This window comes from Mus musculus, chromosome 5, assembly GCF_000001635.26.
Source record: "Mus musculus strain C57BL/6J chromosome 5, GRCm38.p6 C57BL/6J".
NCBI classification, from domain to species: domain Eukaryota; kingdom Metazoa; phylum Chordata; class Mammalia; order Rodentia; family Muridae; genus Mus; species Mus musculus.
Genome location: NC_000071.6, coordinates 75,900,539 through 76,044,717, shown reverse-complemented (window position 1 = coordinate 76,044,717; position 144,179 = coordinate 75,900,539). Strand labels below are relative to the sequence as shown.

General features: G+C 43.2%; 1 protein-coding gene and 2 long non-coding RNA genes across 8 annotated transcripts in view; 1 reads left to right on the top strand and 2 right to left on the bottom strand.

Annotated features, from left to right (window-relative positions):
- Positions 1-1,617, bottom strand: part of Gm32780 — a 15,266-nt gene extending 13,649 nt beyond the window's left edge. Inside the window, exon 1 of the long non-coding RNA XR_377047.1 lies at positions 1,593-1,617. This is a non-coding gene — a long non-coding RNA (predicted gene, 32780). The remainder of the gene's footprint in view (positions 1-1,592) is intronic.
- A 29,888-nt stretch (positions 1,618-31,505) lies between these two features.
- Positions 31,506-67,386, bottom strand: Gm32727. 4 transcript variants are annotated; one of them, XR_868500.2, is made up of 3 exons: positions 66,740-67,386; positions 35,316-35,361; positions 31,506-31,807 (listed from the first exon to the last, which is right to left on the bottom strand). It is a non-coding gene; the product is annotated as a predicted gene, 32727 (long non-coding RNA). The 4 variants fall into 4 exon arrangements; XR_868501.1 differs by lacking the exon at positions 66,740-67,386 and adding an exon at positions 38,021-38,049; XR_377046.1 differs by lacking the exons at positions 35,316-35,361; positions 66,740-67,386 and adding an exon at positions 38,021-38,069.
- Kdr (kinase insert domain protein receptor) lies at positions 65,646-111,891 on the top strand. 3 transcript variants are annotated; one of them, XM_011240817.3, is made up of 30 exons: positions 65,646-65,662; positions 70,223-70,316; positions 72,263-72,465; positions 75,857-75,987; positions 76,229-76,397; positions 76,907-77,046; positions 78,194-78,371; positions 79,779-79,893; positions 79,980-80,143; positions 81,852-82,008; positions 82,873-82,984; positions 83,900-84,008; positions 85,260-85,601; positions 87,608-87,754; positions 88,433-88,564; positions 91,772-91,878; positions 92,311-92,446; positions 92,800-92,904; positions 94,496-94,609; positions 95,115-95,203; positions 95,814-95,967; positions 97,802-97,899; positions 100,073-100,195; positions 100,336-100,447; positions 100,694-100,793; positions 101,178-101,283; positions 102,757-102,908; positions 107,780-107,879; positions 108,338-108,423; positions 110,100-110,786. In XM_011240817.3, exons 5-30 carry the CDS (start codon positions 76,310-76,312, stop codon positions 110,293-110,295), a joined length of 3,462 nt encoding a protein of 1,153 aa, XP_011239119.1. In that variant the 5' UTR covers positions 65,646-65,662; positions 70,223-70,316; positions 72,263-72,465; positions 75,857-75,987; positions 76,229-76,309; the 3' UTR covers positions 110,296-110,786. The 3 variants fall into 3 exon arrangements, with proteins under 3 accessions (XP_011239119.1, NP_034742.2, NP_001350145.1); NM_010612.3 differs by lacking the exon at positions 65,646-65,662 and adding an exon at positions 66,263-66,616 and having other exon boundaries at positions 110,100-111,891; NM_001363216.1 differs by lacking the exons at positions 65,646-65,662; positions 87,608-87,754; positions 88,433-88,564; ... (13 more) ...; positions 108,338-108,423; positions 110,100-110,786 and adding an exon at positions 66,263-66,616 and having other exon boundaries at positions 85,260-87,353.
- The last annotated feature ends 32,288 nt before the right edge of the window (positions 111,892-144,179 follow it).

The window sequence follows — 144,179 nt, the reverse complement described above, 5'->3', positions numbered from 1 at the left end:
TAATTCCACAGCAGTTACATAGCTGGGATGTTGAGTGGGGGAGTGGGTGGTATAGATTGGTGAAAACCCATAGGACAGTCAAGACTAGTCAAAGGCCTTGCTTTTGAAGTGTCTCTACAGATGGACGAATGAGCAAGTTTCCTACTGATTATGAACTCTTGAGTAACTCAGACACACAGGGGTGGGGCAGCAGCATGTCTTAATTAAAAGGACTCTCTTATTTAGACTCAGAAGAACATTTTCACTTCATTACACCCCTTGGGTGAAAAGGAGACCCAGTGGTCTCCTCCATTTACAGTGTTGTGAAACGTTGTCTTGGAGATTTAAGTTTAAAGCCATGGAAGAAGGCTTGTGTTTGAGTTTCGGAGTGCTTCTCTTAGGTCTGCTGTCTGAAACCTTTGGAACCTGTTTGTTTGTTTAAAACGAAATCAAAAGACTGAAAATTGGCCCCACAAAAGAAGTAGGAAAAAGTTCACACCGTGACACTTGCAAAAATATTAGAACAGTGAAAAATGTAACATGTTCAGGAAGGACCCGAAACACTTTCGGGGCGAGCTGGAGGGCTGTGGAGGACTTCCTGGAAATCCAATCTCTCCTCCATGTTTGTGTAACTAATCCCCTCCATCTGCACAAACAGATCAAGGGACAGGCGGCGTCTTCGGGCTGTTGTCTGGGAGGTGTTTTTTTTATTTTATTTTATTTTATTTTATCTGTGGGCTGAGGTGGCTCACTTTGGCACTAATTGGTTCCACCTTCGAAGAAGGTTTGGGCAGTTACTGAGCATGGTTTCCTCAACACATCTCAGAGCGACAATGTCCAAATTACAGAAGGGGAGAAAAGAGTTTTAGAGGGTTTATAGTCTATTAAAATTTCCAGCAGTTTAGTAGAAGCCCATACACATGTTTAAACCCCAATAATGCAGGCAGACAGATGTGTCTGGGCTTTGGGGGCAGTTCAGTCCTCACTGAACTGAGGAATGTCCTGACCTGATTTGAATGTCTCACCTCACTTTGGATGACTGAAATACTGAAGGGCTGGGTTAGGCATTTGTCATCTGGAATGGGTCCAAAGAGAAGTAATAGATTTTCCTTTAATTAAATGTAACTCTGCTAACCCCTCACCCACCATGCTAAGGAATGCATTTAATCTTCGACTTGTATGCAACGAAAATATGCAACTGAGCCAATAATCTATATATTGAATGTATGCAGAAACATCAGGCAGGGAACTTTGTCCAAAGAGCTCAAGTGTGTTTGGGGAATGTGCACATAAAAATTAACAATAAAATAGCAGAACTGTTGGAACAGTCCAGAGGTTTACAAATGATGTAAATTTGGAAAACTGCTTTGTGATACATGAACATGTAAAGTATCTATCTATCCTGTATCATATTAGTTCTACTAATGGAACATTGACTGACTAACTAACTGAAATGAGAATGTGTGTGCATAAAAGAAGACATACAGAACAAGGTTTACCTCAGTTTTAGTCATAACAATCCCCAGGTGAAAGCGCCCACTGTCTACTAGGAGAGAATGGACAAATAGACTACTGTATCTCCACAAAGTGGAAAAATACACACGGATTCTTACCTTCTTGTTAGGATTCTGTCTGGACTCCACCCCCACAGTTACCTGGCAACAGCCAGGTAGGCTCTTCCCCACAGTTACCTGGCAACAGCCAGGTAGGCCTGGCCCACTATAAAAGGGGCTGCTTGCCCCCTCCTCCCTCTCTTACTCTCTTACTCCTGCTTCTCTCCCTTGCCTCTTGCTCCCTTGCTCCCCATCTCTCCCCATTCCCTTCTTCCCTCTCTCCACGTGGTCATGGCTGGTCTTTACTTCTCTACTCTCTCCTTCTCTCTGCCACTACTATTCTCTTAACTCCCCTCCCCATGCCCTAAATAAACTCTATTCTATACTATACCGTTGTGTGGCTGGTCCCCCAGGGGAAAGGGAAGCCTTGGCATGGGCCTGCCAAGGCACCCCTTTCCCCCACACCTCACCACACCCCCATAGACCATATCTTAATATTTCTTTATCTTTTTATAATCACAACACTTATGGTTCTGCATACACTTTTAAAAGTAGCCAAGTGACGATTACTGTTCTGAGAACTGTAATTTCGGTTACCTTTGGGTAACAAAAAGTGTTAATTGGGAGTGGGTACAAAAGAGCCCACTGAAGCACTGGAAATGCTTGCTCTCTTGATCTGGCCTTAAGTCTCTGTGCACACGAATGTAAATACTTAAAGAGCTATATGCCTGTGAACCCTTTGTGTTGTGGAAGTTATGTCTTACTAAAATAGTTATCAGAGTAAGGCGATACGGTGATACAGATAAGGGAACTTCTTTTCCAGGGAGAAGGAAATATACGCACAAGGGACATTGACCCTGTGTACTGAAGGGACCTGGAACTTCTGGCTGAATATTCAAGGATTTGGACATAAGTTAAGAGGCAGTGTGTGTAATCAAGATAGTTGACTGAGACCAGGAATAGGGCAGTAAGAATGAAGAGGGGGCAGAGATACAGATGTTTCTGAGAAAAAAAAAGACTCAATGCATCTAGTGACTGAAGTTGTGTGTGGAGAGGAAGTGTGTTAGTCAAGGTTCTCTATAGGAACAGAACCAACAGGATGTATATATAATTATAAGAGGGGGTTTATCAAATTGGCTCACAATGGTCAGAGGGTAGACAGTCCCCTAATGGCCACCTGCAGTCTGATGAGCTAGGGAAACCTGTAAATACTCAGAACAAGAGAGACCCAGGATGCAGTACAGTCTGGGGTGGAAGGTCTAAAGCCTGTGACAGAGTCACTTGATTCCAGTCCTATGAAGACAAAATAACTCTTTGTGTTTCTCTTCAAGCAGCTAGGTTGCCCGTGCGGGCACTTCTAAAGATCACAGAAGAAAGGTCATGATTAGAATTACCCTGTAATGCCTAGGATCAATGCGTTCAAATAAATGCAGCCATACCTCATCCGTAAGTGAAAACTTGGCTGATTTTCTTCCACAAATGTGGTCCCTGGCTTTGCATCTGTGCGACAGGACTATTATGCAAGCATTTTTTCAGTGTCCTGAAGAGAGTTTCTTTTCTCTTTCTTTCTTTCTTTCTTTCTTTCTTTCTTTCTTTCTTTCTTTCTTTCTTTCTTTCTTTCTTTCTCTCTCTCTCTCTCTCTCTCTCTCTATCTCTCTCTCTCTCTCTCTCTTTTGGTTTTTTCGAGACAGAGTTTCTCTGTGTAGCCCTCGCTGTCCTGGAACTCACTCTGTAATCCAGGCTGGCCTCGAACTCAGAAATTCGCCTGCCTCTGCCTCCCAAGTGCTGGGATTAAAGGCATGGATTAAAATGTTTAATTGTGATAGCATTTATGTTGATATTTTGGTACATTCTATACTTGCCTTCCCTGTGACCCTTCCAAGTGATCAAATCCAGAGCTTTGATGGATTTTTGTTTGCTCCAAACTCGATTTTATTCTAGTATAGTTAATTTTGTGAAGCCATTCTAACAAGTTTCCAAGTGGGAATCTCTGACCCCTCTTCATTCTTACTGCCCTATTCCTGGTCTCAGTCAACTATCTTGATTACACACACTGCCTCTTAACTTATGTCCAAATCCTTGAATATTCAAGTGCCAAGTTCTGGAGGGATCATTGCATCTCTGGGTTTGGGCTAGCTCTTCCTATTACTGTTGTGTTTGCTAGGGGGCGCTGCAGTGCACCTTTTTATTCTTCTCCTTGGTGACTTAAGTGTTACCCTGTTGGAGACGTTTTGGAGATAGAAGGTAGCTTGTGTACTGCGGCCTGACAAAAAATACGTTATCTCTCTTTTGTTTAAAACCTAATTAATGTGTCTTGAGTGTACATGGCTCTTCATTTCCGCAGTGTTCGGTGTTAAAACTACATGGATTATCAGGTTGTCAGGCAGAGCCAGCTGGATTGCAGAGGTTGTCTGTGTGCTCCACAGCTACAACCCAGGTCTCCACATCGAATAAGCCATCTTATTTCCTGGGCTGGGTCAAAATAAGTCCTACAGCCGGCCTCTCCTGCTGCTTTTCCTGCCCTTGGGGGCAGGGTAAGTATGGCTAACAGAGAGCTTCCTGTTTCCTGTTTGCCTCTGGGAGGCACAATTCTAAATGGCCTCATTTCTCTGCCTTTGGAAAGGCTATTGTCCTCTGCCCTAAATCAAACCTCTTGGGAAGTCACCTGCAGTTCTTTTCTTTGGGCTTCGGAGTCTGGAGATAACCCTGATATGCGCTTACCCTGCTAGAAGGGAAAATGAAATGGTAAGGTTGTGTCATAGTTACTCTGAAGATGTTTGTTAATCCAAATAAGTCACCAAGTCATCTTTGGAGCACTTCTACAACTTACATGGTTGGATTCTGTTAGTGTAACATCCTGATAAGAAGGGTTTGATTGGCAGATCTAGAAGAGAGATCATTTCTTCAGCACATTATGTTCACTGGGTGGATTTGAATAGGTTAATGCTACACCTCATGGGATTCAGGCTCTGTGTGCTCTGATGGCACTGACCTTGTCTCAGCATAAGGAGAGCCTGCGAATCCTCTGCCTCTGTGGATTCTATATATCCACAGTCTCCTGGGCCTGCTTGATTTTCCCTCAAACTTGCATGTGTCGGAACCACCCGAAGGCTTACTAGGCCATTAGAGTTTCTTTATCAGTAGGTTTGGAGGGAGGCCTGGGAGTTTGCATTTTAAGAAATTAGGCAGAAAAAAGGCTCAGAGGGTAAAAGGTATTTGCTCTGTTAAACCTAGAGACCTGAGTCTGATCTTGGGTGATGTGTTACAATAGCGGCTGGCATCTGAACACAACACACTGGGCCCAAGCAGCTCCACGTGTGAGAGGTTTATTGGGAGAAAGAGAGAGGGAGGAAGAGGTGGGGACAGAAAGAGAAGGGGAAAAAAAGAGAGAGGGGAGGGGCATTCCCCTAATGTATATGGAAATGATATAACACAGGTAAAGGTGGGAGGTGAGCCAAGTGTATTCTGGGAACATGGTAGCTGTCGTCTTGGCAACAGGTCTGTAGGTTGTGTAGTTGCCTATGTGATGACACAGGTTTGAGAGGTCCTGATGCCAACATTGGGGACTTATATAAAATTGGAAGAAAAGAATCAATACCACAAAGTTGCCTTTTGATTCCACACATGTACTATATCACACATACCTCTACTCTAGTAATAATAATGATCATTACGATGGGAATAAACAAATTACCAACTGATGGTAATGCCTCTGGTCCAGGTGTGACAGAGACGACAGTTCAGAGTGTTATGGTATCTGATTAGATCCAGCATAACTCAAGCACCAAGTCAATTCAGATGACAAAAATTTACTGTAATCAAGCCTCTACTGATTGTTGAGCCATGTGAACAGATTCAGGAACTGAACTGCGACCCTGAAGGGAAGAGGTACAGCATATTTAAAGGATGAAACCATAAAGTGAGAGGGAACAGGGTGGGCTGGAGCATTGTCCAATCATATTTTGACATAAGGGGCTAAACAAAAGGGTTTCCACCAATCATGATAGTTGGTTCCTGCCTGGGAACATGAACTTAGTTTGACTCTGCCAGAAAGATGGAGAAGTTGTCCTTGAGATGGCTGGGCTCAGACAACTGTTTCCTTACAACAGAAGCTGTTCAGAAGTCCCCAGCTACCCCCAGAGCCTGGGACTTTGAACTTAGTTTCCCCCCATGATTAAATGGAGTTTGAAAACAAAATTTAGGACAAATTTCTTTTGCTTTTCCCAGCACAAAGGTTCTTCTATCTTGTATTCTTGCTGAGACCATTTTAGAATTTATTTTCTTTGATGGAGGATCCCATTGAAAATTTTACCCAACTCTATTTTAGAAACCTGAGATCAGATACCCCAGCCAACTTATCTTTGCTTCTGTTAAACTGCTTGCTTGCATAAAACCTTTCCCCACTGTGGCTGCAGAGTGAGATACCAGGATGTGGGTTTTGCCTTTAAAAAGCTCTTACAGTTGGGTTTTTAATGCCTGAGTGTAGTCCCAGATGGGTGAAACAAAGACTTTCAATTGGCTATAAACTGTGTCTGAGTGGTCATCTCTGGTGCACCCCCCTTTCCCAATACAGGGCCCACAATTTAAAGAACAATTCGTGAAGCATTATTGTCAGATAAATTAATGGCTTTCCAAAGTCCAACCCCCAAACCCCAAACCATGGATTCTATTAGTCTCATGACAGAGTGAATTTAAGAGATGATTACATTATGGATCTTGAGAAGTGGATCTGATCTATATTGCTTGCATGGGTCCAGGCTAATTATGAGGGGCTTGAGTCAAACAGATCAAAGGTAGGAGGAAAGACATGGTAAAAACTTTAGAGCTGATAGAGGGTTTTACAAAACAAGAAATTTAGGCAGCTTCTAGAAAATGGACAGGATGGAGAAAAGATCTGTGGAGCCTCCAGAGAGAGCTAAGTCCTGTCAGCACTTTGCTTTTTAGTCATGTGAGACTAATTTTAGGTCTCAGATTTAAGAGTTGTTTTGAGACACTATGTTATTTGTTTCAGTGGCCATAAGAAACAAACAGCACACCCACTGCAGACTGCCTAAATCTTATCTACTTGAGTTCAAATTTTAGTTTTCCCCAACCCACATCTTTAGGATGTTGTCACACATGGATGTCAGTTCAGAACTTTCTTTCTGTGAAATCCTAGGTAGTTTATTGTCTTCCTCAGTTACATTAACTTCTCAGAAGATCATACTGATTTAACAGTTATAATTCCAAGTCCCAGCTGAGGCTGAGGAGAAAAGGCCAATGTCTACTCCTAAGGTGCTGCTATTCTGTCAGGGTGGTCGTTGTGACAAGGCCATTTCAATCATACATGTCACACATGAATATATTGTATAGCTACATGTGACTATATATGTGTCACAAATAGTTTATCAGTTGTAACATATATACTGTACCACCTTAGAGTACAATCATTCATTCATTTGAATTTCTATATAAAAATTTAAAAAAATTTATGTGTGGAAGGGCAATTTGTAATAAATTTAACTTTCTAAAGGCAGTTAAATGGTTCTCTTTCTGGAGCTACCTGGTGATGCTTCTGTGTCCTTGTGTTCCGGGACAAAGGATTGCACCAGGGACACATGGTTAGAAGTAGAAGCAGAAGCAGAATTAAAAGAAAGACAGCATTCCTCCCCTGAGAATGGGAGAAGGCTAGTGAGTTGGGAAAAAGCATATGCTCCAAAAATGCTCAGCCCAGAGGCTCAGGACGCTGGAAAGGTTCCTCGGTGGCAATCAGGCCTCATTCTGCACATGCGCTGTTTGTTACATGTAGCCCAAGCAGGACAGGGTTTCATTTTCCTACAACTGACTTCTTCCACAGATTAATCTTGATGCTATTTTCTCCAATATCTACTATCTTGCCTTATTTGACATATGTTAATTATTTTTAAAAGTCCGGAAGAAAATTATAATTCACCATTAGAATAAACTCAGCTCGCAAGTTCATTTTACGTAGTAGGGGCGTTAAGGAGTTTGGGTCCACCTGTGGTTGACCAGAGGCTAGAGAGAGAGATAACGAGGGGTGTTTTGGAGCCAATGCTTGCATTTAACATGACAAGAGCACTGAGCAGGTTTTGTGTTTTTGCTTTTTGTTTGTTTGTTTGTTTGTTTGTTTGCTTGCTTGCTTTTTGTGGTTGTTGTTTTTGTTTTGTTCTGTTTTCTGGGATAAGGTTTCTCTGTGTAGGTAGCCCTGGCTGTCCTGGAATTCACTCTGCAGACCAGGTTGGCCTTAGACTCAGAGATCCATCTCCCAAATGCTGGGATTAAAGAAGTACACCACCTAAGTTATTTATCCTAACTCATATCCCAGCTCTGAGCATGTTTAAAGAGGCTAAAATTCTTGCTTTGAAACAAATGTTGCTTCTGTAGAATGGTGAACCTGATTTGATCATCTCTAAGGTTTTCAAGGTCTAAAGTTAGTGTTTCTGTAATATTTGTATCTTGTACACTACCTAAGACCACAACACCTTGCGTCTGTGTGGGGAGCTTTTGGGGCTACTTGGCAGGAATCTGACATTGGCCAAGGACAAAGAAATGGGCTTCAGGCAGGAATCTGACATTGGGCCATGACAAGGAAGTAAGCTCAGGCAGTAATCTAATTTTAGGTTAGAACAGGGAAGTAGGCTTCAGGCATAAATATGACTTTGGGCTAGGACAGGGAAGTAAGCTCAGATATCTTGATCATTCAGGAGTGATCAGAGGACCTTGTTTATTGTCTTGCTTGTTCCTTAACTATTTGTGTTTATTGTTCTGCTTGACCTTATTACTTGCATGTAATTAAAATGGTATAAAAGCAGATTGGGAAAAAATAAACCCACCTCAGTCTCAGAACTGGCTGGGGTCATGCTACAATGTTGTCTAATTATGCTTTTTCTTTTTACTTCTGTGCGGAGAACCTGTTGATTGACTGAGCTGGCTTGGTCACATCTGAGAGAGGCTTGATAAATAAAGTAATCCTGTTTGTTCAGATATCTCAGGCAGTCCTATAGTCCACTCATTGCGAAAGTTTATTCAGCTCTGTTTTTGGAACAAACTGGAGTTTTCAGACTAACATGAGGATTTAAATTATGATTTAGGATGACGTTATTTATGCAAAAGGGAGTTTAGGTGGTCAACAAAGTGTAACAATGTCACACATGCGTACTATTTTTATCTTTGTCTTAATTAAAAATATACCTTAGTCTCTCAAGCATCATGAAGCATACCTGTTGCTTATGTAGCATAAGGCAGAGCTCTAGGTGTCACTGGGGCAATTTGGCAAATGGAAGCTATGAGAGATGTAATGTATTCCAGAGATTCTTAAAAAAAAATCAGCATGCAAAAGACTTTTGGCAATGCCGGCTGTCCATCATGTCTTCAACTGACAATGATCAGGAATGATGGCTCCAACCAGAAAATCCTCAAGCCCTCAGTCCTTGGAAGTTACCAAGCAGAGAGAAGTTGAAAGGTCAAAATCCCTAGGACTAGAGAGGCAGAAAAATGAAACCCATTTTTGCTGTTTTCTTCTTCTTCTTCTTCTTCTTCTTCTTCTTCTTCTTCTTCTTCTTCTTCTTCTTCTTCTTCTTCTTCTTCTTCTTCTTCTTCTTCTTCTTCTCCTCCTCCTCCTCCTCCTCCTCCTCCTCCTCCTCCTCCTCCTCCTCCTCCTTCTTCTTGGCATTTTTTATTAGATATTTTCTTCATTTACATTTCAAATGCCATTGCCAAAGCCCCCTATACCCTCCCCCTGCCCTGCTCCCCAACAAACCCACTCCTGCTTCCTGGCCCTGGCATTCCCCTGTACTGGGGCATATATTTTCGAAAGACCAAGGGCCTCTCCTCCCATTGATCTTGTTCATCTTAGAAGTCCTGGATGAAGTCCATGAGTGGAGAGTGAAATATTAAGAAGCTAAACCGAGAAGCTAAAAGAAACTAGGGCAAGCCTAATTTCTACAATGTTGTACAGATAACAGAATAATTTCTGCTATTTAGGACTGTCCAAAAAGGAGGGGTTTCATGGCTTCATTTTGGATCTTTGAAGGATGACATTCTAGGAGTGAGAATAACTACAGACAACACCAAAATAAAACCCTTCTCATGACAGCTCAACTTTGATTAAAACACATAAAATGGTTATTCTTTAGCTTTGAATCCTGGCCAGAAGCAGAAGTAATAATCTCTGGCTATCATATGATATAGATATGATATAAAAACATATCATGTTTTTATAGAATTTTTCTAATATTGGGCATATTATAAAAACTTGCCAAAAGACAACATCAGATAAAGCCAATGTTTTGTTTCAGAAAAAAAAAAAAAGGCAATACATAGGGATATGGAGCAACAAAGTATCCAATTTGAAGCAGCAGGCGTAGTTTTTTTTTAAAAAAAAAAAAAAAAACCAAACATCCCTGAATGTGTGTTCAAGAGATTAGCTGCCAAGATGAAGACTCTCAGCAGAGAACTAGAGACTTTGAAAGAGAGCTAAACAATGTTTTGCAAGAGTGACTGAAGTTAAAACCTCAATAGAAGGTTGAAGATCATATTAGATATGGTCAAAGAAAAGATTATCAAACTAGAAGATAGAGCAGAAGAAATCCAGACTGAAGCAACAAGAGAAATTCAGCTCCTTGCATTTTCTTTGATTTTCCTCATAGTGTTGTATAGTTTGTGCCACACAATTTTGTACATTTTAAAAACGTATATCTATACATTAATTTTATCACTATTTATTAGTTAAATTATATTACTAATTTTAGCATTCATTTCTAGTATATAGAAATATTAAGTCAGTTCACTCATCAACTTACCTGCTTACTTTCAGAAAGCTTTCCCCCTCGATTTTTTTCTTCCTTTTCTTGTTTTACTGCACTAGAATGGATTTTCAATACTATACAGTATGAATGGTGAGAGTGTACATTACACCTCATTACTGATCTCTGGTACACAGCATGTTCCTTCTCCTTGGCTGGTAAGTTTTTGTTATGTGTTCACTATCAAACTGCATAAATATTCCTATACTCTTAATTATTCTGACAATGTTTAGCATAAACATGTCAAATACTAGCAATTCTTTTTGTAGATTAATTGATATGGTCATAGCATCTTTCTTTCTTAGTTTGCTAGTATTATACAATACGATGATGAGTTTTTAAATATTGGCCTTGACTTCAATACCAGAATGAGTCCTGTTTGATCACGATATAGAGTCTTTTAAATATGTAGCTGAATTTTATTTTGCTACTGTTTTACTGAGTAATTTTGCACTTATTCATTAATATTGAACTATAGTTACTTTCTACGTACTGTCTTATTTAAAAATTTTTATATCAGAGTATGTTAACTTTATAAAGTGAATTGAGAAATGTTCCCCTTTTTAGATTTGTTGCAAAAGACTAGATAGAATTAGTATTAGCTCTTCTTTGGATAATTACAATTCTTTGGTGAAAGCTCTTTTGAGCTTGGTGATCTCTACATCAGGAGCCTAAACTCCTGAAGTCTGTTTCTTCAAATAGTTATATAGCTACTCAAAAGACACCTGGTATAAGTTGTCTGCTCAGGGTGTTTGTTTGTTTATTTCTTTGTTTCTTTTTCTTTTGGCAGAATAGGTCCATTTTATGGATGGACCTATTGATAAACACATGGGTAGAATTGGGGGGCATTTTCTTTATTGTCTTCTTGCCTTTGCTTTGATCCCAGTGTTTGGTGATTTCTGGTACTTAGCCTGGCATTTCCGAAACATTGTTTCCTGGGTTTTTCTCTGCCATTATTCTTCCTTCCGTTCCATGGTCTCCAGGCATCTCTCTCACTTCATTCTAACTGTGGATTTGTGTTCTTTATTCTTTTGCAGACTTTTTGAGGTTGAAGCTTAGCTGGTTGCCGTGAGATTTTGTTCATGAACTGTGGGCACCGTAAGCTTCGGAGGGCCCTGGTAGCTGTGGCACAGACGTTGAGATTGTGTTTTCATTTCCTTTGATGCTGCTTTAGTGTAATACGGATCTTCCTCTTTGACCCTGGGGTACTCTAGAACTGTTGTTTGTTTTCAAGTGTTGGGAGATTTTTCCATTTCTGTTACTGATTTCTATTTTGATATTATTGTGTTTGGCGAATATATTCCGAATGATTTTTTTTAAGTGGCTGGAAGTTGGATCAGTCTTAATTATATTTTTGTGAGTCTTCACAAATAGTATATTGTATATAGGATGCTCTATAAATGTTGACCCCAGCCTAATGACAAGTGCTTTTTTTTCTACATCTGGGCTGATTTACTAAATAATAATGACATTCATTTGTTGTTGTTGTTGTTGAGATGGGGATGCCATTCTCTCACTGTAATTGTGGGATTGTCTACTGCTCCATCCACATCTAGCAGGTTTTGCTGCATGGATTTTACAGCTTTATTTACTTGTATTTTGTTCCTGCATGTTTAGAAATATCATGGCTTCTTAATGGCTCGGCCCATTGTTATCGTGTAACGTCCTTTGCTTATTACTGTGAAGTCCACCTTATTCATTATCCATATAGCCACTCCTGCTTTCTATTAGTAACCTTTGCATGATACACCTTTTTTTCTATTATTTTATTTTTTAAATGCCTTTACCACTGTATTTGAAGTGAGGTTTTGGTAGACACCACATAGTTGAATCATGTTTTTTTTTTCTTTCTGACTTTCTTCTTCTTATTGTATATATGTATAATTATGTGCATGTGGGTGCACGTATATGTGTATGTATATCATGGCAAGTGTGTGGAGGTCAGAGAACAAACTTGGGACTCAGTTCTCTCCTTCCACCTTGTGGATTCTCAGGATTGAACTCAGGTTATGACACTTGCGAGGAAAGGACTTTTATCCTCTAAGCTATGTCTCTGGCTCTAGATCATATTTTTTGGATTACAAATTTTTATTTTCCTCTTAAGTCTCCTAAGTTATGCTTTGTGAAACAGAACATAAAACTCCTTGGAATTATAATATAATCATGGTATTCTCTCCTTCCCCTTTGCTCCCTTCAGCCCCTACCAAAGATCAACTTGTTCTCTTTCAAATTCATGAGTTTGTTATAATTGCTGGAGTGTGTGTGTGTTTGCTCCCAAGTACACAAATAAAGCATATCGGCCTGTATAATGTTATTTGTATGTATATTTTCAGGACTGACGACTTGGTCCTGGACAACCAATCAGGGTGCTCATCCCTGAGAAAGACTATTTCTCCAGCTCTCAGCATTCCTTAGTTGTTTGTAAGTCCTTGTCTAAGGCTGTGGCCTTCTGTGATTTCCCCATCTCATGTTAGCATGTCTGTTTGTGTTGTCTGTTGTCCTTGTTCAGATCATGTTGAAGAAGCCATGCTGGCAAACCTGATTCTGTTTGTCCTTACACCCACAAGTCTTTACCCATCATCAAGGAAACCTTGCTTAACACATTACAGAAACCCACAATTTATTAGACTTATGGAGCCCGGTCCCAATTGATACATCTACACCACTACGCTTGCGCCTGAGGCTCCTTGTAGAAGAGGAGATCATTGTAGAAGTGGGGGTGGAGAGATGGTAAGAGCCAGAGAAGCAGGGGCTTTGCTGTGAGATTGTGTCTCCTAGAAATGTCAGAGAAGCTACACCATGGTTTTAACACATTCTGCCAATCTATCTTACTATGAACTGTATAGCTTTTAATTTTACTGGTATTATTTTACTATTTTCAATATAAAAACTCTACCTCTATTTTTGTCCCTTTACCATCTCTCCATCTCTAATATATTTTACTTTAATTATTTCCTCTATATACCTCTAGAACTACCTCAAGGAGTTTTATATAATTTGGGAGACAGAAGGAAAAGCAAAGCAACTGGTGATCTGTTTCTCCACACACCATTTCAGCTTTCTCTTCCTTTACTGGTTCTTTTCTGTGTAGAAGGACATCAGCTGACCTTTTAGGGTTGGCCCACTGGTGACACATTTTCTTAGCTTCCTATTCACTGAGAATGTCTTTCTTTTCCCTTCGTTCCTTGGGGGTACTTTTCCTGTGTATACAGTTGTGGGTTAGCAGTTGTTTCAAAGCGTGAGACCTATGGTGCCAATTCCTCCTGGCCTCTGTGGCTCTGTTGAGAGAGAGAGAGAGAGAGAGAGAGAGAGAGAGAGAGAGAGAGAGAGAGAGAGAGAGAGAGAGAGATATATATATGAGGGAGTCAGTTATTTCCTCTCTTGGGGCTGCAACTATCTAAACTCTCAGAGGCTTAATCATAGGGTGAATTAGTATGGAATTCTTAGCCATTTGTATAACATTAGAGGAGACTCTGGGTTTTCTTTAGGCCTCGTGTTTTAGCCTGGCATTTTTTTCTGGGGCAGCTCTAGCAAGGAAAGGGAAGGAAAGGGATTATTATTCCCAGCTGGAAGTGTGTGTTTCCCATTAGTCTTGTGTATCACCTGAAATGGGAGTTCCTCACAACTGCTGTGAGGGGAGGTAAGTTTACATTCATTTCTACGAGGTGCGGACTGATGCAGGGCGATTGCTCTTGCTGTTGGACGATGGTTGAAGTTCTGACTCATTCCCAGGCATCCTCTGATTCAGCTTGGCATTGAGGGAGAGGACTTCCTCCCTACTGATGGGCTGCAGTGAAAACCCAAGCACACCACTGATGCTGTGCTGTGTTGCCAGGTGGATGTGTGTGTGTGTGTCGGTGTGTGTGTGTGTCCGTGTGTGTGTGTGTGTGTGTCCGTGTGTCTGTGTGCTGTTGTCAGTTGGCAGAGATCAAGTCCTTGGGTTCTGACCCCATGACCGCATGGGGGTGTTGGGCTCCTGTCTCAACTCATTTATGCTGCTGAAATAAAATACCACATAGGTAATTTTTTAAGAACAGGAACAAGTTCCACAGACTTGGAGGTTTAAGGTCTCAGATCAGGGAACTGGTGTGTTCGGTGTCATCTGAGGACCTTATGGGCTCTTCCAAGATGGTGCCGTAGTCATCACCACACAGAATTCTTGCCTCTTAGTACAGTTTATTGGGTATCAAGTTTCAATGTGAATTGAGGAGAGAACATAAATGTTTGAGTCACAGAAGTCATCTTGCCAATGTCATTAGAGAGTGAATTCTGGGTCCCTCACTGAGCCTTTGCTGGATCCTAGCTGGGGCAGCCATGCTGTTGGTCGAGGAAGAATGGATATTCTCAAAAGATTTGTGTCTTGCTAGGTTTTACCTTTCCTCTAGTCAGGGCTAGCTTCTGCTAGGGCGTTTTATTTTTTTTGAGATCTGTAGCCACTGGCATGCTCACTTTGCTGAATTCTTTAATGTCATGTCAAACCTATGTAAGGAATTTCAGTCCTGAGCCCAGTTTCTTAGGTCTAAGATCTCTTAAGGGTCTACCTTCTCCTATTTTTCTGTATTTGTTTCATATGACATTTTGGGCAGGAGTTGGGGCGAGGGTGGGAGTGGGAATGGGGGTGAGGGTGGGAGTGAGGATGGGTAAGGAAGAGAGTGAGGATGGGGATGGTGTAGGATAAGGAAGAGGGTAGGGATAGGGTGGGGTGGGGATGGGCATGGGGGTGGGGCAGGGGTAGGGGGGATGGAAGAGGAGGGGGGAGGGGGATGGGGTAGGGATGGGGGCAGGGATGAGGGTGGGGATGGGGGATGAGGATGGGGGTGGGGTGGAGATGGCATGGGGTGGGGATAGGGTTAGTAGCCTGGGATTTAGCCAGTGAGAGGGCCTGAGAAAAGTGTTCCATCTGTCCAGACTGTGCCTTTGTGTACAGATACTTATGTTAGAGATGAGTTCTTCTTACAACACTGGGTAGCTGGGCTGTGGAGGGAAGGCACTCCTGAGCACCCCTTGCTGAGAAATGGCTTCCTGTCATGATTTATACCAGTGCATGATGCTCTCTCTGTTAGCCTTTATTGGGAGCTGTTCATTTCACTCTTACCAGGAGGCCCTAACCAAGTACTCAGAATGGCTAACACTTTCCTCACAATTCTGACTACTGCTGAGGCTGCAACTAGCTCACTCCTTGCAGGGAGAGGAGGGCAGAGTAGGTAAACAGGGCCCCCCAGCTGTCAGCCTCCTTTCTCTTTCTTTGATCCTTCCCCTCTCCCTTGATTCAAATTGTTCTCAAATTTACAGAAAAGGAAAGTACCGTATTTTCATGGCAGATAAGAAACCCGTGTTTGGCTTTATTTTATGTGGATAGGCTCTTCAATCAGGAAGATGGCTGGGCTCCCTTCCGGTTTCCATGAACTGAGGAACACTCCACAGGGCTTGGCTTCGTCCTTTATCATTCTGATGTGAAAATCTTATTGGAGGGGAAATTGAGCAGGTAATGAGTATAGCTTACATCCTGGGGGCCTTGAAATGCAGTTTACTAAACCAAACACAAAAGACAACAGTCTAAACATAGATTCAGCCACAGTCAAGCTTTTCCTGTGAAAGAAAAACACACACACACACAAAACCCTAAGCAGGGGAACTGTCACACTTCCCATTGTTTGTCACAGGCTAGTTTGGGATTCCACAGTGACAGCTGTCAGAGGCCCAACTTTTCAGCAGAGAGGTAAAAAGCAGGGCAAAGCTGGGAATCTCTGGATCTTCATGGACTCTCAAGCCCCGATAGCCCTTGGTCTTCTTATGATAGGGCCCTTTGCTTGCTATCTTTCTTTCTTTTTTAATTTTTATTGAGTATTTTATATATTTACATTTCAATATCCCCTTTTCAGTTTTCCCCTCCACAAGTCCCCTATCCCATCCCCCTGCTTCTATAGGGTGCTCCCCTCACCCAGCCACCCACTCCTGCCTCCCTGCCCTGGCATTCTCCTACACTGGGGCATCGAGTCCCAGGACCAAGGGCTTCTCCTCCCATTGATGCCAGACAAGGCCACCCTCTGCTGTGGCTGTAGCCATGGGCCCCTCCATGTATACTCTTTGGTTGGTGGTTTAGTTCCTGGGAGCTCTCAGGGGTACTGGTTAGTTGATATTATTGTTCTTCCCATGGGGTTGCAAACCCCTTCAGCTCCTTCAGTCCTTTCTCTAACTCCTCCATTGGGGTCCCTGTGCTCAGTCCAGTGATTGGCTGTGAGTATCTGCCTCTGTATTTGTCAGGCTCTGGCAGAGCCTCTCAGGAGACAGCATATCGGGCACCTGCCAGCAAGCACTTTTTGGCATCCACAATAGTGTTTGGGTTTGGGCTGGATCCCCAGGTGGGGCAGTCTCTGGATGGCCTTTCCTTCAGTCTCTGCTCCACACTTTATCCCAGTATTTCCTTTCTCTGCCTGAGTTGTGTGCCCAGGTTGTGTTAGGGGCTGGCAGTAATTATTCTTCAGACTAAGGAATTCAGGGAAGAGTCAATCCCAACACTATAGGGTCAGATGTCTTTCAGGCTGCAAAGTTTAAGATGAGAAGGACTGAGAAGTCTGATTTAGGTGATGTTCTCATCTCTCTGCTGTGAGATTCTGGGGGAATCATTTTCTAAAGGATGTCAGGAAGCCTAGAAAGGCCAGAGGTTCTGATGGTGACAGTGGAGTCCCAACAGGTGCAGAGAGATATGCAGACAGAAAGATGAAGGTAGTTAGAGGTTGGAATCTGCTCTGTCTATTCAGGGTGAAGGAGGGGGCTGAGCGGGAGTTGTTGAGGCAGAAGATGCCAGTTGAATGTGAGTGGAGAAAGACCTCACACTATGTTAGGAACTGATAATGGGGCGAATGGTTGCTTCCAGGAAGAGCAGCTCTGGTGAGATGTGGGTTTTAAAAATGGTTCTTTGGAAAGAGGCTTTGGTTATAAAAGAAAAGAACCAGGAAGATCAAAGCAGTTACTTAGTTTTAAAGCCGGGAAGAGCATAAAATACCGCATCATTGAGCGACAACAGCAGGTGAACACCTGATACACACGCACAGATACACACACACACACACACACACACACACACACACACACACACACACACACAGATACACACACACATCTTGGAAAGAGGAAAGCACACATTATTCTCTATTTAATGTATCTATTTTTGGCAGTATATCCTTATCCCACTGGTCTTTATTTTTTTTAGCAAATATAGTCCCAGGCCCTCAAGAAGCCAAGAAATAGTCTACATCCTGGGATGAATAAGGAGAACCAGGTCTCCTGCTTTTCCTGGGGCACCCTCCACCACATGATACTGCAGCCAAATTGGATAGGCGGTAATCCAGGTCTTTACCACCAGGGTGAGTTCTTTGGAGGCTGCGCCCTTGAGTAAATATGAGAACAGATAAATCTTGGCTTGCGCCTAATGTGCTCTAGTGGCCTGAAGAGAGTTTCATTTGTTCCCCTCAGAGAGAGGATTTTTCCATACTGTGGGGTTTCAAAAATAATCCGTGGTGGCCACGGCTCATGTGCACACCGAGGTCAGAGGTCAGTGTTTCTGGAGGAGGAAACAGCAGGGTGTGAGGGATGTTGGGCTGGGGAGTCCAACATCCCTCACACCCTGCTGACTTGGGTTAGCAGTCTCTGCTCTGCCTCTTTGCACCTGTGTGATCCTGGCTAAGACACTTGCCAGTCAGGCTCAGCTTCTTTGTAAAGTAGATAGATGTGTTACAGGACCTACCTCGAGGGGCTGTAACGATTCAAGAGAATGGTGTGCATACTGATGTTGGAAGAGCTCCTGGAACTTAGCAAGTGCTTAGTGATGCCTTGGCTATTGTTGGTATTATTATCTTCTTTAAGACATGGCTGAAGTGTTCTACAGTGCTGTGACATTTGAGCTTCGGTGCCATCTAGTGGCTGGGACACTTCAGACGATGTTGTAAGTCTTGGGGTTACCTTCACAGGTGACAAGACAAAACAAAAAAGCAAACACAAAAACACACCAACCATCATCAACAACAACAAAAATCCCTGGTTTTCTCTGTCAATACAGATCTCTTTACATGTCTAGGCTGAATACAGAGAATAACTTTGTCTCTGCAGGCAAAAAAGGGAATTTGATTATGGGCCTTTTGTGCCTTTTCTCCCTTGGACTGGCCATACAGGAAGTCCTGTGTTCATAATGGATATAGCAGCCCCTGGGGCAGGACAGACCTGTCAGGTTTGCAAGTTACCAGTTGAAGGACTTCAAAAATGACTTGGCAAAGAGTAACTATGGTAGAATTGAGTGGTCAAGGGAATGTGTACAAATGTCTAACATAAAGCCTGTTGTACATGAGGTCAGGAATTTGCAGTAGATTCTTAGGCTAAGGAAGTATTCCATTGGTTAGTTCATTCATTCATTCATTCATTCATTCATTCAACGACTATGGAAAACATACCATGTGCCTGGAGCTGATCTAGATGCCATGCACGGAAGTCAGAGCTTCTCTGAATTTGTGTTGAGAGCCACAAATCCAAGAGATGATCCGGGTGTGAGTACCACTGGGGAAGTTATGGACCGAACAAAGGGCTGTCCACAGAGCATAATTTCCATCACAGACATAACCTATTCATATATACTTACATGGAATGTTAGCCTGAGCAGAAGGTTAAATATCTTTTAAAAGATTGTATTACTTATTTATTTAATATGAATTATGTGCACATGTGTGTATCCGTGTGTGGGAATGTGAGTGCAGGTACCCACAGAGTCCAGAAGGTGGCATTGGGTCCTTTGGAACTAGAGTCACAGGCAGTTGTAAGTCGCCTAATATGGGTGCTGGGATTTGAACTGAGATCCTTTTCAAGAGAAATGTGTGCTCTTAGCTGCTGAACCATCTCCCATCTCTCCTGCCCCAGAGAAATAGGTTTCCTTTAAACGTTACTACTATATTATAATGATTTTTTGTTGTTGTTGTTAGTAGGTGAAAAATGGAAGTTCCTCAAGGAAAGAGTTTTTGTTTTTTGTTTTTTGTTTTTTTTTTTTTTTTTACCTAATTTGCCTAGAAACATGGTGTGAGCTGGTGGTGGACCTGGAGTCTCCATTAGTGTGCTGTGGTCTCAGGGCAATGGTTCAACTGGCTCAGGGGACCTCAGCCACTTGTTGAGGTGTTAAAGAGCACGGTGTTTACTTTTTACCTGTAGGTTAGCAATCTCATTATCTCCTCCCTCCCCCTCATGAGCCTGAATATTTTCTTGATTAATTTTCTAGGAGCTTAGCAAGTTTCTTACAATTTGCTTTAGTAAATCACCCAGAGGTATATATGTCAGACCTGGATGAATTCTTAGATTAGGTCCTAAGAGAATGGGCTTTATAAAGGGCTTGGGGGAAGGGTGTTGAGAAGGAGAGAAAGCAGGTGTGATGCTCAGGAAGAATAAAGTATAATAATATAGTAGGTATAAATGCTGATGAGAGCTATCCATGTACAGGAGATATTTATACCAATTAATAATAACAGTATATATCTTTCATAGAATCATAAAGGCTTTAAACTAGACGGGCACTTCCTACACCAGATGGTTTTCTCTGTTATATCTCCACATGGAAGAACATCCTGAAGTCCAGCTGAGACCCTGTAGTATGGCTTTCCCACATATCAAAATGGAACAGAAATTTAAAAGATGTCAAGAAACCCACGGCCTGGAGAATGTCTAAGTCTCAAATGTCCCCTAAGTGAACGGTGCTTGGGAATTTCCAGATAATGGCGATAAGGATGGTCCAATGGCATTCATTCCGTGCCCCCACGGCCCCTCAACTACTCTTCCCCACATGGAGAAGGAAGCTATGGTGTGTCTGCTGCACGAAGCCCATTGAGTCTCTGGGATCTGCTGGTTTCTTTCTGAATCCTGCCTTCCTGCTTCAGGGCTCCAGCTAAAGCTTCCTGAAGAGAAAACACCTTCCCCGAGCCCACTTGGCAGGCTGCTTCTTAAATTAATTTCCCTTCGCGTAGATACATTCCTCAGACCCTAGAGGATAATCAAGCAGTTTATTTTATAGTAGTTCAATATCAGTGCCAATCCTCAGGGTTGGGGGCCTTTGCTAAAATTCTACATTTTTTTTTTAACATTTCCTCAGTAGGTTTCATTGTTCAGCTGATCTGTAAAAGAGAATTCTCTTCACACACCCTGGCAGAGAAGATCAGCTGATTTCTTCCATAGCTTTTTCCTGGCTTAAAAAAAATAAAAACAAAACCAAAAAGATGGCTTAATAAATGTGGCTTTACCTTTTATAGTAAAGGTACTGAGAGGTGGGCGTGGTGGTGTAAGGTTGTAGTCCCCAGCATTTTGGAGTCTGAGGCCTGGTGATCTCACAGTTGAGGCCGGTCTTAGCTATATAGGAAGTATCTGCCACAAACGAACTTTTCATGCTTTCTCTAGGTTCCATTGTTGCTACTGCTGAAGCTTGCCCCAAAGATTCTGTTCTTGAGTCCATTTCTGGTGGATTCCAGGTGAAGATGACACAGCCTTCTCTTTAGGCAGCTGATTTAGGGAAGACTTGCTTACACAACTTGAATACAACTCTTAAAAACTTTTAGCCCATAGTTTGCCTTCTCCAAAGAATAGCAACGGTCTGAAACCTCTGTGTTTTCTCTTAATGGGCTCCTTTATTAAACTGGCACCATGATTTACCTATCTTAACTCTATAACGCTTATTTCTTGGTTCTGTGATGTATCCTATCTTCTATGAAGGTTGGAAGAGCTCTATTTGGTGTGTGTGTGTGTGTGTGTGTGTGTGTGTGTGTGTGTGTTTGCTTTTGACGGCTGGCACAGGAAACGCAGGGCGTAATCAGACTGTAAAACTCTAAGCAGAAAGGAGATTGTCATTTCGGCTGCAGACAAAGCAGATAACAGGCAGCTATTAACTAGTCAGAAAGATAAGAGAATGAGTTTGATTCCTCATTAAAAGCTCCCTAGTTTAAGTCTTTTAAAGAAAGGCTCTGAGTCTTTGCTTATTAAGTTACATAAACAAGGTGAAGGGCTGTGGGGGAGAATGGAAACTCTCGGTGTGACCTATAATTAGAAAATTTCCACACCGGGAATAAAAACAGAGGCGGTGTGCTGCTTCCTGACCCCACTCAGGCTTCGCCATCATGGGAGACAGATAAGAAAACACCAAGGAAGGAAACCTGAGCCAGGCTGCCTGCTGGCCCTGGTGGTGGGTGACTCCACGGGGCTAGAACACTTCCTTAGAGTCTAAATGATCTCAAAGGCACCTTGAGAGGGGCATCACTGCTAGCAGGCACGGCTACTAACCGAGTACCAAGGCAGTATTCTCTACTGCACTTGCAAAGGTGGTGGCCTGCCCTACGGTTGCTTCTGAAACAACTAGAGACAGTCAGCTGATTTAGGAGAAAGGGCGCTGGCTGCCTACACAGGTTCTTGCTCGTTGCTTCCCTCAGCTAAGGACTATGCTTCTAACCTACCTGCTGATGGTGTTGCTTGATCCCATGCAATTAGGAATGCTACAGCACTTAGAAAGCTTTGGTAGTGCCTCGGGCAGTGCTGGTGGTCACTCTACCATGCATGCAAAATGTGTCTTTATACAGAATGCAGTGGCTTGTCTCTGTTTAAAATTGTATCGGGAACCTGAAACACGTGTTGATGGTCCCTGCATGAGGAAGTAGTCACAGGTGGCCAGAGTTTTGTAGAGGTCATGGTCACATCTGCCGTGGCTCTCAGACGCCATGTGCTTCAGAATGTCACAGAGGGAGACTGTCCCAAGTTTCCCAATGCCAGATTTCATGTGAGGGCAAAGCAAGGTGAACCTGGGGTCCTGATGGAAGGAAGGGAGTCAGGTTCCTGCCCCACCTCTTAGTCAAATGAGACTTTGAGTGAAAAGCTCCCCTTTCCTCCTCTGTGTGGCCTCCTGCCATCACACTCCCGTACGTCTGGAGCAGCTTTGAATATTGACCTTGGTGGCTCATCAATGGGTTCTGTGAATTGATAGATTGGCAAACTGTTTGAATAAGAGATTGTCTCTCAAGCCTGTGTCTTGGTGTCAGAGAGGTAGTGGGTGCTGCATTTATGATTTAATAAGTAGACATTTAAAAAATGCCAGCACAGTGGCTGCAAAGCAGTTGCTGGCTCGCATTCTGGCTCCCTTCCTTCCATAGCATTTCTTCTTCCACAAACAAAGAAGTTACTAGAATGATCTTAAACAACCCCCCCAGTCCTGTTACTCAGTCCTAGCTTACGTTAAACTAATTTAGATTAAAATTAAGTTAAAAAAAATTCGATTTTTCATTATACCCCAAATACCAAAGGTAACTTATAGAAAGCGGTTATCTGTTTTGGCTCAAGGTTTTAAGGGTTCAGTCCATAGTCCTGGGTTATACTGACTCTAACCCAGTGTGAGGCAGAGTGTCATAGTGATGGAGCATGTGGAAGATGGGGCTGTTCATAAATTGGTGGACCAGAAGCAGAGAGCAAGGTAGAAACTGGGAGCCAGAAATAACTTCTTCTTCCTCCTCCTCCTCCTCCTCCTCCTCCTCCTCCTCCTCCTCCTCTTCCTCCTCCTCCTCCTCCTCCTCCTCCTCTTCCTCCTTCTCTTCCTCCTCCTCCTCCAATGCAACTAAGGGTAAAACATTCATTTTGTAAGGGAAATATCAGCGTAAAAATATGTAATAATGGTTGGTCTTCCATATTATTTTGGTCTTAACAAAAACTGATTCAACAGAGGCCATTTTGTTGCTATTGGACATGACTTGCAAAAGGAAAGTCCAAGCTTACGGCTTACTGTGGCTTACGCCTATAATACCAGCACTTGGAGGACTGAGGCAGCAGGATCATAATTTGTGTGTGTGTGTGTTCATGTATGTGAGTGGGGTTGTGTGTGTGAACATCAGAGGACAGCCTTGGGTGTTGCTCTTCTCCTCCTACCCTGTTTGAGAGAGAGCCCCTGGTGGTGTTCTACTGTGCATGCCAGGACCGCTGGTCTCATAGTTGGCCTGTGGTTTTTGGTGATTCTTCCATCTATGATCTATGCCTCCCATTTCCGGTAATCCATGCTGGGATTACAGATACATGAATTACTGTATCTAGAGGGATTACAAATCTGAGGACAGCTTATGCTAAACAGTGAGTTCTAGGTCAGCCTGGGCTACATAGTAAGACTCTCTAAGAAGGAGAGAAAAAGTTAAAATTTCAATTGTCTTTAGCGTTTATATAAAAGATGCTCCATTTCATCTGCACCCTGGATGAATGGTCCTGGTTACCCTGATCCCCATCCAGTTGGTATGATTTTTATTCTCAAGTGTCCAGAGAAATTACAAATGGCTATCTAGCTGGCTAGCTACCTGGAAAATGAGTTGTATCCTTGACCTTCCACTAGGATATGAGGCATGGTCTTCATGTGTTTCACTGGCCAGAACCACTGCCTAGACATGATAGTAGCATCTCTCTCTCTCTCTCTCTCTCTCTCTCTCTCTCTCTCTCTCTCTCTTCTCTCTCTCTCTCTTTCTTCCTTCCTTCCTTCCTTCCTTCCTTCCATCATCTATCTATCTTTCTATCTATCTATCTATCTATCTATCTATCTACCAATCTATCATCTTTCTTTCTCTCTCTTTCTCTCTTTCTTTCTTTCTTTCTTTCTTTCTTTCTTTCTTTCTTTCTTTCTTTCTTTCTCTCCTTCCTTCCTTCTATCATCTATCATCTATCTATCTATCTATCCATACATAGACCAATCTTCCTTCCTTCCTTCCTTCCTTCCTTCCTTCCTTCCTTCCTTCCTTCCTTCCTTCCTTTCTTCCTTTCTTTCTTTCTTTCTTTCTTTCTTTCTTTCTTTCTTTCTTTCTTTCTTTCTTTCTTTCCTTCTTTCTTTCTACTGTCTACATTTTAAAGTGTATGTGTGGTTGTGCATGCTTGTAGAGGCTAGGGGACAATCTTGTGTTTCATCTTTAGGGGTGTCATCTACTTCCTTAGAGAAAGAGTCTTTTGCTGGCCTGGAAATCATCAGTGAGGCTAGAATGGTTGCTCAGCAGGTTCCAGGGACCCTTCTGTTGCTACCTTCTCTCAGAGGTGTGTGCCATCATGTCTGGTATTTTCATATGGGCTCTTGAGATTGAGCTCACATCCCACTGCTTGTGAGACAAGCACTGTGTGGCCACCTTATCTCCCACTCTCACACGTGGTATCATTTAAAACTACTTGGTCTCTTCCTTGTGACACCAGAAGATCAAACCAGAGCTAGTGAGAGTCTCATGGGTAGGGCACATAGTGATTACCCTTCCCTGTCCATACATAACCATTAGGCCATAGGCCAGGATCATGGAGTCATTCCTATGAAGCAATAAAAATTAAATTTAGAAAAGCTGTTTATCACGAGAGTCACCTGTATACATTTATGTATGTGTATGGATAGAAAATGTCTAAAGCAGTAAAATAGAAAAATCATTGTAACAGGGGTTACCTCTGGGGAGACTGTGGTAGGGTGTGGAGATCTTTAAGTGTTTAACATATTTGTTATACTTTCTGATCACTGTGCATGATACATCATAAGAAAAATATAAGGAATAAATGAGAAATAGAGGTAAGAGAAATTAATATGTGCAGTTAGGGAAGAATTGGAGCAATCAGAACTAAAAAGGAAGGATCCTGCCCCACTGGCAATAGCACACTTATCTTTAGAGACATCGAAGAGGGTGAAGAACTGGGCACTGCTGTCCAGTACACAGCTGCTGCATGGGGCATTGGGTTGGTGGCCCGCAATTTTTCTGCTACTCCTACGACTCGATTATGCTTCCAAATTCTATGGGATGACACCATTGAGTGGTGATATTTATAATCATTTGAAAGACATAATCTTGGGCCTACAGGCAGACAGTAAGTAGCAGTTACTGTCACTCTGTTTTAGCATTTCCTCTGTTGACTGTTGTTGGTTGACAGTAGCTCATCTATATGTGTGTCGGGGATATTCTCTGAGCAAGTGCTGTGTTATAGTCATTTTACTTTACACACACAATTTCATTTGATTTAACCACACATGTTGACCCTAAGGCTGTTCCCATTTCAGTGATGAGACAAGTAAGGCTCATTGCCAATGTAATGGAGGTTTGGGTACCAACATCTCAGCATCCATTTGCCCTCTCTCAAATCTCATTAGAACATGTAACTTTGAGATTATCTACTCTCTAAAGACTTTTCTTTTAATTTTAAATTGGGCTAGCAAGCAATCGTCTATTTTAAAAATAAACATTATTTTCTTATTGTCATTGATGAGATGGCTTGAAATTTACTCTGTGTTTTTTATCTGTTTTTTCCTAGTAAGTCTCTCTGAAGGCATGCCAATGGTCTGGTGGGACTAGAACATGCCTTTTCCTGCATGGGTGGGGTGGGAAAACATGAGGGGGAGGGTGTGGACATTAGAAATCTCACACATAGAATGTGAAGACAAAGATTTCTATACCCAGAAAAAACAAATTGCATTCTGCCTGAAGACAATGGTCTTCCAAGGCAGCTATTGTCTTGAGGAGCGATTTTTTAAAAAAAATTCCTTAATTTCCCCTAAAATATACAAAGGAAGGGGCCCCCTCCTCAACCAGGGTGAGAAAGCCTGAATACCAAGTTTGCTGCTCGGCCTTGTAATACCGTGTGGGGAAGTATATGAATAGTGCAGTACTTTTGTTGTGGGAAGAAGAGACGTGCAGGAGAGGAGAAGCAGATTATCTGAGCCTGCTTCTCTCTGTGCTGAAACCTCTGAGAAAGGATAGGTCTCAAGAACAGCCAGAGAAAGGCCAGGGAACACGAGGGAAAGGCTAATTCTTAGTTATTCGTTGTATACTGAGTAACTTTCAATGAACCAAGACCCTTAAGGTCTTGAGAGGCACAGGGTAGCTCAGAGATCCCAGTGTTCCGACTGGAGCCTTGTGGGCAGAAATGACAGTATGGGTCACAGGTGACAGTGTAGGTCACAGATGACAGTCAGAGGAACAGGCTAATTTTCCTCTGTCATTCCATCAGGCTTTCGTAGGTAGACTGGGGAACAGTATCAGTGACACATACAGAGAATGGGTTTCTATAAGAGCTCCTCCAAGGCAGCAACTGAAGGATTGAGGTTTCTATGGGTACCCCAAGATCACCAAAGGGTCCCAGAATTGATATAGCCTGGTCTCATTAAAGGCTAGTCCTGGATGGAAGAATTTTGCCAGCAGCTCCAGAAAGAGGGGGAAGGCTACAACTTTCTCCATACTTCAGCCTTACCCAGAACTTGTCACTTTGAAAAGTGAAGATTGGCAGACCCAAGATGGAGCGGTCCAGCACAATGTTATCAGAGAGACACCACCATGATATGCAAGCTCTGCATGGGCGCCATGGTAGCGCTGGGCCACAGCTGGCAGCTAAACCCTGCGACACATCGAGGAACACGGAGGAACTGGGCTCCTCCCACATCAAGCATTATTTAGAAAATGCATTTTATACATAATAATCGGACATGTTTATGGGGTAGACTGGTATTTCAGTACACACACACACAGAGACAGACACACACACACACATAAGTGTAATGACCAAATCCGAGGAACTAGCATATACAGATCCTTAAATATTGGCTATTACTTTGTTTTGAGAACATTGAAAATCTCCTCTTCCACCTATTTTGATGTATACAATAAGGTATTGTTAACTATGGGCGCTGTATTGTGCTGTAGGGCACAGACGTCATTTCTCCCATGTAACTAGTTTTGTAACCTTTACCCTACTTCAAACATTATTTTTAAAGTGTTTTAATTCTTTCAGAACTTCATACTCTGTATCTTGGTCATGTTTACCTGATCATTCTTTCCCATAATTCAATGGCGTCTCAGTTAAGGCAAGGAAGGGTTGGAGAGCCCCTTTCCCCTCCATGCTAAATGAAATGTTGACTGGCTTGTCAAATGTTATTTTTTATTGCAAAAAAAATGTTAAAAGATAACTTGAAAAATTAAACAATATAGCACTCATAATCTCCACAGCATTGCATAGTTCTTTGTTTCCATCCTCTTGTGCATTTGTTTCTACATTTTAAAATCATACGATATATATATATATCCATACACATATGACAATAAAATTTGCTTTTAGTTATTTCAGCTCTCAGGACATCTAGGAAGAAAACTCAAGTATTTCTAAGTAAAGGGCAGTGAAAATAAGCTCCTGTGTTTACTGCTGAGACCTGTTTTAAGGAGTCAGAGGAAGGTTGAACAGAGTGAACACGCGGGTTAAGTGCTAGCATTTAAAGCTAAGCAGGCCCTGGTGGCTTTTGCACTTGGTAGTGCACATTTTGGTATTTGATATTATTTAGTGAATTAGACTGAATTGCATCTTAATGTGGCTAGGATGAAACCCTGTTTCTGCTTAGGAAAACTGGATCAATAACAGACCAGACTCCTCTGTGTAGCCATCCAATGGTTGTACAGATTCATGATCCATACCCTGTGGTAGTGCAACAGTGTTGAAAAATCTGTAAAACGGGTGAGCTAAAAAGAAAAAAAAAACATTAGTTAATATCTACAATCTTATTATTGCCCCTTTTACCTTATTAAATATCTGTCATATGCATAGGTGTGTCTGACTGTGCATTTACCTCTTCCTATTTTACAATTTTCCTTTTGCCTTGTATTATGTTACAATTAAGTCTCAAAATAAGGCTGTTTGTCCTGTCTGCGATGCTCTGGTGCTAAAGAACGCTTTGACAAGTGTCCTGATCGCCAAGTTATGTTCACAGCCACAACTCTTGTCTTCGTTTCTACTCCTCTCCATCTCAGGTCTCCCAACGACTAGAATTTTCTGTGTTATCAATGCCCCTTTCCCTTCAATCCACCAATCTATCCTTCTCTTACCTTCCTCGGGAGCCCCACCTTGAAGGGATTAGAGGCCGATCATTGTCCCCACTGGAGCCCAGCTGTTTGCCAGGGTCAAGCTGCGCAGGAGGAGGAGATCCTGTCTCCTGTCTCCTGGCTGCAACTGGGGTCCTCTACTTGTCGCCACTTGAGATTTAAGAGGCAAAGGAAACATGGCTTGTTTCCTGTTTATGGAAGGCTCCTTTTTCCTCAGCAACTTTACCTGTCTCCCTTTTCCTGCCCTTGCTGGTCACGTGCCCCCCTACAACTTCCTGTTCTGTGTCTTGCGACGGGAGCTTGGTGGAGATGCCTTCACCTCCACCCCTGCCAGGGTCATTGTATGTTCCATTAACTCAGTTATAAATCATTTCTAAAAACCTCCTGGATGACTTTCGGCTGTTTGGGATGTTTTTTCCAGGCGGACACTCTTCTCAGTGGCAAAGCACCACGTTAAGGTCGCTTGCTTGTCCCTGGGGCAGATCCCTTCAATGATCATTGAACACTGGCAGCAGTAAAATCAATAGGAAGGAGTGTTTGTTACTCATAATCGTTTTCAAGCTCCGTGACTCATCTGTCTCTGACTGTAAGCCCGGGTGAAGACTAAGTTATGGTAAAAAGTGGCAGTCAAAATTATTTTATTCTCAAAGCACAAAAACTGTGTCTCTGACCCGCACCCTTCTCTGTATATGGCACTGTTGCTACTCTATACGATGCTCATTTAGGGAGCAGCTAGAACGTGTGCTTCAGGCGCAGCTCACTCAACTCTGGGAATGTGAGCAGCTCGGATTGACCTGCACTACAAGTGCAAAACACACACCCCAGCAAAAAACCAAACCAAACCGAATTTTATGAAATAATATAATCCCTCTTAAAAATATTTCATATTGGTCACATGCCTATAATATTTAGGGTATCATAAAACACATTTTACATGTCTCTTTTTACTTTTTAAAATGTTACTAGAAGATTTTAAGTTGCTTATGTGGCTTCCATTTGTTTATATTGTATTTCAACTGGACAATGCTGGTCTATTAAAAAATAAATGGGATCATAGCGCATTTGTATATGGGCAGAAGTGTGGCAGGGTAACATAAATATTCTTTGCATCTTTCCTTTCCACTTGGCAATGACTTTGGAAATCATTACATATTGCTACCTAAAGAGACTTTAACAATAACGATTTATGATATTCTGTTATATAAATCTCCCTGTATATAACCAGCCCTTTCTGATACTCTCTGAGTTATTTTAGTTTCATTCCTCATTCCCTTTACACATGATGATGTAATAAAACCTTCACTTTTCACATTCACATGCCTATCACAGTGATGAGCCAACTCATTTCCAATTATTATATATTAATAAATAGTATCTTTGGCATCTTTAAGGTTAATTTTTACTACTGAGTCATATGCTTTTGTTAAAATAATTTCTCAAAACAACATGATTGATTTTACATAGCAAGCAATGGTTTCCAAAGCATTTTCATGTCCCTCGTTACATCATCACAATACTTTACCTAGGAGATAAACCAAAACTAAGCTAAAGAGGAAAAAGGAACTTTAGTGTGTGGAGAAGACGCATGTAAACTCATTTCATTCTCAAGGCTCCGTGGAAACAAATTCTCTGGATTTTATTATTCCGGTTTGAACACATTAATATGCTAAAATCTAAACATCTAAGTAACTCACCAGAAGATGCAGAGCTAGTGAATAGTGGTCTGCCTTTGTTGTTGGGTAGGCCTAAGTCAAGTGTGCTTCAGCTATTTTAATAGCTGTGTGAACTTTTCTTCAGTACAGATGCATGTATTAATGTGTAGCATGTGGGGAAGCATGCCAGGGGTGTAACTTAGTGGTAGAGCACTTACCTAGTAATCCTCAAGGCCCTGGGCCCAGTTCCCCCACAAAGACTGTAGAGAATATGCATGTGAGCACGTGTGTGTACATGTACACACATGTGCGTGTCTGTCCTTTCCAAGACTCAAACCTAGGTTCTAGTTTTCTCTGTTATCTTCCTCATCCCCGTGACTCAGTCCCCCTAGGCAGCCAGACTTGGTTTGTCTGACCCAGTTCTTATTTTGGTGTGAATCCGGGGAAGGATAGCAGTGCTGGGGAGACATTTCCACCTATTCAAGAGCTTGCCCCTCCTGCCTGGCCTGTGAAGACAGTTAGCCTCCTTGGAGCAGAGTATCCTCTTCCCCATCTGGTGCGCCACTGGAGGTGCAAACAGGCAGCATTTATACTGAGACCTCGGTGGAAACTCTCTGGCATGCAAAGACACCATGGTAAGACCCTGTGTTCACCCCCACACCAAACCAAGTACATAATTATAATAAACTACAATTGTGAAATGCATCAGAGTCTGCTGTGATTTTTGAATGGCTTTTCTTCTTTCCCCGCAGAAAAAAAGACAGGAAGTAAGCTATCCGGAAGTGCAGAAACAATAGGCTTTTCCTGGAAGAGCAGTTCTGAAGCAATGACTAAGGGACCAGACACGCTGGGCTGAAAGGCAATGCTAGAGACCATGGAACAAACCCAGAGGCCAGGGAGGGGGCTGGGAGCCAGTTAGAGACAGTCACAAGGGGAGGTTTAGGCAAGCGCACTATTCACTATGTTTGCCTGCTGACAGTGAAAGACAGATTTCTTGGGATGATCACAGTGGACCTAGAGACCATCAAGTTGGCAAGCGGCAAACCAAGCTCCGTGACTTGAGGATTTGAAGACTTGCTCAGTATCAGGAACGGTCAAGAGGGGCTGCCTTTGTTTGCTCCCATAAAAGAGACGTCCTAAAGGTTTGGGAAAGCTTAAAAAAAATTAGTAGAACTACCAGCAGATGGGTTTTGCCCTGTGGGATGTCTTCGAATTCCCTAAAGTGTTTGCTAGTGGTTCAAAAGACTGTGGATTCCTAAGCATGAATTCCTAAGCAGGATTTAGTAATTTAAGAATGATTTTCTGTCTTTATAAATAAGTAATTATAATTTGTAAATCAAAAAAGAAAAAAAAAAGAGCCAAAGCGGGCTGGAGAGATGGCTTAGAGCACTGACTTCTGGTCTTGAGTTCAATTCCCAGCAACCACATGGTAGCTCACAAGCATCTGTAATGGGATCTGATGATCCCCTTTTCTGGTGAGTCTGAAGACAGCTATAGTGTACTCATATACATAAAATAAATAAATAAATAAATCTTTAAAAAAAACCCAAAGAACAAACAAACACCAATAAATAAATAAATAACAAAAAAGCCCAAAAACACACGCACACATAAAACCAAAACCAATAAAACCCAAGAAAGAAAGACAAAATAGGAAGCAGCCCTTCTGTCCTTTTACCCTAATCGTGGAAAGCAATCAGTTATCACAGTGGGGTGTGATATCGCATGCCATGATCCTGCGCTGGCAGATCCTAGCAGCCCTGCACCAGCAAAGCCTCACTCCTCCAGGCCTCTGTGAGGTGTTGCAGCAGTCCCCAGCTGGGTGATTATCTTCCTAGATCTTCCCAGATCTTCCAACCTTAGCCTCTGCTGTGCGGGGATCTCTGGGAAAGAAGGGAGTCTCTTTCCAACAGAGTATCATCTTCAAGTGAAGCCAATGGTTTTGTTTCCTTGAAAAACTAAAGAAGAAAGGAAAAGGTTACAACTCTACTATTCTGACAAATCAGAAAGATGTCTCCGTGGTTCTCTTACCCTGTGCTCCAGAAGCAACTGCTGTTAAAAAGTAAATAAATAAAACAAAAGGTGGGTATACCTCCCACTTAGCTGAAGAATTAGATTTATGCCTACTCTTCAGGGAAATGCACTGCCATTGCTTTCCCCTCCCCCCATACTTTTCAAGTCAACACCCAGAATACTTCCTTTCTGAATTAGTTATAATGTGACATACAGAAAGGTAAACTGGCGACATAATTACAGAAGCCATCGATAGCTCACAGTAAATATCAAACACACTCAACCCGTGACTCACAAGTCTTCTTACTTGTAGAGAAACGGAAACATCCAGGCTCTTCTATGTAAAACTCAGAGTCTGAAAATGATAGCAGATGCGCTGCATCCGTGTTCTGACACACTCTGATCAGCAGAAAAAGTGGAAATGTACAACCACACACTGTCGCCCCTGTGAGTGAGTCAGAAACTCATGGTTGCTTGCAGGGTCTCAGGCACACAGGTATATGTGCTTTGAGTCCTTCTCAGTGGTTTGTCCAGAAGAGCCTAACCACATGCTGCTCAGGGCTCCTTGAGACGGAAGAAGAGGGTGCCTTGTGGAAGCTCTTTGAAATGACCAAAAAAATGTCTTGATTATACGGAGAGTTTTACAGTTCTGGACAATTACCCAGATTCATAAGAAGTCAACAACCTAGGGCTGGTTGAATATGTAAATCACACTTCAATAGAAGGAAAAAAGGAAACAAGGTGGTAAGATAGTTGAAATTTAGGAAAGTTGATTACGTCCATCTTCTGTGCTGACGCTGATAGTCACTGTGACTTATGAACTCTTTTAGCCTTCCCACCTTACAAAGGTGGAGTCTCGGCAGGTGATTTCTGCACAGCAGGCCTCTGGCAGGATTCTGAGTCAGGTAAGATATGACACAAGCACCCACAAACCCCAGCGGCGTTTATTACTGGAACACTTCCCCCTGCTCACAGCCCCCTATTGTGAGCGGGTGCAGCTTGGAGATTCTAGATTTTTCTCTTCACCATCTCAGTGCCGAAATGGGTACCATGTATGCATCTTCATGTGCCCGGGCTTTTTATGAAGAAGGCTGATTTTTCTAGAAGTGGGTAGATATATTTGAAATGTCAGTTGAAGGCTTTTGATACATCCACTAGGGACAGACATACTTGGCTATGTATTTAACTCTTAGGTGTTATGGTTTTATTTGCCAAGAGCCTGCCTGTTGAATACTTGGCCACAGCTGGGGTTGTTGGGCGGCAATGAAAGCTTAAGAAGGGAGGTTTAGTGGCAGACTTGTGGATTTAAAGGTGTGTGCCCTTGGCGAGGATTGCAGGACCCATCTCTTTTCCCCTTCTGCTGCTTTGCCATCTGGTCATGAAGTACATGCTTATGTTCCACCAGGAATAAATGTTAGCTGGTAACAGAGCCAGTAGCACAGACCACTGCAAGATGGGACAGGCCATTTGAGGAAGACTTGTAACAAACAATATGGTTCTAGTTTCTAGAGGGGAAAAAAATTAGGCAGTTGTCGTGTGACTGCATTGAGGAGATTCTAGGATAAAATGAAGTTGAGAGAAAGAGAATCTTCCCTAGGGGATAAGTCCCCTGGCACATATAAGCAACGTTGAACAGACTCAGGGGTTTGTTTGTTTGTTTGATTATTTATTTATGCTTACATATAAATATATGTAAATATAGTAATCAGAAGGAAAGGGCCATGAGTTTGAGAGGGAGTTGGGGAGGTACGAGGGAGGTCGGAGGGAGCCGACGCGGGAAGGGAAGGAGGATGTTATGTTTAATTAAAGTAATTTCTAACACTGAAAGCTGACTACCAAGTGGGGACCCTTTGATGCTGGCCTCCATGTCGAAGCTGCCTCCCCCTCCCCGTCCCCCTTCTTTGAGCACACCTTGGTTTGTTCAACTCAGTTGACCTTTAACCTTTCCCGTCTCTCATGCCCAGTCTCTCTCTCTCTCTCTCTCTCTCTCTCTGGCCATTGTTTCCAATTACAGAAAACAGAATGATTAAGGACAGATGAGTGTGACGGTTAATTCGATTGTCACCCTGACTAGATTGAAAGCCACCTAGGGGACAAGTCTATGGGCTGGTCCCTACAACATTAGATTAATTGGGGTGGAGAGATCCACCTTGATTGTGGGCGATGCTACTTTCTGGGCTAGGGTCCTCGACTGAATAAAAAGAGAGAGAGGGCTGAGCAGTAGTAGTCACTGATCTGCTTGTGCATGCTTGTGACCAGCTGCCCTGAGTTCCTGTTGCCTTGACTACATCGTCAGGATGCACAGCATCCTGGACTCATGGACCGAAAGAAGCCCTTCCTTCTTCCATTGCTTTTCTCCCATGTTTTGCTGCAGCAACAAATCGTGTAATGGATACACTGATGAGGAAGACATTTTATGTTTTGATAGGGAAGACACTTGGGGGTTTTTGGTTAACTGGGAAACGGGGGTCGCAAGAAGGAATTCAGTCTCAAGCAGCAACCCGAGATTCACTTTTCAATGCTGATTCTCTGAGTGCTTTGGTCTGTTGAATCTTTCCCCCCAGATGGTAAAATGCTCACCTTTGGTATCGGGGGTGAATGGATATCAACTGATCAAAGCTTATAAAGTGTGTTGAGGATCATGTGACCCACAGCTCTGTCTAAGTATGGGAGGGGACAATTTCACCAGATGTGGATGTCACATTAGTCAGTGCAACTGTTCACAACAGCTGGGCCCAAGTTTTATCTAGGAAGGAGCTGGATCTTTGGCTAAAGCTGGGCTTCACTGTCGATCCCAAGCTCCTCATATTCTGCGTCCTCTAATAATTGAGACTTGGCTCTAGGCCAGTAGAGCAGCCTCAGAATGAACGTGTGTGATGTTTACTATTGGATGGAGATAACTATTGAGTCTTTATAACTTACTGGGAAATCTCATTTAAAGGGTGGGGGTGGGAGGATGGGATTGGGGGGAAAAGGCCTTTTGTTGATAAACGGCTCCTGTTTGATTGCATTTGGTGCTATCATTCAAAGAAAATAATAATTCTTACTTTTCTGGGATTTTTTTTAACTGTGGTTTGGATGCAGAAGCTAAGAAAACTTAATACAAGAAAAAAAAAAAAGGGTGAATAAAAAGATGGATTAATGAAGGCTTCTCTCAAGATCCGAGAGAAGAAAGTTCATGACTTTCTGTGGTTTGGCCGTCTCACTTCCCTTCTACATGTGAGTTCCAGCTCTTTCTCCAAAGAATCCCATCTCCCTGATGCTGATTTAGTGGTTTGAATGTGGAGAGTGGTGCCTCGCAACTGTACTGGAGACTCAGGTCTGATCAGTGAATACACACAATCCCCTAGCCGCAGTAACTAATCTGAGCTGGGTCCTTGACCAACACCACCCTATCAAAAAGGCAAACCTGAGGATCTTGCTTGAATTCTTGAAAGAGAGGTGCTTTCTTACCTAGAGTTGGCGTGGAATGGAATCCTTGTCACTTAGGGAGGAAACCCTGCCAGAAAAAAAAAAGCCAGCATCAAAGGAAAAAGAGCCAAGAGGTGGGTGTTAATTCCCATGACACCACGTGACTGTCTGGGTGCAGCCATGGCAGAAGCTGTGTGTGTTAGCTGAGCAAGTAAGTTCTTTTTCTCTTCTCCTTTTCTCTGCTTTCTTTCTTCTTTCCCTCTCTTTTTTGGCTTAAGCCCATTTTAGCTTTTTTTTTTCAAACCTCAAGTAATTTGAAATATAACTATTTAATGGTCAGTTAAACGAATCCATCAACATGTAAATTTATAGCCCAGAGAAATAAAATGTTATTACATTCCGTTAATTTTCATGGTGTCAAAAAAAAAAAAAAAAACACCAGTAGAAGCACCAACAGTAACAACAACAACAGCAACAACAACATCTCACCAATGCTACTATCTCCTTATTATTGGCTAGTCTCTAAACTATGTCAGGATGAGAAATCACATTTTTTTCTCTCCCTCCTAAATGCGTTTCTGACAGCCACATGGTGCTCAGACAGCTAGTGTTCATGTGCAAATCCCCAGTCTGTCTCACCTTGTCACCGTTAGTCCTATCTCTGTTTGCAGAGACTAGGTGTCCTTTCTCTGTCTTTGGTCTTGACTCAGATGTCCCAGGCCCTATCTGGAGCTCTGTCACATCTGAATGGAGAAACTTACATTTCTCCCTCCCCCTCCCCTCCCCTCCCCCCAGGCATCACACTGACTCTGTAGAGTGTGCTCATCTGCCAGGGAACCCCCCAGGGCACCCCTAGCTCTTGAGGGAGATAAAGAGAGGACATGAAAGAGGTGTGGTAGTAATCTGGAGAGGAGAGGAACTGAGAGAGCAGAGATGGCAAAAGAAGTCGGGTTAGCCAGCTGCTAGAAGGATTGTTTTCCCCAGATACCATGGCTAGTGTTAACTCCTCTTATCAGGAGCCAAACCTTAGGCAAGAGATCATAAAATTGGTCTAAATGCCAAAAAAAGCATTGCAAGGGGAATCCTGTAACCCCACGTGTTTGACTTTACTGCAAGAAAACTATGTTCAATGGTCAATGAAACCATCTCTAGAATGGAATCCAGGCTGGGGTCAGTTGGGTGGAGAGGATGGGGTGGGGACCCAGTACTGAAGTGCTTAAGGGACACTGCCTCTGCTCTGCCACCACGCACACATGCAGGGTGCAGGGACTATGGCTGTGTCACTAGATTCTCTGTGCTTCAAAGAGAGGCTTTGATTCCAGAAGGATCAGTCTGTAGCCTCCAGTTCTTAGCAGCAGCGATGATTGTGCCAGGTGGATGAAGAGTGAGCCGAGTCCAGATTGAATTTAGTTCACTTTTATCCACATCGCAAGTGTTGAAAGCGCAGGCTCTGGTGTCAAGTTGACCTGGCTTTGTGAGTTGGCTCTGTTACGCATGCAATGACATCATGGCCTCGTGCTAGGAGCTTAGTGGTTGAGTGACAGTTTCCAGGCCTTGGGGTTGCAGTTTCTACCAATGACTAAAGAGTAGGTTGGGGAGGGCTAGATTTTGAGGTTAAATTTTACACAATACAGATTGCTCTTAATGCTGTCACCAAGCGCCCATGGTAAATACTGGGAATCCTACAGTCAGAACTGAAAGATAGGCATCTAACATGCTGCACTTGTGTTTTCCCAGAACATCTGCTCAGGAAGAAAATATCCAGTAACAGTCAAGGACACCAATCTTATCATCAAATCCTGCCCTCTTCCCTTGGTCCATGCACCCAGAGCCTCCATCTTCTTCTCATCTGTAAAATGAAGGCCTAAGATACTCTCCTAAGCGACAGGAAGGCTTGTTCAACGAGATAGTATACAAGGCACTTGACATTTGTTTCTACGATTTTCTAGCACAGCCATAGAGATTATGAAACATTTCAGTTCTGTAATTGCAAGCCAATTTGAGTAGATCCTGTACGGGAAGACTTCATATACCTCTGAACTCACAATTGATAGTGCGCAGTGGCTTAGAGGCTTGTAAACACCCACCTAGAAACCATAGGGGAAGGTATAAGAGACAGAGAGGTGGGGGAGCCAGGCGATCCCTCAGGGCACACAGCACACACCGGGCATACAGTCCAGAGTCCTTGGGGAAGGAGACTGCTTTCATGCCCCTAGGCAAGCATACACGCTTTCCCCTCTTCTCAGCTCTAAGCTCTAGACTCTCCGCTCCACGGAAAAAGGGAGCTAATGGAGGTGAGATTTGTATTCACTGAAAAGTGAGAGGCAAGTCGCTGACCATGGTAAGTAAGTGATTCAGGGAGATGCTTTCAAGCTGGGAAGGAGGTGGGGAGGTGATAATCTTTTCGCCCTCTTGGCAGCAATTGTTCAAAATTGTCCCTGTGTCCATGCACCCCACTGAGATGCTTCACTGTCATCCAGACAAGACATGAGACCTAAGCGTTCTTTTTGCAAGTCCACCAGAATGGGTTGCAACGCCAGAAAGCAGGTCTGACCTCAGGTGTGTGGCCTTTTCGCCTCTGTGAGACGCAGTTTCTTCCTCTGTAAGGTGAAGGCAATGCTAACCCTTAGCCACTTCTCCAATTTGCCTTCCCTAGGAGGAAGAATGTTCATTATAAATGATCACAAATGGAGCATATCTAGCTATAAGCGAATGCCAAGCTTAATTAGACCCGTTGTCTAATTTACCTCATGATTTAGGCAGCAAGTGCTTCAACAAGACGCTGACTAAATAGCTAGCTTCATTTGGTAGGTATTTACTGGACGTGTGCACTGCCTCTATGACATCATCAGTGTGGACAGCTGCTCTGAGTACCAGGAGCAGCCCACAGCATCTTATCAACCGCATTGGGAGGTTGGCGGATATAGTTCAGACACATCTTCAGTCTCAAACTACATTTTCCTCACGATTGCCTGCCAACCTTCCTTTTCTTTCTTTTTTAACCATAGAGAACACATCTGTCCCTGAACACTCCCATCTTGTCTGATCTTGGAAGCTGAGCAGGACTGGACCCGGTTAGTACTTGAGGGGGAGAACACATCTGTCTTCAGGATAAATTGGCTTTGTTTCCAATGCGCTTTTCCACTCTTGATTTATTATTGCTTAGAAGCACAACTAACCACTTTGAAAAGCAACATGAATTTTACTCAGCAGGGGAAAATATGATTTTATTGCTCAGTTCTTCCCAGGTCAGGTCGTTTTCAAGTAGTTGAACACAATTAAAGATATTGAATGCACTTAAGGATGTTAGAGAGAGATAAAAATTCCTATGGAAACAATGACATCACAAGCCTTGGAGACAGAAAGAGCATAACATTGTTTTCAGGAAAAAAAGACCTGTACTTTCGCTAGAGTAATTTACAGGTGAAGAGGCCTGACCATCCAGCCCGAGTTTTACATTGTTATAATGTTTTTAAGGAAATCACAGAAAGTCCAATTGCATGCCTGGTCTCTGTGTAGCTTTAAAAGTGTAATCACTCACTTCCCAGAGCACACGAATTTATCCTTGTGCATTCTTCTGAACTAGGATGACCGGACGGTGAGGATGAGGTTGTATGCCATTGTTGTAAACTCCAGCAAGTACCTGTCACCAAACTGATTCCAAAGTCTTTTGTGACATACACTCCTGAGTCTATCAATTTCATGAATGCCTTTGTCGCAGTTAGGCCAAATACCATTATCCATGAATTACCCGACTACTCCCTCCATCGTGAAGCCCTATGGTTTATAAATCTGAACTTAGAAATTATTTCGGCCTGCTCAGCTTCTCTAACAAGTTCCCAGTGGAATTACCAAGTGCTTTCTTTGACAGTCAAAGAATAAAGTCTTGTGGGAGTACTTCAGGGCGATGCTCACTGTCAATGACTGGAGAGAGAAGCTGGGTAAAGAAACCTTGCCACCTATGCGCAGTCAACACAGCTGATTCCTAAAACAGTTGGGTAATAACTTATCATCAGTGGGCACAGCAGGAGAGCTACAGTTGACAGCAATTAGCCGGCTATTTCAAAGCAGCTAGTTGAGAGAATTTTGAATATACTCAACACATAAACATGTTGCAGGTGATCAATAGGCTAGCCACCCTCATCCGAGATTGTCATACATTGTGTATAGGAATTGAAATGTCACAGTGTGTGGTATAAACATGTACATTCACTCCATTTCACATTGAAAACATGCATTCAAAATGCCCATTGCCATTGGCTCTTTCTGTCACTTACAGGCATCTAGCTGCTATCTTTGATAGTTCACCTTCTGTTCCAGTCTCTGCAAAGAGGGGACCTAAGAAGGCCGTTTCTTTCATCGCTGATCACTCTGGCTACATCAAAGGACTCAGGGAAGTGTTTTTTCTGGGTCTCTCACCTACTTCTTTTGTCTCCTCCTCTTCACTCTCCATAAAGCTTATCTAGGATGCCAGACACCATTTGCCATGTCACAGTAAGGTGTGTGTAATGTGTGCTCTGATAGGTTTGTGTTTATAACACAGCTACATGGAGTTGTCATTGAGGAAAGAATTGCTTGCTATCAGGACCGGGATCCTCCAAAAGGGATTATCCAGGCTGGCCTGGACTCAGATTGGTTTCTTAGAGCAATGTATTTCTCTCACTTAATATCTGTGTCTTTGTTTACAAGGTCTCCTCTTGCTTGCCGATGTGGTTCCTGTTGTCGATCATTTTTTTTTTTTCAAATCTCAACCCACATCTGTGTAAATCTGTGTTTTGTTTTGGAAAAAAAAAGAAGAAGAAGAAGAAGAAAAGACTTTTCCCGTTTGTGAAGGGTAGAGGTAAAACCAAAATAAAACGGAAAGCTGTTCAGATAACCCAGGGGGATTTTAAAACCCCCTTTGTTAGAACAATCCTTTTATGTTTGAAATATTTATTGGGCCTCTTCCTGGCCACCATCGGAAGGGAAACCTGAATTGGTGCCCTCTAAGTTGCTCGGGCGGACAGAGGAGCGCATGTTTACACGTCAAGATGGTGCTTGATCTCAGAACGACAGGAAATGATTTTGCAAATCCAGATAAACTATTTTATCCTAGAAAGTGTACGGGCTGAAGACAGTTCAAAGTAAGCACGGGAGAATCTTTGAGCTGTGCCCCCGAGGTAACAAGTGGAGAGAGCCCAGCTTCACATTAGGGACGATCTGGCCTAGCAGTGGCTGCAGAGTGGCTTCCTTTGCCTTGGTGGAGGCACTCACACAGCATAAGCAATGAGATGTCTGCAAACACAATGAGGCAGGGCACAGTACCACAGTAGGACTTGCTCAGACAGACAGATGGATGGGTGAATAGTTACTCTCCCTGGGGCTTTCTAATTCAGCATCCCTGGGGTAAAAGTTATGGGGGTTGGAAAAGATGACTCTATGTTCTGTCTCTGATTTTGACACTTGTTTGGTGAGACTTGTTTTCTTCTGGACAGGATGGAGCTGGTAGCTCAGTTCCACTCCCCGTTAAAATTATGTTCTGGTCATTGAAAGTTTGTGTAGATGAATATTTTATAGTCAGATTGTTTTAAAGCTTGTAAGATAAACGCTAAAATCGATGACTGGCAGAACAGAGAGAAGCCTAGGTGGGCAAATGCGCTTGCCACTAATCCTGACAAGTTAAATACTGGAACTCACGTGGTAGGGTGAGCGAACTGGATTCTGAAATTTGTCCTATCAGCTTCACAAACACAACATGGGATTCACAAGCATGAGTGTGTGCACACACGTGCGTGCGCGCGCGCGCGCGCACACACACACACACAGAATGTAAGGGATCACACACACACACACACACACACACACACACACACACACACACACACAGAATGTAAGGGATGGAGATAGATACGATTCAGCCATTAAGAGCACTGCCTGTTCTTCCAGAAGAGTCGTGTTGGATTCCCAAAACCAACACAGTGGCTCACACTTCCCTGTAACTCCAGTTTCTGGGGATCTGATAGCCTCTTCTGACCTGATACCCTCTTCTGACCTCTGTAGGCACAGCACACAAGTGTTGCATAGACACACAGGGGCGAATACCTATACACATACTTTTAAAAAAATGAGAGAGATTGCTGAAAAGGGGAGAGAGAATTTTCCTTCTACACTTTATCATAAAGCTAGTAGCAAAATGATAACATTATATGTAGATCAATGGAAGAAAAACCCAAACACACAGACACACACAGACACACACAGACACACAGACACACAGACACACAGACACACACACACACACACACACACACAAAGCATTGACAGCCCAAGCTTTTCACTACTTGGTAACCCAGGAGCTTATACACTAACTCAGTCTCACAACCTCTTGAGATAGACATCAGTTGTTATCATTCTTACTAATAGATGCAAACACTGGACACAGCAAGGTTTAGTAACTGATCTAGAGTTAAACAGCTCGTAAGAGTCAGAGACAAGAACTGAACTTAGGCAATAAGGGTAGATCAGTATTTGACTTATAGACTACATACAAGAATAACTTCCAGAAGGATTAAATATCTGCACATATGAAAGCGGTGTCTTTATAGCCTCTTTACACTAATAAAAGATCATCTAGAGGAATATTCATGCACACTTTCTTAAGCAAGGCTGAAATCCAAGAAGACATGAAGGAAAAACTTGGATTTAATGACATAAAAATTCAAAACCTCTGGTGTTACAGCACAATAGCAGGATCAGAAATCCTGTGAATAAGCAAGAAATATATCTGTGATACATTTGACTGCAGGTTGAATAGTATGTAATATGTAACAGGTGAAGGATGTTTATGAAATGTAGTAAGAATGGTTCAGTTGAGGCATGGGAAGAACATCAGAACTGGAAGGTATGGATGTACCAAAAGGAAAGCCATCGTGGCGATATCCACGGTGCCGATGGGCTTTGGGGGAAACTCCCGGCTTTCCTGCTTCATTCCCTCCCGAGAAGGGAACTGAGCTGGGGCGGTAGCTCAGCCTACCTCTCATCCCCAGCATCTTCTAAGATGCAGAAGTTGTTTGCCCAGTTCTGGGGCTCTTACAGATGCAGACTGTAGGTGGGAGCTCGCCAGTGCCTGGGGAGGGCAGAGCGTGAGCATGCTTGCTTCAAAGCTTCTCCGGAAAGGATTTCCTGTGGTTCTGTTTCCTGGTTTTCTTGGTGGGAGGCGTTTCTCCCTCCCACTTGGTGGTCCAGTCTTCTTGGAACTGTTTCTGCTCCTCCTCGTAGACTGGATCCTATTCACAGCTTTTTCTTCTATCCACCATCTTATCTGCTCTTTGGAGGCTTCCTTGTCTCCACACTAAGGCTTGAGGCTGAGGTTCTGTTTGGGGTGAGCATAGTCTGCGGTGGGATGAAAGGAAAGAAGTACCGGGTTGCTAGCTAGAGCCCACGGGAAACACAGATAGATATTTTGAGATATTACCTTGCCCCAAGTCAATGTTTTAAAGCCTCATTTTGTGCTGAGGAAACAGAAATAAAGATGGAACAATCCCTCAATAGAGTGGATTAAAGAGTAAATTATTGATACCATTTAATACAAATGAGGGCAGGGTGGGGAGGAGTGCCCTCACACATTGTTATTAGAAATAAATTGCTGAAAGTTTTCAGAAATTATCAAAACATGTCTTTACTTATTAAAATTTAAATTGACATAGATTTCTAAAAATCTAACACACCTAAACTTTTAGACAAAAGAAACAAAAAACCACCAGATACGTGGCTTATTACAAGCATGCTCATTGAAGAATTTGTTAAAAACTCTAGACAACCCAAATAGCTCTTAGGGAATACTTGAGTCAATTATATCATATCCTCCTATCATATCATATGGCTGTTCAAAGAAACTTCTTAACTCTGTGATGGTCTTTGAAAAGGTTTTGTAAAACACAGGGTTAGTAGTTCACTTAGAAACACATTTACATGCTGTAAGTAATAAAAGCATAAAAATACAGCCAGGCTATTAACACAAGACAAGCCTGAAACATGACAATGACTGCAAACTAGGAAGGTTAGGAATGAAGCTGAGAGAGTTCTGATACAAGGAAGGATTCTTGTTAGTATTGGAACTTCAGGAGCGGGGAGATAACGGGCCCCAAGCCCAGAAGATGTGGTGATTATAAAACAAACAAAAATAAAAGATAGGACACAAACGGATGTAAGTGGCTAACATGGGAGCTGGCTGGTGACTCTTCCATTTTTCAGTAATGATAAAGGATAAGTTCTGAAGGAAAAACTGAGGAGGGTTCCCTGGAGGGTGAGAAGAGGAGACATCTTAGGATGCCCAAGGTCCCTTTAGCTCAGTGAGCAGGAACTTAGAGTGGAACCATCAAATATCCTCTAGATTATATTGAACACGAGAAACCATAGCAAAAATTAGGGCAATGTCCCGGTAAGGTGGCGTTACAATCTTTCTTTTTTTGAAGAAAGAAACTGAAAAGCCTAAGAAGAGCCTTGCAAATGGATGTAGCCACTCCAGAAGTCTGTGTAGAAAAGTCCCTAAAAGCTAAAACTAAATCTACCATACAATCCAGCTCTCCAGCTCTTTGGCATATGCCTGAAGGACTCGACACTCTACTCTGAAGATACTTGCTAGGTCGTACTTATTCCAGCTCTATCTGCAAGAGCTTGGAAATGGCAACAACCTAAGTGTTTGTCAACCAGTGAATGGGTAACAAAATATGGTACATATACACAATGGCACACCATTCACCTTTGGAGAAAAATGAAATTTACAGGTAGAAGGATGGAATTAGAAACTTTTATATAGAGTTAGGTAGTCCAGACCCAGAAAGACAAATGCTGCATGGTCTCTCTTTCATCTGTGATTTCTAGCTCCAAATCTTCAGATGTGAAGTATATGTTAATACACACAGAATCCTGGAAATTAAAGAGACTACGGAGGGGAAGTACTAGATAGAGGAATAGCAGGATACAGCTGATAAGGGATGTGGGGACAGGAGGGAGGTCAATACAGAGGAGAGGTAAAAAGGAAAAAAAATAACATTATGAATGTTTTAAAAAGCCATAAGGAATCAAGTTGTTTTTTAAATTTACCTAAAATTATACATAATACTTATAAGATATACACACACACACACACACACACACACACACACACACACACATTATTGAATGAAGTTATGCCACTTGGTTGAGAGTGGATACCCTAACAGCCATAGACTATCTAATGGAAACTCCAGTACCAAGCATGAGAAACCCCCTTTTGAATTGTTGGTCAGCTGTCCAAGAGACTCCAAAGTCAATACAGGACTTTTATTGCTGTTGCCATTGGCTACTTCTCAGAGGTTGAATGTAAGTCCCTACTACTGAAGACACCATGTACTTTAGACCCAGGAGCCACAGGGTTCAAGCTGGAGATCTGAAAGCCTCCTCCTTCAGAACTAGCCTTTATTGTCCTAGAAGGTCCTATGCAAGCTGCTAAGAGAAGAAACCGACCAATAGTCCCACCTAGATGCGATATCTGTGGACTACAACAATGAGTAGCGTGGAAGCATCCCTTAAGGTGCAGTAGTGACTTATCCTGATGGTAACCAATAGCTGTCTAATTGGAGATAAGTCAAAAATAGAGAAAAATGCCTGGGACTGGAAGCCTATCGACTACCAGAGGCTAGTGAGGTTGTGGATCTTTGAGGAGAACCTACAACTACTGCCTTCCTAAACCAGCTTAATCGCTAACTGCATTCTAAGTACATATACCCACCAATAAGCTCAGCTTTCACCCCTCTTCAAAGAAGCTTTTCTTTGTAGCAGGTGGAGATCACTGTGGAAAACCACTATTCGACATGCAGAGAACAACAGATCGTGGCCTGCACCTAACATGGGAACATCTCTGGGGGAAGAACGACTGTTTGAACCAGATGACCAGAAAGCCTGCTGTGAGGTTGCATCTCACGACAGGGAAGCTATACCTGTGATAATTTAACACTATGGCCACCCAAATAAGACCTAAACCATTACAACAGCAATAGACAGACAGGTCAACAGGGAAGTAAATCTCACCAGGTCCCATCCTTTCTCGTGTGGCTAAAAATCTAATCTATTCAGTTTCTTTATAATAATGTAACCCCACACTCATTTGAAATTCCCTTGAAATAGTTGCAGTACCATTATTATTATTATTCCGTTTTTGAATTGTATTTATTATTAACCATAAACGCCTGTGTACTGCTCAATGGCGTGGCTACTGAGTAATTTCATCAAGATTATTTATAAGTATCTACTTTTTGTTTCTGGTTTTTATTTAATATGCTAGTAGACAACATTGTGGTGACTTCCCTTGCTACCCAAGCATGGTCCATGAAGCCCTGCGTGGAGATCAGCCAGGAGGTTTCTAACTATGCATTGATAATCTTATATTCTTCCTCATCTTACTAAATTAGAATATGCATTTTAATGGGATCCCGAGAGATTGATGTTGACACTGAAGATCGACTTTTGACTTCATACATGTGATATGTCACATCAATGCTGTCAGATTCCAAGGAGTGAAATTGCAGGTCCCATTACCTGCTCTAAGTTTAAATACGTCTTTAACAGATTGCTTTCCCTGAAGACTCGCCAGATCTCTCCCTTCACTCATGGTCCTACTAGCAGGAAGTTTTGCTTTGAAATCTTACAGGTAATTTGCTAAGATAGGAACATTTACATAGAATAAAGGTGGATATGTCCTCTTTGGTCCCATTGGGTGACACCAGCTTGAGAATTGAAGACTCAGCACAGTGACTACATTACCAGCTAGATAATGCATGATCCATTCTTCTCATTTGTTCACAGTGTCAGATAAATACTTGTACTGTGAGGTGGTAGGGGTGGGTGGGCTTAAACAACACAGTTAAACTTTGTAAAAAGCCTGATGAGAAGCAAGAATAACTAGAAAATACTAAATTACAATAAAATATTTTATTTTCCTTATAAGATGAACAGATTTACAAATATGGAAACTATCAGTCTGAAGAAGGCTCAGAGAAACAGACAAGCTCATGGCTTGCTCATGGGAGCACAAATAGACACTGCTGTCTCATGTCTGTAGCTATAGCATGCACATACTTATGGCTCAGCCAGATGGAGACATATCTCACAGAAACAGTCACACAAGAAAATCTGAAATCACTTAAATGTCTATTGATAATGACAGGAATTAAAGCTCTGGAAGGTAAGGTGTATGGTTAAGGAAAACAACAGAAAAGTGTCTTACAACAAACCATTATATTCCATACAAACCATTCAATTTTGGAAGTAGGTGTGTGTGTGTGTGTGTGTGTGTGTGTGTGTGTGTGTGTGTGTGTAGCAATGTTCCCCTGGGTCTTAGAGTTCCTCTTGCTCTGATGAAACAGCATAATAAAAAGCAAGTTGGGAAGGAAAGAACTTATTTGGCTTACACTTTCACATCACTATTCATGATCAAAGGACATTAGGACAGGACCTCAAGCAGGGCAGAGACCTAGAGGCAGGAGCTGATGCAGAGGCTATGTAGGTGTGCTATTCATGGCTTGCCCAAACTGCTTTCTTATAAAGCCCAGGACACTACTCAGGGATAGTACCACTCACAATGGGCTGTGCCTTTCCCTATTAATTACCAATTAAGAAAATTCCCTACAGTTGGATCTTGTTTTTTGTTTTTTTGTTTTTTCGAGACAGGGTTTCTTTGTATAGTCCTTGCTGTCCTGGAACTCACTTTGTAGACAAGGCTGGCCTCAAACTCAGAAATTCGCCTGCCTCTGCCTCCCAAGTGCTGGGATTAAAGGTGTACGCCACCATGCCCGGCTACAGTTGGATCTTATGGAGACATTTTCTCAACTGAGGTTCCCTCCTTTCAGATGACTCTAGCTTGTGTCAAGTTGACATAAAAATTAGCAAGGACACCCTGGGTGCATGTGAGCCCTCGGGGGTTGGGGGTGACTGGTGGTTGCAATGAATGTGAAAGAAAGCATATAAACAATTTCCCAAATAATAATATAGTCACTTTAACAGTTATGGACCACTTATTACATGTACAGCATCATATTAAGAGTCTTACATGAAATATAGTGGCTTAATTATGGCAACCATCTTATGAATAGCATTACTAGAATCTGGTATTAAATTAAAAGGGTCACAAATAGGTGAAATAATTCATTTGAGATGATTATAGTCAGAAAATTGAAGAGCTTATAATCTAAACCAATGTAATCTGTCTCGAAAGACCATCAAATTATTCACCCATCCACCTATCTTCCTAGCAACCAAGTGGATACTATCTATCATCTGTCTGTCTGTCTATCTATCTATCTATCTATCTATCTATCTATCTATCTATCTATCTACCTACCTACCTACCTACCTACCTACCTATCTACCTACCTACCTATCATCTTCCTATATTTCATATATCTATCATCTTCCTATTTTTATACATTTTCCACACTAAGGATTTTAGGCTGCCATGGGGGGTGTTTTTCAGTTTTATCACTGATATATAATACAATTTCTGAAAATAAATAACCCTTCCCCCTTTTAACAGAATAGCACAAAGGACTGTAGCTCTAATTGCTTTTGGCTCATGTGTAAGGCTATTTTCAAGGATCCACGTGGAGACTGACAAGCTGTAGGTCTCTAGAGAGAGTAGAACTGCTATCCATTGTTTGTCACAGAGTCACAGAACCAAAATCGCTATATGATAAGACTTTAGAGATCCTCATTAATTTGATAATGAAGACATAGGATCCAGAGTACATTAGTGACAGAATTAGCCTTAAAGTAAGACTTTCTGACTCTTATGTCAGCTCTTCCATCATATGATGATTTAATATTGTGCCATTTGTGACATAACACTTGTTTCCTACAGGATGTGACCAGATACCTGGACCACTCTGCTGATCCACTCTTGTCTGGGACCCCCACATTTCCATATCCTGTCCAGGAGGAAAGCAGATACTGGACAAACTACTGTTGAGAAAATATTTTGGCCTTAGTCTTAAAGATATGGCTACTGTCCCCTCTCCCAACAAGATTCTGAAAGGAAACCATGGAAATCCAACTTATTTCCCCAAACTTAGGCTGACATATAAGTTAGTTGGCTCCCTTCAACTCTTCTCTTTCAAAGGTCTCCATGCCTGCTCAGTAAGAAAACCAACATAACCAGATGGTATTTTCAGAAAGTGACATGAAGACAAGAGTTTGCAAGAGACCTAGGCAGCTCAGTGAGCCACAGCAATGGTCCACAGCCATGGAGATGAGCAGGATGTGACTGTCACCCATGCTCATGTGCAGGTGACTGCCCTCGGGCAGTAAAAAGGGCCAGAGATCAGGAAACATGTGGACCCTGAAGAGGGCAAAGAAAATACAGCGTTTAAACCACTTTTCCTGACTTTATTCAGCCAAGTGGAAGGCAAAGGGCCATGGTAACAAACTTTCTCCCAACTGGTGTGTCAGGAGAATGGCCCGCAGATACTTACATCTAAATCTCAATCACAGATTTCATGGCCACTGGCTGCTGCACTCAGAGCTCCTTAGGTAGAGAAGAAGAAAGGCCAGATCTGTGGCATAACCCCTCCATTACAAAGGCAGGTTTTAAAGGTCATGAGACCCTGGGTATATCTTCTCATAGTTTTGTTGTTATTTTACAGGGTCTCACTGTGGATACCTGCCTGACCTGAAACTTGCTGTGTAGACCAGGCTGGCCTTGAACTCACAGAGACCCATCTTCCTCTACCTCCCAAGTGCTGGGATTAAAGGTACATGCCACCATGCCCAGCAACTTCTTTTTGAACACTGCCCTGAGTTTTGTGATAGCTTCAGTTTATAAGTTGAAGTCTTTGAGGCTGAGAATTATTCGTTATCATCAAGAATCAAACTATTACTCCATCTGTTGCCTGAGAAAAATTTAACCTCCTGTGGTACAATGGCTAAATAACGGTAAATGAAAACAAATCTGTGCACAATGACCATTCTATATTCATTTCATGGGTCTTTCAATAACAGCCAGCTTCATTTTGAGGCTCGGAGACTGCCAGCAAAATATAGAATCCCCAAAACAAAAATGAAAACCTACATATATAGGTGCATCCAAGTTGATTAATTTGATAATGAAGTCACAGGACCCAGAGCACATTAGTGACAGAATTAGCCTTTAAGACTTTCTGACTCTTGTGTCAGCTCTTTCATCATATCACGATTTAAGATTGTGTCATTTGTGACATAACACTTGTTTCCTACAGGATGCGACCAGACACGTGGACCACTCTGCTGATCCCTCTTCTCTGGGACCCCAGAAGAGTTTTAAAGTTATTAATGTAGTGTAATATAATGTAATGTAATTAAGTTTTCCCACCATCATGGAAAATAACACAATGGATGCCAACTGTCAGTCTCACAGACCCCAGCATCAGTAACATCGCATGTTGCTTTTTTTTTTTTTTTTTTTTTTTTTTTTTTTTTTTTTTTTTTATAAATGGTTTGTGCCTGAGCTACATCCCTTGGTACTGATGTTCTTTTTACCTTAACTAAGTGGGCTCATTCAAGACATTGTCACTTGCTGGATTACCTTGTGCTGTATATTTAAGTCCCCACTATGTAGGTATTGAGACTGTTTTCAGTTTTAATGCTTTCTCCTAGCTTTGTAACGAGTTTCCCTGTGGAGGCATCTTTGCAGAGTTGTGCATGCCCTCTTTCACATGGTTACATTCTAGTGCCTATAATTCAACTCCTGCAAAAGGTTCAGAAAGGGAACCTGAAGGCGAAAGGAGAAGAAGAGAAGAACTCTTTAACTTTTATCCTTAACTGCAGCTGGTGAATGTAAGCTGGTTGTGGAACAGAGGTTTAATAAGCAGAAATAGAACATCCAGGAACTGCACGAAAGGGTTGCTTTCTCTTCCACTCTTAGGAGAGCTGTGACTATACCCTCATCCTAACTAACTACTGAAAGGGGGGGTCCATCTGCCCCAAGGTCAGTTCTTCCTTAAAGCTTGCCCATGTTGAGGAGTTCCTATCACCCCAAATCTTGACTCTTGCTCCTTTTAAAGTGAGTCTGTGTCACTTATTGCTTTTCCTATAGATCAGGTATGTAGCTTTTCATACTTTCTAAGTGCCTGCTCTGATCTCTTGATCTAACGAGCGTCTTCAGGGTAGGTTTTATACCTGGCAAGCTTTGGGTAAGAAGTGAGTAACTAGTTACTTTAAGAGTTAGTGTCTCTGGATTCTAGTGTCGTACCCTGTTTTCTCATTAACAAATAAGGGTGGTTTCTTTTCACAGTCCTTCTTGTGGCAGACCAAGGCCTGGCATCCCAGATGAAATTTCCCAAGCCGTGTTTCCAGGGTCTGGGTAGACCAGAGCGTGACAATTTGGTAGGCAGTGACCATGAACCTTTGTTTTGTTTCCTTTCATAGGTCAGGTGGCTTTACTGGCACAGAAGTACAAACAGATGTTGAGGGGGCAATAAGGTTTGCTGTGCCAGTGTCTCAGCTCTGGGAAAGGAAAACACTTCACAGAGAAGAGGTGCCACCTGTAGGGAGTTATAGTTTGCCAAGTGAAACCAGTTTGACTAAAGATAGTTAAACACAATTCCCGGGGTATATGGTGATATTTGTTTATCCGTGACATTGAATAAATGTGTGTGTGTGTGAGAGAGAGAGAGAGGGAGGGAGGGAGGGAGGGAGGGAGGGAGGGAGGGAGAGAGAGAGAGAGAGAGAGAGAGAGAGAGAGAGAGAGAGAGAACACTTATGTACGTGCCTGGCTGTGTATGTGTGTACCTTGCTTATGTTCCACAAAAAGGAATCTTTGTGACCCACTCATGAATCCAGTTGCTGAAAGAACAATTTTTATTTAATACTTGGTTTAGTACAAGGATCATAACAGTTAAATAAAGTTTTAACAGATATAGAAGAATGTCAAATATCCTTCTATCTTCAAGTATCCCAGCAGTCTTCACTAAACTATCTAAAAATGCCTGGGGTCTCAGAAGAACTCCACATTCTTACATAACTAATAACTATAACACATTACTCATAAATCTTCCTCATATCAGAAGTTGGTGACATCTGGGGGATCGATTGTATCAAGTCCGTTAGGTGGAACTGGAAGCAGAATCCATGTCTTCCTGAGCAAACTTCTTGTGCTTAGGTTTCTTGTGTTTAATGTGGCTATGGTGTTCGCACATCACACACAGACTTGCTGAGAAGAGTCAATGTCCTAAGACAGTGGTTTTAATTTTGAGAAAGCTGGACATGTCTGAAATTGGGAGCATTATCTGACAAGAGAAGGTCTCTTAAGGCTGCAGGACTGGTATCATAACACCCTACCCCCGCAGTACCACCAACTGTTCTACACTGAAGTACGGATCCTGCTCCAGCAGGAACCTGTTGAAGATGAGGTCTGATTATCTTCATTTGCCTGAGTCTGCAGAGGAATTTTAGGTTCATAGCAAAAGCAAGCCAGAATTAAAAGACGCTCCTATCCTCTTGACTGCCCCTGTACAGTCTGTTCCCCCACCATCATCCCCCATCACATTAGTACTGCCATCATGGTCAAATGATGCTACATGAAACCCTCATTGCCTCTGAGAGTCCATCAGATTCTCTCTTACTAGTATACGCTCTAAGGATGTTGACAGATGTGTAAGGATGTAGCTCCTTCCGGGTAGAGTCATACACACCAGTTTTACGCAACTGTACAAGTCTTGTTCTTCAAAAATCCTCCAGTGATTTTATGCACATTGAAGTCTGACAACCATTGCATCTCGTGGCAGATAACATCAAACCGAAACTGAAGAAAAAGCCAAGGAATCAAGATTAACTTAAATCCTAGGTCTGAATCGAAGCTATAATCAATTTCCCTTCATTTCCCCTTTTGCTACTTTTCTGACATTGGGAATTTGGTTCATGTCCTTGACAATCCTAGGCAAGCATGCGACCAGTGAGTTCCATCTCTGCTCCTTGGCTCTTGAGGCAAGGCACCTCAGCTGGCATGAGCTTATTAGATTGGCTGTGTTCACCATGAACTTTCAATTCTCTGATATCTGCCTACTGAATACTGTGCTTAGGGGTCCTGACTTCCCTCTTTAGGAAGCATTTGGATGCTAATGAGCAGTGGGGGTTTCAAAAAGACTTTTAAAATTCTTTCTTGTTTAGATTGATGGAAATATTATTGCACATGAGGACTCATAATACTTCATAAAGTCTTTATCATAAAGGTTTATCGAGATCCAGCACAATATATTTACTCTCAGTGTAATATCTGGAAGGAAATTTATGTTTACCTGGAAAGAGAACTACTAGCAAATTCCATTTATGGAAGACCTTGCAGTCAGAGATTTACAGAGTTATTTACAGACTGACCACCATGGCCGACATTTCCAACTCAAGTTTTAGAAAATCACCTTATGGCCATTTCTTGTACTAATTTATGATTTTTTTCCTTTAAAAACTAGACTCACAATCATAAGCAGACATGAATTCGAATGTCTAAACTTTTTCTTTTTTTCCTTGATAAAAATTTGGGATCTTTTTCCTCTTCTAGCATACTGAGTAGAAAGCACAAGAGAAGTAGGGAAGCTATGGAAAGGACTATTGGCTTGTTTTTAAATAAGTATTTTAAAATGGAAAATTTCAAACGTTAAGGACAGAGAAAACAATGAGAATCCTTGCATACCTATTATCCCGGGTAATTATCAATGTCTGCCTATCTTATGTCACATACATTTCCATATAGTTTTTCCTTCTAGGCAAGCATGCTATCAGTGAGTTGCTACTCAATTATTTTGAAGCAAGTGTAAGATAATAGTATAATTTCACTGTAAAGATATGTGAGTCAGAAAAGAGAGAAGTGGGGTACTCTCCAACCGACTGTATGAGGCTACCATTGCCATGATAACCGAAACAGAGAAAGAAAACTATTGAAAGATACACATTTCTTGTGAAAATTGATTCTAAACTTTTAATAAGTGCTAGGAGGCCCTCAGTGGGTAATGCACTTCCTGGGACATCAGGAAGAGCTAAGCTCGGATCCTCAGAACCCAGGCAAAGCAGAGTATTGCAGTGTGCATCTGTCATCCTGAGCTCCTACAGTGGTGTGGAGATTGGGACAAGCAAACCTCAGAGGACTATGGGCCACACAGGCATTCACAATGGTGAGCCACCCTGTCTTAAATGAAGCAAAAGATGAGGACCCAATGACTGAGGAAGTTTTTCTGTAGCTTCTATATGTTTTGTGACACAGAAGTACTTTCACACACACATGCAAGTATCTAGACGCCTGTGCCATTTGTCCTGGCTAGTTTTTGTCAACTTGACACAGCGAGGTTATCTGGAAATAGAAACCTCAATTGACAAAATTCCTCCATTTGATGGCCTGCAGGGTGCTTTTTTGGTTAATGATTGTTCTGGGAGTGTCCACCCCTTTGGGTACAGTGTTACCCCTGGGCAGGTGGTCTTGGATGGTAGAGGAAAAGCAGGCTGAATAAGCCATGGAGAGAGAGCCAGAAAGAGGCATTCCTCCATGGTCTCTGCTTCAGTTCCTGCCTGTAGTTTCCCACCCAGAGTTCCTGCTATGTCTTTCCCTGATGATGTGCTATGATCTGTGAGCGAAATAATCCTTAACCAGCCCTCACTGCAAACACAAGAACACAGATTTTAAAAATATTTAGTAAACAATTAGCAAATCAAATACATCCCTACGTAGAACAAAAAGAGCACATCACACTCATGTGTGACTTAGAGCAAGAATGCAAGGTTAGTACCACATTAAAATAGTAACAAATGTAACATGATATGACAGAGTGAAAATAAAATGTTTCAGTGTTCATGTTTTTCTTTTTTTTTAAATGTATGCAGACATCGTATGCCTTGAGATTCTAGGCTACGAGTCACACTGTAGCTTCCGTCTTGGTATGTTGGGTCACTCGCTCTGGGAAGGGCAACTCTCATGTCATGAGGTCATGAGTAACTCAATAGACACTCCCAGCCTTCAGTGAGGAGGGGAGTCCTGCTGGTAGCCATGTGAGTGAGTCACAGTAGAAATGGCTTCAGTCTCGGTCTTGCTGTCACATGATTGCATTCCGTGCTGACAACACTCTAACTCATCACCCCCAACCCGAGCCACCCAAGGAAGCTACTCTTATACTACAGTTCCAAAGAAGTGCTGAGAGAATACATTCCTGTTGTCCAAGCCACTGGGTTTGGGAGTAATTTGTTATGCGGTAATAGGAAGCTACCATGGGCTTTGGAACCTACAAGCGAGATATTCTCATAGCAAGTATTTTTGTTTGTGTATTCAGAATACCCCAATTCTAATGGGGTATTCAGAAGAGGCTAAGACTTTGAGAAGTGAGTCAAAGAAATCATAACGAATATTGAAGAAACTGTTAGCAAAAGAATTTCGTCGTTAGACAGGCTTGCAGTGAGGGGTTAAGGATAAATTCTGGGAAATACTGGAAAATGGAGGCAGAGGATGTAGCAGAAACACCTCAGATTTCCTTAGAGACCCATTCAGTTAAAGGGCAGAATTCCTGAGAAACTTGAGGCCATTGGACAGCATCAGTTTCAGAAGAAGCCCAAAATGGAGAAGCATTTATCACAGGGAGATTGGCAGACATGGGTTTTGGCTCACAGGGTGAAATCTCAAGGGACATTGTAGAAAGAGAGTTTTACAAAGAATTATGGAGGTGGGAATATCACCAACTCTGACTGAGTCCTAGTGGGTGTCTGGATTCCCCAATCGTTCCATGCATTTTATGTCCACTTAAGGCTCAGGCTTGGGAAGGCAAGAAAGCATGGTCTGAAACCTGGTCTGAAACAGGGCTTCCTGACCAAGACGCTTGAGGTCTCTGAGCCTCAGAGCACTCTTGTGAGGAGAAAGTGAGGACTAGATGAGAAATGATTTTGGAAAGCACGAGCTTCTCATTCTAGTGTTAGAAGTGCATTTATTTGGGTCAGGTGTGCTGACACATGGCTTTAATTGCGGCACTTGGGAAGCAGTTGATGTTGGCCAGTTCAGACCAGTCTGCTCTTTATAGAGCATTCGAGGCCAGTCAAGGTAACAGCGGAAGACGTCTTTTCTTTTCTTTTCTTTTCTTTTCTTTTCTTTTCTTTTCTTTTCTTTTCTTTTCTTTTCTTTTCTTTTCTTTTCCTTTCCTTTCCTTTTTCCTTTCCTTTCCTTTCCTTTTTTCCTTTCCTTTTCCTTTCCTTTCCTTTCCTTTCCTTTCCTTTCCTTTCCTTTCCTTTCCTTTCCTTTCCTTTCCTTTCCTTTCCTTTCCTTTCCTTTCCTTTCCTTTCCTTTCCTTTCCTTTCCTTTCCTTTCCTTTCCTTTCCTTTCCTTTCCCCCTCCCCTCCCCTCCCCTCCCCTCCCCTCCCCTCCTCTCCTCTTCTCTTCTCTTCTCTTTAAGGGATGGGGACTGGTTTTGACAATTTCAGATTATTTTGTCATAATTTTACTTTGCCACCACTGTTAAATCTCAGATAAAGCCAGCCAAGACCATACAGTAGAACCACTTCTAGTGACATTGTGTCAAGCCTTTTAGCACTGCAATGTGATACTCACTGGTCATCTACAATGTGTTGTTGTTGTTTGGGAACAATGTAATCTAATTATAGTGAAAATTGCAAGCAGAAAAATTCCTCATAATGTTATAAGTTTATTTATTTATTTTATTAGTGACATGTGGCCACATGTGATCTGTGAGTGGCAGGTTAGTCAAACACACCTGCAGAGGGCTGGCAAATTTATCACTTCAGATTCCCTCATCCCCCTGTGCAAATGAGAATTTCAGAAAAGCACCTCCAGAGGGGACCCCATGGCCTCTCCTGCCTTTTTAAAAATTCAAAATTTATCAACACAAATTTAGTACATTATGTTTTAGAGTATCAATGAAAGTACTTAAAAATATAAAATAGTATAGACAATTAAACAAAACCCTCCCTTCTTTCTCCTTTCCTACTCTAGTTTTTAGGAGTAATTACAACTTCATGTTTGATTGCTAACATTTTCTTTCCAGTCTTATGTGTATCAAACATCTGAAGTGATGCTTGAAGAAGCTTTGAGTCATCTTTATTTTTCTCTCTGAAGAATGAACACTGTAAGATGCAGATGGGTAAATATTGAGTGTGTATTCTATATGCAAACATACATATACACTTTTCATCTTTTCAAATGCAAGCTCACGAAGAATTTTATGGATGGTTATCGTTTAGAGTCCTTATTTTAGATCCCAAAGGGTCTTAACTACATGTGATTGACATCCACATGCAGCCCCCTCTTTTTCGGCATTTGACTCGTGGGGTTAAGGGCTAGAGAGGGCGAACACACCCATTATACTGTGCTCGGCAACATCCGTGGATCAGAGCAGCCAATTGACATGATGTTTCTTACTTGAGATTCAGTTTTAGTGTCTTCCTCCCACGCCGACTTTCAAGCAGTTCTTTCTGTCATAACAGAATTTAATAAGAAATACAGCAGAGAGGAATGTGGAGAGCTACTGCCCTAACCACTGAAGTCTCATCCTCTGAAGGACGACGCGGAAGCTGTAATTTTCTATCATGGATGTATTGGTGTTTCCAGGCTGTTGATTTTGTACTTCCTTGACATTTTTTTTTCCAGTTGTAACTGGGAACATTCTGTGCTGTAAATACTGAGTAGGAATGTGAAGTATTTGAAGATGCTTTCAGACCCGAGAGGTTTTCTTTGAAGATGTTACCATGAATCATACCAGACACATTCAAATTCGCTCAGAACTCTGATTAAATAGATCTTTCAAAATCCATTTAAAAGAAAACAATAGCTTTAACTTTCTCAAAGAATGAATGATTTTGCTCTTCAGAGTTAGGTTTTAAGAACGTCTCGTGTGTTTTTGGCACTTACTAGAAAGTTCTCTGCGCTTCTAGAACCAATAAATAGAACAGTCTTGTAAGGACTATGTACTCACACCCAAGTTTTGGAAGGATCACTCTTCCCCTCCCCCCTTGGAACAAGACTTTTGTATGATGTCATAGAATCACATTAGAAAGCAACCACACAAAACCTCCTCACCAGGCTCCCCCCCACCCCCCCCCCACCGGAGATTTTAATTTAAATGTAGAAAGGTATCCGGAACTGGTATTTTACAAAGCTCTTCAGCCTAGGAAATCCCTAGCCAGGATAGGGAAGCCTTGGATTAATGTTAGTAAATAGATCATCTAATAAATCATAAATAATTGAATATATTTAAAATGAAACAAAACAATAAATATCTAACAAATTAATATAACACCAGTAACAGTGTGTCTAGTGTCTGAGTAGAACTTTTTTAAGTGTAAATTTCTGGTGTTGATAAATCATTGTGATCTTTCTGTTAAAAAGTAAGCTGGGCATGGTGGAATATGCCTTTAATGTCAGCACTCCAGAGGCAGAAGCAGGGGGATCTCTGTGAGTTCAAAGCCAGCCTGGTTTACAGAGTATGTTCCAGGACAGCCAGGAATACATACTGAGACCCCGTCTCAAAACACAAAGTAACTTAGGGGTTGGTGGGGTGGGTCTGTAGGTAAAGCCACTAGCTCTGCCAGCCTGAAGATCTGAGTTCCATCCCTGGAGGCTGTATAGAGGGATGCGGAGCTTGGGAAGGTTGAAGGAGAAAGCAAAAGCCTGAATCTGGAGAAATACACCCACGAGGATGTCTAGCAAGGATCAGAGACTAAAACATGAGTTATGAGAGGACTCAGCGTTGGCCAGTCTCGCTTGCGGGTTATCCACATACTGTGGATAAAGACACAGGTGAATGTGTTCCCTGGGAAAGTCTTGTCTGAGCCTAACTAAGGTGATGAACAAGATGTATCTGGTGAATCCTGTCCTCACGGTTGAGCTAAAGAGCCAAAGCCAGCGAGGAGGAGCACTGGCTGGATAGGCAGCACATAAGAGGCAACTCCAGAAGCAGATGGACAATGAGATCCATGCTGAGGATAGGCAGGGTGGCATGAAGATGGAGAAGTGGCTGTATTTGAGGAGAGAGGATGAAGAAAGATACCTTCTCCTTTGGGGACTTTCCTAAGGCAGCGAGGAAGCTTTGAGGAGTAGCAAGGTCAAGTTCCTTAGGATGTGGAAATGTGATGGTGAAGGTAGAGTCCATGCCAAAGACCATTTTTCCTGTCCAGCGCTTTTGATGCAGCATCTTCCTACAAGGTCTATGCACTCTGCATCTGGAACCTTCTATTTGTGTTGTGCAGTCAGATGCATGAAATGACTCCCTGGAGCCTTTCATCTGCCTAGGCCCAGCCTGACCTACTTTTGGCTGATTATCAAATACATCCAAAGTTGTATTTTCCCCTTTATTTGAGCATTTATCTCTGTGAGGCATCCCTCCATGAGTGGTTTGGCTTATCACGTGCATGGAGGCAGTGATACGTTAGAAATGAACGTTCCGAAACAATGCTCATGGAGAATTTTTATTTGTGTCTCAAGGGACTGTGAGCCAACATTTTGGGAACTCTGGAGCCTAAATTTATATACAAGAGACACAAAACTTTGTGATGCCATAGAAGAGCTCTCAGTGCTGGGCAAGCAACGTTACTGGAAAACATTGCCTTTATTCTGAAAAAGCATGAACACTATTGCAAACTACTAGACTGTCTTAGTCACCGTGCACATCCCTGCATGGCCTTCACATGGTATTGCTTTATAGATCTGTGCGTGAACTTGTGAGAGAACAGGTTTGTTCTGGCCTACAGCTCCAAGGAGATATAGTTTCATGGCAAGGAAGACCTCGTGACACCTGGCTGCCTCATTGCATCAGGAAGTGAATGGGAAGGAGGGGGCTAGGGAGTAGCTCGAATCTAGTGATCCACTTTCTTCAGTGATGCTTCACTTCCTACAGTCTCCACAGTGTTCCCAAATAGTGCCATCAGCTGAGGACCAAGGGTTCAAACACATGAGCCTAACAGGGGACATTTCACATCCAAATCACAGCATATGGGTAACCTACAGGCACGTACACTCTTCTTATCAGGGGTGGTGTGGGGTAAGCAAGATGTATCTGGCAAATCCTGTCTTTATGGTAGAGCTAAAGAGCCAGGACAGTGAAGGGTACTGGTTGGATAAGGTCTCAACCAAGGTATGACTCCAAAAGCAGCCAGATGCTGAGACAGATGCTGCAGACATACTGGGCAGAGATTAATAACTGGTTTCCGCTCTAGAATATAGAAGATAAGTTTGCGTACAATTCAGTCCTTTGAAGACCTGATAAGCTTTAAGAAGGAAGATGGGTAACACATTGGGAAATGGTTGCAATCTGCACATGGCAGAGGCAAGAGATGCAAATCACATTTCTTACATACTCCATACAAATCTTACAAGACTGTTTTTCTTTCTCATTTAAAATAAGAAGACCTGCCAGTCTTCCCCTTATTACTAATTACAGTCACTCTGTATCTTTGTTGACATTGGATAGTTTTACATACTTCAACAGGCTGGTGTCATTAAAGTTGTGGTGGGTGGGCACCAGAGACACGTGATTCAGAGTGGGAGGAGATGCAGGAGAAACGAGGCACAGCAGAAGCAGAAGCGAGGAAAAACACTCTCAACGTTACTAACACATCGAGAGGTTCCGCACACTAGCAATACGGGCTGAATCTGACCTAATCTCTGCTGTTGAAAATTTTGCCTAGCCGCACACTAGCAATACGGGCTGAATCTGACCTAATCTCTGCTGTTGAAAATTTTGCCTAGCCTGTCACACAAGTGCTGAGCATACAGAAAAAGGAGAGTAATTCTCTGGTTCTTTGACTAACCAAATAGTCTATATCAAATTGCCTAAGATAATGTATACATTTAGTACATGACTGGTTATACCTATTCTATATGACTATTATTTAAATGTGAATTTACAAGTGAGCATATGAAGTCCATTTTACATGGCTAGTACATATAACTTTTAAAAAGTTGGACATAGTTATATTTTTCCATTTATTTATTTACTTTATATCCTGATCACAGACCCCCCCCTCCTCTGATTAACTCTCTCCACTGCTTCTTACCCCTCCCCATCTCTCCTTCACCTCTGAGAAGGGGGGATACCTCCTGTCTTATCTGGTTTCAGTGGGAGAGGATGTACCTAACACATATAATTTTAATATCCTGAGTTTTTCTTTCATACACTTACTTATTCTATTCATTTTTCAGGAAGCATGTTTAATGTTTTTTTTTTAATTTTATGTGTACGAGTGTTTTGCCTACACAGTCATAGTGCATCGCATACATTTTTGCTGCCCGTAGAGATCAGAAGGGAGCATTGGGTTCCCTAGGACTGGAGGCATGAACCACCTTGTGGGTGCAGAGAACTGAGCCTGGGTCATCTCAAGAGCATCAGGTTCTTCTTGAGTCATCTCACTTGCCACTTCTCCCATTTACTGATTTTATCTGTGTGCAGACATTCATGGCCCAGTCCACAGGTGGAAGTCAGGGACAACCTATAGGAGTCAGTCCTCTCCTTCTACCGTGTGAGTCCCTGGCCTCAAACTCAGGTTGTCGGGCTTCATAGCAAGAGCTTCTATTTGTTGAGCCATCTTGCTAGCCCCACCCCATACTATCTTTATAATATCTGTTTAATTAAGACATTCATAATGAATTTTATTAACATTCATCGTTATCCCCTTTACCATTTTTACTATGTATTAATTGCCACCCCTTTAAATTTAATTACTTCCTTGGCTGGGTTTTACAGGAGAGTTCCAGGAAGCTAGATGGAGAGATGGCTCAACAGTTTAGAGCAACGGCTGTTCTTGCAGAGGACCTAGGTTCAAGTCCTGGCACTCAGAGGTGGCTCACAATCATCTGTGACTTCAGTTCCAGGGGATCTGATGAATTCTTCTGGCCTCCATGGGCATCAACTACACACTTGGTTCATAGACATACATGCAAGCAAATGATTGATCCATACATATGAAATAAAACAATAAACAGAAAAGAAAAGGGAGGGTGAGGGAAGGAAGAAAGGTAGAAAAAAGGAAGGAAGGAAGGAAGGAGAGAGAGAGAGAGAGAGAGAGAGAGAGAGAGAGAGAAAGGAAGGAAGGAAGGAAGACAGAGAGGAAGGAAGGAAGGAAGGGAGGGAAGGAGGGAGGGAGGGAAGGAGGGAGGGAGGGAGGGAGGGAGGGAGGGAGGGAGGGAGGGAGGGAGGAAGGAAGGAAGGAAGGAAGGGCTCATTACTTGGGTCTCATGCTTTATCTCCATACTGAAAGATGTCCACAATGACTAAGGGAATTTTTTTTAAAAGACATGCACAACGTTTTCTAGGGATCAAACCTCTATTTGTGAGGAAGACTGGTGGTTTGAAGATTACATAGCAGAGTTACATCTAACATGAGCGTGTTTCCCTGGATGGAAGGAGTCTGATAACTTGTCTTTCTTTCTTAGTTAGCATCTCAGAGTCCCCCGCCTCCCTTAACATCCTTTTTGCACACCATCTTTCTAGGAAAATGGATCATTTATGGGGATGTAGTGATTTGTACAAGAATGTCCCCTGTGGGCTCAGATATTTGAATACTTAGTTCCCAGTTGGGGGAGCTTTTGTAGGGAGGTTGGGAGGCACAGCCTGGCAGGAGGAAGCATGCTAGCAGCTTTGAGACTATAAACCCTCATCTACTACCTTGTTCTCTCTCTGCATTGTGCTGTGTCTGACACTGTGAGATTCCTGCTCCCGATGCCATGCCTGCCCGCCATGATAGACTCCTAGCCCTCTGGAAAGGTAACCTCAGTGAACTCTCTTCTATAAGTTTCTTTGCTCCTGGTGTTTTATCACTGAAACGGAAAAGCTTGCAGGGAGGTAGGAGGCAGCCTGTGGCGTTGATTCAATGCACCTGGCCTTATCCTCGGATGAGATCGGTCACCAGTCAAAAACTGTGAGCTTGAAGGTCTTGGGTGCTTAACATCTATTTTTACAAATCTTATTTAGCAACTTAGAACTGTGAAATATTGGAAAGCTACTTAAACCTTCTAAACTCCCTCCTCCACACTATGAGAATGTTACATTTTCTATTCAGTTATTTTTGAGCAGTAAACAGATGAATCAAGGAATATGCCCATCACATCAAGAGTGCTCCTAAATGGACTTGCTTGTTATTCATTTACAGTGTGGCCCCTTGACTTTCATCGGCACTCCTAGCAGAAAACAAAATCCGCCAGATGGAGCTGGAGAGATGGCTCAGCTGTTAAGAATACTTATCCCTACACAGGCCCTGGAGCCAGTTCCCAGCACCCACACGGTGGCTCACAACCATCTGTAACTCCAGTTCTAGGAGACCCGACTCCCTCTTCTGTCTGAAAACACCAGGCACGCGTGCGGTCTACATACAAACATGAAAGCAAAATACACACATTACATAAATAAATCTTAAAAAATGATTCGGGGTGGGGGAAGGAAAAAAAAGGATGTTAGAAAATCGATGTAACTGTTTTTTCCTTTTGCACAGATCTAAGTAGGGAAGGAGAACATTCTCTTACCATCGAGAATAATTGTTTTCATTGCCCCCAAGTCTGCTAATAGAGCTTGCTACCTTCATGGCTGTCGTAAGGATGAGGCAAAGATGGACTTCAGCTTTCAGACTGTGTCTGCTCAAATGTTGGCTACTCCTGTTTTCTGACCCCCTTCTCTGGTGCAATGTGGACTTTCAATTAATTTCCCTGCATCTTTTACATATTTGATTTAAAAAATATTTTATTTTATGTAATTGTATGTATATGCATGTCAATAAGCATATGTGTGTGTGTTTCCATGGAAACCAAGGCAACAGATTCTCCAGAGCTGTAGAAATGGGCTGTGAGACGCCCACTGTGGGTGCTCGGAACCAAACTCGGGTCCTGTGGAAAGACAGCGAGCACCCATAATGCAGAGGTATCTCTCAGACTCTACTTTAAAATTTCAATTTATCTTTTTTTTTTTTAAAGTTCCAAGTAACTATAGGAAAGTACATGGGTATATAGATCCCCAGTACCAAGATTCTTCCTTTGCAGGTAGCACAACTTGGTCTGCTTCACATAAAGAATGGAAAGTCATTAAAACACTCATCACACTGTAAAGTAGAATTGAACTCTGACAGAACAAGCGAAGTGAGTCTGACTTCCAGGTAACTGAGCCTTCTTTTCCTCCTAAAGACACAAGCCATACACAGAGTAAAATAAACTTGGGCATGGTGAGAAGGAAACAACGCAGGAGGGCTAGCCAAGTCTGAGAGTCGTGAGTGTGCTCGGTTTATAAACGGAGCCCACCTTGCCAGCGAGGTAGTCACATGCTCTGCTAAACAGAAACTTAAGAAAACACTTACACGAAGCAAACATGGGGAAGTGCCATGCAAGCATGTGACTGACTGGTGGCAATGACCGAAACCACAGCAGCCACTAGAAAAGGAAGGGTAGTGCGCCACACTGTAGTTGTGAAAATGAACTTATTCATTTATTTTGAAAAACGTGTAAGAAGCAAAGATGTCTTCTTTCCCACCTACCTTTGCGGCAGGCGAGCACTTCCTGGAATTTATAAAGTGCGATCTTTCTGGGGACTTCTCATAACATTTCCTACTGCTCATCTATGTCTGTGTCAAATAGAGAATGCTCTTGAACAAGTGTGTGTGTGTGTGTGTGTGCGCGCGCACGCGCACTCACTCCTGCTCTGTTGAGGTCCAGTTTTGATGGTCCCGCCAGAGGTATATTTGAGTATCATTTCTCAAGAGCTTCAGCTGGGAGACACTGCCTCTTACTGGCCTGAAGGTCACTAGCTGATTCATCTCCGTTTGGGCTGGCGCGCCTTGGGGATCCTCCTATCTCTCCTTCCCCAGTGCTGGGATAACAAGGTTGGCACCACATGAGCCTTTTAAAATGTGAGTTTGGAAGCTCAAACGCAGGTTTTCATGCTTGCACTGAAACTTCACAAGCTGAACCGTCTCCCTCTCCTTCCCTCTCTTTTTTCCTTTTCTTCTTCCTTTTTAAAACACATCTTGTCTTTAAAAAAAAAAAAAGGCCCAAAACAAGTGTAAAGTATTTCCCTATGTGTGTGGAGGGAGGGAGTATAGGAGGCTGATTTCACTGAGATCCTGTTAAATTTGGGTGCCATAGCCAATCAAAGACGCATCGTTTCCTCTAAGAATTCTAAATGGGGCGATTACCACGGGCCTGCAGGTTCTGGTTTGTATTAGAGGAGACACTGTCTTCTTAAGTAAAACATAGAAGGGGAAGTGTCCAGAATTGTAAATAAGGCTTCGAGAGAAGCCTTGTCTGGCCACCGGGATGGAGAAGACCTACCTTCGCCTATCCAGGATCCATCGTCCCTCCCTCTACCCAGATCTGACAGCCCTCCTTGGCTCTTTTGCTGAGGTTTGTTTGAGTTTGTTTTACTCTCTGCAAGAGAAGTTTCCTTAAACATTCTACCCTGTTCACAAGTAAATACACCTCTTAGCTAAGAGGCCACACACCCAGGGGAACACCGATAAAAAGAACAAGCCAGAACCTTCAGAACGCTGTCGATAGGTACACCAAGCAGCCTTCATACGGAGTTTTCATTCGTGAGGAGCTGAATATACAACAAAGCTAAATGTGAGCAGACCAGGCATGCCTCTGCTAAATGAGGATGCCCACACCAAACATGCCCAAGATCTTCAAGTATAATTTTATTATATAGATTCGCTATGTGTTGACATGTTTTTATAGTGAACCTGGATTTTACAAACCCTCCTGGTTTGCCACCTGCTTCTGGCACCATACTTGAGGCTTAGGCACGTGATAAAGGAGCATGCCTGTTTCCCCCCTTATTTTTTTTAAAGAAAAGCACCATGTTACATCATTAATCATGCATATCAGTGTAGTTTAGATCCGATGTAGAGACAATAATCTTATCTCTTTGTCTGGCTGAAAGACTGTCCTTTAAACTATCATTCTAAATGCATTTGGTTTTTGCCAGGAGTAAAACATGTCACAAGATATTTGTTGTCATTTCCCAGGCGTGGAAGGAAAGGAATGGAAAGAAAACGAGGGGTGAAGGCTGCTGTTCCTCTCTAGTCGCTACTTGAAGTCTACATAGCTGGGGGGGGGGGGGGGACTGTTCACATGGGACCGGTTTCCTCTTTGTTCCTACACTGGCGCCTCTGGCAAGAAACTCTCCCTTCTCTTCCCCCCAAGCATATCTTGGCTGAAAGGTCAGCTCTGAAAAGGGGCCTGGCCAAAGTTACTGTAGGGGACCGTGGTCATGGAACTGGGTAGACAAAAGCACTCTAGCAGCCACTGGAGAAGGACCGGGGGCTCTTCTCTGTGCATTTGCCCTGGAGCCCTGACCACCGCCAGCTCCCTGCATCTCCTTGCTATGGGTTTTCTGGACCGAGCCAGGCAGGAGTTCACAACCGAAATGTCTTCTAGGGCTAATCAGGTAACTTCGGACGATTTAAAGTTGCCAGATGGACGAGAAAACAGTAGAGGCGTTGGCAACCTGGATAAGCGCCTATCTTCTAATTAAAACATTCAGACGGGGCGGGGGATGCGGTGGCCAAAGCACCATAAAACAAAACTTCCAAGTACTGACCAACTCACTGCAAGTTTGTGCCCCGAGTACATCTAGGTTCAGGGGTTCTTGTCTTCATGCTCCCAACTGCGGGCGGATTTTTGGTCCCTTGGGACTTTCAGTGCAGCGGCGAAGAGAGTTCTGCACTTGCAGGCTCCTAATGAGGGCGCAGTGGGCCTCGTGTTTCTGGTGATGCTTCCCAGGTTGCTGGGGGCAGCAAGTGTCTCAGAGCCCATTACTGGCTACATTTTACTTCCACCAGAAACCGAGCTGCGTCCAGATTTGCTCTCAGATGCGACTTGCCGCCCGGCACAGTTCCGGGGTAGTGGGGGAGTGGGCGTGGGAAACCGGGAAACCCAAACCTGGTATCCAGTGGGGGGCGTGGCCGGACGCAGGGAGTCCCCACCCCTCCCGGTAATGACCCCGCCCCCATTCGCTAGTGTGTAGCCGGCGCTCTCTTTCTGCCCTGAGTCCTCAGGACCCCAAGAGAGTAAGCTGTGTTTCCTTAGATCGCGCGGACCGCTACCCGGCAGGACTGAAAGCCCAGACTGTGTCCCGCAGCCGGGATAACCTGGCTGACCCGATTCCGCGGACACCGCTGCAGCCGCGGCTGGAGCCAGGGCGCCGGTGCCCCGCGCTCTCCCCGGTCTTGCGCTGCGGGGGCGCATACCGCCTCTGTGACTTCTTTGCGGGCCAGGGACGGAGAAGGAGTCTGTGCCTGAGAACTGGGCTCTGTGCCCAGCGCGAGGTGCAGGATGGAGAGCAAGGCGCTGCTAGCTGTCGCTCTGTGGTTCTGCGTGGAGACCCGAGCCGCCTCTGTGGGTAAGAAGCCCACTCTTTAGTAGTAAGGCGGAGAAGTAGGGTGCGGGCGGAGAGTGGGAATAGAAGAGGACCTAACTCGTAGAGCTCTAGAGACCCTCCTCCCTTGGGTGTTCTTTCACTTACCAATGGGGAAACTGAGGTTCAAAGACTCTTCCGAAATGACTCAGCCAGGATTCTACTCTCCCCCGGGCATCGGTTGGAGCGTGTCCTGCGGAGCCGTCACAGCCCCTGGCGCTAGGTAGGCAGGAGTGGAAAGGCGGCCTGAGCCGGGGCAGGAGATGCTCCCACTGGCAGGAACAGGCGGTCAAACGCTGGGAAGCCAGCTCAAGCCAAGCGGCCCGGCTGGCATCAATCACTCCGTGCTGTTGCCCACCGCCCTAGTGTGGGGCAGGGAATCCGCCTCTGGCTCCGCTCCCCTTTAGCTCCAGCGTGTAAGCGCACGGACTATGTGAGGTGAGGTCTCTTCATAGAGCAACACTTTCCTCCCTCAACTTTCTTTGATGCAGAATGCTATTTTTGCTGGTAGGAGGAAGACGCGGCTTTCTCTTCTGTGACAGCTTCTCCAGGTGTATTAAACTAAATAACTCTCCACTTACCGACTCCAAAGCGCTGGTCCTGGGGTAAACTCTGAAAGTCTCAGAAACTCTTGAGCTTGGCACCTAGTTATAGGTCACTTTTCTTGTTTTAAAATGCCCTCTGCTTCAAGGTTAGGCCCACACTCGCTCTTGGGCTTTTGTGCAATAATTTCCCTTCCCTTCCCTTCCCTTCCCTTCCCTTCCCTTCCCTTCCCTTCCCTTCCCTTCCCTTCCCTTTCCCTCTTCCTTTTCCTCCTCCTCTTCCTCCTCTATTTCTCTGTCATTTCCTTTTTGAAGCCACAGTTTGCAGATTTCCAATCTCCACCCATTGGAGAATGGAGAATCAGGAAAAAAGAAGTCAATTCTGCAGAAACATTCCTTGCGCCCTAAGAGAATCGCATGGCTTAAAAGCATTGGCACTGACATACGGCGCCAAGATCGCCTGTCTAGAGCTATTGAGTTTTCCTCATAATGACTTGGTTCATCAGGCTAGCTCCACCACGAGTGCCCTCTTGTTCCTGAGAAGGCCGCACTCTCCCCCTTTCTGGGAAGAGAAAGACAGCCTGGAACATGTGCTTGCCCTGGGTTCCATAGAGAAGCAAGTTGCTTTAAAGCCCAGAGAATTCCTAGTGTAGCAGCTTAACAGCGTCCCGTTCTCTGAATAAGATGGAGGTTGCCCTTTTGGAGTGTGTGACTTGCTTAATTGGATTGGGCTATAATTGGTGCCATCCAAGTCTCGAGACAGAGCCGCTGTTGTTTTTCCTTCTGGTCTTTGAGCGGGAAGGATAACAGTGCACAAATTAATTAATGTTGGTTATCGGATTTGAACATAAAAGGGCTTTTATTGTATAGTAGCATATGTACCTCTTGCAGTCAGAATGAGCTGTCTAAAGAACAGAACCCAAACTTGCCGATGAAAATGAATGAGGTTTAATAAAGGCGATGGATGAGCATTAGTCACTGATGTAAATCTCCAGTTATTGATAACCTCATTGACTGGATTTGATTGCAGACATGTATTGGTATGGGGCATCCTTTAAAGATGAGCATAGCCAACGTGCCTGCACTCTAAGAGAATCTATGGCTGTATGTTATTACAGAGACAGTTGAGAAGCTCTTAGTGGCTCTGGCGTGTAGATCAGCGGTAGAGCGCTGAGGCTCTGCGCTCGCTTCCTGGCACTGAAGAATAAAGGCCATTTACTGTGGTGGTGCAGTGGGCGCAGTTTGTGACGAGTTACTACTACATTTTCCTCACACATCTGCCTGACTAATGAGTTCATCAGATGAGCGTATCCAGTGATTGTTTGCAGGTTAATGGTTCTCAGTCATGTTTAGAATCTACTTATCAAACAAATTGTTTTCTCATTTCCTGCTTCTTCTCAAACAAAGTAAGATTCCATTATTGAAAGGCTTGTTTAAGAGCATTTTAACTGCTTGCCTATGTTAGGGACAGTGACTTATTTCATATTGACAAATATTATGCCGATTAATTGAATATGACTACCCAGTTCTATAGCTGTCTCAGGGCAGACCAAGAGCATCTGTGATCCAGTCACTTTAAATGCCATTTAAAATGCATAATTTGTTGGTCTAGGAATAAACACACTGTAAAGTTTAGAATCACGGCCCAAACACAAGTCTTTAACAATGCCAACTAGCTTCTGAGATTCATTAATGTCATTTAATTACCAATGTTTTAAAAATATGTCATTAATTACTAAATCTATAGTTGTAACAGCAACACATGTACATCTTATTAGGTTGGGTATATTCAGGGTGGCATAGCTGTAGACTATTGCACATCTGTGTAGGTGAGCCAGTGGACAGCTGCCTCTGGCTGTTCTCAGAGGGCCACAGTGTCACGGCATTGGCTATTTGCCTTGGCTCTTTGCTAATACTTTATTGACATGGCCTCATCTTCGTTCACGTTCACTTATTTGCCCAACAACGTCAATGCCAGCTGAGGCCTTAGGAGTCATCTGTTCTTAGTCAGTGTGAATTAGAAAGCCTGGATGCCTGCCTGCTATTAATTAGTTATTCTTCTCTTCTGAGACAGAGTCTCACTGTGTGGCCCAGGCTAGTCTCAAACTTGCGGTCCATTTGTCTCACTCATCAGAATGCTGGGCTTCCAGGTGTGTGCACCACACTAGGTAGCTCGCGTTTTAAGCTAAGAGCTGGAAGATCCTGATGTCCTTTACCATGGTGGGCATGTTACAGGTTAGTTGACTGAAAACTAGTTATCTCGCTGTGTAATGACCTGCAGTGGTATGTATCTCTCAAGATGCTTTTTTGCATTTCAATCAGTTAGGTAACAAGTGTCTTATGTCTCCAGCTTTGTATTGGTATGAGCTCAGAGCTTTGATTAATGAGTTGGGACCCCCTAGCTATTGCTCATTAGACTTACACTATTTTTAGTTTTGCTCTGAGTTTATGAATATGCATGTATGCATGAACTTGGGAGATATTTCTCTTCCCCAATTCCTTTTCCTCCATTTAAATGTGCTGTCTTTAGAAGCCACTGCCTCAGCTTCTGCAGCTCAGATACCAAAGGAAGTCTGGTACACAGCATGATAAAAGACAATGGGACGGGGTCACAGTGGCTCCCGTCCCTTTCAGGGGTATGGAGACGAGCTGTAGAGAGATGTCTCCAGGGAGTTTTCATTAATCAGCAATTTAGTCAGATCTGTGCATCCTATGCTTTACAAGAAATGTCAGTGGGCCTGAGATCATCAGATGGAGGTTCATCGGGTTTCAATGTCCCGTATCCTTTTGTAAGACCTTGAAGTTGGCAACGCAGGAAAACAGGAACTCCACCCTGGTGCCGTGAATTGCAGAGCTGTTGTGTTGGTTTGTGACCATCTGCCCATTCTTCCTGTTATGACAGAGCTTGTGAACTTTAACTGGGACTGGGGCAAAGTCAATCCCACCTTTATACAATGAATTGCTGAAGAGGCCTTTTAAAACTTGGAGTGTGCATTGTTTATGGAAGGGCTTTCCTATTGGATCCAACTCTTTTCTAATTTGTTTCTAGGTTTGCCTGGCGATTTTCTCCATCCCCCCAAGCTCAGCACACAGAAAGACATACTGACAATTTTGGCAAATACAACCCTTCAGATTACTTGCAGGTAAGGATTCCTTTTTGAGCCAGCTTTCCTATGTGAAAGGACTCATTGTTTACTGAGGTCACAACAATTTCCACTATTGCAGAAGTATAATAGTATTGTTACAATTGTTTATAAATCATGAGACTTCTAAGAACCTATTTAATAATGAAACAATGGAAAAAGTCTTTTCAAACCTTTGTACTCTTTTGCTGAGCCGTTTTCAACATGCACAAACATATTACACAAATATAACATACACAGGAACACACATGAATGCATGGGATGATGTGCCTAAAACTAGCATGTAATTGATATTCACAATTATTGATAAATTAGTAAAGCAAAGGAATTCCTTATGAATAGAGCTAAAATTCTATCCATGTTCAAGTCACCCAGAATGGCTTCTGGACATTTTTTTTTTTTAGCTGTTTTCTACAAGTGAAATTCTGCCTGTATTAGCAATTTAATATCTAGCCAATAATATTCCTGACCATATGTCCTGTTCAGACCATGACCTTCATAATCTGGCTTGATGTTCTGGGCTTCTTTCCCTCTTGCCAGCAAGATGTCACGGTGTTGATGCTGGATAAACTGAGAAACAGAAGTTTTTCGCAAGAAGAGGACCTTGAATTTTGCTTTTCCACTGAGAGACAAGAAAGGAAACTTAGAGGAGGTGTAGCTGGGAGTGTGGTCATTCATGAAAGACCTGTTTGCAGGGCAGTGTGTTTTGCTGGGGACAGTAATGAGCCTAGATCGTAGTGCCATCCGAGGAGAGTGCTTGGTGGCAAAAAGAGCCCTAGCAGCTTGTGGCAGTTGCCTCATATTTGAAGAATACTAAGAGGTCCACAGAACAACTCAGGGCTAGTGTAGATCATTGCATGTGGAGAGAATCCAGGCCTCATATCTAGGGTCTACAAAAGTAACCAATGCCCAGTCTTTGGGGGAAAGCAAAACCAGAAAGCGATGATAGCAGGACCTGTTTATTTTCATTAAGTCATGGCATTTCCAGAGACTTTGCTCCCCCTATTCTCAGACACAAAGCCCACTTAAGATCTCCCTCTGGAGACTGCTGGGAACATTTCTTAAGTTCTGAAAAAACCCTGGAGTGATTGGGCACAGACGATCCTGTCACTTCATGTGAGTGCTAAGCTCTTTGGGTGATGACTCAGTGGGTCACATTGTTTTATTCATATTGACTACCTTCCGTTTGCTTTGCGGAGAATGGAAGCTATAGAAGTCTGTTTGGTGTGGCCCTCACAAGGCACTGTGAGCTTCTTCTCTCTGTGTGCTAACTTCTTACTCTCCCTTGCTTATACCCACATAGGGACTCTGGCTTTGTTGCTGTTCTTCAATGCTTCAGATGTGCCCTGGGTCCTGTCTGTCCTTCACACTTACTGATGCTGCCTGGAATGCTATTCCTCCCAATGTGCATAGGGCCAGCTCGGTCCAAATCCTCTCTTTTCTTTGCCTCTTTTATATTTTCCTTCACAGTATCAAATCACCACAGTTTATGCAACAACTTGTACTTTTAAATTGTCTGTCTCCCTCTATTAGTGTTAGGTTCCAGAAAGGCACTGATTTTTTTTCTTCCTGGTGTACACTGGGCAACTACTCTACCACTGAGCGTGATATCCTTGGTCCCTTAAAAGTTATCCTCTGTCCTTAATAATGCTTAGCAATCATATTTGCTTAAAATATTTATTGAATGACTGCATGAATGAATGAATGAATGAGCTAACAGAAAACTCATGACCATGTGGGTGATTTCCGAAACAGAGTGTGAGATCTTTGGTGGCATGTCCTTGTAGACTGTCTGCCACCAGTATCTATCATCTTGAAGGTGACTATTGAGTAGTTTATATGCATGTGAAAAACCAAACCTTCTATTCTCTTACTCATAGCCTCTCTTAATCATAGCCCTGTGGCATGGAGTGTACCATTGATATCTTCCTGGAATACTTTTTCAGGGGACAGCGGGACCTGGACTGGCTTTGGCCCAATGCTCAGCGTGATTCTGAGGAAAGGGTATTGGTGACTGAATGCGGCGGTGGTGACAGTATCTTCTGCAAAACACTCACCATTCCCAGGGTGGTTGGAAATGATACTGGAGCCTACAAGTGCTCGTACCGGGACGTCGACATAGCCTCCACTGTTTATGTCTATGTTCGAGGTAAGTGGTGGGCCAGAATGTACTTCCCCGTCTGCTTCCAATGTCGTAAATGCAATAGAGTCAAGAAGAGTTGAGTCTAGTAAGAGGCTTGTTGGAAAAGATGTTTGCCCCTATAAATCTCGGAGCTTCTCTGCCAGGCTCCCTTAGGGAAGGACTCACCAGAAGTCTGGGTTTTGGTTGGAGCTGCACGTCTCTTCTCTGGCTAGGTCAGCCCTGCTTCCTTTTCTACCTTGCTCTGTGATTCCTTGGGACCCGACAGGAGCTATGGAGACGCCTAAGATGTCTTCTGCTCTTTGAGACTCTGGGATCTTTGCAAATGAGGAGGCTTGGAGGTGAATAATAGAGAGGTTTCTGTGGTGAGATAGGTTATCTGGAGCAGGGAGGAGGTTTTTACAGGAATGCATAGGGAAATAGCCAAGGACTCTAGAGGCTGTTTTTTTTTTTTTCTTTTTTCTTTCTCCCTCCCCCATAAGATCTTTCCTTTTCACATTACCCCTTTATTAAAATAAATTCACATACCCATGTGCAAAGCACAACACTGTCTTGTCTTTGCTTGTGTGAACTGAGAGGGCTTGGGACCAACCCCAGGGAGATATGAACAGTCTTCATGGACATAGCAAGTATCTTATTTTGAGGTGCTGGCTAGCTGCTTGGGCTTCCTTCATAGACTTTCCCTTTCAGGGCTAAAGATCTAGGACTGATTCACAGGACACCTTTAGTTTCATGTCAAAGGAACTTAGCTTTTGTCTTACATAAAAAAGTTAGTTTTGTGATGTAATCAAGGTTTGTAACTTTACATCCATATAATAAAAACTACAGTGTGACATGTACTCCATATGTAGGGGATGAATAGGATCTCTTTTACATTCTAAAAATTGCACACCACCTTTTCTTGTGATCACTGCCTGTAACAACATCTGCTTCACAGGAATCTAAAGATTTCTTTGTCACTCTTTTTTTTCTTTCTTTCTTTCTTTTTGTGAAAGAGAGTTTTGCATGTATGTATGTGTAGTTTGTGCGTGCATGCTATCTGTGAAGGTCAGAAGTGGGCATTGGATCCCCTGGACCTGCAGTTACAGAGCCACCACGTGGGTGCTGGGCACTGAACCCAGGTCCTCTGCAGGAGCAGCCAGTGCTTCCATCTGCTAGGCCATCTCTCCAGCCCTGAGTTGCATTATATTTGACACAGGCATACAATGTTGTATTTCTTTCAGAGAAGGATGGATCTATACAAGTATTTTATTTATTCATCTGTATGTACCCCTACGTCTCCGGGAATTTGAGACGGGTGAAAATGACTTTAAGGTTTTTTATTTCCTGAAAGCCACTCACCAGGCAGGAAGGTTCTTTACCGGGGCACCAACCACCCTTGCATATCTACACTTCCATTCAGTAGGGTCAGTGTATGGAAGACCAGACGCCATATCCAAATATCCCATGATGCTCTTGAGCTTCTCAGTGGTTGTCTATTCTTTTTGCTCCGGGTAAGCCAAGTATACCACAGAGTTCTGTGCCTCCCCTCCTCACCCTGCAGAGCTGAGGGAGGCAAGGCTCAGTCAGACCTTGGAGAATGCCTGGCTCCTTTTGATCTCGCAGTCTTGGGAGACGTGGCTCTCTCAGAAGATTGCAAGGATTTCCTGCTCTCAGCCTGTCTGGAAATGCTTCAAGATGAGCTTCTCCTCCAGTATCTTGATACTTCCTTCTCCCCGAGTCAGGAAACCTGGAGACATGAGAAAAGTCATTTCGTGGCTTACAATAAATGTTTTATTTTGGGAGGATGCGTGGTTGTTTGGTATTCTTTTGTTTACTTCCCCTTTAGGGTTACTGAAATAGCTTACGGCATAGCTTTAGTCTTAAGTCAAGAGGTGAATTTAGCTTCTCAAGGCTTGCTCATGAACTATTCCATTACCATGTCCATGGAGGAGAGGCAGGAGCAACAAGCACTGGTTTCCAGCACTGTCTGCTTGTATCCTTGGTGCCTCTGGATATACCATAAAATTCTGCTCCTGCCTCAGCTTAGGTTTCAGAGTTGAGCTATTCAAGAGTTTGCTCATGAAATTTAACAACAGGAAAAAAAGCATTGAATGTAGTATTCCCAGTGGATAGGTCTTTAGCGTCCCCTCTTACTTCCTCAGTCCTCTGACCCATCTAGCGGTGGATGGAGCCAGGAAGCTGGCCTTCGCTGTGCAGGATAATGGTGATGGCATGTGGGGAGTGAAGTTTGCTGCATTGCTCTGCTTTCCAGCTGGGAAGGAAATCAGGTTTCTGCTGTTGAAAGGAATTAGTTACTCTTCTTCCCTTTGGTTTCATTAACTCTTTCTTCACCTCTGAAAAGGCTTGATCAGATGTGTGGGGGTTAGGAGGTGAGGTGTTATCTCTGGGATTTCAAGTAGTGGCTCCAGACCATGTGTTCTGTCTCTAGGGGATGAAGTTACTCCCAGACATGTATTAAAACTGTATGAATGATGTCTGAAAGATATCAAAACTTCTCTGGCTTTCATCTCAATCTTTGGAATTGTGTTTTTCCTAATACTTATTGTCATAGATATGAATAAGTGCTAAATCTTGAACTAAATGTAGTGGCTATGAAACATTACTTTATAAAGACTCTTATCTACAGTCCTCACAGACTTAAGATTATTATAAAAACCATTCTTCTGAATTACTGAATCATCTGAAATAAAAAACAATCAAATCATTGTTATTTTCTCTTAGTTTAAAGATCCTATTTTTTTTTTTTTAGTCATTTACATTACTTTCCTAATGGAAAACCATGAACTTTTATCATCATAAAACTCAGAGTTTAAGTGTATGGTCTTAAATGAAATCTTTTATTTTATGTAAAAATAATCTATTAGGCCGGGCGGTGGTGGCACAAGCCTTTAATCCCAGCACTTGGGAGACAGAGGCAGACGAATCTCTGAGTTCGAGGACAGCCTGGTCTACAGAGTGAGTTCCAGGACAGCCAGGGCTATACAGAGAAAGCCTGTCTCAAAAAACAAACAAACAAACAAACAAACAAACAAAAAAACAAAAAAATCTATTAAAGCATGGACTATTAAAATAGATTCTGCCTGGTAATATTCCATGTAGAAGAAGCTAAGTTATTTTGTTGGAATCTTTCTTCACTTTCTCTCTGTCTGTCTGTCTGTGTCTCTCTGTCTCTCTGTTTCTCTGTCTGTCTGTTTCTGTCTCTGTGTGTATGTGTTTCTCTGCCCTCCTCGATCACATCTTTAGAGCCAGATAGCTATGTGCAGACTAGCCTGTGGATGTCCGCATTCATGCAAGTTGTCAATGATAGCCATTCTGTCATTCAATTAGAGTTCATGGACCCAAAGACTACTTAACTTTCCTGCTAATAATTCACTAGGAGAATTCCCTCTTCTTCTAGATTACAGATCACCATTCATCGCCTCTGTCAGTGACCAGCATGGCATCGTGTACATCACCGAGAACAAGAACAAAACTGTGGTGATCCCCTGCCGAGGGTCGATTTCAAACCTCAATGTGTCTCTTTGCGCTGTGAGTTACCTCGTTTTCAGTCACTGCATCCATTTCCATAGCTGTAAGCCTTTTTTTGGAGATGAGCTTCCCACTTTCAATATCATGCCAACAGTGAATTACAAAGCTCCCATAGGGAGGGTCAACAGCACATTAAAAGTCAAACCAACTTATGTTCTTGAAAGTAATATGTTCCTTCATTGGCCGTTGAATTTAGACAGTGCTGGGTTAAATATTTGTTGTCTCTCTGTTTGCTAATCAGAGGTATCCAGAAAAGAGATTTGTTCCGGATGGAAACAGAATTTCCTGGGACAGCGAGATAGGCTTTACTCTCCCCAGTTACATGATCAGCTATGCCGGCATGGTCTTCTGTGAGGCAAAGATCAATGATGAAACCTATCAGTCTATCATGTACATAGTTGTGGTTGTAGGTAAGTGGATATCTCCTTTCCATATTATTAATATCATACAATAAAGAGTAGCTTTCTACGTGAGTATCCTGGCGAGCAAGGTGTAGGGTAAAAGGCAAGGGATATGGAAAAAGATACTAGCATAGATTATGGTTAACTTTTTCCTAATACTCTTCTTCACCAGACAAACTATTGCAACTGGGGTTTCTCCTCTCTTGTCAAGACCAAGAATGAAAAAAGTTCCAGTAGAGGAGCTCATTTTGTGAAAATTCAATATTGAGAGCACAGCTTGGCACCAGGCCTTTTAATTGTATCTAGACTTTATTATTCACTGGGTTACTACAGCATTTTTGAAATGCTGAAGATAGAGATTTGTAAATCACTATAAACCGCTTTCCGAAAGCCATCAAGAAGCAGTGTGGTCCCTGAGGAAAATGATGTCACACGCTCTGCGCCACTTAAAAGATGTGTGCCAAGTCCTAGATTTCTTTTCCATCTTACTTTCTGTTTTTATCATTTGCTTGCTCCAGGATATAGGATTTATGATGTGATTCTGAGCCCCCCGCATGAAATTGAGCTATCTGCCGGAGAAAAACTTGTCTTAAATTGTACAGCGAGAACAGAGCTCAATGTGGGGCTTGATTTCACCTGGCACTCTCCACCTTCAAAGGTAACACTGACAACTCAAAGCCTGAGTACTTGGATGATAAGTCCTAATGAAGTTTTCTTAAGAGATATAGGGTCCTCTCTGGTCAGATAAACTATTAAGACTTTAAAACACACACACTCACACACACACACACACACACACACACACACACACACACTCACACACACACAACTTGTATACACTTATACATACATACACACACACACACACACACACACACTCATACATACAAACATACACACTCATACATACAAATACACATACACACTGGGTGATGGTGGTGCACACCTTTAATCCCAGCACTTGGGAGGCAGAGGCAGGCGGATTTCTGAGTTTGAGGCCAGCCTGGTCTACAAAGTGAGTTCCAGGACAGCCAGGACTATACAGAGAAACCCTGTCTCCAAACAAAAAAACAAACAAAAAATATACATACACACACTCAGACATACAAACACATGCACTCATACATACAAATACACATACACACACTCATACATACAAACACACACTCATATATGCACACACACACCTGACACATACACAAACATACAAACACACATTCACACAAACAACTAACATACACTCATACATACAGACATACACACTTATTCATACAAACACCCACTCACACATACAAACACACACACACACACACACACACACACACTCTAGTGCATCTACACTTTCATATAGGACGATGACAGACTGCATAGCACCCATGAAAAGGTGTTATGCTGGGAGACCCAACCCACACTGCTGCAGTTGTCCTGTGCATATTGGTCCTGACTAGGGTCTTAATCTTTTGACATTACTCTACTTCTGTGTTCTCTAAAGCCCTTGATCTATTTTTCCCATTAAGAGGTGACCTAGGTTATATTTCTCTTTAACCAGTTGTATTTGATTCCACACTCTACACACACCTCATTTTCATTAGGTGAAGAAGGCCTCAGCATCCTTCCTCAACTCCACCTTTTTCAACTTCCACTCATTTTGCCTGAATCCCAGTATACATGTGGTGTTTACAGTCTCTATTATTAATAGCCGTGTTCACCAGGGGACAGGGTTTGGTTCCGTGGGTCTTTAGGAGCTATTGGACAGTGCTCTGCTGGGACGTGAACATTTACTAGACTCTGTTTTTGCTTCTCAGTCTCATCATAAGAAGATTGTAAACCGGGATGTGAAACCCTTTCCTGGGACTGTGGCGAAGATGTTTTTGAGCACCTTGACAATAGAAAGTGTGACCAAGAGTGACCAAGGGGAATACACCTGTGTAGCGTCCAGTGGACGGATGATCAAGAGAAATAGAACATTTGTCCGAGTTCACAGTAAGCGACCATCTTCTTGATAATACACTGTGCCTGGGGGAGAGAGATGTCTTACAGCAATGTAGGTTAGTACCTTGTTCATTTACAAGGTACTTTTGAGTTCTTGTTAATGAGGGCACAAGACCTAGAGATCAACAGCATACCTTTAGAGTCAGGGACATGGGTTCAAAATCTCAACTTTAAAATGATACATGGTAAGTGCTCACTAGGTCCTATTTGTTATGGCCGTTTCTGAGATTATAGTTATTATTGTAAGTGGAGTGTTAGCAAATACGAGGACATGTTTTTAAAGACGTTAGTTTACCATAAGGAAGGCTAAGGGGCTTAGTTAAGTAATCGTGAACTTCCCAAACTGGGGAAACCCAGATTCAGTGCTTTCTGTGTAGATGAATCACCCGATTTTTCAGTTATACCCTATCATTCATGTAAATGTCTCAGTCAAGATAATTTGTGCATACTAGAGCTCTAGCTTGTGCCTCTATAGGATTACCTTGTAATTCACATGTTTGCGATGTCAAAGTCTTGCACACGCTAGGCAAGTGATCTATCATCAAGCTACTGTAAGGAAGTGAAGGGAGAAGAGGGGAGTACAGTTAGGAGGTTGATAGTTCGAATCCAGGTGAGAGATGGTGGAAGACTTGGACGAGGATGTGTGTGTGTGTGTGTGTGTGTGTGTGTGTGTGTGTGTGTGTGTGTGTTGGTGGGGGTGAGTAAGAAGAAACAGGATCTTGGGTATATTATGAGGTGTAATCAGAAGTACTTACTGGTTGATTCATTGTCAGTGAAAAAGTAGAGATGATTTGAGGTTTAACACAAGCAACTGAACAGTGGTATCACTAAATGAAGGGGACTAGATGGGCTACGGAGAACAGCATTGAGTGTGTTCCTTTGGTGATGCCCATTAAACATCCAGGTGGAGATGTTTGATATATGCAAACCTGGAACCCAGAGAAGTCAGGCTGGGGCTGAAAGTTTGTATTTGGAACTGATGCTTTAATTCCCCTCTTCTGAGACTAGACAAAAGAGGGAATTTGTAGAGAGAGAAGGTCTGAGGAGTGTTGGGACAATCAACACGCAGAGTTGGGTAGAGGGTGTCATGGGAGCCGAGGGTAAGGAATGGGCACTAGTCTGGGAGTGGGGGTCAGTGGTGGTAGTGAAGGCTGTGTGGAGGATAGAATGCTCAAGGCTCATGAGAGAGCACTAGTGAGTTGACAATGTTGACAAAACCTAGAATGTGTGTGTGTGTGAGCTGAAATGTGACTGTTGTGGATAGTGTGGGAACTCTCAGGATGGCAGTACATACATGTATCCCAAGTCTACCTTTTTCACTTTTTAAAAAATCCAAACCAAAGGGACATTTACAGGAACTTGGCATTTATGAGAACCACTGCTTTCATTTTCTTCTAGCAAAGCCTTTTATTGCTTTCGGTAGTGGGATGAAATCTTTGGTGGAAGCCACAGTGGGCAGTCAAGTCCGAATCCCTGTGAAGTATCTCAGTTACCCAGCTCCTGATATCAAATGGTAACTACTGGAAATAAAAGCAAAGCATTGATTCAAATGAGGTCAAATCCTTCTATTGCACTACCTCCTGGGATTGTCTCCCTTAGGTACAGAAATGGAAGGCCCATTGAGTCCAACTACACAATGATTGTTGGCGATGAACTCACCATCATGGAAGTGACTGAAAGAGATGCAGGAAACTACACGGTCATCCTCACCAACCCCATTTCAATGGAGAAACAGAGCCACATGGTCTCTCTGGTTGTGAATGGTGAGTCCATTCAGTGTCTCCTCTGCCAAAAGTTTGCTAGGGAAGAGAAAGAGTGCATCTTCATGCATCTCCCATCATTCTATTGTCTCCTGTTATGTCATCTGCATCATTAATGGGGCCAATGCATTAAGAAAATGAGAAATGACCCAGGGAGGTGGATTTGAAATGAGATGTGGTCTGGCATCCTGTGGGCCATGCTTCCTTGATAACTCATGTGAAGGTTCTGTTGGTGGTCACCTGCAAGGTGAGAGGAGATAGTACCCCCTAACCAAATGCCTCTGGGCTCACTCAAAGCTTTGTGAGCTCCTGTTGCTCCTGTCTACAAAGCTATATAGAATGAAGACTTAGGAGACCCTCCTCGTGTTTTGTGTGATGTTTTAGTCTGAAGATTTAGATGCTTGATACAGAACTCCACACAGGAGACCTGTGGAGTCCAGGATCACTGAATAACTTGCTGTCCACAGTCAGAGGTCATACTTAGAGTCTGTCCAGGAAAGCCAGGAAAGACTGTAAGCTTTTGATTTAAGAGTGTTTTAAACTTTACTTTCCCAGACTGAATGTTATAATTAAGTATTTGAGTTCAAGGTAGAAAGGTGCCACGGTCAGGTGAGTGTAGCAGGTACAGGACTGACTTAAAGTGTCTTTCTTACAGGACTTCCTTAGAATCTTCATAGGCTAATGGCTATTGTCTTCTCTGATGGGAGAGACAAGAGTATCTGGCATTTAGCTAGATTATTTGACTACAGCACTTTTCTCCCCCAGTAAATAGATTAATATTTTGCTCCAAACACAGAGGCATGCTGCTGGTGTAACTCTTTGTTCTTCTTACTGGCACCACACATTAAAACGTCAAGCAATTGTCTCAGTCCAGGAACGTACTGCCCACGCGTCTCGATCCTCCTCTGTGTATCTTCTGAGCATGGCTTCGTTTCTTTTTTCCTCTAGGGAGTATTTTTTAAAGATAACAGGTTCTGGGAAGGCTGCTTAGAAGCAGCATGGATAAAGGGGATGCAAGAGAGGGGAGGACGGCAGAAGCTGATTAAATACAGGGAAAAGAAGAAAATAATCGGGCAGCAAAGACAGAGAGGCAGACAGGGGGCAACCCCATCTCTCCACTTCACCAAGTCACCACTTTCAGTACACCCCAGCATTTCCCTTGCTGTGTGTGATACATACAGAAGCCAAGCTTCTGTTCCAAAGCCTGTGTCTACCTTTGTCCAGGATCTTGCTATATATGAACTGCTATATATGATGCCCTTGGGCAAATCTTTTAATATTTTCCCATTTCCTCTCATGTGTAAGGTGAAAGTCATAGCCATGATAACGAGAACTGAAAGTCAGCGTGGAGCACCTCAGCAAGACTGGGCATACAATAAATGTCTTTGCTGCATCATTCCAACTGCTTTCTCTCTGTACCTTCTCACCCCCTTCTTGCTGGGCTGTAGGGCATGGAGAACAACATCTCTCATGTAAGAGCGAGAGAGTGTCGCACAGGAATGTATAGCTGGCCTGAAGTCACTCGGCTTATCAGGGTTTTAGGGTTATGAGAGCCTAAGAGTTCGGGTCTTCTGTGTCCAAGTCTAGATGTCCTTCAGAAAAGCAAGCAGAAGCAAAATCATATGAGTACATAAGGCAGATCTGGTTGCTGAAATCCCCTCTATTCCTCAAAGCAATCGGGCAGTTCACAGGTTGTCTTTTCTATCTCCAGTCCCACCCCAGATCGGTGAGAAAGCCTTGATCTCGCCTATGGATTCCTACCAGTATGGGACCATGCAGACATTGACATGCACAGTCTACGCCAACCCTCCCCTGCACCACATCCAGTGGTACTGGCAGCTAGAAGAAGCCTGCTCCTACAGACCCGGGTGAGTGGGGCTGTGGGCTCTGTTTCACTTGCCATCGTGCGTCCCTTCTTGCCAAGCCATGCCAGGGTTCCGTCGAAACCCGGAAGGCTGTCTCCAAGGTTACCCCTTCAGTGGTACTTGGACTCATTCCCCCGTATCCCACTATGCGAGTCAGCTCTTTCTCCTTAGTTAGCCCTGGTGGATTCCTCTCCAAAGGGATACTACTTGCTGCGTTTGCTAGATGCCAATCATCGGATCATCTTCTGTCTGTGGACTGCAGAGGACCACACTGCTCCTCCTTATCTGTGGGAATGTCCATCTCTCAGAGGAAGTGCTGGTGGATGCGAGGCAGTGATAAACCTAGCCCAGGCCTCGAGAGTCTCAGGCCCAGGCTTATCAAGGTCTACCACAAGTGCAGACATCCTTAGGGAAAACAACAGCCACCACCTTCAACCTACCACCCCAAGCATTCCACTTCCTGTTGTTGTTTTTGAAATAGCAAACCCGAGTTTCTTCCTCTGCTGCTGGCCATTTCCTAAACAAAAGCCCGCAGTCGGTCCGTCCCAGAGAGGTGACTTTTAAGAAGCCCCAATGGCTTCCAAGTTTCCTTACCTTCCTTTGAACTAAGTGAGCTTGAATTGTCTTGTCGATCCAATTTATGAATGGAGACTTGTTCCCAGAATAGCTGCTTCCCTCCTGTATCCTCAGGACCTTCGCACTGTTGTGTATAGGCATCTATTTTTAATTGGCGCCAAGTTCTGCGAAGTGTTCGAGTGTGTCGAGGGTTATCACTAGGAACGTGATAACCAGAGGCTGACCCTTTCCGGCACTCCTGAACGAGAGAGAAGTCAAATCTTGACATGCTGCGCTTTCTCCCTCTTCCAGCCAAACAAGCCCGTATGCTTGTAAAGAATGGAGACACGTGGAGGATTTCCAGGGGGGAAACAAGATCGAAGTCACCAAAAACCAATATGCCCTGATTGAAGGAAAAAACAAAGTGAGCTTAAACTTTTTGAGTTTGATTCTCTCTCTAATTCTTATCTCTGAATAGAAGGCGGTACAATAACATGCAAAGGTATATCAAAGGTATATTGGAGGCTAATAATCGGTATGTGTGATGTCATCTATAACATCCAAGTTACAGAGTCAACCTAGGTAGATCAAGAAAGTGTGAGTTACACACACACACACACACACACACACACACACATACCCCTTCAATCTTAAAGAGGAACAAACTTATGCCATTTGCAGAAAGATGAGATCATCACATGAAGCAAAATAAGTTCGACTTAGCAATGCACATATGATTTTCCTACATACGAGTCAAGATAAAATAAAAGACATCGGAGGTAGAGAAGACTATTTGGGAAGAGGAGAGGGATCATTTGGAGTGGAGTGGGGGAAGACAGAATCATTGGGAGTGGATATAATCTAATATATTATATACATGTATAAAAATGTCCTAATAAAACCTGCTATTTTGCACAATTAATATCTACTAATGTAAAAGGAGAAGGGGAACCCCCACAGTACCCATAGCTTACTAGCAGTTCATGGAAGAGAAATGAAGCACATAATACCATGTAGTGTATACACTTGTTGTAAAGTAATTCTGACTCTGCACATGAAAAAGGAAAAGTGTCAGTTATGTTCATTCATTAAAGTGAATCCTTGAGGATTTCCAAAGCACTTTTGCACCCCCTGTCTAACTGCCTGGTTAGAGCTGTTTACCTTTGCCAATGGGCAGGGTGTACCATGAATGGCAAAGGCAGTTCTTAGCAGCTGTGGGTGCTGATGAACGGTCAGTCTCAGTGTGTGTGTGTGTGTGTGTGTGTGTGTGTGTGTGTGTGTTTGCGCGCACACATGTTCAGCCTGCATTGTTCATGGCTTGGGTCTTGTACGTTCACAGACTGTAAGTACGCTGGTCATCCAAGCTGCCAACGTGTCAGCGTTGTACAAATGTGAAGCCATCAACAAAGCGGGACGAGGAGAGAGGGTCATCTCCTTCCATGTGATCAGTGAGTAGAGAACTCTTTAGAGGGTGGGGCGGGGCACCCTCAGAAAGTGGGTGCTAATAAGTTGTGAGGTCCTCGGTTGTCTTTGAAATTTGTGCAAGTGGTGTGGTGTGTAGCTAGGACTTGACGGTAATGCATTAAATCTGCTCATGCAGGCCCCGGGCTCGTGTGAGAGTTCATGTGCTATCCTATCACTGGTCAGAGAAGGTTTCCACTTGTGCTTTAAGCCTCAAGTCCCATGTTGGGTGTTGTCTTAGTCAGGGTTTCTATTCCTGCACAAACATCATGACCAAGAAGCAAGTTGGGGAGGAAAGGGTTTATTCAGCTTACACTTCCACACTGCTTTTCATCACCAAAGGAAGTCAAGACTGGAACTCTAGCAGGGCAGAAAGCAGGAGCTGATGCAGAGGCCATGGAGGGATGTTTCTTTCCTGGCTTGCTTCCCCTGGCTTGCTCAGCTTGCTTTCTTATAGAACCCAAAAACTGCCAGTCCAGGGATGGTCCCACCCACAAGGGGCCCTCCCCCCTTGATCACTCATTGAGAAAATGCCCCACAGCTGGATCGCATGGAGGCACTTCCCCAACTGAAGCTCCTTTCTCTGTGATAACTCCAGCCTGTGTTAAGTTGACACCCCAAACCAGCCAGTACAGGTGTGGCTTGTCTTGCTTGCCAGAGTCAGTGTGATTCATGACTTGCTGGGGTTTGTGAAGTTATCTGTGGGTTTGTGATAGAACAGCACCAGGGCCGGGGCTTCTAGAGTATGGAAATGATGTGAAGTCACTGGCCTCTGCTTTTCTACACTCCAGAGTTTGTCGCTGCAGCCTAGTTTTATGGGTAAATTTAAGCTGATTGTACTGGCTCAGATATTTTAGTCTGAGGTAATTACTTGTAATAAATGTAGTTTTCATATCATGTATTAATAAGAAGGCATCATTAAAGATTCCATGTGGTGATTAAATGCCCTGCTTTAATCTTTTTGTTTGTTTTGTTGTTGTTGTTTTTTGTTTTTTTTTTTTCATCTTGGAAACCATATCTAGAACTCAAAGTCAAATGCAGTGAATACTTGGGGAAAATTAATTTCACATTTCCAAATAATACATTTTGCAAAATGAATTGTCTGATTTGGGTCTGTCTTTGTAGTAATGACTTGGGACTGCGAGAGCTGTTTCTTAGTTCATCATAGCAGCAAGAAGACAATTGTGTCATGCACCAACTTAAGTTAACTATCCACTAACTATGGCTTTACATTTCAGGGGGTCCTGAAATTACTGTGCAACCTGCTGCCCAGCCAACTGAGCAGGAGAGTGTGTCCCTGTTGTGCACTGCAGACAGAAATACGTTTGAGAACCTCACGTGGTACAAGCTTGGCTCACAGGCAACATCGGTCCACATGGGCGAATCACTCACACCAGTTTGCAAGAACTTGGATGCTCTTTGGAAACTGAATGGCACCATGTTTTCTAACAGCACAAATGACATCTTGATTGTGGCATTTCAGAATGCCTCTCTGCAGGACCAAGGCGACTATGTTTGCTCTGCTCAAGATAAGAAGACCAAGAAAAGACATTGCCTGGTCAAACAGCTCATCATCCTAGGTATGGAGGCATCCCTGGGTGACAGAATTGCAATGCCTTAAATGCAGTGTGTTTGAGTGTTGTAGTAGGCTGGCACACTCCTGGAAGCAGAGCAAAGCTAACAGTGGTGAGGTAAGACATTAAAATTAGAAGACAGCTTGACTCTTTCTAGCCTTTAAGATGATGTCACTACTAGTATGTGCAAGGGATTAGCTTAAATCCAGAGAACTTCCTGTGGCATCCCTGGACATTCAGATGATTACAGTTAGCACATGTGTGTAATACTATTAGCAAAGAGAGGGTCAGAAGCTCAAAGTGATGACCCAGAAGGAGAGGGTGAGACTATAGGCAAATACCGGGTGGTCGTGCCATTGTGGTGTCTCCAACTCCTGGGGATAAAAATTGATCTTTGCTTGCTTACTGCCGTAATTTTAGTCAGAGAACACACTGGCACATACAAGGTGGTCAATGGGATACCTGCTTCATGAAAAGTGTGATGAGGGTCTGAATTTAAGATCTAGAAGATTCCACGGAAGGGGTGCCACACTCATTGCCTGTACTCCTCTGGTAGCCTATGTGGTCTGCAGTAGGTGAAGTTCAGTGAGATAAGTTTGGGATTAGAAAAAAAAAACTTTCACATTTCCTGTGGGGATGCTAGCCTGTCTTGTCTAACCTTGTACTTTGCACAAAACCTAGGCAATCTCTGCTCTGAGGATATCTGGTGAGTTTAGGAGGCATCTCTGTGCTTTTTTCCTGCCATTTTCTCCTTTCTTTGTTGTGCTCTCTGAGGTTCTCGTGATGTGCATCTTCTCTGGTTTATAGTGTGAGAAAGGTGAACTGCCCAGGCTAACTAATCTACATCAACATTTTACATGAATATCATTTTTAAGTGCTTTGGCTTATCTGAGGGGGTGTTTGAAAATAGATGCTAACATATGATTGTTATTAAAAAGAAACTTGGGGACAGAAGGACAGATGTTTCTGAGTGAAGTTGTTCCCAAGACCCTAGAGATCACACCACACATAGGACCCGTTATATCAGGTTAACAGTAGCTGATCCAGATGAGGGCAAGTTTAGAAGGGAGCTCTGGGCTTAGCCATGACCAGGAAGTTTCCTATCACAGTCAGTGGGTATGCTTCTATAAGGATGCCTCTGTTGTTTCCAAAACTCTGTTCTTGGAAGTAGGCCAGAGCCAAGTACACTTGTTTAAACTCTGATATATATAGTACATGGTGGAAATGACCACGTTCTGCTAAGTGTGGAAGAGATTCTCTCAACATGATTCTTCCTGATGCTCATCAATGTTTCTACTGCAGTTGGGTGATTTTCAGGAGCACGGTAAAGCTCAGGCTTTGCTGTCCATGTAGACAAATGGCCTTGGCTTTTCGTAGGATATTATTGTTTGGTTTGTGTTTGAGTGGAAACCACGAAGGAGTTTTAGGCCCATCAGACTCTACTATTATCTCAACCATTTACTTAGTTATAGGGTAAGGTGCTTAACCTGGACTGCAATCACATCACATAAAAATAAGGCTAATGGCGTGGCTCTCATTATATGTGACTGACAGTAAATATTAGAAATGATATAGTTATCCAAAGTTATGTAAGTCACTCCTTACATAATTGTCCTGAAGTTTTGTCTTTCCTAAGGGAAAACATGAATTTTACTCTTAGAGGCTACAACTTTCCAGAGAAGAAGTTACTCTTAGGGAAAGCCTTGTGGAATTGGAGGGAAATAAATCCTCTAACCTGAATAAAACCATCCCCAAAGATTCCCAAGTACTGTGTGATTTGCATGTGGGGTGGCTAATGTGAATATTTAAAAGCCTCTGTGTCTGTCTGAAGTGTCCTTTCTTATTTTGTTTGACTTCACTCATCCAACAGGGTTGCTGTTGCCAAGTTCGGTGTAGTTTGAGCTTGGTTTATTAATGGGCTCCTGCTTATGAGGTTTAGAACCGTTTAATAGTCACAGGACATGAAAGCTGTTTGAGCCGTGGGCTTTACAGTTTTCTTTTTATGTGCACAGAGCGCATGGCACCCATGATCACCGGAAATCTGGAGAATCAGACAACAACCATTGGCGAGACCATTGAAGTGACTTGCCCAGCATCTGGAAATCCTACCCCACACATTACATGGTTCAAAGACAACGAGACCCTGGTAGAAGATTCAGGTGAGTGAAACTTGTCTATTTCTCTGGTTGTAGAATTTTTCTGATGGATGCTAGGTAAGACTACCATCACTTATTGGCTTGTTTCAAAGTAGACAGAAGGCAGTATTTAGGGGACTCGAAGAAATGACTCAGTGAAATGCTTGCCGCACTAGCACAAGCACTGCATTCTCATCTCTAGAAGCCAGGTAGAAAGCTAGACTCAGCATCCTTCTGGAATCTCAGTACTAAGGGGCAGGGTGGGGGGATGGGAAGGCAAATGCCTCCTTGGAGTTCACTTGCCAGTCTAGCTGAGTCATCAAGCTACAGATTCAGAGAGAGAGAGAGAGAGAGAGAGAGAGAGAGAGAGAGAGAGAGAGCCTGTCGCCAAAGAATAAGGCAGAAAGCTATAAAGCAGCCACCTCACATTGACCTCTGGCCTCTATACACTTGCATGCCCTCCCGTGGAACACACAAATGTGGGTACAGGGTCTGGCTCATTTCAGAGTCACAAGCAGCTTGTTTGGAGTCCGGTTGAGTTTGCATGTAGATCCCATGGGAGAGCAGTCAGTAGTCAACCTTGTGCACCTCTTTAGAGTTAGGTAATGGTCTGAGATAAAGGGCAGCAACTAGTTTTTATTTTTAATGCCATGGACAAAGCATCCCATCAGAAATAAAGCAAGAATTTCCTTCTTCCTTTAGGCATTGTACTGAGAGATGGGAACCGGAACCTGACTATCCGCAGGGTGAGGAAGGAGGATGGAGGCCTCTACACCTGCCAGGCCTGCAATGTCCTTGGCTGTGCAAGAGCGGAGACGCTCTTCATAATAGAAGGTCAGTGTGATGTCATAGGCTCATCAGATGGTCTCTGGCAATTCGATCGCATTGGACATAGCTGCACATACTTTGAGTAGGATGCCTTGTGGGTGACTCATGGTGACACTGGTGGTTGTTAAGCCTCGTCTCTGAGATGTTCATTTAAGTGTCACACAAGTGTACATAGCCTGAAGGCAATTTTACACAATATTTTTCAGTGTACCTACCTTTTTTGACTGGGATCTGTCACATGAAATTAGGGGTCGGTGCTCAGAAAGTTTTAGATCTTATTCGTCTGTGAGGTCTGAGTTACGGTTTCTCCACGTGTTCTTTGTAATCTATCTTCAATGGCTCTGCGTCCTTTTAACCAGAAAGCAAAATTAGCACGCGCTTCAGTCTGTACCATATTTTCTGTCCACGTAGTCATCACTGTGAGAAAACTATTTGCCATGAGTAAGAAATGCCTTTCTGTTCCCGATTCTCACTTTGTTTGAATGGTTAACTCACAGAAATGACACTTCAATATATACCTGGGGAAAAATAGATTTGGTGTTGGGCATTGCTATTCAACTAGTGACAAGGATCAAAGGTTCAGGATTTTCCCCAGAGCAGAGACAAGATTCACTCATAAACAATAGATGATTAATAGGTGATTGCTTTTGTGATATGGACAATCCGGGGTTATAATTGAAATATGAAAGGAAACTTCGTTTCCCCTGGCTGTGCGTGTGCGAGAGAGTGTGTGTGTGTATGAGTGTGTTTTGTGTGTGTGTGTGTGTATGGGTGTGTTATGTGTGTGTGTGTGTATGATCGATATGAACCCTAACCTTTGTTTTTCAGTCAGTATTCTGTGTCAGAACATTTCATCTTCAGAAGAGCGTTCCTGGATCTTGTTTTTGTAATACACTAAGGGAACAATGTGACTCTATTGTGTGAGTGAAGGAGTGGTGTGCAAGGGGGTGACTCAGGGTGGTTAGAGAGGTAGGTTTGGCAGAATTCTAACATCTCCAAGTCTAAATGTTGGCCCCTTTCATCTGCCCAACTCACCATGTCCAGTGCTGCATCTAGAGCCACTAGCATGCTCTCAAATCTCTAAGATGGTTAGGATTCTATAAACTGCACCTGCAACTGAAGATGCCAAAGTGCATGGTAGTTCTGTCACTACCAAAGTGGTTCATGGCTTGGTGCCAAATCCAGGGAGGATGCACCCGCCAGTTCTCTCTGGTACTCTGCCTCCACCCACTAGCCATCTGCATTAGGTTATCATGCCTATGTGGGCACAGTGGCATAGATACTATGGAGACAGGAAAGGGGTGGGGGGGAGCGAGAGAGAGAGAGAGAGAGAGAGAGAGAGAGAGAGAGAGAGAGAGAGAGAGAGAGAGAGGAAGAGAGGAAGAGAGGAAGAGAGGAAGAGAGGAAGAGAGAGGAGAGGGTAGACATTGAATGCTTCTACAGAAGTTCAGCTGTCAGATGTTAATATGAGACTATTCACACATAAACTGATTGAGACCATTGAATCTTTGACCTTTCTTCTGTCTCTTACATGAGTAGGCTTTTAAGCCTTTACATACAGGTAGAACCATTACTTCTCTGGAAACATCAGAGAAACCAAATCCACTTACAGATGCACTCAGAGCTCACTCCCAACTGGTAACTCTTATTTTGCCAACTAATTAATTGCTTGTCTTCTGGCTTCTGGCTTCAAGCCTCCCAGCTTGAGGCTCATTTCAACTGACACTGCACAGTGTGAGTGGAGAGACTGAGACCCTAAGTGATAATTGTTTTCTCTTAATCACCTGGTGCTAAGCATTTGGTGCTGCGAGCCTCCTGCCCGTATCTCTCCACTTGGAATGTGTTCTGGAGAGCAACCTACAGTCTTACTTGCTAGCCTTTCCCTTGCTCCCTCCACACATAAGGCCTTTATCTTGGCGCTCTCTGTCTCTGCCTGTCTCTCTGTGTGAGTCTCTGTCTGTCTGTCTATCTGTCTATCTCTGTGTTCGTCTTTCTGTCTGCCTGCCTGCCTGCCTGCCTGTCTGTCTGTCTGTCTGTCTGTCTGTCTCTCCCTCTCTTTATTTCTGTGTCTCTCCCTCACCTATCCTTCCCTTCTCTGTCTTCCTCTCTTTTCTCCTCTTTCAGGCTTCTGCCACATAGGGACAAGGTGGTCAGCTCAATTTGGACAAATCCAGTATAACCCTTGAACAGACCACCAAGTTCCTGTATCTCACAGACAAGTAGCTTAACCTTTTAAGCCTTATTTCTTCATCTGAAAACTGAAGGTTACTGAAAAAATAAAGAAGGGCGCTATATTTAAAGTGAAGGGCGCTATATTTAAAGTGACCAGTGCATAGTAGGTGTGTGGTCACAAGTAGCTGTCTGCGCAAAGAGCTTTACTTATCTCCTTGTGTAGATTCCTAAACAATCAATTTTCCCATGCCACATAAGCAAAGATGTTGACTATCATCACAAAATCAGACTCAAGTACCCATGAATAGAAGTATATTTTTTCCTTAGAGTTCTCTCACCAGACACATCCCTATAATGTATCTCTTTTTTAAAATATTTTTATTACATATTTTCCTCAATTACATTTCCAATGCTATCTCCAAAGTCCCCCATACCCTCCCCCCCTTCCCTACCCAGCCATTCCCATTTTTTTGGCCCTGGCATTCCCCTGTACTGGGGCATATACAGTTTGCGTGTCCAATGGGCCTCTCTTTCCAGTGATGGCCGACTAGGCCATCTTTTGATACATATGCAGCTAGAGTCAAGAGCTCCGGGGTACTGGTTAGTTCATAATGTTGTTCCACCTATAGGGTTGCAGATCCCTTTAGCTCCTTGGGAACTTTCTCTAGCTCCTCCTTTGGGAGCCCTGTGATCCATCCAATAGCTGACTGAGCATCCACTTCTGTGTTTGCTAGGCCCTGGCATAGTCTCACAAGAGACAGCTACATCTGGGTCCTTTCGATAAAATCTTGCTATATAATGTATCTCTTAAGACACGTGTAAGCACCTGTGGTTCATTGCTGGATGTCTTCATGAGTGGTGTGTTTCTGTTGTTCTTTAAAAGTATGAACTCTATCCAGCTTAAGGAGCTATTGGTCCCTAGGAATCTTAAAAGTGGGTGACATGAGGTCCTGCCTTTTCTCCCTTCATGTCACCCACTTTGTCACCTTCTACCATAGGCTATGAATTTCCAGCTGTTGATCACTCAAACATGTCTTCCAGGTGCCCAGGAAAAGACCAACTTGGAAGTCATTATCCTCGTCGGCACTGCAGTGATTGCCATGTTCTTCTGGCTCCTTCTTGTCATTGTCCTACGGACCGTTAAGCGGGTAACAACATAATTTCCCTCCTGTCCCTTGTGTCTTGGTTTTTGTGATTAATGGAAGCTGACTGGGTTTCTTTCAGCGGCTTCTTCCCATTGTTATTGGCTCAATGGGCACATTTTTACCTCAATACAATAACATTCTTGTCCATTTTCTTTGGGTGGACTGTGGGCATTAATTGATGGGAGCCACCAGAGGGGTGAAAGGTTTGGACTGTCCACTGTAATTAAGATTTAGAAACCTTATTCTGAACTCTTTTTTGGAAACTGAAGTGGCACTAAAGGCAGGATTATAATAGCAGCGCTCTCAAACACCATGAGTTTTATTGGAAAATGAGATTATCATGAATGAGGCCCTTATTAAACAACAATATGTATACAAAACAACAACCAAACAAGAGGCCGTGTGTGTATGACGGGGAGGATTTATGCTTTCCAGGCCAATGAAGGGGAACTGAAGACAGGCTACTTGTCTATTGTCATGGATCCAGATGAATTGCCCTTGGATGAGCGCTGTGAACGCTTGCCTTATGATGCCAGCAAGTGGGAATTCCCCAGGGACCGGCTGAAACTAGGTGAGTTGTCAACTGCTATTAACTTGATATAAGTTTTTACCCGCTCATCTGGCTCTCTGTTAAGACAATGACAGATCTGGTCTATTTAGATGATGTATTCTGATTTATAAATATTAATTTTATCTCTTGACTTTGGGTAATCATCCATTTAGCTTTCTAGTAGTAAGGAGCCTGTGCAACCATCCAAAGCAGGGCATTTTGAAAAGCAAATGGAAAAACCAGAACAAAGGAGGAAAGTGCTCTGTGGGTCTAACTGGGATGCACCATCCTCTTGACCAATTGGAATCTTCATATGCCTTTTGACAGTGTGACAATCAAAGTGTATTTTGTAATACCACTGTCATTGGTTCTAGGAAAACCTCTTGGCCGCGGTGCCTTCGGCCAAGTGATTGAGGCAGACGCTTTTGGAATTGACAAGACAGCGACTTGCAAAACAGTAGCCGTCAAGATGTTGAAAGGTAAAAGGGAAAATCATTATGTTTCTCTTTCTGTTTTGTCCCTCACTAAACATGAGTCTTGTGTCAGTGGCCCTTTGCATAGGTAGGCTTTAAGCCCCTGGCTTATATTGCCTTTGCACAAATTGAAAACAGTTTTCTCCTTCAGAGCCTCATGACCTCAAAACAAGGGCTAACTTGCACAATTCTATTTAGTGATCCTGGTTACACAGAGGAGGGGCAATATCTGGTTCTAATAAATTGTTCCTCAGTGTATTATTATGTGAGATGATTATAAAAGCTTCAGAAATGAGGAGAGGCGTTTGCTATCAGTGAAAATAGCAGAATGCAAAACAATAGTGTTCTCTAGAATTAGAATAGGCCAACAGACTTCATCTATAAAGATGTTTTGCAAGGTAAGAGTGGCTATGCAAACAGATAGGCATGTGGGTATCCTTTTAGAAATCAGCATCTTTTCATAATGAAGCCACGGTCTGACATTCCGACAAGGGAAGGCAATGTAGGTAAATCTTCTGCTCCATTTGTGACTGCTTCCATGGACGGAGAAGCCGCTGCTCATGCCCTTTGCCAGTAGATCTTTTGCACCTTTCAAAGCTCTCTGCCTCCACTTACATTTTCTATCTAGAGGCTAAGGATGTGGGGAAGGGGGTGGAGAGAGAGAGAGAGAGAGAGAGAGAGAGAGAGAGAGAGAGAGAGAGATTGGCCATTAGGCCCCGAGGTGGGAACCATGCCTGTCTGTGAAAGGGAAGTGCAGCCATCCGTACAGCATCAGTGCAGTCTTAGCCCTGTTAGGCTGGAGGGCAAACAGCCTTGCTGTGTGCTGCTCTTTGCTGTGTTACTTATCTGGTACAAAGCAACTGGAGAATCAGAATGGACCTGAGCAAATTTACCATGTTCATTTATGTGTGTGAGTGTGTGTGTGTGTGTGTGTGTGTGTGTGTGTGTGTGTGTGTGTATGTGTGCACACGTGAAAGAGAGGCAGGGAAGGAGAGAGAGAGAGAGAATATTCAAACCACAGTATATATATATATATATATATATATATATATATATATATATATATATATATATATATGGTAGTCAGAGGATAACTTGTGGGAATCGATTCTCTCCTTCCACGGTGTAGGCCCCAGGGTTTGAACTCAGTTGTTAGGCTTAGTGGAAAGTGTCTTTACTGGCCCAGCCAACTCAGAGGTCTCTAGATCTGAGCCTATTTAATGTATGGGACTGTTTTCCTATCAGGAGGCACTGAAATGATCAGGCCCTATACAGCCTACTAAATATGAAATAGAAAAATCAAGTTTTGTATAGAAAGCGACTCTGGATGTGACTCCATTGCAGATATGTTCCCGACTTTACAGGAAACTTCCCCTTAGAGTCCTTTAAACATCAGTCATTCGGGGTTTGCTTCAAGTAAAGCTTTGATCTCTAATTAGGAATCAACTTTCCACTTGACTTTTCAAGGCACGTAGTTGCTCTCCTAGTTAGCTGTAGCTGTGCTACCCAGGGAGAGTGAGTTGCACAGTTAAATGCAGCCATCATCCTGTGGCAATGGGCACACTTAATAGTTTTCATCTATATTCTGAATCTGTAGAAGGAGCAACACACAGCGAGCATCGAGCCCTCATGTCTGAACTCAAGATCCTCATCCACATTGGTCACCATCTCAATGTGGTGAACCTCCTAGGCGCCTGCACCAAGCCGGGAGGTGAGTATCTGCTCTGGCTCCGCTTGCCTGAGTGACTTACAGCTCTCTGTTAGCATCTGAAGGAAGCCATGCTTTGCAGACTCCTGAATGTGCTGTGTCGCACAGAAATGTGGTGGGCACTGTAATCAAATGATTCTACAGAGTCCTTTGAATTAAAGAATGGTCTCATCATGGGGCTATGGTTTGGTACTTGTATAGTAAGTGTCAGATTAACATCCCCAAACCTCAAAAGGAGACTCTCAAGTCATCTCCATTTTCTCCCTCCCCGCAGCCATCTCAGCTGATTGCTGCTGTTTTGATTACACATATAGAATTGTCCTTTTGAAAAGAGATAGTTTCAATAGGAGGGAGTTGGTGTTGTATGAGTTCTACAGCCCTGTTGTAATGAAAGATTATAGGTAGCCTTCTAGTGTGCAGTTTTGGGCTTATCGGTATGCTGGGCACACAGTGAGAAATGTTGGTGGAATTCATTTTTCCTTTCTCAATTACACTCTGTCATTTGCAGGGCCTCTCATGGTGATTGTGGAATTCTGCAAGTTTGGAAACCTATCAACTTACTTACGGGGCAAGAGAAATGAATTTGTTCCCTATAAGGTAGGCTGTCTTCTACCTGAGCACTGGCCATGTTGTAAAGCAGAGAAAAACTCAGAGTGGTACGCGTGTGTCTTTAGTTAAAAATGCTTCACATAGTTCATTGGTTGTGTTAATTTCCTCTTTTATCTTCTAGGGATTGTATGCTCCTAATATTTTATTTATTAGTACTTTTAATATTTTATATTTGGGACTTTAAATCTCTTGACCCACTATGATAGTGCTAGATTTAATTAGGGTAAGGATGGGGCAGAGGGAACACTGGCTTTGGATTACAGAGGGTCTCCTCAGCTCCCCCCACCCCCACCCCGAAGCCCTATTTGGTGCTATGGAGGGTACATCCCTCTGTAAAGAGGACACTAATGGCAGTGTGTCTGAATATTCCTGGACACGAAGTACTTACTACTGGATTCTGAAGGACCTTCGCATTACAGAAGGAATTACTGTTAAACCTTGCCTCCCCTCCCTCCCTTCCCACCCAATTCAACTCCGAGACCATAGACTCCTAGAGTTGTCTTGCTTGTTTTTAAATAATTTTAATTGTTTGTAACCTTGCAAAGCACTAGAGACCCATTTTGTATTCGAGGAATTTGCACATTTCCTTCTTTCCTAGAGCAAAGGGGCACGCTTCCGCCAGGGCAAGGACTACGTTGGGGAGCTCTCCGTGGATCTGAAAAGACGCTTGGACAGCATCACCAGCAGCCAGAGCTCTGCCAGCTCAGGCTTTGTTGAGGAGAAATCGCTCAGTGATGTAGAGGAAGAAGAAGGTACCTGCTTTGCTGCCCATGCCTAACACGCGTTCTCGTAGGAAGCAACGGGGACAAGCTATTTAGAAACAGGGAAAAGCTTCGTGTTTGAAAGAAATCTGAATTCCTAGGCAGTGTCCAGGCAAGCTTAACTAAAGCCCGAAATCCCTAAATAGACAGTGAACTCCATTGGGAGGCAAAACGGGGTTATCCTGAGGAGCCTAGGTAACTTGGTGGGCTAACCTGTCACTAGTAAACAAATCAATACTCTGGTCCGATACTGGATCAGAATGTAATGGCAGTAGAGGCTCAATGCTATGTTCTGGAAGGGGAAGGGAGCTTTCTAGTGCTTGGCTAGTCTTGGTTGTCATAAGTGGTCCAGACCTAGTAGGTATTGTGCCTTAGCAGCACACAGAGACCCCTTCAGTTCTCTCTACCTGACCTTCACCAAGATGGGCTAGGACACATCTGTTGTTTCCTTTACACTCCAGCTGGCTTCTTAACAATCTCCCTTCCAGCCATGCTTTAGACTTGTCTCCCTTGGTTGTTGTGATCCCAGTAATATTTTAGTGCTACTGATGGGTGGAGCTGGACCTCAACATCACCTCCCATACTTCAGTCAGCTCTAGGACACACTCACTGTATGTCTGCTTGACTCAGGAGGAGCAGGCCCAACTGTATAGACAAAATCAGGGATGCCTGGTGCTGATGCTCTTGGGAGCGTGAGTTTAGGCGAACCACTCCCATTTCTGTTTCCCCTGCCACAAGCCTACTGATAAACCTTAACCTAACATATTGTTAGAAGCTGTGTAGGCAGCTGGTGGCTAGGGCTTGGGCTAGAGGGGCATGGAAAAGTTGTGTAGGCCTTATGTCATGGAGTCTACAATCAAGTGGTAGCCGGTGAGCTGGAGACCCAAGGAATTGAATGGGGCTGAGGTGAAATGGCTTGGAATTGTAGGCCTGGACTTTGCCTCCATTTCTGTATCTGGGAAATGAAAAGGCCTTCACTGCTCCTCCAGAGCCCTGTAGACCTCGCCCAAGGAAGAAGTCTCATCCTTATTAATACGAATAAGGCTGTTATGACAAATAAGTTTGTGTTTACTCTGGTCTTGTGTCCAGGAAGGAGACAGCAAGCCTTATCTCCTCCGGCCTAAGCTAGGAGATCATTTCAAAATCTCCAGGAGCCCCCAGTGTTTATTTGTATCCATTGACTGTAATACATACTACCAACTTATGTAAATTCATCTTTCATGTCTGCTGTCACTCGCTCTCTTCTTGGAGGAAAGCCTCTCCCCAGCCCCCGACAGGCCAGATTTCATGTATTTAATACACGTCTTAAGTCTGAAAGTGAGAGAAATAAATCTACTTCTGGTATTTTTAGTTTTCTGTTGTAGACTGTAGTTTGAACTCTGGTCTTTGTTCCAGGACAAAGCCTGGAGAGAAAAGATTTGATGACCCTGAATATTGTTGTTTTATTTTTAGAGTTCTTAATATGAGCTATTGTTTCCCCCCTCTGGGTTCATGGGAAAAGAACAACAGCAGCGTGAGATAGCAGACCTTAAAAAAATTGTTCTTCTCGCCGTGCTATCTGCACCGACTTCACCTCCACTCTGCCTTCTGGTTTAGTGACTCCATTTGACTAAAACGGAGAAGACATTATTTTCCCAAGGAGTCTGATAGAGGCGAATAATTTGGGGTTTAGGGAATGGGCAGGTGTTCTGTTTCTGGTTCCTGAAATTAACCCTCAGGTCTTAAATAGATCATGGTAGCTGACTTAGAAGCAGAGCTACGGACAGGTGGGAGCACTCATCTTTGGTGGGAGCACTCATCTCTGTCCTCCTGCCTCTTCTCACAGCTTCTGAAGAACTGTACAAGGACTTCCTGACCTTGGAGCATCTCATCTGTTACAGCTTCCAAGTGGCTAAGGGCATGGAGTTCTTGGCATCAAGGAAGGTATGACAGGTCAGGGGAAGGAAACCTTCTCTTCGGGTCACAGGCTTAGAAATCAGACATCCCTTTGTTTGGTTTGGAAAACCATGCACCACTTTTAGGAGTCTTTTAAGTGTCCCACTGAGGGAGGCTCTGTTTCTGCTAATAAAAGGTGGCTAGAGGTTTCATGAAATGAATTCATATAATTAATATTCATTGACCAATTACTAAGTGCTGGGTAGACTTCTAAGAGCCTCCTGGCAAACCAACCAAGACAGCTCTGCTTCTTCACGGTGTTTACAGTGCTGGTGACTGATGAAACATTCAATACCCAAGTAACAAATATGGAAGGTTAAATGGGAATAGATGTTGTGGAATTAAATAAATCAGGAAGGGCTTGCAGAATATACGGAAGTGGTGTGTTTGTATGTGCATATGCTAACACGTGTGTACTTCAATGTTAAACTAGGTAGATGAAAAGACTTACTAAGGATGTGACATTTGAGCAAGGACCTAGCAGAGGGGATGGGGGGAGTCTTGTAGATATCTTGGTGTAGTGGATCTATTTTTAATTTGTTTTACATTTGTCTCCATCCATCCAAAAGTTACTTGTTATTTGTGTAATTAGAAGGCAGGAAGGCCCTGCTTCAGATGAGGACGATTAAAACAGCTAAAATTAGAAAGTGGGCCAAACAAAGGCTGAGGTGGGACGTGACAAGTGACAAATATTGTTGTAAACACCATAGAGGTGGGAGTCAGTTAGTGGAAGTCCCTGGCGACCTTGGGAAGGTGGGGGGGGGGGGGCGGGAACTCAGTAGGAAAGGTTCTCATTATATTTAGGAGAAGCTCTCTATTGATGCAATGTATTTGCTGCTGTTCCTGAGGGAACAGAAGGCTTTAATATTTCTTTTGTTTTCCTTATCATTGTAAGGCCCCTACCCCTCTCCTCTCTGAATTAGAGTTTCTCACATCTTCCAGAACCTTGGGATCTTACACAGTTCTGCCGAATATTTCTTGCACATTTATTTTCCAAGGAAAAGGAAGAGAACCAGGGTCCTACAGGATCTTCCCAAGGAGGAGGGCTTTGAGTCGCTTTCAAAGATTGTTATTTTTGTAAAGGCCAAAGTTCATTCCTGAGCCATGTAGTTCCTTTCGGCAGCAGGAAGGGGGAATTGATACTGTGACTGGAGAGGATGGAGCCAGAGTCCTTTCTTTTCTCTGGGACCCACCGGGTGATCTTTTTGGAATACTCCCTGGTTGTCCAGCTGGAAAAGGAAGCTCCTTGGTTGAAAGCAAGTAGGAGTGCTGTCTACCTTGGGGCCTCTCCAGTTTTCCTGACTCACACTAGACAATGCCATCCTGGATATTCTGGTGTGAGGGAGAGTGCTGTACAGACCTGGGGTGCCGGATAAGCCAGAGGCAATGATTACCAGCTTCTGTGGTCACTCCCATATGAACCAGAGACTCTTGTGTCACCTTTCATCTGTGTTTAAAGCTCTTTGGGGCTCGTGTTTCCTCTCTGGTGGTGCTTAGGCTCTTGGCTGAGGGCTCTGACCGTAGAGACATAGCTGCTTAGCGGTTGACAGGCTGATCAAGTTAGAGGACAGAAAGAAGAGACCACTGGAGGAACTGAGAATCCAGAGCTTTATTCCACTTTTGTTGCCCAGCTTTACCTGGGTTCATCTTCACTGTAATATTGAACACTTTGGAAGTAGGATGAGTACCAGTGGGTACTGCCTCCAGATCCAGCCAAGCTTCCATACCAAATGGAAGAGAAGGCTAAGAAAGTACATCACACCAATGAGAACCTTTGCTCCTGATTTTTATACATCTATTCAAGACCAGGCTATCCTGGGATCCCCTTAGTCTAACCGAGTCTTCGCCAGATAGGGCACAAGCCAAAGGATGTGTGTATGTGATCGGAGACACATTTTTTAATATTGTGTTCACCATCAGACTGTATGTAACTTTGCCATTTAACTCTAACGGCCAAGACTGTTTATGGAATAAGCAGATGTGTGTCTCAATGAAACACACAGGCGCTTAGGGTTGGTATAAAGTGCAACCCTAGTCCTTCTTAATCACTTGGTTCTCCAATGTGGGACTTTTTTTTTTTTTTTGTTAAGTGTGAGGTCACAACAGATGTGAAAGAGATTAGCTGTGTAGTGACTTATCACACGTATTCTTCTTTTCACAGTGTATCCACAGGGACCTGGCAGCACGAAACATTCTCCTATCGGAGAAGAATGTGGTTAAGATCTGTGACTTCGGCTTGGCCCGGGACATTTATAAAGACCCGGATTATGTCAGAAAAGGAGATGTAGGTATCTAAAGGCGAACTTTGTGGCTATTCAGGTGTGGAATTCCAACTTTGTGTGGATTTGTGTTTAGAAGTGAGGGGAGTATTTCCTTTAGAAACCTGCCAATTTGGGATCTCATGCCTCGATGTCTCCCCCTCAGGCCCGACTCCCTTTGAAGTGGATGGCCCCGGAAACCATTTTTGACAGAGTATACACAATTCAGAGCGATGTGTGGTCTTTCGGTGTGTTGCTCTGGGAAATATTTTCCTTAGGTAAGTCACTTCTCTTTGACCCCCTCCTGGGTGGGGGGTTGGGAACAAGTACGATGATAGTGACCATTGAGCCTTGTGTGTCATTTCCTCTCGGTCTGTTACCTCCTGTCAAGTAGAACTTCTTAGAAGATGTAGGTGGTAAAGTCAAGAAAGCTATGTTGGTGATGTGGATGTACAAGAATCGGGCTTTTCAGCTTTTTGTGAGGGATTCGAACCCCACAATGCTCTGTTCTTATCTTATGCTAGGTGCCTCCCCATACCCTGGGGTCAAGATTGATGAAGAATTTTGTAGGAGATTGAAAGAAGGAACTAGAATGCGGGCTCCTGACTACACTACCCCAGAAATGTAAGACTCTGAAAAACGTCTTTTTTTTTTTTTTCTCACAAACTCTTCCCACTAAGGAGGCAAGGAGGCCTTCCATTGTGTGAGTCTACGCCATGGCCTAGTTTGTTCAGCTCTGTCTTTGAAACCTTCCTTAGGTAGCTCAAGTGCCATCATGGCATTACTTGGTACCCTCTCTAGAGAGGTTTTATTAAAGGTTGAGAGAGCAACGATAAAGAAGACCTTTCCATAGGCGGTTGGACCTCTGAGTGCAGGCATCTGTGTCTCTCATAGTTTCACATCTCTCTGTAGCATCTCAGTTCTTTGCTTCTCACTCAAGCACTTATCTTGACCATCAGCCCTTGGAAGGATGGCAAAGTTAATGAAACCGGTGTCTCGATTGTCCAGGTACCAGACCATGCTGGACTGCTGGCATGAGGACCCCAACCAGAGACCCTCGTTTTCAGAGTTGGTGGAGCATTTGGGAAACCTCCTGCAAGCAAATGCGCAGCAGGTTTGTCACTCTCTACTTGAGAAGCTTCTACAAACAGGCCTCAGGTCCAGGGTCTGTGATCTAACAGACTATGGCCTGGGTGTTCACACGGCACTATGTTATTCTCTTAGCCACTGAAAATGGAGCCTCTCTCTTCCAGTTCTGAGCGATAATGCTTCCTAAAAGCCTTAATTGCTCTTTAGACTGATGAGATCCTGATTCAAAGCTTGAGAATAGACAACTCTGTTCTTCTCATAAGTTACAGCAGTCTTTTCTCTCCTGCTACCATGCAGGTCCAGGGGTGGGGGGGTTCGGGGGGTGGAGAACTCATGTCATCAGGCTTGGCTGAAGATGCTTTTACACATTGAGTCATCTTGCTGTCCCCACCTCCCAATTTTTTTTTTATGTTATCTCTTCACACGTTCTTCTAAAATTAAAAAAAAAATCTACTGAGTATGATCATGCATGTCTGTAATCCTAGCCTTCTAGGATTACATTATAATTCCAAACATAAATACATAATCCCAAGCAACCACCAGTTTGAGGCCAACTTGGGCAGCATAGAAAGAATACCTCAAACAAACAAGCAAACAAACAAAGCAAAGCAAAGCAAAGCAAAGCAAAGCAAAACAAAACAAAACAAAACAAAAACAAAAACAAAGCAAAACAAAATGCCCAATCTGGTTAACTTACAGATTTTCAGAATTATATTTTCATATAATTTTTAGTAAATTCTGCAGGCAAGGCCAAAACAAACCAAACATAAAAATTATGCGAAACCATGACCTTGGTTTTCACCCTCTTGGTGAAATGTCACACTCTTGAGAGAGCTCCACGACAGAGCTCTGCCCTCTAAAAAGTTAGTTGTCTCTGCTAGGCGTCCCTTGATACAGTGAGGGCTAATGGACTCCTTTGTCCTTCTGAACACGTGAGGATCACATCCATTTCCATGAACAAACCTTCCAATCATTTACGTGTGTCAGACGTGCGAGCTTGATTTTCTGCTTTCTCTTGAGAAATACCATTGGCCTGTATTACCCTTGCCCAGAGTTCCTATAATCCTGCTCTGTGTTGCTTTCCTCTTCACTGCTTTCTGATTCTCCATTGCCTTGGAATGTCGAGGCTCCACTGGAGGCCCTGCGCTTTGAAGGCCTGGCCCCCGTGGAGGTCTTTGTGGGGAACTCATTCCTGGGCTTTGGGTTCTCACATGGAATCCACAGCCATTGCCTGCTTTGTCCTCATGGCAACCATGGCCTCTTGTCCCTTTACTAATCCCGTTCTTCCTTAGTCCCTTTATTAACCTTCTTCCACACATCCCTTTCAAGTGCTCTTTTGTTTCTGTCAAGCCTCTTCCAAGACAGTCTTGAAGTCTTGTGTTCAGATATGAAAGCAGCACACACAGTCAAAGACACCCCCCCCCGCCCTTTGTTTTTCATGAAAAGGCCCTTGAAGGACAGCAGCCATAACAATAGCATGCTGTGTTTATTGTTTCAGGATGGCAAAGACTATATTGTTCTTCCAATGTCAGAGACACTGAGCATGGAAGAGGATTCTGGACTCTCCCTGCCTACCTCACCTGTTTCCTGTATGGAGGAAGAGGAAGTGTGCGACCCCAAATTCCATTATGACAACACAGCAGGAATCAGGTACTGGAGATAGCCAGCATCCCCTCCAAGGCAGGGGGTGCAGGGGCTTCAAGGCCAGCTCAGGAGGTGGGGGTGGGGGGGAGGAAGACATTTGGTTAGGCAGTCCCCATACTACTTCTGGCTAACTGGAGTTCTGACATTCAGAGGGCAGTGTTCTCTAAAGGTCTGGAGAGCCGAGCCACCTCCCATCTGTGGCCCATGTTGCTGGCACAGCTCTGCCTTTAAGAATTCTAAGCCTTGTGGGAGCAAATAGCTAAAATGCCACAGTTCCTTAATCTCTGGGAAGAAAGAGAAAGGGAGAGAGCCGTGTTACTGAGACATCTGTATTAAAATGGTCCCCATGTACACTTTTATTAAGGTGAATTAAATGGCTTAGGAGAGACTCAGGAAGAAAGGATTCTGTGCAAATAGGAAACCTGCTGAAGGTTCTCTGGTGTAGCTGCAGCATGCCATAGGCTGTGTCCTGCATGGGGCCAGCAACTACAGCACAGAAGTCTCTCCCCAGTCTGAGTTGCAGCATTGTGTGTACCTAATGGAATGCTCGACTTTATTGAAAACAAATGCCACTCAGTCCAGTCCCGGTCCGTGGACCAGGTAGCTCTCTAGGCTCTCAGTTAATACCTGCCCATGAGGCACATGGTGATGGGGTTTCCCACAACGCAGTCTTAGCATTGCCTTTCCCAAGCCTAAGACAAGTTGGCATTGTCCCCTCTCTTTGGGCATTGTCCTGCTGCTGCTAGAACCCCTGTCAGCATGGGAGAGACTTGTCTTCCTCAGTGTCCTCAAGCTGCAGGGGCAGCTGTTTCCTGTGGGAGGCATTGGCCCAGGTGCTGCGCTGCCTGGAGGTTAGAGAGACCTAAGTATGGTTTGCCCTGAGGAATCCTGCATGACAGGAATCCTGCACGACAGAAAGAGAGAGGGAGAGGGAGAGAGAGACTGAGACCAGAAGCTACCATCCCTTTATAATAAGAACAGTCGATGTTTTTTGGTTTTGTTTTGTTTTTTTTTTTTTTTTTGAAGAATTTTTTCTGTATATTCTCAGGGTTTGTGTTTTGATTTTGTTTTGTTTTGTTTTGATTTTGTTTTTGTTGTTGTTTTATCTGTATGAGAACTTAGGCAAGATAGACACTATCTTCTAGGTTGGAGACTGACATGAGCCTTACCCACCTTGGGCAGTGCAAAATAGTGTAGGCAAGAGAATTTGGTAAAACCAGATATGAGGCCTGGGTCTGCCTTTTAGCAGCTGTGTAACAAGTCCCAAATCATCTATCACTCCCCAACCCAACCCCTGCTAGACACACACACACACACACACACACACACACACACACACACACACACACACACACACACACGGCTGTTTGTGAATCGATGCTTGGAGGATTTGCATACTATAATGTATTTCTAAGTGCCTGGCACTTGAAGGCACTTCATAAAGGACAGCTCTCAAGAGAGCTGCTTCCCATCCTGCTCTGAGATGAATCCATGCCCTCTGGTCTCTTACTTAGCTGCGTTTTCCCTCCTTCCAAGGAGAGGTTCTCAGAGGGGAAGAGTCTGAAGTCATGACGTGAAACTCCCATGTATGCAGTTTCCTGGTTCAGGTCTGCCTGCCTTGGGGCTTGATCGTTGCTCTGACATGCTACGTTGCCTTCTCCTTAACCAGAGAGCCGTGTGACGACAGCACACTGTCCTCCTCCTCATGTCCTGTGACCAAGCAGAGTTCAGAGCACTTGGCTTGCTGGCTTCATAGAACATGGCGCTAAGCAGATGATGAAGTCAAGTTTGGGTAATAGGAGTGCCAATGTGAACTGGGTCTAAAAAGAGACTGCTAACATTTATCCCCTAGAAGTGTGGACAGACGTGACACCGTGCTTTAAGCCCAGCCAAGCTTGGCTCAGATTTTCTGCCTGTGAGTTTTGAAGGAGACTTCCCAGACTAGGTTCTGTTTTAGCTCTCTGTAAACTGAAAAATAAAACAGATATTGGAAGCGTTTGTTTGCATGGCCTCTCAAGTCCCCTGTTCTGCTTCTTATGGAAATAAAGCCCTCCATCACCTTACAGTGGTCTGAATTAAAGACAGTGAGGAATGCAGGAGTGAGCACACTGCACACAGCAGTGCGGGGCTCTCATGTGGCTCAGCTTCTCTGGGGGAAAATCCACCGAGGCTAAGACACCTCTCAGGGCATGTTCTATCTGTTTTCACGCTTCCAGCCAAGTAGAAAAGCTGAGTCTCACTTTGATTCCCCCACTTATACTTTTCAAGTCTGCTGAATTATAAATAGAGTTGGACAGGGACATCACTGTGGGAGACAGCCTCTTGATTTGTGGCCCCTTTAGACTATTTTTAAAATAGTTGTTCAACAGTTATGTGGAGAAGAGGCTGAGGAGTGGGGGCAGGGAGGGCCACTTATGTCTAGACTTAACTTTGTCTCCAACTCCCCCCGTGGATCATCCCTGGCCCCGAGTGTGCTTCTCTTAAGAAAGTCTGTATTTACTGGGCTCGTCTCTCTCAGAGGGCCGTGTGTGGACCATCTGTGGTTGCTCTGTCATTTCCTCTGGGAGTTTCACCTTCCATTCCAAGCAGTTTATCAGAGATGTCTTTGCAGTTCTCTCCCGGAGCCCAGGCTTTGAGACACAGTATTTTCCTCATTTTGATTAATTGCTTGTGGTAATTGAATATCTATGATGGACTAATGCCTGGGAGAGCCTGCTGGCTATCTGGCTCTCTCTTGACTTAGCCATCATGCTTGACTCCTTGAAATGGGAGTCTTCTTTCTTCACCTTTCATCTACTCCACGCTCGGTATTGACTCCACCCACTGACTCACCCCAGGGTCAGTGCGTGAGTGGGAACGGTATGAATGTAGTAGGTGCTTAATCAAGATTTGAGCGATGAGTCTTTGACTCTCTTCTTTCTTTTCCACCCTGATACTCCAAGAGAGTCAGGGTGGAATGGGATGAGGGAAAACAGCCCCACGGGGGCTTTAGATCCTGCAAACTTAAGTGTGAATCCTGGTTCTGCCTTTTTCTCACTGAGTATGGGCTTCTTCGTCTCTCAGTGGGAAATAAGAGATCTGTCTGAGAGACTGTGGGGAGCAGATGCAAGGAGAGATGCCAGGAAATACTTGGTCACTTGTGAAGGACCAATTCCATCTTGAAATCACTGGGCAGAGAATGTAAAGATCTGATCTTCTAAGGTAGCTGTGTGATACCCACGCCACCTCCTGACGCTGCCTGGTTGTCACCTCGGATACCTATGGAATCCAGGCACTGCTCCAAACCTTATGCACATTCCTGTTCTTTATTCCGATTCTTCTCTACATAAGGGTGAAGTCTCCTACCAGGCTTCCCTGCCTCTGGTCTTCTCTTCTCTTCACAGCCAAGATGTCTAGAAAGCAGCTCTGATCATGCCAATCCCATGCCTCAAACTTTTTCAGTGGCCCTCACAACTATAGCCTAAGGCTCGAGCTGTATGATTTTGGACAAGTAGGTTTTGGAGAGGTTACTGTGAGATGCTGTGAGGCAGTGTTTGAAGAGCATTCAGCTCAATGTCTGAGTGGTGATAGATTCCCAAAGGTCTTCCTGAACGAGTGACTAGGCATGATGCTAACCAGCTTTGGCAGTCACTGCTTTTAAAGACCAGACTTATCAGGAAACAGGCTTTGCTTGTTCCCTGCATCGCCTGGCCTGTCTCCTTTCCTGTGGAGTCTCCCGAGTTGGGGTATCACTGAGAACCTCATTCTCTCCTCTGTGTGGGAAGGAAACAACCTCTTAGGGAAGGGAAGAGATGCTCAGGTTCCATTCTTCAACTCTGACCCAGCATTTATGCGCTGTGCCAGCAGGCTGCTTGTCATGGGACAAGAGTGAAGAATATGTTTATTGTCTGCATGGACGTTTCCTGTACAGGGGGCTTCTCTTATCTCCCCTTGGGCTGCTGGAGGCTTTGACAGGATCTCTGGGCTCTCCCAATGTCAAGTGGTAGGGAAGAGCAAGCCCCAGGGAGCGGTAATGTGCTGTCTGACAAGTCTCATTCTGTGGAGGTCTTCTGGAATTCAAAAGAGGGAGGCAAATGCTGGTTGATGGGGTTTTGCACTTCCTAAGAACAGCAAACTTGACATCTACCCGTGCTGTTCACCTTGACAACACCCGTGCATGCTGCTGAAGAATAGCTCTTGCCTACGAGCATTTAAAATGGAGCAGCAAAGGCTTGACTCCATTCCTGTACTCAGGGTTAGACTTAAAGCTATGCAAAGTGTCTTGAGACTCTGAAGCCACTGTCCTTTTCTGAAATAAGCAACCATGTGGGCTAAAAGCGTGCCTGGGTAAGACCCAGCCCACCTCCCTCTGTGCCTTAGATCTGTAGTTCATGTAGGAGAAAGAAGCTGACTTGAGACCACTGCCCAGCACAGTATCCAGCATCTAGGGATACCAAAGGATACCTTACCCATGATGCCCTGTGAATACTGTGTAGGACACATCTCTTTGGAGATGGCTAGAAAAAGGGAAGCATGCTGCAGTACATCAAGAGATCACCTGAGGAATTCCATGCAGTCAGCGCCCTGCTGTTGAGTCAGCTGCCCTTGTCTTTAGTTCAGCACTGAACCCCAGAAGCACAATTCCAAGGCACAGGGTCTCCTTTACCCTTCTCAGTTATATTATACTTTTAAATGGACTTTCACAGGAAATTAAGCCTTCTGTGCGTGCTAGCAGAAAAAAATATTCTTTTTGAATTTTGTTTTTCTTCTAGCAAAGGATGTTTTGAAGGTTGCTATTCAACTTGTGGTTGAAAGATAATGAGCTTAGGTATCACTTGAGGCATCCACAGCCAAATATACCACCACCCAAATACAAATAAATATTTGTTCTCTTGCAGTCATTATCTCCAGAACAGTAAGCGAAAGAGCCGGCCAGTGAGTGTAAAAACATTTGAAGATATCCCATTGGAGGAACCAGAAGTAAAAGTGATCCCAGATGTAAGTACATCTTTTAAAAATAGTCATAAAGATAATACTTGGGGTGAAATACTAGCTAGATAAATATTAGCCTAAGCTCTTGAGTTTTGGAACCTTATTAAGGCTGTCCTTGAGCATATGTGCCCTGGGGGAGGTCGATCTTTAGTTTTGCCGTATGAAAGGCACCTGGACCAAGGTTTGGGATAGTCTTAACTGTGTGTCCAACTTCACTCAAGTGCAAATGTTGTCGCCGTGCAGAGAGGAGACCCCAACATCCTGACCTTTCCTCTCTCCTTAGCCCAAGTCTACTTCCTCGAAGCATTTGCTTCCTTTGTGGCTTGCACAGTCGCTGGCTGCCATACCCTTTCCCTCTTTGGCATGACATTGAGTCCTATTGTCAGCTAGATGGATTGAGAAAGGAGTTTAAAGTAGCTGGTCACGTGCACACTCACTGTGTCATTTCACTGTCTCCTAAAAAGGACAGCCAGACAGACAGTGGGATGGTCCTTGCATCAGAAGAGCTGAAAACTCTGGAAGACAGGAACAAATTATCTCCATCTTTTGGGTAAGACTCAGCCTACTAAGGAAGAATATTTCAATACGTATTTTTGGAAGGGCATAATAAAGACATTCAGTGTAGATGTGGTTTCTTTTCTGGTGCCTTTGGAGGTTGATGACATTAATATTCCAAATTAGCAATTTGATAAAGAGGTAAAATAAACTAAGCCATGAAATTGGTGAGTCTGAAGAAAACCCTGAAGCAAGTTAGAGTATTTGGCCAATTTCTAATGACTACATTTGTGAAGGCTATGGGACTGATACGGGCCAGCAGAGTGACCTGTGGCTTCTATGGCCCTGGCCAAACTGCAAAGATGTCAGCAGGTACCATGATCCTGAAGAGTGAAGACTTTGCAGACTCTGATGGACTGTCAAACCTGTACTTAGATGGCTTTATCTGTAATTAAGAAAGATGATATATAAATACATACATATTCACTTATTTCATATATTTAAATATGATTCTTTGAGTCACTGCCTTTTCAGTTGGGGGAAAACTATTAAATTTATTCGAGTCATTCTTCCTTATGACTCAACAGGTATATATAGGCTTTGAATAAATGTACCTGATTTAAATATTAAAAAAATCTTTATGTTTCTAAGAAGAGTGGGATAAGAGTAGTTATTTGTTTGCTGGCAGGCTCATTCTAGGTAGGGAAAACCCAAGATTTGATCTACACACCAGAGAGCTGCTGTACGAGGTGGGGTTCCCTATGGACTTTTGAGTGATGTCTATACAACAACAGTAGCCACAGTAAACTTGGCCGTTTTCTTTAAGGCCCAGCAAGAAGGCATGGGCACCAACCACATGCTTCTTTCATTGACTCAAACAATAGTGACTCAGAGCTATTAGGTGGCCAGGATCATGCCTCTGTTTGAGACACAAACTGGTTTGGTGTGGGAAGTGAAGAGCGGGGCTGGGAGGGGAAACATACTTGTGGTTCTTTGAACTTACATGAAACCGTATTTGAACACAGAGTAAACAAACTCTCTCTGTGGCTTTTATCATGAATAATAAGAATAAGACCCCTTCGAGGGCAAAGCCCGAGCTTTTCGGTCCACACAGCCCACGTTTGTTAGCTTTGACATGACTACTATGTCATTGGAAACATTCTCCAGTTGCTGCTGAGTGACTGAACCCCCAATTTGTCCAAAGAATTTGGTTTGGATGAGTAAAAAACAGTTTTTGACATGTCTGGCCTGACTGTACACTAGCTTTTTTTTTTTTTCTCCCCCTCTACAAATTTATTAACATCTTTTATAGACCACTTAGCTCCCTAGGTGACCGAACAGGAAAAACACAAATGAACTTTTAGACCATCCCGATATCGTTTAATATCATGAAAGAGACCCTGTGACTTCTATCACTGTAGACAAACTTGTCAATCGTCAAGGCTGTAAAACTCTTCCATTGGTTGGGGGCTCTGCATACCTCAGCAGAACGGCCTTTTATCTCGTCTCAAGCTTGAAAGACTTGGACCCGAATAAGAGGACTTATCTGCGACTACTAGCTCATGCCAGTACCTGAGAGTAGACCTTGTCTGAGGCTGATTAGGGAATGAGAGAGAGGGGCTAGTGTCTCTGGAGGGGATTCTACTTCCTTGAGCTCGGGCTTTGGTGACTGTGTAAAGCAAATGAGCCGGCTTCCCTTTTTAATTCATTCGCTTGCTGTTTCTTCTACAGTGGAATGATGCCCAGTAAAAGCAGGGAGTCTGTGGCCTCGGAAGGCTCCAACCAGACCAGTGGCTACCAGTCTGGGTATCACTCAGATGACACAGACACCACCGTGTACTCCAGCGACGAGGCAGGACTTTTAAAGATGGTGGATGCTGCAGTTCACGCTGACTCAGGGACCACACTGCGCTCACCTCCTGTTTAAATGGAAGTGGTCCTGTCCCGGCTCCGCCCCCAACTCCTGGAAATCACGAGAGAGGTGCTGCTTAGATTTTCAAGTGTTGTTCTTTCCACCACCCGGAAGTAGCCACATTTGATTTTCATTTTTGGAGGAGGGACCTCAGACTGCAAGGAGCTTGTCCTCAGGGCATTTCCAGAGAAGATGCCCATGACCCAAGAATGTGTTGACTCTACTCTCTTTTCCATTCATTTAAAAGTCCTATATAATGTGCCCTGCTGTGGTCTCACTACCAGTTAAAGCAAAAGACTTTCAAACAGTGGCTCTGTCCTCCAAGAAGTGGCAACGGCACCTCTGTGAAACTGGATCGAATGGGCAATGCTTTGTGTGTTGAGGATGGGTGAGATGTCCCAGGGCCGAGTCTGTCTACCTTGGAGGCTTTGTGGAGGATGCGGGCTATGAGCCAAGTGTTAAGTGTGGGATGTGGACTGGGAGGAAGGAAGGCGCAAGCTCGCTCGGAGAGCGGTTGGAGCCTGCAGATGCATTGTGCTGGCTCTGGTGGAGGTGGGCTTGTGGCCTGTCAGGAAACGCAAAGGCGGCCGGCAGGGTTTGGTTTTGGAAGGTTTGCGTGCTCTTCACAGTCGGGTTACAGGCGAGTTCCCTGTGGCGTTTCCTACTCCTAATGAGAGTTCCTTCCGGACTCTTACGTGTCTCCTGGCCTGGCCCCAGGAAGGAAATGATGCAGCTTGCTCCTTCCTCATCTCTCAGGCTGTGCCTTAATTCAGAACACCAAAAGAGAGGAACGTCGGCAGAGGCTCCTGACGGGGCCGAAGAATTGTGAGAACAGAACAGAAACTCAGGGTTTCTGCTGGGTGGAGACCCACGTGGCTGCCCTGGTGGCAGTGTCTGAGGGTTCTCTGTCAAGTGGCGGTAAAGGCTCAGGCTGGTGTTCTTCCTCTATCTCCACTCCTGTCAGGCCCCCAAGTCCTCAGTATTTTAGCTTTGTGGCTTCCTGATGGCAGAAAAATCTTAATTGGTTGGTTTGCTCTCCAGATAATCACTAGCCAGATTTCGAAATTACTTTTTAGCCGAGGTTATGATAACATCTACTGTATCCTTTAGAATTTTAACCTATAAAACTATGTCTACTGGTTTCTGCCTGTGTGCTTATGTTAAAAAAAAAAAGAAAGAAAGAAACTGTTCTTTTCATTTGGTACCATAGTGTGAAGAGCTGGGAGCAATGACTGTTAAACATGCTATGGCACATCTATTTATAGTCTGTTATGTAGAACAAATGTAATATATTAAAACGTTATATTATATATAATGAACTTTGTACTACCCACCTTTTGTATCAGTATTATGTACCACTAGAGAGATTACAAGGCTTTCAGCAGCCGCTGTTGTTTTGTTAAAGACTTTGAGAAACTCGAAGGAATCCTTTCATGGAATATGCAGCTATATACCCTACCGTCTCTCTCATCTCAAACGGAGGAGGAGGAGGAGGAGTCAGGTATAATGTGAGTGTGTTCTACGTGTCCTTGTTCTCTGTTCTTAGGAGGAATGATTTCATCAAATGTTTATATGCTTTATAAACCAATAAACGTATTCTGAGTAAAGAGACCCAGTGTTATCATCTTATCACAACAGCTCCATGCCTCGTCTTCGTTACAATCATAATTCATACAGAAACACGTCCTTGTCACATCCCGAGCCCGTGGGATGTGTAGTTGTGTGGCCTCCCAGTGAACCTCAGATCTCTGGTGTGAGATCCTGGAGCAGATGCAGGAACACTTCACTGTCTAGCTAAGGTCAGAGTGTAAGATCCGTTATCGACATTTTGAGGGACTGCTTTTGTCTGAATACAAAGAGCAAAGCAAATCCCTGGTGCTAGCCTGGGTCTCCACCTCTAGCAATGCTGACCATGATTTTCTTGTGTTTGGGAAAGACGGTCTTCAGCCCAGGCTGGCCCCTATCTGCCTATGTAGCTAAGGATAGCACAGAGCTCCGGTTCTATTCTCTCCATCTCCACAGTGCAGATTGCAGGCATGCACTACCGTGTCTGGACTTCACTGACATGTTTTCTTAAATATAAGAGTTTGAAATGTTTATCTAATCAAATATGGCTATCTTTTTTTTTTAAAAAAATAGCTTTCAGGGTTTTATTTGCTTTTTTTATGAAGTACTTCTCCTCAAATCTAAAGTAATACCAAAATTTAGGGTTTTTTATTAGATTTTCATCCACCAGAGGTTTCTTTTCATACACAAAGTAAAGCAAGGTCTAATTTTTTATTTTTTTTGGCAAGCAGACTGTCAACATGGCAGTTCTATTTATGATGTGTGACTCTTCTCCCTGTAGTCGGAGAAATATCCAGATTTCATTACTCTTCAACCCTACCATCTTGCTAAGGCATTCTCCCCAATGTTATGATTTAAAAAGTAGCTGTGTGTGTGTATGTGTGTGTATGTGTGTGTGTGTGTATGTATGTATGTATGTGTGTCTGTGTGTATGTATGTGTGTATATGTGTGTGTGTGTGTATGTGTGTGTGTGTATGTATGTGTGTGTATGTATGTGTGTGTATGTATGTGTGTATCTGTGTATCTGTGTGTATGTATGTGTGTGTCTGTCTGTGTGTGTGTCTGTGTGTGTGTCTGTGTGTGTGTATGTATGTGTGTGTATGTGTGTGTATGTATGTGTGTGTGTGTGTGTGTGTATGTATGTGTGTGTGTGTTTGTGTGTGTTCCTAACAGCCAGGGATATTGCTGGGACCCATTAACCAGGCCCTGCAGGGAGCTCCTCGCCCTCCATTTTATCCAGCCTCTTCCACTAAATGAATGGAAAGAGAACCTAGGTTAGTCAGGGTGGGAAGACCCCAGAGAAAAACAGAGTTTTCTTCCCTTTCAGAGAAAAAAAAATGGCTTGGCCTCTCGAAAGTGGCTTCTGGCGTCGTTTCTGATGTCAGGAATTTGGATGCAAGCAAAACTCCACACTTTCTGAGGAATGCCTTCCTCACCCTATGCAGAATGATTACAGGTAGGGTTTGGCCTCTGCGACCTCTCTGTCTTCCACATGTCTGCTAGCTGGTTTTCCTCTCCTCTCTTGCCCCTGCATTGAAGACATGGCAGTAGCTTTTTAGAGTGCTTCTTGCTTGGTCCTAGGTTCAAATTTTTAAGTGGAGGCATTTGGTATGTTGAAGCACGGCTTTGCCTGTGCCCCCCAAGGCTTCTGCTCTCTCTCCTTCATGCCCTTCACTCCATCCTCCTCCTTGTGTCCTCTGTCTGCTCACCTTCTGTTTCTCTGCCCACCGCCCCCTTAGTGCCTGCACTCCCCTGGCAGCTCGCTTTCTATTCCACAACATCACAGGAGAGGAGAGAGCTGTGGGGAGGTTTGAGCTTCTGGTCCCTAGTCAGGCCTCCTCCTCAATGAACACTCTTGTCCTCTGCAGTGAAAAGAGAGAAGAAAATGAAAGCCATAACCTTATGCTTAGAAGTAGGTAACTTAACCGAGCTCTCCTGTCTCCCTTAGCTTCTTCCTCTCTGCCTCTGAGTCAGAGATGCATCCTTGGGCGATAAAATGTTGGCAAACTTAGAAAATCTTTAGGAAAACTGGACACTTTTCCGATACAACTGTCCTCGTTTAGAAGTAGTGGGCCTGTCTGCACTCTTCATTAGGCAGCGAGTGCAGCTCAAAAAGGGCTTAGACTCCATGTTTATAAAATCATGCTAGAGGGATAAGCTAGCTCGGTGGCCAAGAGCTTGTTGCTCTTTCAAAGGACCCAGGTTTGATGACCCAGCACCCAAATGTGATAAGCCAGCACTCACACCTGATAACATCAGCTCCAAGAAGCCTGATGGCTTCTGGCCTCCGAGGAAACCTGAAGATACATGCCGTACACTTATATCTACACAGACAAAGACATATACACAGATAGCAGAAACAGACACCAAACACACACTGCATGAATACTAACACTAATACTAATATTAAAATTAAAATTGTACTTTCAAACAAAGCTTCTCCAAGTGAAGGAGGTAGACAAAAATTTGTAAAAGAAAAAAAAAAATTGACAGCAACTTGAAGCCCAGTCCTGCCGAGCATTGCAGACTCTTCCTACATGTAAAAGAAATTAACAAGGCAAAATAAAATTGTTTACTCCGTTTTGACTGGGATGGAGAAATGTGCTGGAATCTGGCAGGGGAGACAAGAGTTTGGCCCCAGCCAGGTTGGCCTGCAGTCCTGCAGCTGACGTGGAAGACACACCATTTCCAGCCCAGAAGTCTCACTCAGAGATAAGGGCAGGGAATTAGGAGAAAGTGTTTGAGCCAGGACTACTGATAACACGAAGGCTGCAATAAACTGTCAACAACATCGAGTAGATGTCCTTAGAAGACACTGAGTTACACCTAAGATTCTTCTCCATAGTAGGGAACTTCTAGCTTTTTGGTACCTCAAAAACACCAGCCTCGGCAGTTTCGCTGTTTTAAGTTTAAATATAAAGAAATAAACATACAATACGTATCTTAATGTTTGATGCCAACTTACTTTTATGAGGATGTTACATCACAGGATGGATGAATTTGTTGATGACAGTGTCTTCTTGCACACCATTTGTGTGGTTTTTCAAATGTTAGACACCTTGCTAAGAAAAAGGGAAAGAGTATAAGACATCTGGGCCTCTTCCCTTTTATTTTTGCCCCAGTTTTATTCTGCCCTTCCCCCCTTTTATAACAGATATCTTAGGGGACCTCTTATCCATTTCCTGTTACTACAGCAGAATACCACAGACATCATAGTTTATGAAGAAGAGGTATTAGCTTATGAGGCAGGGGCTTGGAAGTCTAATATCAAAGTGCTGGCTTCTGCTAAAGGCCTTTTTGATGCATGACGTGGTCATGGAGGTACATCCCAGGCAAGGCAGAGCGAGTGGGCTAGCAAACACCTCCCTTCTTCTATCTTCTCTTAACATATTGATGCCACCCACCTAGGAGCCTAAATCTCATGATTTCTTCTAATCCAATTGCCCCCAAAAGTCTCACCTCTAATTATCACCACCATGTGACTTTGTGGAGTGGAGTGCTATGTGCTCACCCCTTTAACACATCAACTTTTTAAAAATTAGATATTGTCTTTATTTACATTTCAAATGCTATCCCCTTTCCTAGTTTCCTCAACAAAAATCCCCCTATCCCCTCCCCCTGCTCCCCAACCCACCCACTCCTGCTTCCTGGCCCTGGAATTCCCCTGTACTGGGGCATAGAATCTTCGAAAGGCCAAGGGCCTCTCCTCCCATTGATGGCCAACTAGGACATCCTCTGCTGCATATGCAGCGGGAGCCATGAGTCCCACCATGTGTTTTCTTTGATTAGCGGTTTAGTACCAGGGAGCTCTGGGGGTACTGGTTAGTTCATAATGTTGTTCCTCCTATAGGGTGGCAGACCCTTTCAGCTTCTTGGGTGCTTTCTCTAGCTTCTTCATTGGAGACCCTGTGCTCCATCCAATGGATGACTGTGAGCATCCACTTCTGTATTTGTCAGGCACTGGCATAGCCTCACAGGAGGCAGTTATATCAGGCTCCTGTCAGCAAAATCTTATTGGCATCTGCAGTAGTGTCTGGGTTTGGTGGTTGTTTATGGGATGAATCCCCAGGTCGGGTAGTCCTTGGATGTTATTCCTTCAGTCTCTGTTCCACACTTTGTCTCTGTAACTCCTTCCATGGGTATTTTGTTCCCCCTTCTAAGAAGGATCGAAGTATCCATGCTTTGGTCTTCCTTCTTCTTGAGTTTCATGTGTTTTGCAAATTGTATCTTGGGTATTCTGAGTTTCTGGGCTTATCAGTGAGTGCATATCATGTGTTACCACATGAACTTTAAGAGTGCCTACTAACCACAGTAGGGGATGGAACCCAGGAAGATGGGTTGGGTTTTTTTGTTTGAAGAATCATATACAATGTTGGGGTCTGCAGTTGTGTGCAGCTGACAGAACATGAATCACAGACTCACAGCTCAGGAGCCAGCATAGGTATAACAGGATCATGGTGCTGTGAGTGTGTGTGTGTGTGTGTGTGTGTGTGTCTGTCTGTCTGTCTGTCTGTCTGTCTTTAAGCTAAAATATCTTATCCTGATAACAGGAATTGGAGAGAGACACTGCACATTCCACAGAGAAAATATAACTGAGAAGGAAACCCCAAGGGTAAAGCTAGATAGAAGAGAAGCAGTGAGCACTCATTGTCCCTTCCCTGGTTACCAGGGACGCTGGTCAATAGTAGCATGCTATAGCATGTACTGATGTAGCAACAATAGCAACAACCCTGTAGTATATATTGATGAAAGGCAAGGCTTCTCATAGTTCTCTGCATTCAGAGAAGGGCTCCAAACTCAGCCCTTAGCATTAAACTTTAAATGAGTAAATTTTGTTGCTTTGCTTACATTCGACTCTAGCTATAAAAAGGCTCACAATGTTTCAGCCATTAGTCACTGAGGAAGCTCACTAACTCATTAAAGCGACAGCTCCTCATACCAGGTATTTCTACATACTGCTCTGGCAAAATGCTTGGGAAGAAGTAAGTGGAGGCAGGAAGTGTGTTTTGGTTTGATGATATATATAGCATGAAGGAGAAGGCATGAGAGAGAGAGAGGGAGGGAGAGAGAGAGAGAGAGAGAGAGAGAGAGAGAGAGAGAGAGAGAGAAGAGGTGTTGCTCAGCTTGCATCCTACTTCTTATTCAGTCTTGGACCTCATGGATGCTGCTGCTCACATTCAAGACAGGTCCCTCTTTAGTTAAGCCTTTTCCAGAGGTTGGTCTCCTAGGCGATTCTAAAGCCCATGAGGCTGAGAAGATTAATCATCACAGTGTCTTAAAGCAAGTCATAAACATCACAGTAGAGATCAGGGGGAAAGGGTTGGGCAGGACACACAGAAGGACCCTCATGAAGGGTTTCCATAGTAGTTACCAAGGACTGACTTTGAAAACAGACATCCTACAGGTAAGGGTCAACATTGTCTCCTTAGCTGCAAGAGTTAAGGGTTAGGAACAGATTCATAGAGAGAACGGCAGCTCTATTCTAGAGCTCCATGTGTGTCTTATCCTAATGGACTGAGCATAGCCTGCTCACTGGCTCAGTCTCTCTCCATTCACTCATTTCAGACCGAGTTCAGGGTTTTCTATGACGTTGCAATTCACAGTCACTGTAGGCACCGGAACTTATTTTAGAGTCAGGAAACAGGAGGTAAGACCCTTTCCACTGGAGGCCGAGAAAACGGGCTTTCCTTTTGTCTGATTCACCTTCTGTTGCAAATTTGCATTATACCTGTAAAGCAAGATGACACTGTCCTATATGCACCGGAGAAGAATTTCATGTTGGCAGAGTAGCAACGCAGTAGGAATTGATGTTACAGTAAGACAACACTGTATTTAATATACTGTTTTGCACTCAAAACCTTTTCAGCAGATGAAAATTCAGAATACAGAGAAAATAGGTTCTATGTCTGTCATCAGTTTTGCTAGAAACTCAACCAGAGTGGTTTCATATAAGAATTTCTCCTTGGTTGTTTCAAAGTATTGTCAGGGAGCATGCAACATTCCCTATATACATCTGATTCACAAAATGAAATACACTCATGTATAAATCACTTTGGAAGTCCTTTAAGCAGTAGACACTTGAGGTCAATAGTGAACTTGAATTTTCCTTCCGTTCAAATGTTATAGATCAGACCACATCTGTCCTGTCTGATGTGGCTGGACAAAATACCTTAAAAATCTGTTCTAAAGAGAGAAAGAGGAAAAAACAGCAACACAAAAGAATGCTTCTCTTTTTTATTTTTTATTTTGTCTCTTACCACCCATTTCATTAGAACTCAGCCTGGTGTCTGTGCCTATAGACTTTTGTGCCAGTTAAGAGCTCAGAGGATGAAGATAAAGGGACTGAAATCCATTCCTAAGTAAGATTTTAGAGAATTTGCTAATAATGCTCACATGAAAAGTTACAGCAAAGAATCCAACAAGCTTGCCCAACAGGTGAAGACACCTGCTGTCAGGCCTGATGACTCTGAATTTCATCCCTGGGGCCACATGTTGGAAGGAGAAAATGAACTCCCACAAACTGACCTCCATACAAATGCTGTGGTACACATGCCCACACACCTGCACACAAAACCAATGACTAACTATATTAACTCTAAGTAGTGATAAATATATTAGAGAACATTTAGACATGATGTAACTGAACTTTGGGGTAACTGTAGATTATGGATTTACCCTCATTGTGTTTATTTCATAGATATGTCATCAAGTTGTCACTCAAATACAAGCAGATGCAAAGGCAGAGCCATGTTGACCACTGGCCATATGCCAGGAATTGAACCTCATGTCTGAGCTCATTAAATTTTGACAATGAACCCTTCCATTAGCTATGTGTATAAATCAGGTTACAAGTGAAGATTGGCTGTTAAGGTTCAAACCTCAGTAGGCAAAGCTATGTCAGGAATCCAGTCTATAGATGACCTCGGAGACACATGAAGAACCAGGATGGGATTTTTGCTCTTGATGGAAAATGGTAAGCTGACTTATCCTATAATGATGAATCAACTCACCACATGAAGGGTTTGTGTTAAGGTGTTAAGATGATCCAGTACCATGAAGAATCTTGTTAGTATGCATTGGCTTAAACATAGCTGTCTTTAAGTCAGCTTTACCTATAAGATGTGTCCCCTGGGGTGTGACTAAGTGTGGGCACTCAGCTCAGTCTTGTAACAAACATTTAACATCCAAGGAAGACCATGTGCTGTTAACAAGATGTGTGGTCTTGAATAAGTTACTTCTAGCCTAAACTTCTTCTGGGTGGGTTAGGTGACATTCCTGTGAAGCCCGTAGTGCACCACTGATGGGTGGAAGGATGATAAGGATGAAGATGTCCTTTATGGGAAAAATGGGGGGAACTGGAGATAACCATGTTAAGTAGCATAATCTAGACTCAGAGATAAGTAGCATGCTTTACTCTTGTCTGCAGGATCTAGATTTAAAAACACAACCTAAGACATGAGAATAGAAGAGGCGCCTTTTGAGAGGAGGAGAGACTGAAGATGGAGGATACATTGTCACATGTAAACATGTAATAACAAATCCATTAATTTGTATGCTAGTTAGGAAGAAGTTAGATATTCTCATATTCCTTTTCCTATGTTTTGTTTCATGTCTTGACTTTACATGTATGCGTGTTTTGTTTGTCTGTCTGTGTACCATGCATGTCCCTGATGCTCCTAGGGACTAGAAGAGAGCATCAGATCCCCTGTAACTGGAGCTGCACAGGGGTTATGAGCTACCACGTGGGTGCCGAGAACTGAACCCAGGTCCTCTGCAAGAGCAACAAGTGCTCTCAACTACTGAGCCATCTCTCCTGCCCCTATCCTTTTGCTCTTTTGATGATGTTGCTGATAGTACAGTTAGGTACATCTGTAGCTTATTAAATAATAGTTCTCAAAGATCGATAGTTCACTTTCCATTGGCTCCCTGCATGAAGCACCTCAGTAGAACCCTCCTCCTCCTCCTCTTCCTCCTCCTCCCCCTCCTTCTCCCCCTCCTCTTCTTCTTCCTCTTCTTTTTCCTCTTTCTCTTCTTCCTCCTCCTCTTCCTCCTTCTCTCTCTCCTTCCCCTTCCTTCCTTCCTTCCTTCCTTCCTTCCTTCCTTCCTTCCTTCCTTCCCTCTCTTTCTCTCTTTTCTTCTCTTCTCTCTGGGGGAATTTGTTCTGAAGACTTACATAGAGTTCTTGTAGCACAAAGAACAATCTAAGGGATCATCCCTGGCAGGCTATCTGTGATAGATTCATCATCCCTGGCAGGCTATCTGTGATAGATTCATCATCCCTGGCAGGCTATCTGTGATAGATTCAGAATTCTGAAGAGCTTTACTGTTCAGGATTTGAAAGCTGGAAAAAAAAGTTAACCTAATTTCTCTTCATAAAATTTGGATGAAAAATGGTTTACAAACACCTTTAAACTGTTTAACAAATTTCAATTTTTTTTTTTTAGAAATTAGTCATATCAATTTTTAAAAATCTCTTTGTTAAACAGCCAGTGTACTCTATGAATAATTAACTCATCACATTAAATTTATCAATAAGCCCAATTTTTTAAAGAGTTATTTATAAGGTTTATGGTAAATTCTTTTGAAGATTTCTATGACTTTTTTGCATTTTTATTGTTTATTCTTGAAATTAAGATGTAATTGCATCATTTCCTCCTTCTTTCTCCTCTCTTCGACCTTCCCTTTCCCTTACCCCTGTATCTCACACTTCTCTCTCTCAAATTCACAGCTTCTACTCATTTCTGTAATTATTACGTTTTAATTGTTACCTTTTTCCCTCTACACACACACACACACACACACACACACACACACACACACTCCTAAATTTATACATACAGTCTCAGTCTGTATAATATTGTTTGCATGAATATGATCTCAGGGCTGACCACATGGTATTGGATAATCATGTAGCTCTTCCCTGGGGAAGGCTTTTTCTCCACATCTCAGCATATCCTTAGATGCCTGTAGTCATTTTCAAACCACAACACTACGTAACCAGATGGTCATGTGAAGCAAGGCAGGAGTTGTCCTAAGGTCTCCAAGCTGATGAGACCCAGCCACTTGGACTATGACAATTAATAAGTGTAACCACATTAAAGAATTATCAGGTGGTGCAGTAGGTTCAGAGGCAGGAGAATAGCAGGGCCTTGCAAAATGATGAATGACTAAGAAACTTGAACTCGACTAGGGAAGATTGGAGGGCTGTGCAAGGGCCCCCTTTCAGTACACACAGAGGTTCTATGGAACTCTTCCAGCTTCCTTTTGTCTTCTCAAAGGGCAAAGCCAGATCAGCAGAAACCATGACAGAGGCAGGGCCTGGCCCATCTGCCTCACCATCACACGACCCTTCCTTTGTGCCTTTTGGATGCTCCACTCCCTGGAGAAGAGGTGAGTGTTCAGAAGAGCTGTTGGGCAGGCATTAAGAATAAGAGTTGGATTAAGAGTCAGTCCCCCAAGCTGCCTTTGAACACAGCCTCTCAGAGGCCAAGAATCTGCCTAGAGGGAGACAGACTGTGTTTGCATCCTGGCTCCGTAGTTTACTAGCTGTGTAATCATGTGCAAATTCTCTTAGCTTCAGTCTCCTCATTCATAAAGTGAAGGTAATAGTAGAGCACACCTCCTAAGGCTGCTGTAAGGATCAAAGGAGGAATACATTTAAAGTGTTTACTACGACGGTGCTGCTTTGTACATAAGAACTCAAGGAAAACATCAATGGGAAGGAATGTGCCAAGCCTACCTGTCATTTCTAAAGACCCGATAACCAAGATCTCCATTTCGAGCAGTCAAAGTGCATGCTTGGAAGGGTGCATGGAGTTCTTCTGAGGGCAGGGAAGTCAGGGTTTGTTTTCACAATAGCTGCTTCTCCACATGACGCCCAAGTATACACACAACGCTTGAGTCTTCACAGTGGACTCCAGACTTTGGCTTTGTTTAGGGGTCAGAGTGGAATGGAGACAGGAAGAGGTGCTGAGACATCCTGGCCAAGAACTAGAATCCAGGCTGGGGTGAGCAGGGAAGTGGACCTGTGAGTCACAGCCTGGACGGCCCCAGTGATGTCGCTCAGTTTCAGACTCTTGACACAGGGAGACATTTCCTGCTCTTTGCACCCCTGCCTCCACCCCAAGAGTTTCTTAAAGAAAGTTGTGCGACTGAATTGTTAGAATCCAAGTGAAGGCATGCTGCCAAGGCCGGGAAACTCCCAAACCTTGAGAAAATATGTGTGAGGTGAACTAGTTCACCAGCCAATACGAAGCTGGTAACTACAACTCATTTCTTTCTGGGTAGAAAGGTGTAGGTGACTTTTGAGCCAGAAAGCCAAAGCCACTTTCTTTCAGCAAAAGAGTCACTAGAATCCTTTCACAGAGCCCCTGGAGAGGCAAAGACTTCACTTTAATTTAGTGAAAGTTATCTTATCTCCCCCCCCCCCAGATTTTCATGTTAAAACTCCATGTTGCATGAAGGTTGGTCTAGGAAGAGCTGGCCACTTGGGGAAGGAGCTGATGTGTGGTCCTCTTGGTCCAGATCCTCTGCCTTTGACAGGTTTATGGAGGACAGAAGGCAGGGAAGTATCCCCCCCCCCTTGGCTGTGACCCCTTTCCCTCATTTCAGGTTGGGACCCTGCTTTAAGCCCTCTGGCCTGGCGACTGATTAGGCCCCAGAAGGCTTTCCTGGGGTCATTGGGAACCTGGCCAGGCCTTGGAACATATGGCGCCGATAAGAATCTCACTCCCCAAGATAAGAAGCCATTTCAGGGACTCTGAGGAAGCCCGGGTTTGTTTCCATAAAGCTGGACAATGTAAAGTGTAATCCCTACACAGATGTAATTAGCTGTTAAGCATATTAAGTTGTAAGGAAGGGGTGCTCCACTGCCTCATAAATTACTGTGAGTCTGCCCCGGGGCACCGAGTGGAGGGCAGGTATCTTTTCCTGCTAGATTGTTAGAATGGCACCTGATGATGGATTAGGCAGCTGAGTTTGCAGTGTTCCAGCAAACACTGAACTTTCAAGGAAGCAGGGACGGGGGCAGCCACAGCTGTGCAGGACCAGCAGCACTTGGGTCTTTTGTTTGCGCAGCGAGAGATGCTTTGGAAGGTTGTAGTATGACTAAATACGGCATGCAACTCGGCGCCTTTTCTGTGGGCTTTGGGGTTTGGCATGATGATGTGGGTTTCCTGGGAGGGCCAGAGGATCCTGGTAAAGAAAACTACCAAGTGGGTGATAAGCAAACCAGCTGAAGGTATCGATTCACAAGCCAATTAAAGCCACCAGAAGGCAGAAAGTGTAACGTTGCTCCCTCATCTTTCATGCTTAGAAATGACTTATATTAATCTGATATAAATAACAACTACAAAAGCAATTGGTATTGTTAAGAGATGACTCTGTTCTAGGAATAGCACTAAGTATCCAGAAGAGTGCGCATACCGAGAACTAAAATGTCATACATGGGATCTTGGCCATCATTCCATAAGCTTGGTTATTGGCAATGTAAAGATAGGGAAACTGAGATTTAGACAGGTTAATTATCTGTCCAAAGTTGGAGTTTCCAAGTGTTAGTGTGTGTGTGTGTGTGTGTGTGTGTGTGTGTGTATGTGTGTGTGTGTGTGTGTGTGTGTGTGTGTGTGTGTGTGTATGTGTGTGTGTGTATGTGTGTGTGTGTATCATGTAGATGCCCGATGCCCAAGGAGGCCAGAAAACATCTGATCCCCTGCAACCACAATCACAGATGGCTGTTAGCCATAGTGTGGATGCTGGGATCCAAACTCAGGTTCTCTGCCAGAGCAACAAGTGTTCTTAACTGCTGAGCCATCTCTCCAGCTCTGCTGGGAAACTTTCTGAGAAGACAAAAGAACAGAACAGGTGGGGAGACGTGCTTATAATTCTATCTTTGGATTTATTTTGTGAAGTAGCCTCTGTCCTCTCATCAGGTCAGGATAGAATGTGCGTATTTGTGCCTAGGATAAAGCAATGAGCATGGCTGTGGCTCTTTCATACATGTATATAACAAACTTCAGTGATATCCACATTCCCCCTTCACTCCCAGCCTCTGACCCACTTCCTAACTACAGTTATGATGGGCTAATACAGAGGTGATTATGAGTAAAGCCTGGGGTGTTTGAGTTAGAATGTCTGGAGGCTCCTCCCTTTCCACGAGTGGGCCTGCCCTGCAGTAGAAAGGCCGAGCCATCAAGCTTGTACGACACAGCACGTTTCTGGGTAGCCGGTCAGCCCACTGAGCTAACTGACATTTTCAAGGTTGACATTTTCTTTCTCTTCTGGGATCCTTCTGGCATCCTTCAGTCAGAAATCTATAAACACTAGAAATGATCACCCTTCAAATTCAGCTTGCATGTAGCACAGTTGAAAACTGGAACACCAGAGCTATCTTGCAATGGCCGGTTGGGACTTCTAGCCACTGGCAAGTGATGGAAAACATCAAGAACCCGAATCCTTCTAAGAAGCAGCTTTGATGATTTCCCTTAAATGACAAAAGAGTCTCTCAACAGATACTTAATTGAAAGTTCCTGCTAGGTTCCTGCTGGCCTCTGAAATCTGCTGAGCCCGTGACAATTAGGTCGGAATCATTTAGCTTTGGGTCTGCACAAAGGTGCAGTGTGGCCTGGCCGTCTTGATCTAACAAGGAGGATGGTGATGCTGGTGTAGTTCGTGGGAAAACAAGAGACTCTGTAGCCAGCAGAGACCAGACAGGAGTGGGGCAGGCAGTGCCCGACTTAGACAAGCTATGCTGGAAGAAAGGCAGCTTGCTCCATATCTTATCAATTGTCATTTTGTGTGATTTAAGACAGCCCAGCATTAAAAATTTAAAAACATGTGTGTGGGAGTGGTATGAGGCAGACATGGACAGAAATCTAAATGCCACGGCACTCATTTCCAGAGCCCTCAAGAGATAGTGTCCCTGTAGGAGCTATATGGAGCACTTAAGGAGAGCCAGCTACTCCGCATTGTCGTAATAGCAATCCCAAAGAGATCTTTAGGTGTTCTGATAAAGAGACCCCTCTTGCTTACAGGCAGAAGCTCAGGAACATTACTGTAGAGCAAAGAACTCAAAGCAGTGGGAGGCCCGGGGATAAACCCCTGCAGTTATTAACTTACTGGCTGTTTAATGGCATGAAAATGGTCAGGAGTGTGGCTGGTCTGACCGGCTTTCCACAGGGATTCTGCGCTATTCACGTAAGGTGTCTAATGTTTGACTGGCCACCCCCAGCAAGTGTCTAAGCAGTCATGCTCTCAAAAGAAGAAATACAAGTGGCCAGTGACAGTTTTTTGTTTGTTTGTTTTTTGTTTTTGTTTTTTATGTTGAATGTCTTCAGGCATCAGTGATGTGTAAATTAAAGCCACTTTGAGAGTCTGTCTCGCCCCAGTTGGAAGAGCTACTGTACCGAATCAGAACTACTGTTGGTGAGGCTGTGGGGAAGAAGGACCCCTTGTCCATCTCAGGTGGAGAACTAGAGAAGCCACTATAAGCATCAGTATGGAGATTCCCGAAAAAATAAAAATGAAACTACCATGTAACCCAGCAATACTACTCCTGGGCATGCACCCAGAGGACTTTATATCTTACCACAAAGACGCTTGCTTATACCTCCACACTTATTGCTGCTCGACAGTATATAGAGAACATCTTAATATATATTCATGTCTGTATTAATTCTATAGTATATAAATCCATTATGATTATAACATGATTACAGACATAATATACATACACACTCAAATATACATTTACATATGCACATTCCCAGTGAAACCTAAGGCCAAACATCAGAACAAATACCCATTAATATCTTTTGAGATTTGGGCATTAAGATGGGAATGAACTTTGCGGTTATTATTTTGGTACACATTGATCTTCATGCTGCTCATATTACTATATCTCTCATTTTTTTTTAAAAATCATACATAGGAATCTTTTGTCAATTTCATGTGTGCAATCCTTGTGTTAGCTAGAACCCTAGTTTATAGTGCTGAGTCTGTATGCCATGAGGGTCTGCTTCTAAGAGCTTACCTTAATCAGGCCCAGGCATTAATAGGAATGCTCTCAGCAGGGATCAATCAAATGGGAAGTATTTTCTATGAGACTGAGTAGAGAAAGATGTCTGCACTGCAGACAGGTTTTAAATCGCCCCTGATCCATATGAAAATCCTCCTCCCAGGATGGTGGTTCTTGCATCCTCATGCTGCTGTTATTCTTGGGATGTTGTTTAGGAATGGTCATGATCAGGGCAGGGGCATTTATGTCCGATGTTTAGAAACAATTTCCTTGGGGAGAGGAACTGTCTGAAGAGCCCACTGAGGAAGGGCATGGAGAAACAAACTCCTCATTGTAGAGGCATCTAAACAAAACAAAACAAAACCGAAAAACAAACAGCGGCAAAACTGGCCGACTAGAATAAAAATAAGAATCCTGCGGCCACTACTTCTTCTAGAAGAATAAAGAGCCTTCAGGTTGGGAGGAGCTTGTGTTGACTAGAGGGTGGGAAGGGAGAGGCCAAAGGCCATAGAGGATGTGTTTCCTTCCTCCTGGTAAATTGGGCAGTTGCTGCACACGCTTGCACACCCGGGGCTGGAGGAGGTGGCTGCCAAGAGTAAGCGCTCCATATATGCACATGGGGAAAAGGTCCCCAACCTGAGAACAGCATTCCTAAGCTTATTAGGTGTCACAGTCCACTGAGTAATATACCTTTCACTCTGCTAGATGTTTGCAACACACAGGTTCTAGAGTCAAGCAGGCTATAGCAGAACATCCTTTGGTAAAACATCTCCGCTAAACATTGGTTTTCCCATCTCATCCTGACCTGTTTGGGAACATTGTAGGAATTGGTGACAAGGTAAGGGAATCCCAGCGTTTGGCCCTTGATTTATAGGACTTCCTCAGTAAAGGGTAGTAGCAGTAGCAAATATTATTTTTTGTTTGTTATTAGGAAGAAGCACTAACCATTGAGAGAAATCATGAAGATTATTTAGTCAAGGCTTAGCTAGGAAGTGTTTCTATTGGTCCATTAGAAAGAAAGTTGATGGATCATGTAACTGAAAACTATTTTAGATTTTTCAATAGAAGGATTTGTCATGCATTTCTTTATTTGCTCCCCAAATACTTAAAAGTGCTTTGATTTGCACTAGACATGGAATGACACACTCAGATAAATGAGTGACCAACACAGACCCATGGGCAGCACTCTACCTTCAGAGAACTTACAGTTTGGGATGTCTCTCTGGAGCCCTAACCCTTCCTAGGGCTTTGCAGACAACAATGCTTGAATTCTTTCAGAACGAAAAGCTTCTTTCAGAAGCCCATTTGTGGACCTTAGCTCATTTCGAGTGTTTTGGGAAGCAAATACTTACTGTATTTTTTTTAAATGAGCCACCAGTCATGAACAAATCGTGGCAAATTTAGGCAAGGAAGCCTCCTGCACCTTCAGGATCCTAGACATTTCCGATGTATTCTAGAAGGACTGGGAACTACTTAATATAGATATCCTGTGAATTCCATTCTCCTGGGATATGTGTTTACCCAATTGTTATGAGAACACATTTTTTTATGTGTGTAAAGCAAGACTCAGAGGGGGCAGCCCCCCTCCCCCAGCTCCATCTGCCCTTACCCCCACCTCCTACATAATCTTTGGCTTAAAACAGTTTAGAATATAAATATGAGAAGGTTCAAACTGCAACATATGTGAGACTTTCTCAGTGAACACCCGTGTATGTGTGTGTGTGTGTGTGTGTGTGTGTGTGTGTGTGACACCCTCTAATGTCACTGCCTTGCTGTCTGTCTAGCCATTCAGCCCTCTATCCACCCTCTGACTTTTTTCCTCGTTGTTTTATAAAATAGTTGGTGTTTATTTGACCCATGTCACTTTGAAGATAACGAGATAAAGCCCAGAACGTTGTTTATGTTCCTCCCATCGATCTCTGTTAGTTTCCTAATTCACCATACATTCCTGTTTTCCATTGTGAATCGTTTTGTTGTTGTTTTGTTTGGTTGGTTTTTCCTGGTTCTAGGATGCTGGGTAAGTGACAGTGCAACATGTTCTCTTCCTGTGAGCTTTTAAAAACTTAAATATTATGTTAAAATCCATTGTCACAAATGTCACAATACAACTGTATAACTAATAAACTTTACTTTCAGAGTGGTTGTAGATTATTCCCTGAAAACCTAGAGGAAAGGTGTATTCAAGGATTCCCCTATGAGCTTTGTCCTCCAGTTGTCCCCCAGTTGGCATCCCACACCACAGCAGTGTGTTGGTTATGACCAGTGGCTCAACACTGACACGTCATCGTCATGCAAAGTCAGCTTCACTGCGGAGCTCACCACCATGAGCATTCTGTGGGTTTTCACAAACGTATATCATTTAGAATGTGATACAGAATTACTTGTTTGTCTCCCTCTCATACCTCACCACCCCCATACTCCTCTGTTGTCTTTCTTTGTTGATTTTCAGTATGTCAGGTAGGGCCGCACAGTATCATCTTCCCAGCCTGGCTCCTTTCACTAGAAAACAGGCACTTGAGTTGGGCTGTGGCTAAGGTAGGGTTTGAGTGTGCACGCACAGGGTTAGGTGTTTGGGGCTTGATTTGCAGTATGGAACATATAGGAAATAGGACTTATTGGGAAGTAATTAGGTAGGTATATCAGAAGAAACTGATATAAAAGAAAAGAAGGTTAGCCATCTGGTCAACCCCTTGACCCCCTTGTTTTAGATCAGTCACTCCCTCATCTCATTGGTTGCTGGTATTTTTGAAGCTTGTGTCAAGGAGGGAGTTACTTATTTCTTTCTCAGCAAGATTATTATTGATGTTGAAAAGATACTGATTTTTAGGCTGCTATTTTGTTAATCTGATCTAAAAGTTTCTGGTTATCTCATTAAAGTCTTTTAAATATAAGATCACAGCAATACAGACAGGGGTAATTTGGCTTTTCCCTTTCCTTGTTGTATCTCTTTTATTCGTTTTCTTTGCCTTATTACTCTAGCTAAGGCTTCATGGTCCATACTGAATGAGAGGGAAAAAAAAACAAAAAAAGAACAGATGGGATGTCTTGTCTTATGCCTGATTTTAGGAGAAATGCTTTAGTTTTTATATACTTAGTGTAATGTTGGTCACAGGTTAGCTATATATACTGTACTAGGTGGGCTTTCATTGCTGAGAAGAGTCACCATGATCAAGGCAACTCTTATAAGGGACAGCATTTAACTGGGGCCAGCTACAGGTTCAGAGGTTCAGTCTATTATCATTAATGCAGGAGAATGGCAGTGTCCAGGCAGGCTTGTTGCTGGAGGAACTGAGAATTCTACATCTTGTTCTGAAGACAATAAGGAGAAGACTGGCTTCCAGGAAGCTAGCATAGGGGGCTTAAAGCCCACACCCACAGTTACACACTTCCTCCAAAAAGGCCACCCCTCCAAATAGTGCCATTCCCTGGGCCAAGCATATTCAAACCACTACATTTACCCTGTGTTATGTTGTGGTATGCTCCTTCTATTCCCAGTTTTTTGTTTGTTTGTTTGTTTGTTTTTGTCATAAACAAAAGGAGGCTGAACTTTGTCATAGCCCCTTTCTGCATCTACTGAGATGACCATTTGCTTTCTATTCCTGCATCTGTTTGTGTTCTCTATTACATTTACTGTCGTGCATGCATTGATGTCCTTAGATCCCTGGAATGCAACCAACTTTATCATGCTATATGAAACTTTTAATGCATTGTTGAAATTGGTTTGCAATAATGTATTGATAATTTATACCCATGTTCATTAAGAAAATTGTCCTATAGGTTTCATTGTTTTGTTTCTTGTAGTAGCCTGATTTGGTTTTGGAGGCAGAGCAGTAGCATTTATAGACTATTTGGCAGTGTTCCTTACCATTCCATTTTATGAGACTGTTTGAGGAGCATTGGTGTTAGCTCTTTGATGACCTGGTTGAATTCTTACTGGATATGTATGGTCCTGTCCTTTCCATTGTTCAGAGACTACTACAGCTTCAGTCTCATTGCTCATCACAGAGATGTTTAAGTTGTTTATATCCTGGTGTTTTAGTGTTGCTAGGACAAAATATGTCTAGACAGTTACCAGTGTTTTTCCTCCTAAAATTACCATTTTTTTTTCAAAACAATCCCAACTGATCCCTTGGATTTCATTGGCATCTATTTTTATTTCCCCCTTTGCATTTCTATTATTTGTGTCTTCTATTTCTTTTCTTTTGGCTAACATGGCTGAGAATTTGTAGATCTCATTAATCTTCTCAGAGAACCCACTCTTTGGTTTATGGATTTTTTGTATTTTTCTTTTATTATGCATTTCATTTATTTCTGCTGTGGTCCTTCTTATTGATCTATTGATTTAAATGTTTCCTGAGCTGTTACAGGACATCATTAAGTTGTTTCTTTGAGATCTCTGCATATTTATACTGGAAAGCATAAGATTTCATCTTAAAACCTTCGTTTCTGTGTCTCAAAGATTCTGATAAGTTGTAATTTTATTTTTGTTTGATTTTAGGACTTTTAAATTTTCTTCTCTGATTCCTTCAATAACACATTGACCATGCAAGAGTGTATCTTTATACTGCCAGGTATTTGTATAGTTTCTCTTGATGGTCTTTATATTTTTACCCCATTAAGATATTGTAGGATGCAATAAATTATTCTAATTATTTTATATTTAGTTGAGATTTTTGTATCATAAAATGTGATTAATTTTATAAAAAGTGCCATGGGCTGGCAAGATGAATGTGTGTGCTACATCAGTTGAACTGAATATTCTATAGATGTCTGCTAATCCCAGCTGAACTATGGAGCAACTTAACCCTAGCTTTACTCATTTTTAATTTGAATAATCCATGTTTTGATGAAAGTAAGGTACTCAAGTTACCTACTATTTATCATTGTGTTTGGCTCTATCTATCCATTTATATTCAGTATTTATTTTGAAATTGGTATGCCAATATTAAGTGTGTGTGTGTATATATATATATATATATATATACATATACATAGCTAACATGGCTGAGAATTTGTAGATCTCATTCGTGTATATGTATATGTATATGTATATGTAATTGTTAGATCCTTCATAGATTAATTCTTTTATTCACATATTGTGACTTTCTTTATCTCTTTTAGCTAATTGGCAGTTTGGAATTATACTTTATCATATGCAAATATACCTTCTCCTTACTTTTGATTTTTATTTTCTGGATATACTGACTTCTGTCTTTCCATTCTCAGACTTTGGGTGTCTTTTCCAGCGAGACACATTTCTTGTAGACAATAAACAGTCAGGTCTTAATTTTAATGTCATCAGTTAATCTACATTTTAAAAATAAGACTATTTATTTATTTATTTATTTATTTATTTATTTATTTATTTAATGTGTGAGTACACTGTTACTGTCTTCAGACACACCAGAAGAGGGCATCGGATCCCATTACAGATGGTTGTGAGCCACCATGTGGTTGCTGGAACCTGAACGGAGGACCTCTGAAAGAACAGTCAGTACTCTTAACAGCTGAGCCATCTCTCCAACCCTATCTGCAATTTTTTTTTAAGTAAAGAATTAAGACCATTACATTTGCTGTTATAATTAAGAGGGCTCGTGATTCTCACGATGCTGTTGCTTGTTTTCTTGATTGATTTGATAATTGTTCTTTTTCTCTTGTGCAAATTAGGGGGTTACCACTTTACTGGGTTAGACATAGTTTCTTCTTCTTCTTTATTCATTTATTCCTCTTGTAAAATGTGTCCTTTCCTTTGCTCTCATGGTTAAATCTGCACTTCTTCCTACTCTGTGGGAAAGAATATTTTCAGTATTTCTGCAATACTCAATTGGTGATTAGAAATTAGTGAGTGTCAATATTAAAATGTCTTTATTTCTCAGGTCATTTTAAAAGCTACTTTGTGGATACAGCAAACGCCTGATAGTTGCTAATTTTCAGTGTTTGACATTTATCATTTCATGTTTACTTGTTTGTTGATAGGTTTGCCAAATGAGCTGGCATTTTTCTCTTGCAAGTTTTGTTATTCTTTCCTTCTTTTTTGATTTTGATTATGTGTAGTAGAGAAGTTCTCCGATCATTTCTGCTTGGGGTTCTAAATGCCTTCTATGTGTGAAAGTCCATTTCTTTCCATAGATTTGGGAAATTTTAAGGTATAATTTCATTGAATCAAGTGCTTTGTTTTGCCATAGCTTTTGTCTGGGCTCCTCTCACCACATGAATTCTTATATCTGATCACACTTTAGAATTCTAGAATTGTATAGTCTCAGAAGGCATTTTTGTTAATATATAATACTCATTTTATCTCTCTTCTTGGATACTTTTTTTTCTACGAATTCTGGTCTGTTGTGCATGCTTTCTACCATGCTTTCTTTTTGGTAGTTGAGTTTTCTATTTTCCACATTTCTGGTTTATTTTTGTCAAGCTTTCCGTTCTGTTGCTGAGTTTCTCATTCACACCACTGTTGCTCATTGCTCCCCTTTTAAATCAATCGATTTCTCTACTTCAGTCACGCACGCGTTTGCTTCTTCTTTGACGTCACTGTACTAGATCTAACCAGCAGAGTTCTGCTGGTGCGCTTTACCCAGCAAACCAGCCTGTGACCTGTCTTTGAGCTTGTCAGTTGAAGAGTGTTCTGATGTCTTGGGGGCATCCCTGTTGTCTTGTGTCAAGTGTTTCTTTTGCTCTGTGTTGCAACTTGTGCCTGTGTTTGCTTGAATACTTTCTTCCACTTTTATATTGGGGATCCTGTTCATAAACAAACTTCTCTTGAGAGCCTAATCCATGGTAATACTCAAGACAGGTGAAACCATCAACACCACCCACCTGAACATGATGTAGCAGTTCACTTAAAATCAATTAAAACTGATTAACACACCACCAGTGACTATAGATAGGAACTACAGAGGAAATAATATAAATTTAAGCATTGTTTAGGGTAAAAGTGAAAATAGTGAATCAAGCCCTTTCACCCCAGAATTGGGAATTCAGAGGCCAGAGGACTTCTATGTGCTCAAGGTCAGCACGATCTTCATTTCTAACTAGGTAGCCATGGCTACATGGTAAGATCTCAACATCATCATTGTCATCATCACCACCACCACCATCATCATCATCATCGTGGTAATAATAATAATAATAATAATAATAATAATAATAATATACTAATAAACATTTTTAAAAGGAGATATGAGAGCTGGAGTTATAGCTCAGTTGTTAAGAGCATGTATTGCTTTTTTCCAGAAAATCTGAGTTCAGGTCCTAGCGCCTATATTGAGTGACTCACAACTACCTGTGACTCCAGCTCCAGGGGATCTGATACACTCTATCTGATACACTCTTTCAACCTCCTTAGGCACCTGCACTTGTGGGAACATATATCACCCCACAAACACACACCAACACAAACACATTCACATACGTACATATACACACATACACACATCAATAAAAATACAAATTTTTAAAGACACATGAAGAAGGGAAAAGAAAGGAGACTTAGGCTAAGGAGATGAACAAGGATGATAGAAATTACGTTATGAAAGGGTCAAGAGACAAAACTATCTGATTCATTGGTAAGAAAATGCACAAAAAATAAAAGTCGATACATTTAAGAAGAGGATTTAAGAATTAAATCATGGAAGTCTTTAGATGATAAAGTCAACACCCCTGCTAAAAGCAGAGTTAAGTGAAACAAAAGAGGTAACAGCGCGGGTGGGAAGAGGCGGAGCTGCTCTGTGGCTTTCTAAGGCTGCAGTCTGCCAGGTGGACACTCTTGTCTGTTCTGCTGTGTAGGCTGCTGTTCACCTCGGATCAGTCAATGCTCACGGGCCCCGCTGGAGCATCTCCTCCCATTACAAACTTCTCTTTGTGTGCCAGCATCAACTGCTAGCCTTATTTTGCAAACTGATTTCTGAGACTTCCCAGACCAAGGCTCATGGAGGGGATGCTGCCCTGGGCATGCTAGATGTGGGAGAAGGAAGCAGACAGCTCAGAGAACAGCAGAATGCACCCTGCTTTCCAAACCCAGCACTAAACTTCCCAGTGGAGGGATGGGGCTGCTGTGGTCCTTTACCCCCAAGGAGCTTCAGAATTCTCAGCCCATTTGGCAGAGAACCTCATAGCGGTTCCACAGTGGTTCCAGCCCACTCACATCAGACTTTGAGCTATCCGACCCTGTGGTTAGCCTCTGGTGGTGCCCTGAACTTCTAGTCCCAGAAAGTGTGCTACCCACCACACCCTGCTTTGCCAGAGACCATACTCCACTTTTCCTCTTTTAAGTCAGCTTGTATAGTTTTATATATGTTTATGTGTGTGGACAAGAATGTGAGTGAAAGCCAGAGGTTGGGGTTGGGTATCTTACCTGCCTGCTGTGCATCTTATTATCTGAGACAGGAACTCTCAGTGAACCTGGGTCTCACAAACTTGGCAAAGCTGGTTGGCCAGGAAGACCCTGAGATTCTCCTGTTTCCCCCCAGGGCTTCATTTGCCTGCACCGGTGTGCCTGCCTTTCATGTGGGTGCTGGGGATTGAACTCGGGTCCTCATGCTTGTATGGCAAACATTTTACTCAGTGACCCATCCTCCCAGCCGATTATCAGTAGTTTTTCTTGTTCTTCATTTGTATTTACTGATTTTTTTCTCCTGTGACTCTAATTCCTTTTCTTAAGGGTACCGATAACTTAGATGCAATATCTTTCAATGATCAATTTTTAACATATTACTCATATTTTTTCTGTAACTTAGCTAGCACATTTCTAAGCTATTGTATACTCCCAATTTGGTCATCCCAAAAGCTGGTGTCTAGGTTAAGGTTTCTATTGCTTTGAAGGGACACCATGACCACCACAACTCTTATAAAGGAAAAGCATTTAATTGGGGGTGGCTTACAGTTCAGAGATTTCATCATCGTGGGAGAAGGAGCTGAGAGTTCTACATCTGGATTGGCAGGCAGCAGGGAAAGAGAGTAAACCACTGAGACTGACTTGAGCTTCTGAAACCTCAAAGCCTACCCCCAGTGACACATTTCCTCCAACAAAGCTACCACTCCTCCAACAAGGCCACACCTCCTCCAGCAAGGCCACACCTCCTAATCTATCTCAAGTAATGCCACTCCATAGGAGCCTATGGGAGCCATTTTCATTCTAATGACCACAGCAGATCTTCTTTGGGTTTATTTCACTGTTTCTGCATCCTAAAGAGAATTCTGAATTCTCTCACACTGTTTTAAAACAATGCCAGGTTTGGTTTTTTTTTCCAGGATCCAGTTATCTCACTGGTGAAATTGAAACAAAATAAAACAAACAAAAACCCCTTCAACATGACCTAGCCTATCACTAATGTCTCTTTTCTGATCCAAAACTTTCCTAGGAGCCAGGAAAAGGTAGAAACCGCTCCTGAATACCCCAGGATGCTGGAGATTCAGGGTGCCTGGATAATCTTGGCTTTTTAAAGGTAGGAGATTCCCTGGTTTCCATGCTAGCATGTGCCACCTTCTTACTTTATGTATTTTAACTGGCAATGCCACTCATTCCTATGACTTCAGTTATCTCCTATAAATGGTCAAATTCCAAATGTGGCCCCTAGTAGTTTCTTGTGAGCCAGACAGAGTGTTCTGTCTGTCCAGCTGCATATATCTCTACATGTGCTTACACACTGAGCCCCAGCTGAGCATGCAGAACACACACAGGAATGTTTTCTTCTTTTCTTTTCTATTATACTTCATGATTATGAAATAAAACTTCAAAAATATTTTATTTACTATCTCATATAATTTTACATACATTAAAATGTTTGGGTGCCGATGTTAGATTCCTAAGGTGTCATTTTTTTTTAAAGAAGGCTATTAAAAATAATTTATGTTTGTATCACTTCACATTCCAGCTTCTCAGTATATTACAATTAGTGCCCAGGAGAAAATGAGATGCAGAGGAAACATGAATGTATAAAAGGATAGTGCAAAATAATTAATGCAATATCTTTTCATCATCTTACACAAAATCTAAAACAAGCAAACAAACAAATGAACCCAAAGGCTATCTTGCCAAACTCAGTGTGCTCTGTATAGATCTTGCCAATGAATCTATTGGGAAACTTATGGAACACTCTACAAAAGCTAGGTTTGTGCATCAGAGCTGTCTCCATCATCACAACTTAAAAGTACAGGCCTCTTGTATTGGGATATAGTCCACGAAACCAAGGAGAGCAAGTCAAAGTTCTAAACATGGGACTCTAACACTGTCCTGCAGACAATACACCAGAGTAAACAGCCAGAATGACATCTCCAGGGAAGTTGGTTAACTATTGTCTCTTACTGTGAATATCGTCGTCATCGTCATCATCATCATTGCCAACATCATTATTATCATTGTCAACATCATCACTGTCAAACATCTTCACCATCATCATCATCATGGCCAACAACATCATGATCATAATCATTATCATCATTACTTCCTTTTTAGGTTTTAAATTATGTTTATTTAGTGTGTGTGTGTGTGTGTGTGTGTGTGTGTGTGTGTGTGTGTGTGCACGCCAAGATATATGTATCAAAGTCAGAGGACATGTTAGAGTCATTTCTCTTCTTCTACCATGTGGGTCCCAGGGATCAAACTCAGCTTGACAAGTTTGGTGGCACGTACCTTTTCCCACTGAGCCAGCTCACAGGACCCTATTATTTTCTTTCTTTGAGCAATAATTGTTCCATTGAATGACAATAAGAACGACAGGTGGCTACAATGAGGCCAAAGCCGAGAGTAACTGGGATGATCTGTGAGAACAGGAAATAATGTGACCAGATTCTCTTCCAATACCTTCATTCTTATTTTGATGTTTTAAATGAACATCACAAAGATTTAGTGTTTGTCATAAGGCTGCCCCTGAGAAATTACAAGCTGCATATCTGTTAAACCTCTAACCTTCATTTAATTGGACAATCCAGTGTGCATTTCTGTGGAAGTCCAGCCACAGAGGACCAGAATGGTCAGATAAACAAACTTCCTTCTGTGATATTTTTATATGTTTTTCCTGCTTGTACAACTGTGTACCATGTACATTCCTTGTGCCTGCAGAAGCCAGTTGTGAACTGCCATGTGGGTGCTGGGAATCAAACCAGCCATCTGAAAAAGCAGCCAGTGCTCTTAACCACTGAGTCTTCTATGCAACTACAAACGTATTTCTCTTATTTCTGATTATAGCAGCCCAAAATGAACTGGGAGGCTGGTGTAGTCTCGTGTGACTCTCAACTTCCGTTCCTTAGAAAAAACAAAAATCATGGTAACACCTTATGTGTTGGCTGTGATACTTTAACAAGATACTTTCCTAATAGACAGCTGGTGCTATATAAACACTCTTTCCTAATAGATAGTTGGTGCTATAAAAATGCTCTTTCCTAATAGGTAGTCGGTGCTATAAAAATGCTCTTTCCTAATAAACAGCTGGTGCTATATAAATGCTCATCTTCACTCCTCCTCCTTTGCTTTTGGCCTCTGAGGAAGTGATGGGAAAGAACAACAAATGCGCTCCGTTATGACCACAACCCTGTGTGAGAAGTCAGCCCTGCACCGGCCTGTGCTCTCTTCACCTAGGTGGCTCCATTAATGCTACAGTTTGCTGTGGAAAGAAGAAAGGAAATCCCATTTTCTTATGGAAATTGGTCACTTTTAACAGAATCCAGCTGTTTTAAGAAAATTCCAACAAGCCGAGAGCAGCATGTTACCTTGGGTGGATTACCTCAGGATCCAAGGAATCTGGCTCTGGACCTGCATAGGACACACCTCAGGAAACACTCATGGGGAACAGTTAAGTGGACAATGCCAAGGACATAAGTGAGCCTCAGACTCTTCTCATGTCTGTGGTGACCACTTCCCACATTCTGCCCTAAGAAAAGGAATTACTGTATGAAGATGGTGAGCTATAAAAAAAAATGAATTCCTGGTTTTTTTAGACCCAAGATCCCTCCTCCCCACCCCCATAACGGCCCAGTGATTTCATAAAAATTCAAGAGCAGCACACTACCCTTCTGAAAGCTATTTTAGGTTTCTACATGTCTTGGACATTTGGATACAAAGTCAAGTGGTGATATGCTTATAAGATGGCTCTAGGGAAAGAAAAATATTGTGTCATCTGCAGTATTATGCTGCCACTGGAGCAGGGTACAAGCTACTACCAGACATTAGTGACCAGAGACTTGACAGAGCTACAGCAAGTGGTTCTCTTGAGCTGGTGTGAGCTGGATTGGGAACACTACAGAGCCCGAGACTCATGGTTTAGGGAGGATAGCTATTGGCACGGTACATCTTTGTTGAAAACCGACATCATCAAGTTCTACAGTTGTCTGCCTCTGGCCCCACGGCCTGAATTTTGGTCATTGTTTCTTCAGCTTCTTGAAGCAAGCAGGTCAGAAAATCTCAGCCCACAGACCCCAGCTCCTTGGATTTAATGAAGATTGATGTCCTCGTTAGCTTTTGAGAAGGAACACTTGGACATTTGATTACCTGATGGCCGGTGCCCAGTACTCTCTGTTCTCCCCATCTCCCTGACCCCTGTGACACATTCCTGAAAGCACTCCAGGAGGACAATGTGACAGGTTTGGCCTTTGCTGATTGTGCAACGTCCTTCCTCAGAAAGCCCAGCCTGGTCCCCACAAGCAGGCATTCTGTAACAGGAGTGGGAAATGGGGGACAGGTCGGTCCCAGGGAGTGCAGCTCAGGAGGCCACATGTCATGAAGAGGACAGAATGATCCTAAAAGAAAATGGTGCCCATGTTTCTGGATTAAAAAGGCAAAAAAAGAAAAAGAAAAAGAAAAGAAAAGAAACTGTGGGAAAGTTCATTGGAAAGAAAATGGGATAAAAGGAAGTATTTTTTCAATTCTCTCATTTTAGACTTTTGTTACCCCTTAGGAAGCAACTTCACAAACATGGTCGCCCGTGTTCCCCACAGTGGAGAGATGAGACACGGCTACTATGCAATCACTATGCTCAGTATAATAGTACACCATGCGATACAATGGTGTGGCATGCACTGTTATTAACTGTCAGCATTTCCCCTTCACAGATGGCAACATCAGGTTAACAGGGAATGGGTGACTTTCTCAGGGTCACACAGGTATTAAAGACAGGAGGAACTTGAGCTGCATCTGTCTAGAACCAGGCTAGGCTGCTCTCCCTAGTGAGCTGTGTGTGGATTCAGGGACTAGGGAAGGTTTCTTTAGCTCTGATCAGTTTGGAACTCGTTTGAGGTAGAAGCAAGACTCTCAAAACGTTTAAGTGACTCTGATGTTCCCTGGCCCTGGAAGGCCAAGAGGGGCCCTGGTGTTAAAGAGTCTCAGAGGTGCCACAAACAGAGGAGACATAAGGCAGAAATGAGGTGTGTAATTATTCACACACTGTAAGCATCCACATTTCAGATGAAAAAATTTTAAATACGATGCATATCACCCCCTGTTCTTGAGCAGAGAAAGCCAGGATGGCATGTTAGCCTTTTCTTGTGGATCCAGAGCACCCTGCAAATTTTAATCATTTAGACTTCTAATTCATTCATGGCCCTCTGGGACTCAGCATACAGCCCCAGGTTGCTCTGTCTTTTAGCTTCTGATCCTATTGGGATTCGTCCTAGCCTCTGCACTACTCTAGCTTAGGATCTTAGCCAGTTCTGGAGTAAGAACCAGTCTGATGACACACTGACTGGATTGTTGATGATGCAGGAATAGGTGGGCTTTAAACAAAGGCCTGGGAATCTCTCTGGAAACCACATTTCCTCCATCTTGGTTTTCAAGGAAGCAGAGGGGCTGTCTGTGGCTATGCTGCCTAGACTCACTTATCAGACTAGCCCCCTTTCACTCTGATGTCCTGTGTGCTGGTGACCAATGGTGGCAGCTGTACCCTTCTCTGAAGACTCTCCTACAGATGTACGCTACCTGTGCATGGGGCTCACAGCTACTGACTGAGACCTGTGAGTGCCCAGCCCTCTTGTCTCCAGTTATGACACAGAGGCAGTGCTCCAGTTAGCCAGGCTGAGACTACATGTCTGCAGAACCCATGTTGGGGGGCTTTGTGACTCCCTGCCCCATCTTATTTCTTGAGTCCCTGCCAAGGTTTCCCCAGCCCATACTTTCAGAAGACTCTCTGTCTGGGTCTATGATTCCAGGGACCCCAACTTAAGGTAGGCAGCTTCAGCAACAGCTCCATCTCATATTCTCAGTTGAATTCCAGAGAGATAACAGACACAGGAACCCAGGTCTGCCTGCTTTCCTCTGCCCTTCTGCACTGCCATGCCAGAGTTAAATGATCATGAAAGAACACAGAGGGGGGGGGAACATTTTGAAAAAAAAATCAGAAATTTATTTATTTGTCAAAGTGGCTCAAAGCATTCTATATGTATTAGAACTAGAATGCAGAAAAACCCAGGCCCAGTGTCCTCTCCCTTCACCTCACTGTGAGCTGTGAGGAAGCTGAATCATGAATGGGATGGTTGCTCTACATCAGGATAACAGCAACCATCCAAGCCAGAACTCATTCATTTAAGTCATAGCTCTTAAACATCCACTTTGTGCTTAAACCCTCCAGGTATAAAGAACGCCAAGAAAAGAGCTCATCACTGTAGAGGCTGCAGAAAAAAACCCGCAGCTTTTATTCTAGAAATGATTCTGGCAGTGTTGGAGAAGGTGAGGAGAGATGCTCACGTTGAAGGAGACTGTCTGGAAAGGAGCTGAGGACTGGGGTAAACTGGGAGAAGAAAAGATGAAGAGGAGGGAAGGGTGGCTATGAGGAGGTCTCATCTGCCAAGCTAAGAACTTCAGGTCTTTGTCTTGCAGGCAAGCCTGGACAATGTGGCCAAGCCCATATCATCAGACGTATGACTGTCAGCCACAGAGCAAAGCGGAAAGAGGAAGAGTGAGCTCTCATGGGGCCCTCAGTCTCTGCCTGATGGGCAGATGAGACACGCACCAACTGTATACCAGTTGTTGGAAACCCAGATGACCTGTATTGTTATGAGTTTCTTATGGTCCAGTGCATGTGTCCTCTTGAGGGAAAATGAAGGGACACTTTAAGTTCTTACTCATCAACATTGGGCTTTTAAAAGAACCGAAAAATTCTCCCGTTGAACTTTCTTGGTTGTGTGGGTCAAGATACACCCAAAGAGATCTCTGTCTCTGGGTTTTGTATGGTGTCACCATGATTCGAGAGGCCACCATTGCAGACACACCTCTTAGGATTCCCACACTCTCATCCAGTCTGGGAGAGGAGGTCCTAAGATCAGGTGGGAGAGAAGGGCAGGGAAGGGTAGAAGCAGAGGCCTAAGAAAAAGTTTTCCATGGAACATCGTGGAGGTAGAAATGATAGGGATGGGCAAAGGTACTGAGATAAAGATGGAGAAACTAGAGCTTGGAGGGGAGGGGTAGTAAGTCCATATTTTCTTTAGTATATAGTATTTCTGTGACAAGTTACTGTCCACATTTAATAAGCAACACTTGGTACCAAGTATTTGAACTATTTGATTATTATAAAGAATAAGACTATCTCTTGTGTAGATTTATTTTTGAACTGGAGATGTAACCTAGTAGTGCATCCTAACATAGGTAAAACCTTGGGTTCATTTGTCCCCTGTGCTATAGGGGGGAGAGAGGGAAGGGAGGGATGGGGACAGAAGGAAAGAAGAAAGAGAAGGAGAATGAGAAGGGAGAAAAGAAATGAACATACTAATTCCTGTCTTTGGGGAAAATGTATTGAGTGTGGGTTTATGCTCTAACCCTGTTGTGGATGGACCTAGTGCTGTTTGTACTTTGATGCTAATTCCTTTATCCTAGGAGGGGTTGAGGACAATGAGTGAGTCACACGTACTCAGGTGACTTCTTGTGAACCAATCCCCTAATGACTATAGGAGCCAATCACTGGGAGAGTAGGAGAGACTTTTGTGTTGGATGGTGGCAGAGAGGAAGCAGGAGAGTTAGGCCTTTTTGGATGGGGATAGAGTGAGGACAAGATGTAGCTATGAGTGTCTCCCTGTTTCAATGGGGGATCCATCAGGATTCGCCACAGGAGGATTTAGATTTAATAAGGCTGGGATTTTAGTTGTTGCATCCGGTGATTGAGTTATGATTGTTTCTGAACTAAGTTTGTGTTGTGTTTTCCTTCACATGGCTGCTCGTCTGGGTTCAAGAGAGAAAGGTACGGTGGCAAAGCATGGGTTTGCCAGATGTGCACCTCAAAGGCCATGGGGGATTTGAAGCATGGGCTAGTGTGGTAGCGGCCCACCAGTGGGAACTTAGCAAGCTAGGTAGAGATATTTCAAGAGCTCCGGGCCAGAGAGTCTCCATGAGATAAAAAACAGGTCGGCCATTTCCCATATGGCTAGCCAGACTGCCGGGGCCAAGAGTTGCTGACACAAGTGTGGGAACATGCCTTTTTTTTTTTTTTAATATTTCCCACAACATACCTATGCTGGGTGCCGTCTATTGGTATACTTTTCCACTCTACCAGCCTTTGTGATACCAGCCCCTACCTGTATTCCTTTCACTCCTTGAATAAAAGACACAGACACACAGTTGCTCAATGACTACTTGCCTACTGACACAATTGCTAGGTGCTACTATCTCCTACCTGGAAAAGCATGCCCTTACCAATTCCTTATCTCTGTCTCTCCAAACTTCAGTTGCTAAATTCCCCTGTAGGAGCAGCCTGTGTGGCCACTCTGTTTTGAGATCTCACATGGTTACCCAGTTCTTTTCTCTTGAAAGCAAGATGAACTCTGTTCCCTTCCTGGTGTCTTTCCCTCTCTGACTCCAGGGACTCGGAAGTCCCACCTGTCCCTTCAGCCCAGCAATTGGTCCATGGCTTCTTTATTGACAGATCAAGAACCAATTGGAGAACAGGACCTCAGCATCAGAACCACCCTCTACAAAAATATTCCTGTTTCCCTCTGTATCACAACAATAACAACCACCATTTGATTGATTAATGCATGCCTGGGGCTTTGCCTGTGTTTATTTTAACTCATTCAGTTTTTTACCCAAATTATGGTCTAAGTCTCATTACTAGCTGGACACTTTGGAAGACAGCGATGAGCGGGGAGTTTACAGAGTTTTCTCAGCGTCACACAGCTGCTGTGTGACATACTGACTGACATTAAGCTGGTCTGTTGGGCCCCATGTCAGCACCTAACATGCTGTGAGCATGCCTTTCCCAGCCTTGGCTGGCCACTAATTCTCACATCGTCTCCCATTCGTTTTTTATTCATTTCAAAGATCACCCACTCACCCGAGCCCCTTCTGGGTATACAGGGTATACAGTGCTTTTACCATCCAAGAAGGTTTCCATTCCTGGTTCCTTACACTGGTAAGAGAGATCTACTTCCAGGTAGAGTACATCTGGTAAATTCGTTTGCATCATGCTGTAATGGGTTCAGTGAATTTGGTTTGCTCTCTTTGCCAAAAGGTTGTGAGCATTTTCTGGGTAAGGATCAAGTCTTGAGACCCCCATCACCTCAATAGCACCCAACTGGAAGCCGGATTGAATACAGGAAGGTCCCTAACTCTTTCTTCATCCCTGACACCAGTGAGATCCCTTCTGGTGGCTGTACTGGTGGGAAGAAGAGCGGTGTACAGATCTGATAAGGTCTGAGGGATGGCAGGGGAAGATGTCCCATTAGGAAGGATCAGTGATGTTTACCATTCTAACCCACAGAAGCAGGCAGAGATAATAGTTGGAGTCTGCAGGCAGCAGTTCACAGGGATCATGGTTTCACAGGTCAGGGTAAAGGTCTCAAAGCTTTCAAAATATGTGAAGGATCAGGAAACGTGCGCACCAGGTGTTTTGTGTTCATGGCTGCCTGGGAAAGTTACTTCTGTCCTCTGGGTAAGAACATTATGCTCTGCTCGCACATCAGATTGTTTTTCCAACAGCTATTTTCTGCCCATAAAACTGAGTGTTGCTGGTTGCCAGCCTCTTTCTATTATCCCTTGGGTCACAAACAGCAACAAAAGGTATCTTATATTTATACGCGGCCACCCCCAGAAAGGCTCAAGGACGAGCTTGTTTCCTATATAGAAAGAGTTCTTACATAATCCCCAGGAGGGGAAAGGAGCTGAGGGCGATGAGTGAGTTCAGAACGCTGTCAACCCCAGCTAACAAAACGGAAAGGTGAGGCCCTAGAAAACAGCGCGCTGATGGCCACAAGCAGGACAGGAAATTCTTCCCCACTTCCTGTTCAGAGTTCTACACCATGAGCAACACTGCCTGGTCTGAAATCCTGGAGGATTTAAAGATCCAGGGGAGATAGAGAGGCTGGAAAGACTAGGAGGGACAGCTCAAGCAGAGTTGCATGGCTGCT

Coding starts and splice junctions, on each gene's coding strand:
- Kdr (NM_010612.3), top strand. CDS start 66,550: ATGGAGAGCAAGGCGCTGCTAGCTGTCGCTCTGTGGTTCTGCGTGGAG. Junction 78,372..79,778: donor AACATTTGTCCGAGTTCACA/GTAAGCGACCAT, acceptor ATTTTCTTCTAG/CAAAGCCTTTTATTGCTTTC. Junction 92,447..92,799: donor CAGGGACCGGCTGAAACTAG/GTGAGTTGTCAA, acceptor CATTGGTTCTAG/GAAAACCTCTTGGCCGCGGT.